The sequence below is a fragment of the Zootoca vivipara genome, chromosome 15, assembly GCF_965207765.1.
Source record: "Zootoca vivipara chromosome 15, rZooViv2.hap1.1, whole genome shotgun sequence".
In the NCBI taxonomy this organism is placed as follows: Eukaryota; Metazoa; Chordata; class Lepidosauria; order Squamata; family Lacertidae; genus Zootoca; species Zootoca vivipara.
In genome coordinates this window covers 5,799,343-5,937,526 of record NC_142598.1, presented here as the reverse complement: position 1 = coordinate 5,937,526, position 138,184 = coordinate 5,799,343, and the positions used below count along the sequence as shown (strand labels likewise).

Sequence of the window (138,184 nt, the reverse complement as noted above, 5' to 3'; positions counted from 1 at the left end):
GTTCCATGTTATCTCACTACACATGCAATAGTATTAGTTATGTCAGTTCATGCATTCATTTGCCAGTCATCAAAGTCTGGTTCTCACATGTGTGTGCACCTCACTAGATCTACTTTATCGCTGTAGAAACCAGGCCTGTCCTGACTCCACTGAACTGTATGTGAAGCGCTCGAAACACACAGTATGAAAATGTACAGCACATGCCTAGGCATACTACTCAGAAGTGTGTTATTTAGTTTGGTGAAATTAGTTTGGGTATGGGACTGCGGCTTAATAATAATAATAATAAAATTTTATTTATACCCTGCCCTCCCCAGTCAGAACCGGGCTCAGGGCGGCTCACACCAATAAAATTACAATAAAACATAAAAAGCAATTAATTAAAATACAGATTAAAATACAGTATTAAAATTTAAAATGCAGCCTCATTTTGAGTAGTCAAATTCAAGCCATGAGGGGGGGGGGGAAACGCAGGGGTCAGACTAAGTCCAACCCAAAGGCCAGGCGGAACAGCTCTGTCTTGCAGGCCCTGCGGAAAGATGACAAATCCCGCAGGGCCCTGGTCTCCTGTGAAAGAGTGTCCCACCAAGTTGGGGCCAATACTGAAAAGGCCCTGGCCCTAGTAGAGGCCAATCTAGCCACCTTATGGCTCGGGATCTCCAGAATATTGTTGTTTGTGGACCTTAAGGTCCTCCACGGGGCATACCAGGAGAGGCAGTCTCGTAGATACGAGGCTCCCAAGCCGCATAGGTAGTAGAATGACAGGTACCATAGGTTCAAATGAGAAAGATGCAGGTGTGTCTCCCCCCTGACCCACCAAACGCTCACTCTGCACCATAATAAAGGCAAAATGGAGCTCAATGTAGGAAGAATAAGGCAGGGAAGGGTGCAAGGCCGGGCATGACTGACAGCTAGAACACGATGGGCAGTGGGCATGGCAGACTGGAAGAGGTTTGGCAGGCCCTCTAGAAAGCCCTGGGAGGCAGGATTAGGCCCGGGCACCAGATGTTCCACCCTGCTACCATAGAAACCGAGAGGAATGGGTAGATAATAGGAAGACAGAAGGACATAGCTGCCAAGTTATCCCTTTTTTAAAGGGATTTTCCCTTATGCTGAATAGGCTTCCTCGCGAGAAAAGGGAAAACTTGGCAGCTATGCAGAAGGATAACTGACAGGTGGAATCCATAGTTGCAAAATAGAAGCAGAGAAGAGAGTAATAAAGAGACAGTAAGTATATACATATACTATATGTATATCCTTAAGTGGATATGATCTCATTTTATTTTCACAGCAGCCTTGTAAGGTAGACACTGCTTTAGACTATACCATGGGTAGGCAAACTAAGGCCCGGATCCAACCCAATCACCTTCTAAATCCGGCCCGCAGACGGTCCGGGAATCAGTGTATTTTTACATGAGTAGAAGGTGTCCTTTTATTTAAAATGCATCTCTGGGTTATTTGTGGGACATAGGAATTCGTTCATTCCCTACCCCCACCCACCCCCCAAAAAACATAGTCCAGCCCCCCCCCCAAAGGTCTGTGGCATAGCTGCCAAGTTTTCCCTTTTCTCGCGAGGAAGCCTATTCAGCATAAGGGGAAATCCCTTTAAAAAAGGGATAACTTGGCAGCTATGGTCTGAGGGACAGTGTACCAGTCCCCTGCTGAAAAAGTTTACTGACCCCTGCCTATACCTTTAAAGCACATTTGAAGCACATTCTTTTTCCTCAAAGAATTCTGGGCGTTGTAGTTTGTTAAGGGTTGCTGGGAATTGTGACTCCGTGAGGGGTAAACTGGAGGGGGGGGGAGAGATATGCTTCTAACACCTGCTTTAAAGTGACAGTGTGCTCAGATCCTGATAAAGCGTGCCTAGCCCAAGATTAATTTTACACCGGGGATTTGAAGCCAGGTCTGTTCTTTGCGCCACCCTGCATGCAGAAACGTAGCCATGCAGGACTCGAGAATAGTGCAGGCAATCCCAGCAAAGCCTGGCATTGAGCAGCCAGCAGTTCGCACAGCTTTGTATACCAGGCATATGCGCGCCCCAAACAGACACACAGTCTGTTCCTCGCCATCTCTGTCAGTTCCAAACACCCGGGAAGACACCACTCCTCTCCTGGAGGGAGGAAAGAGAGCTTTGCAGACACAGCCCAGGAGTCCTGGAATGACACCAGCGGCTGCTGGGGATGGCGGTGTTAGCAATGCAGGAAGGGTACCGTTTGCCCATCCGCCAGCGCTGCCAAGGGGTCCCTGCGGATCGCCGCCGCGAAATTCTGCTCGCTCCTACAGCTGAGCTGAGCTGCAACAGAGGCCCGGGCAGCATAGCTGCCAAGTTATCCCTTATTTTAAGGGATTTTCCCTTATGCTGAATAGGCTTCCTCGCGAGAAAAGGGAAAAGTTGGCAGCTATGCCGGGCAGCTGCAAATCGCCCCATCATTTCCTCGACCTCGTGTTAGGTGGGCTGGAGAGAGTAGGAATTCAGCAGCTTGGAAACCCCAGGTTGTGGCGACAGCGCCCTCTTCTGACTTTGCCTGCAGCCGCAGGCGCTTCCCCTGCTCCCACTTTCAGCGGGCGGGGCGGGGCGGGGGGGAATTTTCATGATCAAATTTGGTGAAATTTGACTGATGAAATTTAGAGGCAACCAACCGCAGAGCTTGCCTTAGGGACCGCGGGAGCTGGGAGGGTGGGAAATTATTTTGGTTTTTTTTTTTGTTGAGCTGCCTTTACTTTTAAAAAGTTATATTTTCTTCAGTGTCTTACTCTTGTTGGCAGCCTTGAGCAGCTATAGAGAAAAGGTGGGGATGGTGGCATATGAAGGGTTAAATAAATCAATTAAATAAACTAGAGAGAGGCTGAATGTGAACCTCGGTGGTCTTGATTTTGTTGTTCACCCCACATATGCCTGTGGCATTTATTCAAGCAGCACTTTTTAAATATTAAAAGTGATCCGTTTGTACCATATTTTTGTCGCAAAAGGCCGCTAGTCCTATGAGTCTGTTACATTAAAAGAAATGAGGGTGGAAAGAAGTGAAGGGGGATCTTGTGGCACATCAAAGACCCACAAATTTGTTATGGCATAAATGTTTTTCAAGCACTGCCTGCTATTTCTGCTGTAAGGCTTCAGCATTAACCTTAATGCAATGTTAGATAGTTCAGTGCTATTATCATACCCATACTGCAGATGAGGGAGACTGAGGTTGAAGAAGAATGCAGTATTGCCCATAGATTAGTTTTAGACTCTGGGCAATAGTCTTATGGAAGTCCTCTCTTTAGATAGTAATGTGCATTTGCTTCAGCATATGGCAAGCCATTTGGGAGCCTTCCTGCTCGTGGGGTTGTGTTTTGTTTTTTTACCAGCTACAAAATATGATCTAGAGACAAGAGCAGACAACAGTCCAAGGTCATTATCACAGGGGGCTCAGCAAGGAAGATCACAAGTCAGGAAACAGATGCTTGTACTATTTCCCACAACTGGAGGGCTCAAGAAAGGTCACTCCTTAACCATAGCTGCTGGTAGATGAAGGAGTTTCATGGGTTGCGTCCCCATGAGTAGAGGCCACTTAACCATGACCCTCACAATGACCCTGGGGTGACAGAGCTGTTGTTGTTTAGTCGTTTAGTCGTGTCCGACTCTTCGTGACCCCATGGACCAGAGCACGCCAGGCAGGTGTGGGAAATCTGTTCTGTCACCCCAGAAGAAGAAGTGTGCATGCACACAAAAGCTCATACCAATTACAAACTTAGTTGGTCTCTAAGGTGCTACTGGAAGGAATTTTTTATTTTGTTTCGACTACGTCAGACCAACACAGCTGTACCTTTAGCCCAGGGGTCAGCAAACTTTTTCAGCAGGGGGACAGTCCAGTGTCCCTCAGACTTTGTGGGGGGGCGGGGGGGCAGAATATGGGTTTTTTTGGGGGGGGAAATGAACGAATTCCTATGCCCCACAAATAACCCAGAGATGCATTTTAAATAAAAGCACACATTCTACTCATGTAAAAACACGCTGATTCCCATACCGTCCACGGGCCAGATTTAGAAGGTGATTGGGCCGGATCCGGCCCCCGGGCCTTTGTTTGCCTACCCATGCTTTAGCCCTCCAGAGGTTGAATTACAATTCTTATCTGTCCCAGCATGCATAGCCAATGGCAAGAGGTGATAGAAACTGTATTTCAGTAGTGTCAGGAGGATCAGGGGTTCCTTACACCTGATGCAGAGGCCTGCTACTTCAGCCTGGACCTAGACATTATGGCAGTGACCCTCCAGTTAGAATGGAGGGGCTTAACCCTTATGCATTAGGGCAGGTGGGGACGTGACTATATGCTTCAGAGATTATAGCAATGCCAGGCTCAGCCCCAAGCCCCTCTTCGGATGGCCACCTTTTCCCTGAATAAAGCAACCTTGGAAGGATTAAAAAAACAAACCATCACTGGAATGATTTATTATGAATTTCTAAAGATTCCTACTAAATCTAGGATCGACCAAATGCAGCCAGTTAGTGTCGATGGCTTCTTCGCACTTTCGCTGTTGCCCAGCGGGGGTTCCCTGCAAACTTGAGCTGAGCTGCTTTGCAGATGCAAGCGTTGATCCGTTGATCCGTGTTTCTGATTGCCAAAGTTAATAGGGAGCTGTCAGGAACGGCGCTTGTTGATTGGTCAAGCACTTTATGAGTGGGGGAAAGGAGGAAACGAAGGGGGTCGCTGTACGCTATGTTGCACGGCCTTGATCTACAGACGTGCGTGTCTACAATACGTGCAAAGAGTCGGTAAACAAAATACAGTATCCAAATTCAGGGCGCCACCGGCGAAGTCAGTCCTCTGTTATTTTCTCCGGTTACAACCTCCCTGATTTCAGAATGGGGAAAGGGTCACATTTATAAGCCCGACCCCAATGGATCAGCAAGGGCATAAGGCCTCCAACCAATTTCAAGCCAGAGGGGAGGGGATGCCCGGAAGCAAGCCGTCCCCTCCCCTCAAGTGGAATGGACCTTTAAAATGGGGAGGGGTCAGAGCCACAGACTTCAAGCCCCCTAAGCTATTGGAGACAAACTATGGAGGGGAGGGGAAATAAGCTTTCAACTCCCCCCACCCTTTACACCAATAAAGATACTTTTATCTGTTTGTCATTAAAAGGAGGGGTCTAACTCAGTTACTTCTCCCCCCATTTCCCCCTTAGGTGAGGAGGGGGCAGGTGCCCCATGCGCATCCCGCAGCCGACAGCGCTGAGGACTCAGCCCCTCCCCTGCTTCTGACGCCATCGCCATGTCTCCCTCCGGGTTACTCCCGCCGGGCCACGCCTCTTACGCCCTCGTCTTGGCCAATCAGCGCCAGGCATGGGTGAGGGGCGGGGCGGGGCTGGCGAGGCAAGCGGGAAGAGAGGGGAGGGGGGAGCTCCACTGCTCGGGACAGTGGCAGGCCGCCTACGCCAATCCGGGCGAGCCATTGTGAAAGGAGGCGGGGAGAGTGGAGCTGGGGGAGGCAATAGGTCGCAAAAGGCGGTGTCGGAAAGCGGGGAGAGGCATGTCGGAAAGCGGGGAGGGTTTAGTGGGGAGTGGTCACGCCCACTGGGTGGAGCAAGGCAAAGCTGGGAGGAGCCTCTGGCTTGACTTATTTCACTATTACGTACTATTACTAATATTAATGAGCAATGAAGTATTAATTGCATAGCTGCCAAGTTATCCCTTTTTTACAGGGATTTTCCCTTATGCTGAATAGGCTTCCTCGCGAGAAAAGTGAAAACTTGGCAGCTATGATTAATTGGGGGGGGGGGGGTGGACATACATTACATTGCACTACATTATAGTCCAATCACTGCATTATTAATAGAATACTTCATTTCAATCAATCAAATCTTTTTACGGTAGTAGACCAGCATTCAGTAGGGTGGGGTACAGTCATTTACAATCTGTAAAACGTTTTGGAAATCTAAAAAGTATTAAACACAAAGTATATATAAAAGTCTAAAAGAATCTAAAAGAAAGGTTTAGGAACATTAAACGGATGTGGAAGAGCATAATAATAATAATAATAATATTTTTTATTTATACCCCGCCCTTCCCAGTCAAGACCGGGCTCAGGGCGGCTAACAACAAATAATATCAACACAAATATAAAAGAAACAATTCAGTTAAACCACAGATTAATACAATGTTAAAATTCAATTTTAAAATTAAAAATCTACGAATAAGATAAAACCATTATGAAATAAAACCTTAGGGGAGGGTAACCGTGGGGTCAGACTGCGTCAGTCCGAAGGCCAAATGGAACAGCTCTGTCTTGCAGGCCCTACGAAAAGATGACAAATCCCGCAGGGCCCTAGTCTCCTGGGACAGAGCGTTCCACCAGGTCGGGGCCAGTACTGAGAAGGCCCTGGTTCTGGTCGAGGCCAGCCTAGCCACCTTGTGACTCGGGATCTCCAATATGTTATTATTTGTGGACCTTAATGTCCTCTGTGGGTCATACCGGGAGAGGCGGTCCCGTAGGTACGAGGGTCCTAAGCCACATAAGGCTTTAAAGGTCAAAACCAGCACCTTGAACCTAATCCTGTACTCCACCGGGAGCCAGTGCAGTTGGTAAAGCACTGGATGAATGTGATCCCGCGGCCAGGACCCCATAAGAAACTTCTGCACCCGCTGGAGTTTCTGGGTCAGTTTCAAGGGCAACCCCATGAGTTACAATAATCAAGCCTAGAGGTGACCATCGCATGGATCACTGTGGCCAGATCAGGTTGAGAGAGGTGGGGGACCAACTGCTTAATGCGGCAAAGATGGAAAAATGCCACCTTGGCTGTGGTTGCAACCTGTGCCTCCATGGAAAGGGAGGCATCCAAGGTTACACCCAAGCTCTTGACAGAAGGGGCTGACACTAATTGGGCCCCAGCGAAAGATGGAAGTTGGCCCCCCCGCCCCATGTCATCCCGCCCCAGCCAGAGGACCTCTATCTTTGAAGGATTTAGCTTCAGCCAACTCCCACGTAGCCATCCAGCCACAGCTTCCAAGCACTTGGTCAATGTGTCCGGGGCCGAGGCAGGACGGCCATCCATCAACAGATAAATCTGGGTGTCATCAGCATATTGATGACAACCCAGCCCAAAACTCCGGACAATCTGGGCAAGGGGGCGCATGAAGATATTAAAAAGCATCGGGGAAAGGATTGCACCTTGCGGGACTCCACACACCAAGGAGTGCCACGGTGACAACCCCCTCCCTAGCGCCACCCTCTGTCCCCGACCTGAGATAAAGGAACGCAGCCATTGTTGGACTGTACCCTGAATCCCCATAAAAGGTTGTACAGTATAGAAAGACTATGGCTATCAATTTACAGAGCAATCTGATATGAGTGTTCATTAAATCTAGTTTAATAATAATAATAATAATAATAATAATAATAATAATAAGGTGTTGCAACGGAGGAGTGCAGGGAAAAGAAAACTCCTGGCACTCATTCTTTCTTGCTGCAGAATTAAAATATTTCTCCGCTTTTCTCCTTCTTTTTCTCTTGGGTGGTGTGTTAAACGGTCATCCTAAGGGGAAACAGGTCGGTCCCCCCCCCTCTTAGAGGAAATGGACTGATCGGAACCTGACTGACATCAGCTCAGAATCCAACCTCACTTGGCAGGCAGTTGAGGCCAACCCCAGCCTTTGGGTGTCTTAACTGCGACAGGAGCTGAAAATCTGTAATCCTCCAAACATTACCGAGTGGCAGAATAAACTGAAATGGCCCAGTTAACAAACAGCTTGAGTGGAAAGGTAAAGGAAGAATTTTTCAAAAAGTGGGATAGGTATAAGAATTATGTTAAAAAATATAGTGAGAATAATATAGTGAGAATAGCGTTTGAGTAAAATTGGAAGGAAATAGTTTGGATCTGTAGGTGTTGTTGGGATGTCTAAAGCTGTACCCCCATTGATTTTCTTTAGGTTTGAATGGAATTTTAAATATAAATTTTAGTAGGACCTAAAGTTGAACTTGTTGTGACGTGGGGTTTGTGATTTCAGCTCTCTTGACAAACATGCTGGAGACAGTTCTCTAGTAACAGCTCTTTATTAAAGTGAACAAGACTGACTGTGAGGGCAGGAAGGCTACATTTATAGGGACAGGGAACTAGCTAGAAGGGGATACATTTTGGAGGGAACAATATCAGGCAATCACAGTGCTGCCTTTTGGAGGGAACCAATGAGACAGAGGATCCAAATACAGCAGCTTAAATGAACCAATAGTAGCTGTACCCTCTGGAACCAAAAGGCAGTTACTTTATCCTAATGCAAATACAGACAATAATAATACAGAGATAAAATCCTTTGACTCAATACACAACACCCCTCCCCCCCTAGTGAGCACAGCAGACGTAATCCCTCAGGTACTGTGGGGTCCTACAACTTCTACTTGATCTCCTGACAACAGGTGTTGCAGGTTCTGGATTGGGTGTTACCTGTGGTGGAGGGGCTGCTATAGGGGTTTCGTCAGGAACAGATGGCGTCCCAGACATCTCAGGGTCCCCTACCTGTACCTCGTCATCCTGAGGACTAGCAGACCCTGGTTCATTTGCTGAAGCCCCTGGTGACTGCACCTCTGGGCCATCTTCACTCTGGTCTTGCAGCTGTGCGTCATTAGCCAGGGATGAATTATCTGACTCCTCCCTGCTGAGCGCCCGGCGCCTCAGCTGATCTATATGTCTCTTCCAAACTTGCCCATTTTCCAAGGTCACATAATAGGACACAGGTCCACTAGCCCGGGTGATCACACCGGCCACCCACCGCGGACCTCGTGAATAGTTCCTCACCCAGACCAGATCTTCAGGGGCGAGATACCTTGTTGTGTCAGTCTCAGCCTGGGGGGTTGCTCTTGAATTACGGTTTGGCATTTTATCTGGGTGGACATAATCCAGCACCGTTACCAGTCTTCTACCTAAGAGCAGCTCAGCTGGCGACTTGCCCGTCGCAGTACACGGCGTCGCATGCTGCAAAAATAACATTCGCGCAATGCGAGCCGACCAGTTACCCTCCATTAAGCGCGCAATGGATTCTTTGGCTGTTCTTACCATGCGCTCAGCCTGCCCATTGGAGGATGGGTGAAAGGGCGCGGATGTGACCCCTCTTATGAAGTTATCAGCCAAGAATGCCCTGAATTCTTGGGATACAAAAGCTGCCCCATTATCTGATACAATGGTCTCAGGTAACCCGTGGGTTGCAAACAGCTGCCTCAACACCTTGATTACGGCAGCTGATGCCATGCTAGGGACCATCGCCACTTCTAACCATTTGGAATATGCATCAACGATAACCAAAAAGACCTTCCCTTGGAATGGCCCAGCAAAATCTATGTGCAGCCGGCTCCAGGGAGTCCTGGACTGCTCCCACCAGTGGACTGGTGCTCTGGCCACTTCTGGCCGCACCTCTTGGCATGCCTTGCATGTTCGTACCCAATGTTCTATGTTCTGGTCCATTCCAGGCCACCACACATAACATCGGGCTAGCGACTTCATCCTGACCATTCCCGGGTGTCCCATGTGAAGCATCTCAAGAACCCTGTTTCTCAGTGGTGCTGGGATGATCACCCTATCTCCCCATAGGAGACAACCCTTATGCATGGACAATTCGTGCTGCCTTATCGCATAAGGCCTGAATTTTTCTTCATGCGGACCACCTGGCCACCCCCTCCCCACCCAAGTGAGCACACGGGAGAGAACAGCATCTTTCCTTGTTTTCTCAGCTATATCAGTAGCTGTTACAGGAGCCCCCGGAAGTGTTTCTAGCATCATAATGTGCTCCGCCGGAGCAGGATCCTCATTGCTCCCGCCAGGAAGGGGCAATCGACTCAGCGCATCAGCGTGGCACAACTGTTCCCCCGGCACATGGGTCAAGGTGTACTGGAACCCATTCAGGAATATTGACCAACGCAACATTCTGGGGGAGAGAATTTGTGGTGTTTGTTTGTTTGGGTTGAACAACCCTAACAGTGGTTTGTGGTCCGTTTCAATGGAGAAATGGCGACCGTACAAATAATCATAGAACCTTTTGATTCCTGACACAATTGCTAGTGCCTCTTTATCAATTTGAGCATAGTTGCGCTCCGTGGGTGACAACGTACGGGAATAGAAAGAGATGGGCTTTTCCGACCCATCCGGTTCCCTATGACTCAGCACAGCCCCCAGGCCGTATTGAGAGGCATCACATGCCAAGACCAGCGGCTTCAACTCATCATAATGAGCAAGGACGCTCCTGCTACTCAGCATTTCTCGCATTCAAAAGCCTTCTGCTGCTCCCGCCCCCATCGCCACACATTCTTTTTCTGCAAAAGTCTATGTAATGGTTCAGCTACCGAAGCTTTCTGGGGTAAGAATGAATGATAAAGTTAATAAGTCCCAGGAATGACTGCAACTCCGTCTTGTTCTGTGGTCGTGGTGCCTCGATGATGGCCTTAATCTTAGCATCTGTGGGGTGGATGCCTGATGCATCAATTTTAAACCCCAAGAAATCCAGAGTTGGCACCCCAAAACTGCATTTTTCTTTTTTCAGTTGCAACCCCACCTCCTTGAACTTGAGCAACACTGCACGGACACACGCAACCAGTTCCTGTGGGTCTTTTCCAGCAATCAAAACGTCATCAAAAAATGGCAAAACCCCCGGCAGACCCCTTAACAGGCGTTCCATGAGCCCTTGAAAAATCCCTGGGGCCACACAAACTCCGAACTGTAATCTGTTAACTCTGAACGCCCCTTTATGTGTGACAATAGTCTGTGCTTCCGCTGATTGTGGGGTTACCGGCAGCTGTTGGTAAGCTTGTGCCAGGTCAATTTTGGCGAACACCTTGCCCCCAGCCAGTTTAGCCAACAGATGTGATACTACTGGAATGGGGTATGAGTTTCCCCTGGGTGCCTTATTGATAGTACATTTGTAATCTGCACATATCCTGACTTCCCCATTTGCTTTAAGGGGCGTGACGATTGGAGTCTCCCACTTAGCAGAGTCCACGGGTGAGAGAACTCCCTGCTTGACCAATTTATCCAGCTCTGCCTCGATCTTGGGTTGCAGTGCAAATGGCACTCGCCTTGGTTTGAGTCGGATTGGGGCCACCCCGGGGTCCAACTCGAAGTCAACTGGGGGCCCTTTATAACAACCCAGTTTTCCATTAAAGAGACCAGCAAATTCCTTGCATAATGCCTCGCTCATCTCAGGGCAGGTTTGGATTGAATTAAGCCCTGAGATACTCAGTCCCAGGGCAGGGAACCAGTCAGTGCCCAGGAGACTGGGGCGACTGCCCTTTGCAATCACCAGTTTGAGTACAGCCTGTTTGTCCCGGAACTGTACTCTCACGGCACACATTCCCATAACATGGATGCGGCCTGCTGAGTATGACTGCAAGGTTGCCGGGAAGGGCTCCAGAGGGGGCAACTTACCCCTGGGGAAGAATGTCTTCGCGGTCTGGTCCGACACAATGGTGAATGCAGATCCAGAGTCCACCTCCATGTCGCACTGCTGACCCTCAATCTTCACCTTGACGTTTGCCTTGCCTTGCGCTGGAAACTGCACGGCCCTCCCGTTGATCTCCGTTATGTAGTGGCAGTCCTTTCGAAAATGAGTTGCTGTGGGCGGTCTGCGATGCTCCAGTCTAGGTGCTCCTGTTGCTCCTGACGCCACCGATCTACAGACCCTGGCGATGTGACCTGTCTTCCCGCACATCCGGCACATAGCATCCCTGAAACGACAACTCTTCCGCCCATGGTTTCCGCCACAACCTGGGCAACTGCCTCGGTGATCTTTGTGCACTGTGCAGGCCTGACGCACCAACTCGACCCCACGGACTGGGCTCTGGCTCGGAGTAGCCTCTAGCTCGTCCATGGCATGCGCAACTTCTATCTGTGGCTTAGTGGCCTTGCGACTGGCATCAAGCTCCTCTCTTTCATAATTCTCCGTGGCGGTGGCCTCCTTCAAGGCTGAAGCAAGGGTAACCTCTTCTTTAGCCACGATGCGTCTTCTGGCTCTCTTGCTGCTCAGACCACCAATAAACCAATCCAGGAGAGTCTCTTCCAGATTTTGGAAGCCGCAGTGCTGAGCGAGCTTCCGGAGTTCAGCCAGAAATGCGGACTCCCCAGCATGCTGCTGCCTCTTATGGAACTCCATCCGCCGGGCCATCTTGGTCTCAGTAGGCGCCAAGTGGCTTGTTAAGCAGGCAAGAATATCTTGGAGAGATGTCTCACTCAGCTTCGCTGGAGCAAGTAATGCCTTGGCTAGCTTGAAGGTCTCGGGCCCACAGTAGCTCAGGAATGTGGCCCTTCTTTTGCTGGCATCGGTGATCCCTTGAGCCACTGCGAAGAACTCGAAGCGTTCGACGTAGTCTTCCCAGGTGTGGGGCTCTGATGGCTGGAAGGGCTCCAATACCCTTGGACTCTCCATTGTCCTAGCGGGCAGGGTCGTCTTCTCAGCTGGCCAGTGAGTCTTGTTCTCAGCTGCAATCCGGACTCTGAGGCAGGGTTGTGTTTAACCGCTCCTCAGCATTCCGGATCCCACCTTCGTCGCCAGTTGTTGTGACGTGGGGTTTGTGATTTCAGCTCTCTTGACAAACATGCTGGAGACAGTTCTCTAGTAACAGCTCTTTATTAAAGTGAACAAGACTGACTGAGGGCAGGAAGGCTACATTTATAGGGACAGGGAACTAGCTAGAAGGGGATACATTTTGGAGGGAACAATATCAGGCAATCACAGTGCTGCCTTTTGGAGGGAACCAATGAGACAGAGGATCCAAATACAGCAGCTTAAATGAACCAATAGTAGCTGTACCCTCTGGAACCAAAAGGCAGTTACTTTATCCTAATGCAAATACAGACAATAATAATACAGAGATAAAATCCTTTGACTCAATACACAACAGAACTTAATTCTTTTATTGAGTAACCAGCTATCACCAAGCTTGGTTGGCCTTTTGCCTCTATTTTCAGGTCCCCCCCAACCTTTTGCTACAGGGATGGGCGTGCTCTTGGTTGTGCTGCCCCAAAATAGCTCGCTTGGTTTCGGGAAGGCAGGCTAAAGGTCTCTTTGTTTGAAAAAGTTTTGCTAAGCCATAATGCAAGAGGTAGAGGAGTTAGTCTTCACTATGTTGTGTTTAGGTTTTTCATTATTCTTTCATTGTTCCCTTGCGGTACTTGTAAGGCTGTTGATGGTGTTTAATCGCATTTACCGGCCTAAGTAAATGTTTTAGTTGCAGTTGCAGAGAAAGGACAGTGTGGGGTTGGGAGTTTCCCCAGGTGTCATCACTGGGGGGGGGGGCAAAATGACAAAAAGCCGAGTAGTTTGTTTTTTAAAAAAAATTAGGGTCAGCAAACTTTTTAGTTAAGTCAAAAAACACAGCTGGCATTGGGCGCCACACCGTGGGGGCCAGCACTTACCGGGGGCCTGCAGCGTGCCTGAGCCACGCATCTCTCCTGGGAGTGACGTGGTGGCTTGGGAGCCTGCAGGCTCGGAGCTGTCTGAAATGGCAGAGTGGGCTTGCTTCTGCTCACTGCCTCTCCCTCAGCCACCCTACAGCTGAGGGGGAGGCGGCAGAGAGGCTCCAGGCAGCGCCCCCCGCCCCCAAGACCCCCGTGTTGAACCGGGCTATGCCGCTGTTCTGTTGTTTCAATTATGGGTGCCCCTTGAGAGTTAATGTGCTGTGCTCGCTGCCCCACTCGTCCGGTTGGACCAGCCCCCCAGGGCACCAGGGCCGTAGGGCTTCCCTGGCTAGCGGGCAGGAGAGTTTGGCTTTTGGGTTCCTCCCTGTCTCATTTTGGGTTGCTCTCTTTCTCCTCTCTCCCCACCACCACTGCAGGAGGACGAGCCAATTGAAGGGCCAGGCAGCCCCCCAGAGCAGAAAGGCTTGCTTCATCCTGACTTGCTGAGCCCATATTGGGTAGGTGACAGCGGCCTGAGCGACGCCTGGCAGGAGGGGAGGGGGCATATCAACCGCAGAATGGAAGCTGTTCTGTTGGTTCAGTTTTGGGTGCCTTGAATTTTATTGTTTGGTTGTGTTTTTTAATTCCTTGTCTTCTGCATCTTTTACTCGCAGGTTCCCAAAATCACACCAGAGAGTGCCCACAGCTCCACCACTACACTGTCCTCTCTGGACTCTTTGTGGGACTCGCCCAATGAGGTATGTAGCAGACAGAGCAGGAGGGAAGCCCTGCTGAGCTGCAAAAGGGCAACCCTGAGGCTGGGGAGGAGGAGGAGGAGAAAGATGGCCAGCCGACCAGGCCACCTTCTGGACCAGTTGTGAGCAAGGGGGCAGACAGGCAGGGGACGGCTAAGGGCAGGCTGTGCTTGCTGCCCCACTCGTCCTGATGGACGAGCCCCCCATGGCGCAAGGGCTGTAGGGCTTTCCTGGCTAGCAACTCAATGCGGGCAGGAGAGTTTGGCTTTTTGGTTCCTCCCTGTCTCATTTTGGGCTGCTCTCTTTCTTCTCTCTCCCCACCACCACTGCAGGAGGACGAGGAAAAGCCAGGGAGCCCCGCAGAGGAGGGCGGTGAAGAGAAGGAGCTGGCAAGGCCTGGGAGCACCCATAGCTCCTTCACGGCGCTCCTGGACTCCTTTTTGGAGATACTAAATGAGGTATGTAGCAGACAGAGCAGGAGGGAAGCCCTGCTGAGCTGCACAAGGGCAACCCTGAGGCTGGGGAGGAAGAGGAGGAGGAGGAAGATGGCCGGCTGACCAGGCCACCTTCTGGACCAGTTGTGAGCAAGGGGGCAGACAGGCAGGGGGAGGCTAAAGAGAGGCTGTGCTTGCTGCCCCACTTGTCCTCATGGACCAGCCCTCCATGGCGCAAGGGCTGTAGGGCTTCCCTGGCTAGCGACTCAATGCGGGCAGGAGAGTTTGGCTTTTTGGTTCCTCCCTGTCTCATTTTGGGCTGCTCTCTTTCTCCTCTCTCCCCACCACCACTGCAGGAGGACAAGCCAAAGGAAGGGTCAGGCAGCCCCCCGGACGAGGGCAGCGGTGAAGGGAAGGAGGAGACTCCAAGACATGATGTGCAGAGCCCAGATTGGGTAGGTGGCAGTGGCCTAAGCGACGCCTGGCAGGAGGGGAGGGGGCATATCAACCGCAGAATGCAAGCTGTTCTGTTGCTTCAGTTTTGGGTGCTTTGAGTTTCAATGTTTGGTTGTGTTTTTTAATTGCTTGTCTTCTGCATCTTTTCCTCGCAGCTCCCGGAAATGTCACCATGGAGCTCCTTCAGTTCCCTGCCCTCCCTGGACTCCCAAAATGAGGTACGTAGCAGACAGAGCAGGAGGGAAGCCCTGCTGAGCTGCACAAGGGCAACCCTGAGGCTGGGGAGGAAGAAGAGGAGGAGGAAGCTGGCCGACCAGGCCATTTTGGCTTCTGGGTTCCTGCCTGTCTCATTCTGGGCAATTGGCAGAATGGAAGGCAGCTGGAGGCCTTTCGAGGGTGACTCCCCCCTCCCGGGTTTATATTAATTTATTAATTAATACTATTTTGTCCCACAGCTACAAGAAAAGAAAGAAGAGCAGCCCGACATCATCCCAGAAGATGACAGCAGCCAAGAGGGGTCCCAAAACTCTTTGGACAAGGAGGCTGTACAGGAGCTGTGCCCCCCACCTGAGGACAACACAGAACACCTGGGGCCAAGAGTGAACGAGGTCAGATGAAACATTAAGATACAATCATTCATGCAATATTAAAAGCTTCCCTAAACAGGGCTGCCTTCAGATGTCTTCAGATGTCTTTTCTCACAGGTCTGCGGGGAAGAGAGGCCATCAAGGCTCCGGTCCCTCCCCTCTGGTTGCCTCAGGCTCAGGTCCCTCATCTCCTGGGTCCGGAACATCTTCAGGGCACCAGAAAGAACGAGCTTCGAGGTGCAGGCGGAGAGGAAGCCACTGGGCAGGCGGCTCAGACGGTGGATCCGCCAGCGCCATTGCTGTGTCCGCCCTCAATGAAGGTGAGGAGGTGTTGGGAGGCTCACATCGATCCGGGGGGATTTTGTCAACCCCCCCCCCAGGGATGGCACCCGGGGTGGCAGGGGAAATAGCCCCTGGAGGCGCCTGAGTCCCATGACATCTCGACTCCGACCGCGGGACTCATTTTGCGGCCGAAATTGTACAAAATGGCACCAAATCCTTTGGCATCAAGTGGGAACTTTGTACCCCTTACCATCTCCCTTCTTCTGGTCAGACTGAATGCATGAACGGACTCATAAAAACCCAGTTGGGAAAGCTCTCCCCTTATGAACTCCTATTTGGCAGGCCCTCCCCAACCCACCCCACTCAGTTTCCCACCTCTGAATTGGAAGCCGGGGGAAACGAACTTACCATATATGTGTCACAGTTGCAGCAGCACCTAAGGAAACTTCGCCGCTATGCTGCTTACTGTCAAAACGTTCCCCTTGATGTCGATGCCCACAAATTGGAGTTTCCGGAATCAGACTTTCAGAGCTTGCAGATAAGTTTAATACAGCCCAGTGGAGACGTTGATAAACCTCCTTCCTGTACTCCTAGCTTACCTGGCACCTTCCTTTATCCGGGGACACCGCTGCACTTCCCAGACACAAGTCACGGATTGAGAAACCTTCATTTCCTCGACCCGGTTTGGCTGTCGGAGTGCCTGCAAAGGATCTTCAACATCAAAAGCTCAAAGTCGGTTGTGAACAACGGTGTGGTCGAAGCGGAGGACCTCCGGATGCTCCTGGTTGGGATGGGGTTCACCACACAGACGGAGGAACAGTATTTCCAGTCCCTTGCCAAGTTTGAAATTGCACTGCCGGTGGCCAACAACAGGTACACTGGTTTTTGTTGCCGGGGCGTGGCTTATTTGGGCAGTTGGAGACAAACTGAGACAGAGACAGGCCACAACCTCACCATACATTTAAAGCACTATGATACCATTTTAACAGTCATGACTCTCTCCCCCCCCCCCCCGAATTCTGGGAACTGTAGTTCATCAAGGGTTCTGAGAGTTGCTATTAACAGTCGTGACTCCCTCCCCCAAAGATATTCCTGTGTATATTCCTGCGTATAAGACTACTTTTTAACCCAGGAAATTCTTCTCAAAAGTTGGGGGTCGTCTTATACGCCGGGTTGTATTTCTTATACGGCGAGTATATCCCAAACTCTATATTTTAACTGGAAAAGTTGGGGGTCGTCTTATACGCCCATTCGTCTTATATGTCTTATACAGTAATTATCAGCATTCTTAAAACATTGCTGTTCACTGAGTGCTTTGAGGGAAGCCATGAAACTTTGCCAATCCAAATGTACAGGGTATATGGTAAAAGGGATGCAGGTGGCGCTGCGGTCTAAACTCTTGGGTTTGCTGATTGGAAGGTCTAAACTCTTGGGTTTGCCGATCAGAAGGTCAGCGGTTCAAATCCCTGCAACGGAGTGAGCTCCCGTTGCTCTGTCCCAGCTCCTGCCAACCTAGCAGTTTGAAAGCACGCCAGTGCAAGTAGATAAATAGGTACCACTGTGGCAGAAAGGTAAAGTGTGCTCTGGTTTCCTTGCGCTCTGGTTTCCGTCACAGTGTCCCATTGCGCTGGAAGCTGTTTAGTCATGCTGGCCAGATGACCTGGAAAGCTGTCTGTGGACAAACACTGGCTCCCTCGGCCTGAAAGCGAGATGAGTGTCGCAACCCCGTAGTCGCCTTTGACTGGACTTAACCGTCCAGGGGTCCTTTACCTTTTTACCTTTACAGGGTATATAACAATCATCTTCTCTCTTCCTTCTCAGTGCACTACCGTATATTTTCTGTGAATCACAACATGCAGATTTTGGATAAGCCTGTGATTGTCGAGTTGGAGGTGAGTGATGCATGTATGTGTCCTTGTGGTGGGTATAGCCAGAGCCATTTTCATCGGAGAAATGTTGGAGGGTACGCTTTATGGCTGAGCAAAGATTTTCTGGTCTCGATCCAGTGCTCTTTTTAGTGCATCACATTTGGTCTCCTCATCTTGATGGCGCACAACTTGTATGGACACAAGCTCCTGTGCTCCGTAAGAACTCTTGCACTATGGAATACAAATATTAAGTGCCCGCATTCCCCCCCCCCAAACATCCCTTTAAATATACTTTTCCTCTCTCAGACACCAGAAGGAATTGTTGTCAGGCAGTCATTCATCAATCCTACTTCAAGAAACTTCCAACCTCACCCCTTACCAGAGATTGTCAGGTATTTGGCCATGAACATTACCTCAAACCAAATGTGTACACAGGGCTGTTTATTTCAGCCAGAACGTGCCTGAACTCAGTTCCGGCACCTCTCAGGTGAGCGCCATTGCCATTCTAAGAGAACAAGGGAGGTGTTCATGGTGGGTTCCAGCACCTATTTTTCTAGGGGAAAAAGCACTGTTTGTACAGAAAGTGAGCTGAAACAGCAATTGGCAAAGAAAGCACATCAATGATGAATTAATGATGTAAGGAGGGAGCTGCAGCCCAAGATAGTAAAGGTAAAGGGACCCCTGACCATTAGGTCCAGTTGGGATTGCTCATACTTTTCAAATTGCAGACACTGTCCTAAAAAGTCACATCTTTCCTCAAATTTTTATATGTTCTTCTTTCCCCCATTTCTTTCTTATTATTGCTAAGCTTCGAAGTCCTAGTTGAGCCATCAACTAAATTTTATTACATTGACAGCAACAGGGATTTCAGTGTGTCTATCACTGCAAGGTGGGTGTCTGCAACTGTGGGAAGGTAAAGGCACGTTATTATTGGTGTGAAATAAAATTAACGTATCTAGAATTAATAGCATAGCAGGGAGCAGCCGTGCCAACTCCGGGGGGGGGGGCAGAGGTGTCGTCACCCCCTCAATTTTCCTTGTGGTTCCCAGCAACTGTTACTGAGAAGTATGGAGCCTCTAACATAGCCCTATCCTTTTTGAATTTGGCCCTTATTTGATGCTGGATTTTGTTGTTTTAGGTTCCTCTATGGGAAGAGTGTGGCGGGTATGGCCTTTGTCCTCTTTGGAGTGAAAATGGATGGCGTCAAACACAGCATTCCAGACTCGCTCCAGAGAATTCAGGTAGGGTGTGTTTATGTGTACAGTGGAACCTCGGTTTAGGAACACCTCGGTTTACGAATTTTTGGTTTATGAACGCTGCGGACCCATCTGGAACGGATTAATTCACTTTCCATTACTTTCAATGGGAAAGTTCGCTTCAGTTTATGAACGCTTCAGTTTATGAACAGACTTCCGGAACCAATTGTGTTCATAAACCGAGGTACCACTGTATGTGTTCTCTCTCTCTCTCTCTCTCTCTCTCTCTCTCTCTCTCTCTCTCTCTCTCTCTCTCACACACACACACACACACACACACACACACACACACACACATGTATCACTTGGCTTTCCTCCCATTTTCCTTTTTTCAGATTAGTAATGGAGAAGGGGAAGGAATCCTAAGGAGAGACATCCTTCAGACTCGATTTCACAACCTCAACCATCTTATTGGGCACTCCCTCCATGTCTCTGTGACAGTGATGACAGAGTCAGGTGAGTGTCAGTCGTTCATACGTGGAATTTTATTATTCATTAAATTTTTATACCGCCCTTCATCTGAGGATCACAGGGCAGTTTGCAATATAAATAGACAAAAATACTCAACATAGTAACAAACTAACAATACCTGTCGCTGCCCCCGCAGTTTAAAAGGCCATAGATAGTTTAATTAGCCTAAGGCCTGGGAGGAGAGGAATATTTTTGCCTGGCACCTAAAGATATGTGTTGAGTATCTCTAGGGAGAGCATTCCAAAAGCAGGGAGCCAGTGCAGAACAGGCCGACTCTCGTTTTGCCACTGTCCAGACCTCTTGTGTATGTTGGAGTCTGACTAACCTACTGCAGTTGCTTTGAGACTATTCAGCCCCTTCTGATTTGGATTATTACAGCCAGACATTTTATTCTGTAACATTATAATGCCAAAATATTTAATTTTGCAAAGGAATAATCTTCACCCAACTCCTGGAAGGAAAGGAGGAAAGAAAAATATATTATACCTGTATTGGAATCAGGAAACCTGATAATAAATTTGAGCTTAGTTCCTATCTGTATTCTTTTTGCCATTTTAAAGAGCCTTGGTGTATCATTTAGACACCAATTCCTGCCTTCATTTATCCCTTTACAAGGCTGCAATCCCTAGCCACACTTTTCTGAAAGTAGGTTCAGCCCCCACGGCCCTTCACTTCATCAGATCTGGCCTCTTTGAAAAAAGTTTGGACACCACTACGGCCATATGTTGAAAGGCTGCTAAGAAATCTTATGAAATAAACAAAGTCTATAATATGCCCCACAATTCCTGATGGGTTAGAAAATGTGACATCCAGTAGCTCATGGTGATATTCCTAAAAGTGATAAAACAATCATTTAGTGCAATCATACTGCTGGAATTATAAGATGGTAGTAAGGTTATGACTGAATCCATTATGTTCCATGTCTCTGATATACAAGAATGCGAGTAGGTACGGCTGACGAAGCCCGGTTGGGGGAAACAAGGAATTATCCTGGAATCCTTGTCTTATTTTCTGCATGTGCCATTCTTCCAAGTTCTTTGTCTGAAACCTGCATACAGTGGTACCTCTACTTATGAATAACTCTACTTACGATTTTTTTCTCCCAATGCATTCCTATGGGATTCGACTTACACTTTTTTTCTACTTACAAATGTGCGTTTGGAACGCATTAAATTCGTAAGTAGAGGTACCACTGTACAAGGAACGCTAGAATTCTTAAAAGCATCTTCACGTGGAACACTACAAAATTTGATATTAGAATTCCACACCGTGGATATTCCTAATATAAGAACTGAATAGATTGCATTTCTTGATCAGTCTGCTGGACTTTAATTTCTCATAGTATGTTTTGTTTAAGTTGGTCTACAGAACCATATATCTTGATATATGTTGAATCACATTTGAAAAAGAATTTAGAGAGTTACATACAGCCTGTTACATTGTTTGTGTTGTTGGTAGTAAGGTAAAGGTAAAGGGACCCCTGACCGTTAGGTCCAGTCGTGACCGACTCTGGGGTTGCTGCGCTTATCTCGCGTTATTGGCCAAGGGAACCGACGTACAGCTTCCGGGTCATGTGGCCAGCATGACTAAGCCGCTTCTGGCGAACCAGAGCAACGCATGGAAACGCCGTTTACCTTCCCACCGGAGCGGTACCTATTTATCTACTTGCACTTTGACGTGCTTTTGAACTGATAGGTTGGCAGGAGCTGGGACCGAGCAATGGGAGCTCACCCCATCTTACATATTTGGAAATCAGGAGGTGGGAGGGAATCGGGTATGATTCACTACTAAGCTCACGTGATTATTGTGGGAAGTGCCAAGTAATGTGTCTTGGAGTGCAGTATAAGAAAGATTTGGAAGATAATGACAACAAATGTTTTGCTGGTATTTATGAGATTCTGTAGATTCTTTCCTTATATGTATGGCAGCTTTATATTGTCTGTTGGCAAAGGGACAAGACAGAAGAGAATGTGAGACAGCAACTATTACCTGTGGTAATGAAACCCATTGATTTATAGAATCATAGACTCTTAAAGGTTGGAAGGGACCCTAGGGTCATCTAGTCCAACCCCCTGCAATGCGGGAATCGATGGCTTGATTTTCTGATGGCAAGGCAATATTGCCAGATTTGCCGGTATAACAAATCTCTTTAATAATTTATGTGCTCTTGCGAATGAATTAATAAAATACGATAACCATGAATAACGACAGAAATTTAGCAAATTCAAACAGGCAAGGTTGGAACAGAGTCTTGGCTGAAAGCTGAATTAATACAGGATGGGAAGAGTATTGCAAGTTCCTTTGGGAGAGCATGCTGTGGGGTGGGGGGCGGCAAACACCAGATCAGATCGGGACCCTGGAATCTGCTTCTCTCACAAATCCCAGCTATTGGTTGCCTTAGGGTAGTGATGGCGAACCTATGACACGCGTGTCAGACGTGACACGCAGAGCCCTCACTGCTGGCACGCGCCCCATCGGCCCATTCGAGCTGTTGTTGTTGTTGTTGTTGTTGTTTTTCCATTTGTTCTCTCCGCTGTTGCTGGTAGCCAGAGATTGGTTTTTTAACCCTTTCTGTGTTTTTTTCTGGCGCTTTGGTAGACTATGATTGGGTGTAACAGTGTTCATTTTTAACCCGTTCTGTGCTGGGTTTTTTTGGCGCTTTGGCTGACTATGTCGGTCCTGCGTGTTAGTTCCAGTGAAGGTATTAGTAGTCATTTATTTTTGTTCTCTCCCCCCCCCAAAAAAGTGCAGCAGCTTTGGGGCACCCCCCCAAAAGCAAAGCAACTTTTGCATCCCCCCCAAAAACCTCCAAAAGTTCGCAGCTCCCCCCCAAAAGCTCAACAACTCTGGGCACTTTGTGATAAATAAAGGTTTTTTGGTTTGGTTAAATAATTAGTTTTTGGTTTATTAAATACAGTTATATATTACAATTATACATTTTTGTTATTTAAACTATAAATATCGCGAAATTATGGTTTTTTTCCTTGAAGTGACATGCCCCCCGAGTAATGCTCGGTTTTTTGGCAAATTTTGACACACCAAGCTCAAAAGGTTGCCCATCACTGAGGGAGACCTAACCTGTTAAATAGTGGGTAGACATAGCAGACGACACAGCAATTTCTCCAAGCAGCTCTTTATTAGTAAGATGGAAGTCTGGAACAGAACTAACTGAACGGCTCAGCCTCAGTTACAACATTGTAACAACAGCCCAGGGTTTCCCGCCTAAATTAACTGATGTGGACCTGAGTGAAAACTACCGTATACACTATACCCCTGCTGGCCAGGGTGAGAGAACTTCAATAACCTACCCCCCCCCCCCAAGTTGGCAACATCATGCAGGGAAGACATCCGTCTAAAAATGTGAGGTTCAAGGGCACAAGTTGACAAGCCAGACTCAGACCTGCAATCTCAGTCATCCGCGGCGGCGATCATTCTGCACATGCTCAGATGCACGCTTGCTAACGATCCCAGTCCACATCCCAGCTGAGCGCCGACAAATGTTAAGACCCCATTCGCTTCGCCTTGGCAAGAGATCGCCTTCGATCCCAGCTCCACCCGGGGGAGGATCCCAGCCTGATGTCATTTCCCGTGGAGATCCCCCCCTTTGCTCCCTCTCCAGCCGGAAAATGAAGCAACACTCCGGCTGGATGTTTTTCTCCAGCTTTGGGAGGAGACGGGTCTCTTGAACCCGCCACCCACCCACCCGCAGCTCTTTGGCCTGAATCGCTTCTGCGCGATTCTCCCCAACTTGGATCCGGAGCGCCTCTCCCCGCATTAACCGCCGGGAGCCCCAGATTATCTACCGCGGGGGGGGGGCTCCAGTCGGGGGGGCGGGGGAATGATGTCCCATGACACGAGCGAGAGGACCCCCAACCCGGAGCCGCCCCCCGCCACGGTCTACGTCCTGGTGGAAGACCCGCGATCCACGGACGCGGTCCAGCTGCTCAGGTGAGAAGGCGCCCCCCCCCCGCGCATTTAGGGGGTCGCGGCAGGATCGGGAAGAGGGGCGGCGGGGCATCTCCGGCAGGCGCCCCTGGAGAGTCCGAGGAGTCGCCTCTCAGATCTCTTATCCGTGCAACGGCACTTGGGTGCTGCTTGTGCAAGAAAGGCCGGCTGCGTTTCCCGCTAGGCTAGCGTTTCAAGGCACGTGGACAGGACGACTCGTGGGGAGAGGCCCGACACGTGTTCGCTGTGGCAGTCAAATTGTTCGCCGACATGTCGTCGGAGCGGCGTGAAAAAAAGAGAACTCTGCTCTTGTGCATAGGGTCAGACGTGACTCCTGGAGGGAGCACTGGCATTATTGAGAATCGGGGTCTGTGGGTTTTTTTTTCTTCTCTCTCTCTCTCTCTCTCTCTCTCCCCCCCCCCCCATTGTGGAAAAGGAAGTGTTGTTTATTGGTTAGGGCTTTTTTAATGTCTTGGAGGCAGTGTTAGAAACTGAGATATGAAAGCTAGCAGCTAAATGGCACCTTAAACTTAGCTTATGGGCGCAACAACTGTATGCCTAGGCATGCTTTTTTATAACGAGAATACAAAGCTGAAAATGAATGAACTGTTCATTTTTCACATGGCAGTCCTTCCCCTGTCCCTATTATTAAGAAACTGCTCACGCTAATGAAATTCTCTGTCACAAAATGCGCCTAGAACAACGGGAGTTTCAAACACTGCTTGGAGGCTATACAGTCGATAAGACTTTCCTGCTTTCAGTTTTAAGACACTTTAGCTGTAGATCAGCTGGGTTTAGGAACTGTACTACAGTACCCTTATTTTATTTCCCTTCTTGTGGTGCACAGCATGTAAAACTGCTTTTCATCTGAGTGTGGGCTCACCTGGGTTAAGCACAAAGAGCTGGTTCTAATGTCAGAAGCCTGGGCCTTAGGAAGAAGAGTGGAAAGGAGGTGTCTGAGCATGTGCTAAAAGCATGTCTCTTACCACCTCTCACCCAGTTGAGGCTGGACTTCCATGACCTAGGGGTTAACTATATAACCCAAATTAAAGTGAAAAAAGAAGACCTAGGATTTCCCCTGCAAAATCCAGGCCTGTCAGGTTTGGAACAGGGACACAAAAGCTCTGTGTCCTGCCGGCTCCTGGTGTTTTCCCAGCCCCGTGGTTTGAATTTGCAGGAAACCACAAAATTATCTGTGTGTTCATGGTGTGTGTCTGGGGCGGGGGGGGGGGCGGGGGCGGGAGGAGAGAGACTCAATGACTCACTTTCCTCCTGTTTTGCTGACAGTAGTGCCTCTCTCTTCCTTTTTTCTGCAAAAACTTTCTGCTGATCTCAACTTTTACCTGTGAGTCGATCAGTGCCAGCCTTGGGCTCTCTTGTTGACTGTCGTTCAAATTCACATTTCTGTTCCGTTCTCCCTGCCCCCAACCCCCCCAGGCCTCTTGCCTCAGACACAAGAAGCTGGACTTTTGCTGAGATGTGCACTCTTGGCTTATTGGGCTTTGGAAAAACAACAAATGTAGATGATGGACCTTTGAGACGCAAGTCTGACAAATGATGTGGGGAAACAGGATAGTGGTCTCTGTTGATCAGAGCAAGGATGGGGAACTTGTGGTCCTCAATAACATAAGAATGCCCAAGCCCTGCTGGATCAGGCGAAGGTCCAATCTAGGCCAGCAGCACTCACAATGCCCGGCCTGGGGAAGAAGCTCAGAAACAGGATCTGATCATCTGAGTGCAACTGCATTTCCCCTCCCCTCCTGTGGTTTCCAGCAACTCTGACAGTAGAGCTAGAACAGGGGTCAGCACACTTTTCCAGCAGGGGGCCGGTCCACTGTCCCTCAGTCCTTGTGGGGGGCCGGACTATATTTTGAAAAAAAAAAGAACGAATTTGTATGCCCCACAAATAACTCAGAGATGCATTTTAAATAAAAGGACACATTCTACTCTTGTAAAAACACCAGGCAGGCCCCGCAAATAACCCAGAGATGCATTTTAAATAAAACGACCCATTCTACTGATGTAAAAGGGGACCCAGGTGGCGCTGTGGTTAAACCACTGAGCCTAGGGCTTGCTGATCAGAAGGTCGGCGGTTCGAATCCCTGTGACGGGGTGAGCTCCCGTTGCTTGGTCCCAGCTCCTGCCAACCTAGCACTTCAAAAGCACATCAAAATGCAAGTAGATAAATAGGAACCGCTACAGCGGGAAGGTAAACGGTGTTTCCACGTGCTGCTCTGGTTTGCCAGAAGCGGCTTTGTCATGCTGGCCACATGACCTGGAAGCTGTACGCCGGCTCCCTCGGCCAATAATGCGAGATGAGCGCGCAACCCCAGAGTCGGTCACGACTGGACCTAATGGTCAGGGGTCCCTTTACCCTTTACCTTTACTGATGTAAAAACATGCTGATTCCCAGACCGTCCGCAGGCCGGATTTAGAAGGCAATTGGGCTGCATCTGGCCCCTGGGACTTAGTTTGGGGACCCCTGAGCTAGAATATAGCCATCAGGGTTAAAAGACACTCATCTTGCTCGACTACAGCTTCCATTGGCTACATGCCAGACCATTGGCTGGGTGGGAAGACAAATTCTGGGCCCACTTTTGGATAAACCCCAGTAGTTTACCCACATGATGTCTGAAATATGTCTGGGGAGGTGAGTGGGGAAACTGTGGACTTAGAGCAGATACATTTGTTGCTTGTAAGGTATGGGCAGTGGGATGTGGACTTGCAAGACCTGCGTTCAGGTCTTACCTTTCTCATAGACTTTGGTTGCAATCCTAACCCCACCCATTTGATTCAGTAGGATTGGCTTCTGAGTAGACATGGTTAGGGTTGGGCAGGGGTGAAACGAGGCTTTATTTCACCCGGGTCAAAGACCCAGTTTGGCACACACAGAGGCTGGGAGCCTCAACAGCGCCTCTCTGGACAAAGAAAGCTCCCCCCCCCTGGATACAGCTCTGGATTGGGTTTAGTGAGTCATTCTCTCAGATCCAGTTTGTCCCATCTGCAAAACAGGGATAATACTACAGTTTATTATTTTAATGTGTTGTCATTCCTTCTAATAGGCACTCAACCACTAAGTTCACTATCAACTGGAAGTGAAACAGCAACACAAAAGAAGCTAGTAGCTTCTATATACTGCCCAAAACACCTCCCCAATATAACTATAAAATGCTGAGGTTAGAACTATAGGAAGCTTAGGCTAAGTCAGACCATTGATCTATCTGTCCCAGTATTGTCAACACTGTCTGGCAGCAGCAGTCTTGAGGGTTTCAGAGAGGGGTCTTTTCCAGCCATAACTGGAGATGCTGGCAAAAGAACCTGGGGTCTTTTGGATGCAAAGCCAGTACTCTTCCATTGATGGTAGCTATGTAGCACAGCAGGAAAAGGATTATAGGGTGGTCAAGCAAAGGTATCTGCTTCCCCCCTCCCCATGGGGCTTCTGTTCCTTCCAGGCTGGCTTGAGTCCTCCCCTTAGGAGAGGAAGACACACTGCAACATTTTGTTGCAGGCCTCCCTTGTCTTATTTCAGCCACATGGCGCACTGGGTGATGATCTTTCTCAAATGCAAAAGAAAATGTTATCAACAACACACAAATCATTTTGAATAATCCTGTGAATTGTGATGTTCAAATTTAAGTGTCTTAAAAAGTTTCAATTTCAGGTGCATCAAAATCTCACTTTGCAAGTTTTGTCACTGATTCCTTCAGGTCCAGTGCTGGTGCCTGGACATTTTTAGCTGATATAGTTGCCAAGCCAACTAGTCTCTTTTGCAACATCGTTGAGCGTATGTGTTGTGTTTTTTATCAGTTTGAGCTTTGAGAAACTGTGTTCAAAATATATAAAAGTAAAATATTATGATAAATTTACAAGATATAACAGAGACTAGTCTGTTTAAAATCTTGCCTCCGATACATTCCTTCCCATGCCTGCAACTCGTTTCTCTGCTCAGGGTGCGGCGACAACGCAGCAAACGAAGACAAATAGTACCGTAAGCATATTGAAGAATCCAGGCGCGGTCCCTTTAAGCATCCCCCGCCCACCGCAGGAGGAAAGGGTGGGGGCCCCTTGGGGGATTGGAATGAAGCCTCCACGCCGCCCCCTGCCGGCCAGCGGGGAGCACTGCCGAGCCGCTTGCACTCCCGGGCTCGCTATTAATAGCTTCAAAACAAGGGCGCGTTTGCGGATGCGCAACACGGATTGCGTTTGCTCGTGTGGATTGGGGAGGAGAGAGAAAGGGAGATCGGGAGTGGGAAAGTGGCTCACTTCGCGGGAAAGCAGCTCGGGCTTGTGGTGAAGAAGGCGCTGCGCGTGTGCGTGCAACACACACACAGGGCGGGTTCTGCTTGCGCTCCCCTCCTTCCCACGCAGCCAGGGATGCCGGGTTAAAATGCTTCTCCAAAATGGCCCACACCAGGAAATGCAACCGCCGCCAGCCCTGGGCTGCAGAGGCCTAAAGTGGGGCAGGGAAGCGAAGGCGCCCTCGGATCGCGGTGCCCGCAGCCAGTGCTGAGCGTCCTTCTTCCGCCGGGCGCTCCTTCCCCCGGCCGGCTGGTGGAGGAGCAGCCCGACCCCGCGGCGAGCTGGGGAAAAGACGCCGGCAAGGGAGGAGGAGGTGAGCGAGATCCGGGCCCGATCTTAGTTCTCACGGGCTTAGGAAACTCCCAGCAACGCCCCCCTCCTTCCCAACGTCGCTGACCTGGTTGGTTTTTTGGGGTGGGGGGTGGGGGGAAGAGAAGAGGTGGAGTTGTAGGCTGGGATTTATTTTTCAGAAAAGCGCTTTTGCGCAAAGCAGCCAGCAGAACGAGCTCCTTTCGTAGCTTCTTATAACACAACCCTCTCGCGCATAAATGAACACAAATAACTACAGGTCGAAGCAAAGAAAAGAAAAATACATAACGTGACATTTGAGATCCAGATTTATTTATTTTTAATGTGTGTCCCCAACAAGTTTGAAATGAATCCCATCTCGTTCAGCGAACTTGGCGCCCAGCCAAAGATTGTAGGAAGTTCTTGCCACTGCCACTCCCCCTCCCTCCCCCGGTTCGTGTCAAGAGAAGGAGAGAGTTGGCTTTTTAATCGGAAGTTACTAGTCCAGGCATCCCCAAACTTCGGCCCTCCAAATGTTTTGGACTACAATTCCCATCACCCCTGACCACTGGTCCTCTTAGCTAGGGAACATGGGAGTTGTAAGCCAAAACATCTGGAGGGCCGCAGTTTGGGGATGCCTGTACTAGTCCTCTTGAAGGAGGTTGCTTGCGTGGTGGTGGTGGTGATGTTTCATAACTCCTCTGCACAGAGCTGTGTGGTGCAGTTTCTGGGAAGAGGAGCTGCTGGGATGACCACCCTTCAAATTTCATCTTTGCTCTTGAAAAGTCATTCAGTGCAGAGATGAGGAACCTCATGACCCGCCGAGGTAGCAGGAGTCCCATCAGCCTCCGCCGCCATGGCCAGAAACATCTGCAGGGCCACCGGTTCTCAGTCCCTGCACTAAGTGGCCTTCTGGTGCAATCCTATGGCTTTTACTGAGAGGTAATGCCCACTATGGTCAGTGGGGCTTATTTGCACGTAAGCTCTCAAACTTAATCCGTTCTGGGAGTCCGTTTGACTCCCGAAACCATTCGAAAACCAAGGCGAGGCTTCCGATTGGCTGCAGGAGCTTCCTGCACTCAAGTGGAAGCTGCGTCGGACGTTTGGCTTCCGAAAAACGTTCGCAAACTGGAACACTTCCGGGTTTGCGGCATTCGGGAGCTGATCTGTTCGAAAACTAAGCCGTTCGAGAACCAAGGTACCACTGTATAAGATTGCAACTTTGCCGCACCTAACACAGGCACCCCCAAACTTCTGCCCTCCAGATGTTTTGGACTACAATTCCCATTACCCCTGACCACTGGTCCTCTTAGCTAGGGATCATGGGAGTTGTAGGCCAAAACATCTGGAGGGCTGCAGTTTGGGGATGCCTGTCCTAACACAATCTGGAAGTGCCATTGAACTCACTGGGACTTACCTCCGAGTAGGTATTTATAGGATTGGTGTGCTTGTCTCCCGTCTGCCATATGGCGCTAATAATACTGGCCTTTGCAAGAGCGCACAGAAATAATGTTGATCAGTGTTTCGCAAGCTTAGGTCGCCCGCAGTTTTTGGACTGCAATTCCCATCATCCCTGACCACTGGTCTTGCTAGCTAGGGATGATGGGAGTTGTAGTCCAAAACAGCTGGAGACCCAAGTTTGGGAAGCACCGATTTAGATGAATTGTTTAGGCTGCTGAAATGTGCTGTATAAATGCTGTCAGCTGATTAAAGAATTTTAGTTGATTACCAGCTTTTTAACAAGTTGTTTGGTTGGTAAGTTCGATGTGTACATATTGCCAAACCTCATCATAGATGGTGTTTTTGTGGCAGTGGCGGGAATATATATTGGAGGACATACAATAGCCTTTCTCAGCCTAGAGATCGCCAGATGTTGTAGGCTTACAACTCCCATATTCCTTGACTATTGGCTGTGCTGACTGGAGCTGATGGGAGTTGGAGTCCAACATCTTCTGTAGGGCATCAGGTTCAGGAAGCCTGCTCTTGTTACAACTTTAGCTGAAAAAAACAACCACCACCATTCATTGTGAGCACAAGCTGCCTTCTATTCTATCCCCCCCCCCCCATTCTTTGGTAACAGCAGTGTTTATTGCTGCGAAAATAAACACTGCAACAGCTGTAGTTGATGGATCTTCCACTGACAGCTTGCATCCCTAATTGCTGATATTGGCTAAAGCTAATTGTGAATATCTTTGCCCAAAAGTTGCATGGCTGATCCATCCACACACTTAATCAAAAGTAAACTTCTAATTGAAATGGAGGGGGCAATCCCAGGTTGCAGGTTTTAAAATCAGGTTAAGAGTTTTGTTGCTGTTGGATTGTCTAGTGTGCTCATAAATTGATTACAGCCCATTTGCTTTCGCACTTGCCCCACAGATCTAGAATGTACATCATAGATAGAAGAACAGCAACTTGCGCTGTGTCTTGTGTGAATGCTGCACAAGAGGAATTGTGGAACGGTTGTTTTGGAAGGGCATGGTAGTGACTCTGGATATATAAGACTAGGGAGACAGAAATAGTGGGTTGTCTGGAGTAATGGTTTCTATGTTGGTTTGGACTCGGCCCAGTATACGTGAAGGAGCGTCTCCTCCCCCATCGTTCTGCCCGGACACTGAGGTCCAGCACCGAGGGCCTTCTGGTGGTTCCCTCATTGCGAGAAGCAAAGCTACAGAGAACCAGGCAGATGGCCTTCTCGGTAGTGGCACCCGCCCTGTGGAATGCCCTCCCATCAGATGTTAAAGAGATAAACAACTACCTGACATTTAGAAAACATCTGAAGGCAGCCCTGTTTAGGGAAGGGACCCAGGTGGCGCTGTGGTTAAACCACTGAGCCTAGGGCTTGCTGATCAGAAGGTCGGCGGTTCGAATCCCTGTGACGGGGTGAGCTCCCATTGCTTGGTCCCAGCTCCTGCCAACCTAGCAGTTCGAAAGCATGTCAAAATGCAAGTAGATAAATAGGAATTGCCAGAAGCGGCTTTGTCATGCTGGCCACATGACCTGGAAGCTAAACGCCGGCTCCCTCGGCCAATAATGCGAGATGAGCGTGCAACCCCAGAGTCAGTCACGACTGGACCTAATGGTCAGGGGTCCCTTTACCTTTACCTTTAAATGTGTGATATTTAAATGTATTTTAATATTGGAAGCTGCCCAGAGTGGCTGGGGGAACCCAGCCGGATGGGCGGGGTATAAATAATAAATATATTATTATTATTATTATTATTATTATTATTATTATTATTATTATTATAGCAGCATCAGAACCTGCTGTATATAGAGTTAGAACATGTATCCATTCAGCTCAGTATTGTCTAAGCTGACACCAGATCTTCAAGTTACTGGTATCAGGCAGCGGGGATTGTATTACGGTAGGCACTCTGCAAACCGAGGTGCTGCAAGGCAGTTTAACACCATACATTAAAAGTCCATTCATCCAAGACACCTTCAAAGCACTCGGCTTACCCCACAGAGTCCTGGGAACTGTAGTTTTCCACACAAGCTACCATTCCCAGCACCCTTAACAAACTACAGTACAGTGTTGGATGTGCTTTATGGATCTGCTCACAGTCCCTGTCCTATCAGATGCATTATGGACAACAATGGTAGTGTTGGAATAGGAATGTATACACCTAGGAAGCAAGCCAGCTCCATATCTGTGCCAAGTTTGGTGTACATTGAACGGAGTTAGCAAACTCCTCTAGTTTACTGTTTTGAAGTACAGTGTTACCTCGGGATACAAACACTTTGGGTTACAGACTCCACTAACCCAGGAGTAGTACCTCGGGTTAAGAACTTGACCTCAGGATGAGAACAGAAATCGCGCCGGCGGCATGGCGGCAGCAGCGGGAGGCCCTATCAGCTAAAGTGGTACCTCAGGTTAAGAACGGTTTCAGCTTAAGAACAGACCTCTGGAACGAATTACGTTCTGAACCAGAAGTACCACTGTAAATATGAGAAGGTTGAGATTATGGAACCCCATAAGCACAGAAAATCTTTACAGAGGGAAAATCTTAAACAGCCCATTGAGGACTGGCCATGGTTGGCATTCGGACTGAATGTTGGAGGGAAAGGAAAAGCTCGGGGTGGGGGATGGAGTATCCTAGAAGACAGTCTGGCTGACTCACAAACCTGAAGTGGGGCCTTTGAGGCCAAATTCAATATGTAGGTACAGCGGTACCTCACTAGACGAATGCCCTGCTAGACGAATTTTTCGCTAGACGAATGGGTTTGGCGATCAGAGGTTGCCTCACAAGGCGAATTCGTTTTGTGAAAAATTCGTCTAGCGAATCGCGGTTTCCCACAGGAATGCATTGAAATTCAATTAATGCGTTCCTATGGGCAAAAAATAAAATAAAAAAATGTTTAATGCATTCCTATGGGATTCACAAGACAAATTTTTCGCAAAACGAATTGACTCACAGAACGAATTAAATTTGTCTTGCGAGGCACCACTGTACCATCATGTGGGAACAGATGGTCATTTAGGTACCCTTGTCCCAAGCTCTTTAGGGCTTTTGTAGGTGGGAACCAGCACTTCTGATTGAACTGAGAAACTGACTGGTAGTCTAGAGTAACTGTTTCTGCATGATATACAGTGGTACCTTGGTTTACGAACTTAATCCGTTCCGGAAGTCCTTTCTTAAACCAAAACTGTTCTTAAACCGAGGCGCGCTTTCCCTAATGAGGCCTCCCGCTGCCGGTGCCCTTCTACTGTTCGGATTCCATTCTTAGACCGAGGTAAAGTTCTCAAACCAGGACACTACTTCCGGTTTTGCAGAGTTCGTAAACCGAATTGTTCGTAAACAGGACTGTTCTTAAAGCGAGGTGCCACTGTATTATAATCCATACTGCTGGCACCAGTCAACTAACAGGCTGCTGCATTTTGCACTACCTGTGAATTTGTCGGTCTTAAAAGGTGCCATAGGATTCCTGTTGTTACCACTATAGGTGTAACTTTCTGCCACATGTCTCGGTTACTGCGGTGTTCAGCCATGTACATGCATCCCACATAGAGTAGGATAGGAACCTAGAGGCCGAGGAATGACGAGGTGGAACCAAAAAGTCCCTGGTTGAAATCTTGTCCTTTGCCACAAATTCCAAAGCTTTAAGCTAGAAGCTTTGAATGACAAAGAGACCCATCGCTGCATTGCAGGGGGTTGGACTAAATGACCCATGGGGTCCCTTCCCACTCTACAGTTCTGTGGTTCTATGAAGGAGAATGCTATCAATGGCTATTAGCCATGAATAATGGCTGTGTTCCGTCTCTGAATACCAGTTGCCAGGAATCACAAATGTTGTTGAGCTCAGGTCCAGATTACAGCCTTCTCAGGGGCGACATTTGTGAGAACAGGATGCTGGCTTGAGGCAGACAGCTCCACCTCCAGCTAACCACTCAAATGTAGGGAGGGTACTACTGACCAACACCGCAGGGTTGTTGCAAGGATTCAGGTACTGCACATGGATGTTCTTTTGAACACTTGAAATGTCCTTTATAAAAAGGCCAGAGGTTATTGCTGAAAACACTGTGGATAATTTTTAATGCTAAAATACACCATTGGTATTTTTTAGGGGAGCCGTTATCCTGCTAGAGTAGAAGAAAAGCGGGCCTGTTAGGAAGATGGGACAAGGTGGCTGGGAGAGGCCAGGTCTATATCTGGGTTTGCAAACACAACAACCCCCATGTTTCTTAGTTCTGTGTGTGGGATTCTCTTTCCTTTTCCCCCAAGTTCAGTCCCAATACTGCTACTTTCTTTTTATTATGGCATTCTGTACAGTCTGTAGCCGTGAGTTCTCTTTCGCTTCCTGATATTTGGCACGCCAGAAGAGAAAGCCTTTCTGCTTTTGTGAGCTTCACAGCCGAGTGGGGATTTGAACCTGGGTCTCCCAAGTCCTTGTTCAGCATTCTCATACCCACAGCACCGGGAGGGGCCTGGGTGGTGGGGCAAAGCTTGTGGAGAGCTTCTTCTTCTTCTTTGGCGATCACTCGTAGCCGAGTAAGATTGTCTTCCATAAACACGATTTTAACAATGGGTCTGTAAGTGACTGTGGAGGCCAATTCTGGATCCACACTGGGCAGCATAACTGCCAAGTTGCTGTCGGAGAAATAAGGGACCGGGCCGGAAGTAGCAGACCGGAAGTAGCGCTGCCGCCATTTTGGAACTGGGCGGAGCATGCTCAGAAGTGACTTTTGATGCTGCTTTGCCCAGTTCCAAAATGGCCGTCGCGCCAGAAGTCGCACTGCAGCCATTTTGGAACTGGCCAGAGCAGCATCAAAAGTTGCTTCTGAGCATGCTCCGCCCAGTTCCAAAATGGCCGCCGCGCCAGAATAAACCGGGAAAAAACAAAAAATTCAGTTTTTTTCAGCTAGGAACAGCTGAAAAAACAGGGATTTCCCGGGGAATACGGGAGACTTGGCAGCTATGCTGGGTAGAGCTGGAACAGGGTAGGTAGCCATGGGGCTGTGGCCATGCGAACACACTGACCCAGCCATTCCACTCTTTCTGTTATGCCCACACAGCCCTGGCATCAATGCTCCTCTGTCTGCTCCAGGCTCATCTTGATAAATTGCAATAAAGCTGGTTTTGGGAGGTGATCTCTGTGCCACTGTGCCATTGTGGCTGCTGTCGTATGCCACACAGGCGTAGGCGTGTACACTCCACATTCCCATTGGTTCAGCCTTGCTGTGTGAAACAGGACTAAGAGGTACTCAACAGAGATTTAAGGGAGGAGAGGGAGGAACCTGAGCTTAAAACGCAGACTGGTACACAACATGCGGTAAAAGATGGCATCAAGGAAGTTGAGAAAAAGTGCAAATGCTGGTATACTTCCAATAGCCTTTTCCCCAGCCCTGGTGCATTCCAGTTGTTTTGGACTACAACTCCCATCAGTCCCAGCAGGCAAGGCCAAGGATCAGGGATGAGGGGAGTTGTAGCCCAGAACGTCTTTGGTGCACCACTTTGGGAGAACATCCGTCTGCTACATGAACAGTTGTTACTACAAGAATTCTGGCTTTCTTCCTCAAAAGTTCTAAATTTCCTACTGAGACTGAAGATGAACAATTTGAACAATAGTTTTGTCAGTTCTTAAACAGCGAGAGTGCAGCAAATAAAAAGGCACAGTCCATCAAAATAATAAATGCAGCAGGCAGACTTTTTTTAAAAAAAAGACATTGGGCCATTGCAGCAGCGGTAGAGAGGTCTCCGAAAAGCCATGTTTGCCAGGGCATCTAAAAGCACACTCTCTCTGGAGCCACAGCTGAAAAGACCCTGCATTGCAGGGGGTTGGACTAGATGACCCCCTGGTCCCTTCCAACTCTATAGTTCTATGATTCCATGACCCTGCGGGCCCTGCTCTTTCTGGATATCTGCTGTACTTCCGTCAGTGAGGAACACACAGAGCAGACCACTGGCATTGACACAAGCTGGGTGTGAGTGGGATGAGCATAGTAGGAGAAGGCCGTCCCTAATGTGTTTTTAAGATACAAACAGTCCCTTAACTTTAACCTGGAAATTAGTCAATCAGTGCAGATTGGACAAGACTGGAATAATATGCTCTGATTTACCTAGCCCAGGTAGCCGTCCAGTGGTGGCCTTTCTGCACCTGTTGAATGTTAGGGATGTTTCTTCACGTGTTTCAGGAGTCCACTGTGAAGATTGTGAACGGCCATGGCCAAGTCAGATGTCTCCAGAAAAGGGCACAGTTTGCCTACTCAGCAAAGCTGGCTAAATGCATGTTTTCTGCTGTATGGAGAAAGGCTTAGTTGGGGCTGTGTCTCAGCCTGTTGTCCAAGATAACAGCCTTTGCAGTTCAAAGACAACTCGCCTTTCTGACTCCGTTGTCCTTTGTCTTTTCTTCCAACAGCTTCAACTCCCTCCTTCCAGAGTCTGGGATTGTGGCTGACATTGACCTGGAGAATATCCTCTCGCTGAGCAGTGACAACTTCTACGAACTGAAGAGCCAGCCCATTGGAGTCAGGTAAGGAGCCAGAGGGCAGCCATCTTGGAACTGTCTTGTAAGCTTGAGGGTAGGCCCTCTGGGCTGCGAGGGGGAGAGAAGGGGAAGGCTTTCCGAATACCCCAAGATCACCTTGAGGTCAACCGGGATGATTTGCTTGATCTGCTGCTGTTGCGCAAGTGAACAAGGGAAACAAAGACGGACCATCCTTTTACACATGTTTCTGCATGTTTGGATGCTTGTGATGCTTCTGCTACCCTTCACTGGGGCAGAAGGATGTGTAGGTGCCTCCATTACGTTTGCATTGATGATCGTTAGAGCAGCTTAACTGTAAAGGGTCCCCTGACCGTTAGGTCCAGTCATGGACGACTCTGGGGTTGCGGCACTCATCGTGCTTTACTGGCTGAGGGAGCCGACGTTTGTCCACAGACAGCTTCTGGGTCATGTGGCCAGCATGACCAAACCACTTCTGGCGAAACCAGAGCAGCGCACGGAAATGCCGTTTACCTTCCCGCCGGAGCGGTACCTATTTATCTACTTGCACTTGATGTGCTTTCGAACTGCTAGGTTGGCAGGAACAGGGACCGAGCAATGGGAACTCACCCCGTTGCGGGGATTCGAACCGCCGACCTTCTGATTGACAAGCCCTAGGCTCTGTGGTTTAGACCACAGCGCCACCCACGTCCCAGCTAGAGCAGTATGGTGGCTCGTTTAAGGATTGCAGCCTCCTAGGGAGAGGAAAAGAGGCAAGATGATGTGAGGTCAGGCTAAGCCAGACGTTGGCAACGTTTTCCGGCCGTGGGCCGGATCATTTCGATGGACAATCCGGGGGCCGGACATGTGCAGAAGTGATTTCTGGCACCGCGCTGCCCATGTCCAGGGCTCTGGAAATTGCTTCTGCACATGTCCAGAAGCCAAAAATCGTGTTTGGGCATGCACAGAAGCGATTTCCAGCACCACTCGGCGAGTCCCTGCGCCGCGCTGTGCCGGTTTAGCGCAGCACACGGGGGACTTGCCAAGCGGGCAGCTCAGTGACCCGGCGGTTTATGGGCTGGATAAACGCCCGCATCCGGCCCATGGGCCGGATGTTGCCAACCTAGGAGCTAAGCCATTGTTTCTTTTTACCTTGCCCATGTCCCTTGGCAGTGATGATGTCTCTGGACAGAATTGCTGCCCTTGCTGAAGATTCTAATACAGTGGTACCTTCTCAAACTTAATCCGTTCAAGAAGTCTGTTCCAAAACCTAAGTGTTCCAAAACCAAGGCACACTTTCCCATAGAAAGCAATGCAAAACAGATTAATCCATTCCAGACTTTTGAAAAAACAACCCCTGAAACAGCAATTTATCATGAATTTTACTATCTAATGAGACCACTGAACCATAAACTGAAAGCAATAATCAATGTATTGTACTATAAAATAAATAAGGCGGTATTGTAGATGATAAAAATTAAAATACATTTGTTTTTCTGACCTGCACTGATGATAGTCATTATTTGGATGGGGGGCTTTTATCCATTTCCGCAGTCACACAATCAATCAATAAGTAGCTGAACTGGGTTCCACACAGTCACAAAAACAAATTAACTGAAAAAGCCTCAAAAACAAAAATGTAAATTAAATATCAAAAACAAAAGCTCCTAACTTAATCCGTTCTGGAAGTTTGTTTGACTTCCAAAATGTTCAGAAACCAAGGTGCTTCCAGTCCTGGTGCCCCGGAAACAATAGTCGACAGCCATTTGGCTTCTGAAACATTTGGTTTCTGAAAAACTGTCAAAAAGTGGAACACTTACTTCCAGGTTTTCGGCGGTTTGAGAACCAAGGTACCACTGTATAGGGGCATGCACATGTTTAGGAAATGCCCAAGACTTCTGCCGGCACAGTTTCTTTTAAGGCAGTGACCATTCTGCGTGGGGTTTCTATTCCTGGCCTCTGTGTGCGTCAGTGGAGTTATTTCCACCCCACCCTGTTCTGCCCCCATTCTGCCCTCTTCTGTGTCCAGAGGGACCCCCACAAAAATCAGCGATTGCCTGTCAGTTGGACTGGGTTTGGTATGCACTGACTGTAGAAGCTGGCTGTTGTTCGCTGACCCATGTTCACCTTTGGACTTAGTGAGGCAGGCAGCCCTCTGATGCAATGCAAACAGTGGGGAGGGAAGCAAACAAGATGGGGGAAATTCCCCTTGTCTGTCAACCCAGTGCTGTCTCCTGCATCCAACTCTGCAGAGCACAGGATGTGCAACTGGGTTTCCTGATCTGATTTCTCCGCAGCAACACTCCTCCTCTGAGCCACACAGGGAAGGGCAAGTAGCTCAGAGGTAGAGCATCAGTTTTGCACACAGAAGGTCCCACATTAATCCCTGGCATCTCGAATTTCTGTTGTAGACCGCCTTTTCTGTGATGTAGGTACAGTGGTGCCTCGCTTAACGAATGCCCTGTAAGACGAATTTTTCGCTGGACGAATGGATTTTGCGATCGGAGGTTGCCTCGCAAGACGACGAGGTTTTCTATGGCTGCTGCTTCGTCTTGCGAGGCATGGTCATAGAAAAATGAACCTCCGACTGTGCCAGAAGCGGCTTAGTCATGCTGGCCACATGACCCGGAAAAACTGTCTGCGGACAAACATTGGCTCCCTCGGCCAGTAAAGCGAGATGAGCGCCACAACCCCAGAGTCGTTCGCAACTGGACTTAACTGTTAGGGGTCCTTTGCGTTTACCTTGCAGGATGTAAGCAGGGGCTGCTTAAAGACAAAGGGAGATTCAGAGTTGTTGGTTGCAGAGCAGGGAAAGAGAACAATGCAGGGAGATTAGGTGTGTTGGAGAAGAAGGGTTGGGGGCTGCAGTTAAAGGACTATGACCGGTGAGTGGAGATAGGCCCTTAATCACAGGGATCTGCCGTTCTTGTGGCTAATTATTCAGCAGAAATTGACCACATATCTGTTTCTTCCTCACATCCAAGGGGGCCTGAAAATGTTCCTCCCTCTCTCCCCCAGCACCTTTTTCTCTTTCTCGAAGCTCTGATTTTAAGCCACCTCAGCCACCTCTAAGCCACCTTTCTGGGTGTTTTAGTGTGATGATCTGCAGATCAGCTGCAGTTATGTAGTACTCTGTCCCTGTTACGGATCAGGGCATTCTCCCGGCACAATGATCAAAGCAGCCTAGCTTGTTCATTTATTTTGTTACTGTATGGATAGCTAATGGAATTTCCCATCCTTTAATGGCACCCACAATTACTTGTTTAATTTACATATGCAAACGGCCTTCTCCCACTATTTGCTTTTGTAATGAAAATGTTGTCGGCCCCCTTGGGAATTTCTGGGTTCAAGGACAGGTAATAAGCCCAATAAATAAATAAAATCAATAACACAAAGCCCATTCTTATAAATTGTCTGCGTAGTTTTTAAAGCTAGAATGAAATGAAAACAGGCCTCGGTATTTTGTAGGCTGGAAAGAAATTAGACTGTGATATTTTTTTTGTAGAGTGTTTTATTATTTCATTTTATAACGTGTATGAGCGAGAACAATTATAACAACAGGCAAATTAAAAGATGAAAAACAAAAATATAAAATAGGCATTTAGAATGAGTAGTTGCCCATGAGTCCAAGTAAAGATTATCAACTTTATCAGACCATCAAGTCTAGTTGTAAATCTGTCATGCTTGTGATGAGGGTTGTCTTGAAAATGATGGTTTTGATACATAGGTCATAAAGGAATGCCGGAGCATATAAAAAGCAGCTGGAGGTTCTAGCCTTTGTTGAAATCTGAAATTATAATAATTTTATTATTTATGTGCTGCCCATCTGATTCAGGCTGCCCCAGCCACAAATTTTTCTTTTAAAAGAACTTTACCAACTGACGGAACTATTGTCTGATAAAGATGTACACTCAAATGGATGAGAATCTCAGCATTAAATGTTCTATAGACATCTGACATTAAATTCTCCTGTTCAGTAGATTTTTATTTCTATTCCATCTCTGAGGCTGACATCCCAATTTTATACATTTTTAAAAAATAGTTCTCTAATGTGCTTAATCTAAAGTTCCGTTAGTAACATCAGCTTTTGACTGCCTGTTTTGTTCTGCTTCCAGGTTGTGTCAGGGCAGGGAATCTTGTCACTAGTTTCATTATAGGAGTGCGCATAACCCTGGCTATGTAGTGAGATTTCCTTGATGGCTGCTGAATGTTCTCTCTCTCTCTCTCTCTCTCTCTCCTTCTGTGTGTGTGTCTCCTTCCTCTGTTCCGGCAGCCCTCCGAGTGCCCCAGCTCAGGGTCCCGCCATGTCGTCCCGCGTGCTTCTCCGGCAGCAGCTGATGCGGGCGCAGACGCAAGAACAAGAGCGCCGGGAGCAGCAGCAGGCGGCACAGTTCACTCCGGGGCCCCCTGCGCCTTCCACGCCTGCCATTTCCATGAGTCCCCTCGCGCGCCCTGCCCCTGCGCAGGTTCCCGTGGAGGTGCTGAAGGTGAGTCGGAATGAGAGAGGAAGTCCGGGAGGGATGGCAGTCTCAGCTCTGATCTTGCCCGGAGGGACTGTGTGGTAGGAGGAGGGCTGGGTGGCCTAGTGGTGGGGGCACTTCCTTCTTTGGGGGTGGGATGCTGCAACACTGTAACAGGGAAAAGTGCAAGATGGCCATGAAATGGTTGGTGGCTTCAAACACAACTTGAGCTGGCTGGTATAAGTCATCATTGAAGTGTCTTTCTGCTGCGTGCTTGTGGTACCATTGAGGTTAGCGCTCATTGACCTTTTAGGTCTGTGGGTACATTTGAACTTTTCAGTGGGTGCCACCCATACCTGCCAAGTTGCTGTCAGAGAAATAAGGGACCGGGCCGGAAATAGCAGACCGGAAGTAGCGCTGCCGCCATTTTGGAACTGGGCGGAGCATGCTCAGAAGTGACTTTTGATGCTGCTTTGCCCAGTTCCAAAATGGCCGTCGTGCCAGAAGTCGCACTGCAGCCATTTTGGTACTGGGCAGAGCAGCATCAAAAGTCGCTTCTGAGCATGCTCCGCCCAGTTCCAAAATGGCCGCCGCACCAGAATAAACCGGGAAAATACAAAAAAAATCCGTTTTTTTCAGCTAGGAACAGCTGGAAAAACGGGGATTTCCCGGGGAAAACGGGAGACTTGGCAGCTATGGTGCCACCCTCTCCAGTCACTCCTCTCTCCCCTCCCCTGGATCAGCCCCCACACATAGAAACAAAGAGAAAGTGCACCCCCCCACACACATACGCAAATGCTTCCCCCAAAAGTCAGATCCAGCAGAATCTGAGCCTTGAAAAGTGCAATAAAGGCGAAAAAAGGAAGTGGGAAAGAACATCACTCTTTCAACTTCCTCCTTAAGCTCCGTGTACATTTCAAGGGAGAAAAAAGTAGCAATTCTCACCTCTGGGGAGGTAGTGAACCTAGGGAAGGGGGTCTCAGAGGCTTCACGGGCACCATGCTCAGTGGCATGACATTGGTGGCCTCTGGTTTAGGTAGATCAGTACGGGAAGAAGCTTGGTCAGCTTCCCCCAATGTGGTGTTTCTCCAGAAGTTTTGGACTACAACTCCCATCAGCGGAGCTGGTGGGCTTGGTGGGTCAGTGGTTCTGCCCTGTGACATGAAGGGGCTTGATCTGGCCTCTCTTTGATTCCCTTCAAATGCATTATTTATTTTGAAACATTTCCATCCTGTCTTTTATTTTGAGAGTCTGCTTAATGACCAAGTCATTTAAGTCTGCTTAAAATGCATCTCTGGGTTATTTGTGGGGCATAGGAATTCGTTCATTCCCCCCCCCCCTTCAAAATATAGTCCGGCCCACCACATGGTCTGAGGGACGGTGGACTGGCCCACGGCTGAAGAAAGGTTGCTGACCCCTGATCTATGTCTTTTACGATTGCTGTTGAGCGTGACTATCTCTAGGGCAGGCATCCCCAAACTGCGGCCCTCCAGATGTTTTGGCCTACAACACCCATGATCCCTAGCTAAGAGGACCAGTGGTCAGGGATGATGGGAATTGTAGTCCAAAACATATGGAGGGCCGAAGTTTGGGGATGCCTGCTCTAGGGTCTCAACCCAGCTGAGGTGCTCTTTGGGGTTTGCTTTGGGCTATAACTCTCCTCATCCCTTTGAGCTCAGCCCAGCTCAAGGGATGGGCAGTAGGATCCCATGGAAGAACCGGCAGCATGCTCTAAGGCAGGGATAGTCCAAAACATCTGGCAAGCACAGAGGCTGCCCCTGCAGTTGCTCCTTATTCTTCGAAATGCAGCCTTCTCCCTCATAAGTGCAGAGGTTGGGCTTCAGCTGCTTGAGTTCTGGCTGGCTGGCGTTCTTTTTCCTGTGGCTAATGTCCCTTCTCTTTTCACCTCTGAGCTTAGGTCCAGACCCACCTGGAGAACCCCACCAAATATCACATCCAACAGGCGCAGAGGCAGCAGGTCAAGCAGTACCTCTCCACTGCCATGGGCAGCAAGATGGCAACGCAGGCTGTAGCTGGGACGAGTCCGGGGGGCCCCACCTGCTCCCCACAGGCTGCCTCTGCTCCTGAGCCCCAACATGGTTTGGCTAAGCAGCCGGGAGTGGCGGGGGCCCCCGGCAGTGCCCCCAATAGCCCCATGGCTATGCTGAACATTGGCTCCAGTTCTGAGAAAGAGGTGAGTCAAACCCTACCTCAATCACCTTTTGTTTGTCCCTCCCTCCTTGCTTTTTAAAAGACTTCTGATTAAGGTCTCTTATCTCAGGTTTAACTTCTTCCCGTTTAAAAATTAGATTGATGATGTCATTGATGAGATCATCAGCCTGGAATCCAGCTACAATGATGAAATCCTTAACTACGGAGGCCTACAGATGCCCAGCACTGTGAGTAGCCTTTTTTTGTGGGTTCTCAGCAGAGGCGTGATTGTGGGGGGGAACTGGAATTTAAAATGGATCAGAACTTCCAGCCATAGCTAGCACAACTTATAGGGCTGTCAACTGATTATTATTATTATTATTATTTTAAAAATCAGTTCATTGATTTAATCTCCTCTGTTGCATTACAGTCGTACCTCGGGTTACGACCACCTCGGTTTGCGAACAGTTCGGGTTACGAACTGCGCAAACCCGGGAGTGTTTTCGCCCCGCGCGCGTGCGCAGAAGCGGTGCACGCGCGATCGCGCGATCTGCGCATGCGCAAAGCGCGAAAAGCGCGAAAATCACGCTTTGCGCATGCGCAAAATGGCGGCGCCCATCGCGTTCGGTTTACGAACTATTCGGGTTACGAACTGCGATCCGGAACGGATCGCGTTCGTAACCCGAGGTATTACTGTAATGGGTGGAAGTTAATAAATCTTACTTATGCGGAGAAACTTTTCAGCTTCTTCTTTCGTCAGCAGCTCTGATTAAAACGAGAGGATGCTGTTGCTGAATAAATTTCTCTTTTATTAATCGCAGTAGTGTATATCTTGTTTTAACCAAATCCCAAAAGGGATCTGGAGCTAGCTTATGTGCAGCGCTGCTTGGGTGAATTGTAATACAGTACACTGAAGAGCAGAGAGCTGCCAGGGTGGCGTGAGGGGCACTGCCCTGTGGCCTGGAGGCCTTGCCCACTTCTCACTTGGGCCAGTCTTATCCATGTGAAAGTACAGTGGTGCCTCGCTAGGCGAATTTAATTCGTTCCACGGGTCTTTCCTTAAAACGAAAAATTCGTCTAGTGAATCCCATAGGAATGCATTGAAATTTTTTTTGCCCATAGGAACGCATTAATTGAATTTCAATGCATTCCTATGGGAATCCGCGATTCGCTAGATGAATTTTTCATAAAACGAATTCGTCTAGCGAGGCAACCTCCGCTCGAAAAATCCTTTCGTTAAGCGGAAATTTCGTTAAGCAGGGCATTCGTTAAGCGAGGTACCACTGTAAGTTGAACTCTTCCTATGATTCTGTGCAGCTGCCAGTCTCTGGAAACCTCCTGGATGTGTACAACAACCCAGGAATGATGGAGCCAGCTGTGACAGTTAGCAACTCCTGCCCGGCTGACCTGCCAAATATCAAGAGAGAGATGTCAGGTACTGGGAATTCTTGCATTCCAAAGCATCGGGGCTCAGCAGAAGTAAGACGCTGTACAGCTGGGAAGGGGTAGCAACAAGGGCGTACCCACCACGGGGCAAGTTAGGGCAGCTGCCCTACTCTAGAAGCAGGGCTGGTGGGCAGAGGTGGAGCACAGTCCGGCGGAGCGCGAGTTCGCCATTCCCGCCGCGCCGCGCCGACCCTCCCTCCAGCTCCCCGGCGCGCTCTCAGGCAAGGCCAAGCGCGGCGGGGAACCAGGGAGTGCGGCGCGGTGGGCGGGAACGCCGAACTCGCGCTCCGCTGGGCTGGGCTCCTCCTCCGCCCACCAGCCCTGCTTTTAGGGAGGGGCACAGCCTGGCGGAGCGCGAGTTCGCCGTTCCCGCCCGCCGCGCCGCACCCTCCCTCCAGCTCCCCGGCGCGCTCTCAGGCAAGGCCAAGCGCAGCGGGGTACCAGAGAGTGCGGCGCGGCGGGCGGGAACGCTGAACTCGCGCTCCGCTGGGCTGGGCTCCGGCTCCGCCCACCAGCCCTGCTTCTAGGGAGGGGCATAGCCTGGCGGAGCGCGAGTTCGCCGTTCCCGCCCGCCACGCTGCGCCCTCCCTCCAGCTCCCCGTCGCGCCCTCTGGCAAGGCCAAGCGCGGCGGGGAACCAGAGAGCGCGGCGCGGCGGGCGGGAACGCTGAACTCACGCTCCACTGGGCGGGGCTCCGCCTCCGCCCACCAGCCCTGCTTCTAGGGAGGGGCACAGCCCGGCGGAGCGCGAGTTCGCCGTTCCCGCCCACTTTGTGGCCCCTCCCCTTCCGTGCATTGGCCCCTCCCCTTGCCCCCCCCTAGTTTTGATCCTGGGTACGCCCATGGGTAGCAACTTCAGAGTCCTCCCTGACCATCATTTTTGTGGCTTATGTTGTCTTCCTTAGCAGAAAATGAAGCCAAAGCATTCCTGAAGGAAAGGCAGAAGAAAGACAACCATAATCTGAGTGAGTACCCTTTACTGGTGAAAACGCCACCTTAAAAATTATTAAAGCGACCTTGTGTCGTGTCCCACTTAAGTGCTGCTGAAATTAATGGACCCAGAGTTATTCATGTCTGCAAATTTCAGTGGGCCTGCTCTGAGGATAAGGAGTGCAGGATACCTTGGTGACGGCAAGAGAGTATTTAGTTACCTATCTGTGATTTCAAAACCTAAGCATTGCATACTTTCCGGGGGTGGGCAGCTTGTAGGTACATAGAAAGTGCCCTTGTATCGACTCAGATAGTTTGCATTGTCTGCTCTGATTGACAGCAGCTCCCCCAGGGTCCCTGACAGAACATCAGTCTCATCACCAGCCAGCATGGCCAATGTTCAGAGATGAGGGAAGTTGCCGTAGAATCATAGAACTGCAGGGACCACTAGGGTCATTTAGCCCAACCCCCTGCAATGCAGGAATCTTTTTGGCCAGCAACCCTGAGATTAAGAGACTCATGGTCTATCAACTGAGCTATCCTAGGAGGATAGAATTTTGGGGCTAAGCTAGAGTTGATACAGTAGGCTAACCTAAGGCCCGGGGGCCAGATCTGGTCCAATCGCCTTCTCAATCCAGCCCGCAGATGGTCCGGAAAACAGCGTGTTTTTACATGAGTAGAATGTGTGCTTTTATTTAAAATGCATCTCTGGGTTATTTGTGGGGCATTGGAATTCATTCCATTATTTTTTCCCAAAATATAGTCTCCCCCCCCCCACAAGGTCTGTGGACTAGCCTCCTGCTGAAAAAGTTTTCTGACCCCTGCAGTACACTCTACTGTTTTGGGGTGTTAGTTACTCGAATGCCTTTGGTCCACTGATGCATTTTAACCTACCAAACTTGAATGCATATTTTAAATTTTATGTTAGCTATTATTGTTTTAAAGCAATGGGCAAGAGGAAATTTGTGGTGGTGTTAACCAAGGTGTATGTTTGGAGGTTTGGATGCTAAACCGGTTGGTCCTGTTGGATTGATCCAAAAGTGGGGCGGGGAATGAGGGATGGTTGGTTGACACAACTCAAACCAGTGTTGGGATAGGAAGTAAAAGTGCAAGGTTGCTAGGCCCGTGGACCTGATCAGGCAGGAGTGTGCAAACTGGCTGAGCCGGTTAACAGAGTATGCCCTGCGCTAATCTGATGGGTTAAGAACAGGATTGGCTGACTCAACTTGTTTGGTAGTGGCCAATGTAACTTCACTCTCTCCCCACTGCATTTCCCCAAACATTTTGTGAGATGTACCCCACACCATTTGGGCCCTGTAGCTGAGCTGCAAGTGTGACCATGTATAAGCCTAGATTTTGCACAAGCACTGAGGAAAAATCACCCTGTGTGGTACTGGAACAGGCTGTGGCACAACAATAGGAGCAAAATCCTGCACCAAGATCCCCCAGCTTCTGTGGCAAAAAGGCGCTGGATTCTTGCAGCCTTTATAAATTATGGAAATTAAGCCTGTTCGGGCAGCTTCTCCTTCACATGTTGAAGGTTATGGGGAGGAACAAGGAGCTACTCAGGTCTCTGAATTCCTGACTACTGGAAATATTATTGAGCAGCCTGCCTGGCACCTGAGACTTCACCAGCGGTACTGCCTACATCAGGCATCCCCAAACTTCGGCCCTCCAGATGTTTTGGACTACAACTCCCATCATCCCGGACCACTGGTCCTGTTAGCTAGGGATCATGGGAGTTGTAGGCCAAAACATATGGAGGGCCGCAGTTTGGGGATGCCTGGCCTACATGCTTACAAACCTATCTTTACAACCATAAGGGCTGGGTTTTCTCTCTAAAGAAACCCGAGATCCTCGGGAAGCTGAATCTGGTGCCCAGTTCCACTTGGTTCTCTGCTTGTGTGCCATTTCAGCATACTCCCAGCCCTGAATCCAGGGCTCATGCCAGTAAGGTAAAGTTTGAGGTTTGGAGGTGTACCAGGCAGAGAGAAATACCTGGCTGACTTTGGGCAAGGCACCGCATTCTCTGCCTCGCCTACCTTATAGGGCTGTTGTGGGGTTAAATGAGATGATCGAATGGCAAAAATGCTTTGCTTTCTGGAAAGTGCTGTGGAAATGAGGTTTTTTTTGTTATTTTCTTAAACTAATAAAGTAAACACGAGTAGCCATGCTTTAATGATATCTAGTGCCACTTTCGTTTCTCTCCCTCTTGGCAGTCGAGCGGCGGCGGCGGTTCAATATCAACGACCGTATCAAAGAGCTGGGGACTCTCATCCCCAAATCGAATGATCCGTAAGTATACCGTAGTAGATGAATGACAACTGCTCAGCACCGTGAGATAAAGGCCTGTTGGGGGGTGGGGTGTGTGTGTGGAGGAAGGCTGTGAGTTCCCCTCCCTTGAGAAGCCTGCAGGTGTAGGACACCCTCTGCCAACCTGGCACCCTCTGGACATAGCTGCCAAGTACCCCGTTTTCCCCGGGAAACCCCCGTTTTTACTTACCTTTTCCCGGTGGTCCCCCGTATCACTTCGTCTCCCGTTTTTCTCCGTTATTTTCTCCTGCCAGCAGCCTTTTTTTTTTCCTTTCTGATTTGCCCTTCTATGGGCACAAAAAATGGCCACCGTCGGCTTCAAAAGTCGCATCTACGCATGACTGGAAGTGCGTAGACGCGACTTCCGGTGTCAGCAGCGGCCATTTTTGGTGCCCATAGATGGGCGGGGCGACACCAGAAGTTGCGTTGACGCACTTCCGGTCATGCATAGAAGCTACTTTTGAAGCCGGCGGCGGCCATTTTTGGTGCCCATAGAAGGGCAAAGCGACACGTCGACGCAACTTCCGGTGTCACACGGCTGCCAGTCCCGGATTCTGCCCTCTGGAAGTATTGGGCTACAATTCCCATGAGCTGTGTTCGCTGGGGCAGATGGGAGTTGTAATCCAAAATATCTGGGAAAGGGGGGCATCAGGCTGGTGGCAATGCATTCATCCATCTTCTAACTGCTGTTGTGTTCTAAATGTGTCTTCAGTACCGATAGTATACCTGTTTGGATGGCAGGATTTTTTTGCCTTTGAGCTATATCTTACCAGTATATACAGTGCAGTGTAGAATATATTGTATATATGTCTGTATACTCATGAAGGATTCATTCTCTGAATGCCTCTCCATATGTAGCCAGAATGACACCATCCACGTAGAAGTGGGGAGGTGTCAGCAGGCTTGGTGCAACCCCAAAGTTGCAGAAGCTCCAAAACCTTTAGGATAAAATCCCTTGGGCGGCAGGGAATGAAAATAACCCAATGAGGACTTGGCATGCCCAGTGGTCATGGAAACTGACTGACTGGCGGGGGGGAGAGAAGGAAGGAATGGAGTATCCTGGCAGTGGTTAGGGAGCCTGCCAGCCAGCCAGCCATGTATACACACAGCAACATTTTGTGGGAGGTCCTACATTACTTAGTCCAGTGTTTCTCAACCTTTTTTGGGCCAAGGCACACTTGTTCCATGAAAAAAATCACGAGGCACACCACCATTAAAAAAGTTAAAAAATTTAACTCTGTGCCGCCCTATATTGACTATATAATTATGACTGTAAGAAACACTTGCCAATTGCTGTGTTGGTTGCAATCTCCTGTAATAAGGCTTCACAAGCCGCTGATTTCTCTGCCAGCACAATCCTTTGCTCAGCAAGTTTCAGGTTGAGCTCATCCAGCCAGCTTCTTTAAGTTTGTCTAAAACCACCCTCCCGTGGTGGTGGCTGTTGAGAGCTGCGCTCGCCCCGCGTCGTGACCCGGCCGGCTTCCTTTCCGGCGGGTCAGCGCTGTGTATTGGTGGCCGCCAGGCACGCGACAATGCAAATCGCCCTTCTCGTCGCCGCACGTCGCGGCACACCAGCCAGCGGAACAGCAGTTGGGAAACGCTGACTTAGTCCACTAGCTATGATACCTAGGGCTGCAGATTCTAGGGCAGCCATCCTTTTGGTGCCCCGCTTGCGAGTGCCCAGGGGCATCCGGCTGTCCTGCTGTTGGAAGCAGGGTGCTGGACTCCACAGGACCTTGGCCCGGCAATTCTTATGAGTGTGTATTGGAATGCACGGACCTTGCTTGCCCAGGTGGCTAGCTCCTCTTCCCCCCCTCCTTCCTAGGGAGATGCGCTGGAACAAAGGAACCATCCTCAAAGCCTCGGTGGATTACATCCGGAAGCTGCAGAAAGAGCAGCAGCACTCGAAAGAGATGGAACTCAGGCAGCGCAAATTGGAGCAGGCCAATCGCAGCCTGCAGCTGCGAGTGCAGGTAGAAAAAGCGGGTGCCGTGCTCAGGAGGGGGTGGGGTGCAGAAGGTGTAGTTCAGGCATGCTGCTGGGTCTCACTCTCCCATCTCTGCTCTCTTCCCCAGGAGCTGGAACTCCAGGTGCAAATGCACGGGCTGCCCTTGCCTTCCACGCAGGGGCTTCTGACTCAGCCCTTGGGAGGAGACCTGGTCCCTTCCTTTGCAGAGTCCCTGGATCTGCCCTTCACAGCAGAGGAACTGGGGCTGGGCCTTGCTCTGGGATCCGACGGGGGAGCCCTGCAGGATGTTCTCATGGACGATGGAACCGCTCTGTCCCCGCTGGGTGCCTCCGATCCGCTCCTCTCCTCCGTCTCGCCTGGCGCCTCTAAGGGCAGCAGCCGCCGTTCCAGTTTCAGCATGGAAGATGATTCGTGATGGCAGCGCTTGGGACTTTTTGGCAATGGAAGAGGAGCCGGAGAAGGCTCCCACCCTTACTCATCATGCCCTGCTCCTGCTCTTGACTATTCCTCTCCCTCAAATCTTGGAGGCTTCTTCGCCTCTGCTGCTATATAGGCTGTGCCCCTTCCTTTCCCTGACATTCCATATTTTGGAGAACTTGACCTGCTGCCTCTTTAGCAAGAGGGCCATGGAAAAGAGGGGCTTGCAGAGCCATATATTACCAATCCTCCCCTGGAGCAGGAGAAATAGGGTATCCCATCACAAAGTGAGGGGCCCTAAGCCTTCTAGACCCAAGCTTCAGAAACTCTGGGAATAGTGGATTTTTGTGTTTCCCTAAACCTGCCGTTTTAAACGTTACTAGGGCGTTTCTTTAACACTGTGTGAGGAGTGTATCCACAAACCTCAGTTCATCCACTCCAACCCTGAGTTTGCATTCTTGCGCCTTTGCTGTATATAATTTGGGGAAATTAAGGTGGGTGAGGAGGAGAAAGTGGCCTCCTTGCTTTTGCGTAATTTAGAGGCACTCTCCCCTTTAAAAAAAGTTAGATTTATTTTATATAGTTATCGGACATTTTTTATTTGTAACTCTCACCCTTTCTTGTTTAAAGTCGGCAGATTCAACATTTTATCAAAACTACCGCTTTTAATTTTTAATTATTTTTTTCTTCGTCTCTTTCCTTCGGTTCTGACCTGACTGCAGAAAAACTTGATTTTTGTCCCTTGTGACTTCTTTGTGGGCAAAAAAAGGGAGTTGGGTGCAGAGGCAGAAAAATCCGTGAAATAATGTTCTTGTTCATGTGGTTGCATTTAAGGGTACATTACTGCCACAAAGCATTTAATTGTCACCCCTCTTTGTTTTTTTTAAATATAAATGGAGCTATAATCAAGTTTTTTTATATACTCAAAAACTTTTTGCATACCAAATGGACATTAGGAGAAACAGAGAGCAAATGAGACTGTACTGTTTATTGAATCCACTAGTTTTTTAAAATACTGGAAGCGGGCTTCTGTATGAGCCAACTCTTTGTTGGGTGTAAAAGTGTGGCCGCAATTGCTGCAGAGACAATCATTTGGGCTCCAGTATTAGCCTCACCACTGTTTGAATGTGTGTGAACCCCTTCGAAACAGAAGTGGTCACGCAGGAGTAGCTGTCTCAAAATATTATCTAAAAGCACTAAGCTTTTATGGCTTTTTAGGGCTGGGTATGGCTTTTTTAGGGCTTTTTTAGGGCTTGAGGGACCCAGGTGGCTCTGAGGGACCCAGGTGGCTCTGTGGGTTAAACCACTGAGCCTAGGGCTTGCTGATCAGAAGGTCAGCGGTTCGAATCCCTGTGGCGGGGTGAGCTCCCGTTGCTCGGTCCCAGCTCCTGCCAACCTAGCAGTTCGAAAGCACATCAAAATGCAAGTAGATAAATAGGAACCGCTACAGCGGGAAGGTAAACGGCGTTTCCATGCGCTGCTCTGGTTCGCCAGAAGTGGCTTTGTCATGCTGGTCACATGACCTGGAAACTATACGTCGGCTCCCTCGGCCAATAATGCGAGATGAGCGCGCAACCCCAGAGTCGGTCACGACTGGACCTAATGGTCAGGGGTTCCTTTACCTTTACCTAACTTGTGCCCCTCTAAGAAGTTATTAGATTCTACCTGCCGTCATCCCCTGATCATTGGCCATCCTGCCTGCGGCTGATGGCAGTTTAAATCAAACAGCTTCTAGAGGGCCTTGGGCCTCTCCCGCACTTTAGAATCACAGCATAGTCTGAAGTCTGTGCTGGAAAATGGAATACCAGACGTCTGTCCTTCAGGAAGTGTAATTTTGGGTGGGATTCAACTAATGAGGCCTGTCCGCGGAAGCCCAGTGCCCAAACCTCCATTTCTAGCCTGGGGCTTCTCTCAATCTCATCCACACATCCCATGAAATTGGCTCTGGGGAGGTCGGGAGAACTTCTGGAACAGTGGGGGGGTGGGGATTGCTCCATCTGGCAAGCCAAAAAGGAACAATCACCTTAGCACAATGTTGAATTTCACCCTTCGAAACTGAGAAGAGCTGCCTTACTGGAGGTTGTCACTGGGTAGGAGGAAATATGGGTAGTTTCTAGGCTGGGACCTTCATGAGCTGCAAGTGGGGGGTAACAGGAGTGAGTGTTCAATGTAAACCAGACGCTGTAGTGGTATTCCAGGGTGTGTTGTTCGTAAGAAGCAAGAGGACCGAGAGCAGAGGAAGTTGCAAAAATGAGATTAGGGCAAGTGGTCGTAGATCTTAAAAGGAGTAGAACTGGGTTCCATTAACAAAAGGTTGGTCTGATTAAGGGGATGAAAGGGATGGAATTTCAGGCTGAGGGAAGGGGCTGGTTTTCCTGTTGTGGATTCTACACCCTCAGTGGTGACCCAGATTGCACCTTCTGTCCTTTTAATTTGTATGTTTAAACATTCCCACTACCAGTACTAGAAGCTTCTAAACAAATAAACCAGCAATGACCATTTTCTATAGCTACTGTGGTACCTTCAAGAGGTTTAGCGTTTTTTTTTATATGGCAGCCTTACTGTGAAATACTGCACAGCTAATACCAAACCATACTAATGCATACACATATGTGTGTTTTAGTTACAGGTAGGTAGCCGTGTTGGTCTGAGTCGAAGCAAAATAAATAAATTCCTTCAGTAGCACCTTAAAGACCAACTAAGTTTTTATTTTGGTATGAGCTTTCGTGTGCATGCACACTTCTTCAGATACACTTGAAACAGAAGAGTTAGACCCTTATGTATATACAGAGGGTGGTGGGGGTGGGTGGGAATGGGTGATGGGCTGATGGGAGTGGTAAACCTGTAGATGGCTGTTAATGACTGCTGATGACTGCAATTGGTCCTGCGGGGGGGGGGGGGTCCTGTGTATACATGTGTATTTTTATTGGCATCAATCTGTCTTGACGGACAACAGTGCACCTCTACAGGTGAAGTCAAACTACTGCATTAGGAGCACTGACGTGACCTCCCTGGGGCACAAGCTTGCATGGAAGTCCAGGGCTACCCAGATGACAACACCCTCCTCTTGGCCTCGCTGATGTGGACCAAACAAAAGCAAAGTAATACGTTAGGCACCAGCTTGGCTGCAGGAGTTGCTGGAAGGAGGAGTACAAAGCGCCATCTTTTTGTAGGGCTTACTCCTTAGCCTTTTCTGCTTCCGAATATATCCTGCAAGGCAGCAGAGGTTTAGGATCAGTTTTCCTTCTCCTAGATGGTCCCCACTCCCCTCTACTACAGCATGTGCAAAAACCGCCCCCTTGACCATTGGAACCATGATGGTTCTCATCCATCCGCCAGAGCCTGTCTTCACATGCAGGGGAAGCCCCAAGGGTTTGAGACCCATTGGCTCCTTTCACCTGACTTAGCCAGTCAAAACTGCTTCCTGGGATGTAGCTGCTGGTGCATGCCGACAGCTTCTAGGAGCTACAGGTAAGAGCCGAGTGCAGGGTGGAGACCAAAGGAGGACAAACTGACCCAGAAGGAGCAGGAAGTGTCACCAGAGGTAGGGGAAAGGGGGGCACGTTGAGCCATTTTTTTACTTTAAGCTCTACACACCTCAAAATAATGCACATAAAAGAAAACTTTTGAATTTAACATTTATTAGGTACTATTCTAAACAAAATCAAAGGATTAATGTTTCACATTTGATGGAATAAAATGACAAAAAATCACATTTAAGTTTTCAAAGAAAATAATGGATCAATATGCCCCAGTAGTGGGGCACATTGACCCTTCATTTGGGGCACATTGAGCCATTCAAATTTAAGAGCAAAGAAGGCATTTTTACTACACAGTATAAACTTCCAAAAGAGTTTCAAAAATATCTCAAAAGTTATTAAGAATCAGCATCACTTCATCTTGTCACTCCATTTGCCTTGGCAAGTTCCAAAACTTCAATAGAGATGTGGCTGTCATGGTTATCTAGAATCAGAAGCACTTATTTGGAACTTAATAGAGTATTTGATGAAATGGTTCATCCATCGAATAAAATTATCGGCTGTCATCCATCCACTGGGATGTGTAGCACCAATGCAGTCTTTTGGACCCTTTTTTATCATATAATCTTTGAAATGCACCCTTGGAAATATGAAAAGTGGAGGAATGCTGTTTCCCAATGCATTTATACGTGCACACATTGTCAAAAGAGTTCCCTGTTCTGCTGATGTCATTCAACCAACTTGCTTTGCACCTTTCACAGCAATTATTTTTGATGGTTTCTGCACTGTGGTTACACCAGTTTCATCTACATTGTATATATCACCTGCTGAGAAATTACTTCTTTCTAGAATGAAGTGGAGTTCATCAAAGAACTCATTTACGTTAACACGGTTGAAGCTTGTTGCTCTTGACAAACTTGTTGCCTGTGGAATGCGAAGTGACAGTAAAGCAGAATGACATTTAATAAATCCTTCTGCCCAATCTAAGCCAGCCTTTTCATTTTTCTCCCAAGTTGGTGGCATTTGAATTTTATTCTTACTCCCAAACTGATACGCCAATTGTCTTGCTGCATTTTTTGAAAGTCCATAATGAAGTCGTGAAGCTTGTTGCAAGTAATCCACCAGACATACACATTTATTAATTTACACATTTGAAGAATTGTAAACTAACAGAATATAACACAAAAACTAATAAACTATGAATGATATTTTCCATGGGGTACATTGATCCATGCTCAATGTAGCCCATTTCCAATTGGATCAATGTGCCCCACATCACCACTATTTTAAACAAAACAGGCTGGCAGCCATGACAAATATTTTAGAACATACTATAGCTATATTAAGGACCCAGGTGGCGCTGTGGGTTAAACCACAGAGTCTAGGGCTTGCCGATCAGAAGGTCGGCGGTTCAAATCCCTGCGACAGGGTGAGCTCCCGTTGCTCGGTCCCAGCTCCTGCCAACCTAGCAGTTCGAAAGCACGTCAAAATGCAAGTAGATAAATAGGAACCGCTACAGCGGGAAGGTAAACGGCGTTTCCATGCGCTGCTCTGGTTTGCCAGAAGCAGCTTTGTCATGCTGGCCACATGACTCGGAAGCTGTCTGCGGACAAACGCCGGCTCCCTCGGCCTATAGAGCGAGATGAGCGCCGCAACCCCAGAGTCGGACAAATAAATGAAAAGATACCTTTACAACTTTTAGAGCTACATGGTTGACAATACATATATTTTTTTTTACTAAAGCTTACCTAATTTAACAAATCTGGAATTTTGTTTAAACTTATTTGAAAACCCAAACCCAAAGACAGTATGTAGTATCACTGTTGTTGTTGTACTGTTGCCACAAACTTTGTATAGAAGCTAAAGTACGGATTTAAAATGGAAAGGAACAATGGCCCCATTTTCCCCTATCATTTCTCTCAGGCTTGGGTGACTCTAACCCCTCTCGCTCTCTGGTAACTACGGACGTACTCTGTACATTCTCTACAATGTCCCAACCGATGAGCACTGCAGTGGGAATTTAACAGTGCACTACGGTACTTCAGCTTCCACTACCTCAGCAGATTCAGGCCTAGTTGCCATGTTGGTTTCCTTGACAACCTGCCTAGCTGGGCCCTGCTCCACAGTCTGGATACAATACGCCTGTTATTCGATGCCCTTTTTCCCCCCACAGCCCCAGCAGGGGGGCTGTGGAAAGCGCCGAAATCTATACAATACCGCGGGCCTCTGTGGGCTCCGCTGCGGCCTCTTCCACCGCCCCGTCCTCCCTCCGTCGACCTGCCCCGTGAGAGCAAGCAGGGAAAGAAACGCGCAGCGTCCTCCGGAGCCGGTGTGCTTCGCGTGCCTCCGCACTTTCTGTTTCCCCCGTTCCATCCCATAATAGGGACTGGCGGGGCAGGGAAGAGTAGAAGCGCGAAGAGTTAAGATGCCTCCCGACCTCTTGGTCATCTTCGCTCGTCGCGCTTCTCCTCCTCGCTTCCTGTCTTCGGCACGTCTACCTTTCCTCACTTCCGGCCTCCAGGCGCCTTTCCCTCTTCCCCCCTCCTTCGCTTATGCCGCTCTGCTTCCGGTGGGAGTGGGGAGGGAGGAGAGAGAGAGAACGAGAGAGACTGAAACCCCCCATTCAGATCGTTCCTCTTCCCGGCTTCCTCTCTATGATCTCCTCTTAAAGCCATCCCGGGCCGGGCGGGGGCGGGGCTTCTCCCCCTCCTCCCCCGCCTTCCCTCCTCCTCTCTTGGGTCGAACCAAGCAGGATCCGAACCGGGGGCCGGAGGGGGAGGGAAGATGGCGCAGGCCTTGTCTGAAGAGGAGTTTGAGCGCATGCAGGTGTGTATGGCCGGGCGGCCTGGCTGGCTAGCGTGCGGTGGGGGGGGGGGGAGGGAGTGGGGCGGGACGTTGGGAGGAACAGCACCCCAGTGGGTGTCATGAGCGGGGTGGGTGGGTGCCGTTGAAAGTATTCAGGGCTGGTGGAGGTCCAGTTGCCATTATGATTTTTTGGGGGGACAGAGTAGAGATGCAGAGAGCGGTGATGCCTGAAGATTTGAGGTTGGGGGCGGGCTGGGGGGGGCAGAACTGGGTGGGAGCTGTTATTATTTGTTTATTAAATTTGTATAGCGCCTTTCACTTCAAGATCACCCATAAAGAGAACCTAAGTACATAATGATAAAACCCCAATAACAAACCAACAACGCCCCCCAATACATATTTAAAAGGCTGTAGATTGTTTAATCAGTTGTGTGATATATGTGTGTGTGTGTGTGCATTTGCTGCATTTTTTCTTTCTGGTTCATGGTTAAAAACGCATTAGGTCAGGGCTGAGGAGCCTGTGGCCCTCTAGATGAGCCTTTCCCAAGCTTAGGTCCCCAGGTGTTGTTCGACTACAACTCTCATCATCCCTAGCCAGCAGGAAGAGTGGTCAGGGATGATGGGAGTTGTGGCCCAACAACATCTGGGAACTATCCTCACCCTGCCCACCAGGTTGAGAATGGCTGCTCTAGATGTTTCTGGGTTGCAGCTCCCATCCCACCTGACCACTGAGTGTTCCAGCTGGGGCTGGAATTCAGCAAGATTTGGAGGGCCACAGCTTCCCCACTTGTTCCTTAAGTGCATTCCTAAAAATTTAACGTGCGTAAGCCAGCCCTTGGCCTGTGGGAATGATCAAACACAGAACTTTTGAATTGGTAGCCTCTGCTGATGTTTGCTTTAAACCTTTAAGTCTGCTTTCTGTTGCCTCCCCCCAGATTATTATTGGCAAATTCTCATATAAACTGAAAATAAATTCATTTATTTGACTTTATGTACTACCCTTCATCAATAGATCTCAGGATGGTTCACATATTTTTTAAATAAAAAAACATCCTTTTTGTGGCTTCCTGTCTGTTGAATTGTCCCCTCCTCTGAACTAAGCTGAACACCAACACTGATGTCGTTAAAAACCATTGTTAAAATCCCACTTATTTTTCCTGGCCTTCACTGGCCATTACTACCAGCATTGTGCATTCTTTTTTATGATCTTGTCATTTCAGATGAAAGGCGGTATCTAAATATTTTAAAGAAATAAAGTAGAATAAACATGCTTCCCCCAACCCACCCTACCATGCTCTAACTCTACATTTGCCTCCCAACTTCTTGCAGGACTTGCTGGCCTCCTGTATACTAAGAGACAGAGAACAAAGAATGGAGTTCCTTTGCCCTTTAAATCATGTGTGGGGAATCTTTTGGTCCTCCAGATGGTGCTGAATTACAACTCCATCTGCCATGAATGCTTTGATGGTGTTTCCTGCTTGGCAGGGGGTTGGACTGGATGGCCCTTGTGGTCTCTTCCAACTCTATGATTCTATGATTCCATCAACCCCAGCAAGCAGCCATGGATAATGGAAGTTGTAGTCCAGCAACACCTGGAGGGTCAAAGCTTTTTCACATATGTTTTAAATAGTTGTAGAAGAGGGGATTCTAGCAGATGTAGCTTTTCTCTCCTGCCACCATTTCCTCTTCTATTTAACTATTCATGGAGCCTTGTTCTCATTTGTTATTTGGTCCTCCTAGCATACACAAGGGGACACGGGTGGTGCTGTGGGTTAAACCACAGAGCCTAGGGCTTGCCGATCAGAAGGTCGACGGTTTGAAACCCTGTGACAGCGTGGGCTGTCCCGTTGCTTGGTCCCTGCTCCTGCCAACCTTGCAGTTCGAAAGCACGAAGTGCAAGTAGATAAATAGGTAGCGCTCTGGCGGGAAGGTAAACGGCATTTCCGTGCACTGCTCTGGTTCGCCATGCTGGCCACATGACCCGGAAGCTGTACTCTGGCTCCCTTGGCCAATAACGCGAGATGAGTGCCGCAACCCCAGAGTTGGTCACAACTGGACCTAATGGTCAGGGGTCCCTTTACCTTTACCTAGCATACACAAATGTATGCCAAGGCATCTTTGCTGATTTCCATCATCTTGCACCTTGCTGTGCCCCAGAATCTTTAGGGGCTCAGTTCATCCCTGTAGGGGAAGCAGTGTCACGTCCTCCTTTGCTTTCTTCTCTTGCTGCTGCTTTCCTCAGTTGTTTCCCCTCTGGCCGCCTTGGAACCCAAGAAGACCAGGCCAAAGGCCCATCTAGTCCAGCACCCTGTTTTCAGAGTGGCCAAGCAGATGTCAGTGGGAAGTCTGCAAGCAGGAACTCCCCCTTGTGATTCCTAGCAACTGGTATTCAGAGACGTAATACTTGCAACCTTGGAGGTAGAACATAGTCAGTAGCCCTTCCTGGTTCACTGCTGGGTGTTTCACCCACGCTGCTTTACTTTTGAAGCATGAAAAATGGTGAATGAAGTTCCCATTCTCCAGTTGCTTTTATAAAATAAGAGATCAAACAAGAAAACTGTTCTGTCTGGCATGGTTTCAAATTGGATGAGATTCCTGCATCACAGGGCGTTGGACTAGATGATCCTTGGGGTCCTTTCCAACTCTACAGTTCTATGATGATATATCCCATTCCTTGACCTCTTATTCCCACTCCCCAACCACCTTTGGTCCCATAACCAGATCACAGGTTGCTTTCCCAGAGTGCATAAGGACCCATTGGTCCTTGATTAATCACATGCACAGTGGAGAATTTTACCTGTGAAGGGGCATGTTAATTTCACTGTAAGGGTGCTGCCTGTTTCCGCAAGTAGGTTTTTGATGTATACGAGGGAACCTGAGGCCCTACAGATGATCTTGTACTCCAACTCCCATCAGCCCCAGCCACCAGAGCCAGTGGTCGGGGATGATGGGAATTGTAGTCCAACAGCAAGGTTCCCCGTTCCTGATGAATATAACACAGTAAGAAACTTGGTCTACTTCATTTTGTTTTAGGACCTTGAGGGGGTCAGTTCAGTGTCAGGAGAAACCAGTTAGCAATGAAAGGAGCCGTGGAGGGGGGTTGTCATGTGATAAACACAAGGACTCTCTCTGCCCTGTTCCAGACTTGGTTATGTTGACTTTCTGATACCTGCAGCAACTCTTTCCAGCACTCAAAACAATGTATGCTTTTTGCTTTGCTGCTGAAACACAACTATCCCCTATGGGGAAGAAGGCAGCTAATACAATGATTTCTTTCATGGATCAAAAACATATGTAAGTTGTGGGGTGGGCTATTAACAGAGTTAAGACTATAAAGCAGGAGTCTTAACTCAAGCCCAGTGTGACTGGGCTACAACTCCCATTAGCCCTGACCATTGGCACTGCTGGCTGGGCTTGATGGGTGTTGTTTGAGTACAACCTCTGGACTTCCCCAGAAAGTCCCCAGCTCTGAACTCCTGGGTGAAATATGGCTGACTGCGTGGTGTTTGGCACCTCATCCACAATCCCAGAGTCACTTATGCCACGCATTGTATCCCAAGGAACTCATGTTCCCGACTTGAGCAGTGGGAAAAGCCCTGGGCTCTTGGCCACAAACCTGGCCAGAGTTCTGCATTGACTGGCCCTGCCAGCTTCTTCATACTTTCCTGTTTCTCTTGCTAGGCTCAGCTACTGGAACTTCGGACTCAGAATTACCAGCTTTCGGATGAACTCCGCAAAAACACTGCTGGTAAGAAGCGGACCTTTCCCAGCCAGCCCCCTTGAAACTGCCAGTATCTCTGGCTACTGGGTACAGCATGCTGTTCACAGGCTTCTGTGTTCTGCAACCGAGATTAAAGTATCACAATCACCTTGACTCCTATTTATTTATGTTAATAGTTGCACACATGTAACACGTGCTCTGTTCTGTGTCTCACAACGGAACGGGTGTAGAGTCCGGAATTTTAAGGAAAATAATGGTTGCAGGAGGAAAACCTTAAGTAGGAGTGTCATTTTCTGTACACAGCAGGCTACCTGTGTGCTGTGGTTTTGTTGGAGTGCAAAAAGCAACAAGGGAGGGTGGTTGGGATCTGGTGTTGACCACAGAATTCAGCTTTCACTAAAAACCACCAGTATTCCATATGATTGCAAAGGCATGCTTGGCAGTGTATAGGCAATGCCTGATGAAATTGCAGAAGTGAAGCAAATTGCCAAATCACCTTTCCTGCAGTTAGAGGGTTTGGTGTTGGTGCCCTAACCAGCCTCTTACCTTCCTATAAGTAGCAGAAGCAGAATAAATTATGCTGAAGTTCCAGGGGCTTGCCAGTCCCCCTGCATTCTTGGACAAGGGATGAAGAGGTTGCCAAACAGACACCTTCCCTCTCCAGCTTGAGGCTCTCTAGCCTTGCCATCAGATAGGAAGTGGGGTTCCACCTCAGCCGATCGCTACTGGCATCCTCTTTCGTCCTTTGTCCTTCTTTTGGCTGTTTCTCCCTTCCTTAAGATGACTGGCTGACTGTTCTCTGTGCACTGTTGGAAGGCCTAACGTCTATCTATGCCTTCTTACCTCTTGTGAAACTTACCCCTGACACTCCCGTTTCCATGCTCCCTGAGCCTGTGGTCTCTTTGTCATTTCCAATGACCAGGAAAGACTTCTCATTGCAGCAGAAACGTACACACACTCTGCTTCTGAAATGCGGTTACAAGAGACAACACAAAACTTGCTCTTTTATATGCATGTATTTAAAATGTTGAGATTCGTGTTCTTTGTCAGATACCAGAGTTCATGTCATGTTCTACAAGTACAGAATCTACAGCGGACCTCTCTCTAAAATACTTCTTCAGTTCTGATCCCTTGTTCCTTTGATATTTTTAGAATTACATGGTCTTCGGCAACGGGTGACCTATTTGGATAAGGAATTTACCAAAGCTCAGAAGGTAAAGTTCTTCATTGCACACCTCCCCTTTTTGGGATGGAGTCACAAAGCCCAAGGCACTGGGCACAAGTGGGTACACCCTGCCATGGAAATAATTGACTCTGACTCTGGGGTGTAATGATAACTGTTTTCCCACCTTCCTATTGATGTATTATTAACCAATTTCTCTCTTTCCCAGGCTCTGAATAAGAGCAAGAAGGCTCAGGTAAGGCTTCTTGCATGTGTTGCTTGCTGTGGGTGCTCCCAATTATCCTGCCAAGGTCAACTCCATCTCTCCCACCAACATCTGTCATCTTATCATCCACCTATCAATGGTTTGGGGAGCACCTCCAGCTTGTGAGCCTATTTGAGCCCATCAGGTGGTCCCCCCCGACTTGCCACACTAGCAGGCGTCTGGGTAGGGTGACCGACCCTTTCCACCTGTTGAACTTGGCCTAGAGGTGAGGTGGCTGGAGATCCAGTTAATGTGCCCCTGCTCTGCAAGGCCTCCTTTCCCCTGATGAAGGTCCGCCTTCCCATACGTTGGGAGTATCAATAACCTAAGCTAGCAGCCCTACCCTCCAGGGGAAAAAAAACTGATTTCCCTACCCAGCCCATCTCCACCCCAGAACTTGAAAAAGTTCTAGCATTCTGGGAAGATGGGCCACTTGAAGATTCGGGATATAGTGACACAGCTACTTTTTGTGTCATTATATCTGGCTCTAAGTGTCAAGTAGGGAAAAGATCTGGGAACTGGCAGTGGACCACTTGAGATAGGAAGAATGCCTTCCAAACTTATGTAGAATGTAGAAGGGGGGGGGAGTCAGTTTTTCCTCCCCCCTCCCTTCCAGTTACACCCTTGTCCAATCAAGTACCTCTGCTGCCCATCCTATAGGTTGTGGCACTCTGCCTATGAGTAAGTACCACTTCCCTAGGGCTGAGTGGCCCTGTATGTTACTGGGAGAAAGGCAGGAAGCTAACAGGAAGATAGTAAGTAGGGTGGTTGGGAAACAAGCAAACAAATCTGCTTGTGGATTAGGTGCTGGCCCCTAGTGGAGGGACGATGAGCACGTCTGTCTTTGAGGTATCATTGAATTCTCTCTTTCCCCCTGACAGGAGGTGGATGCCTTGCTTAGTGAAAATGAAATGCTTCAGGGAAAACTGCACAGCCAGGAGGATGACTTCAGGCTGCAAAATAGCACTCTCATGCAGGAGCTCTCCAAGGTACTTGACTGCTGAAGTTCCTTCTGCAGTAGCGCTAGGGGCCTACCAGAGGGCACTGTGAGGCACAGCATGGCACTGAGAGTCGCTGATGAGCCACCCAGAATTCTGGCACAGACGGTCACAGGAGCACAAGAACCACACTCTTGTCAGAACACAGTAGGCTAACTGTGTGCTGTATATGATACTGTCAGGATGTTTATTCGGCTTTACGCCCATCATAAAACACAACACAGCAAAATAAATCAAATAAAACAGCGGACTCGTACAAGCCACAAATAATATAACACAATTCACAGCTCACAAGGACAATTATTAACAATTCAAAAAGAAAAGTTTAAGATTATGATTAAAAAATTAGGCGCTACGCTAAAATCAATATCTGATGTCGTTATAGAAAATTCTTATAACTATAAATAATCTGCTAACATTCCATTCCGTCTCTTGTACAAGAGGACGGCTGTTAGGAATTTAGCAACCTGTAGAGTAATATAAGGATCCACATCTTTAAGAACCCAGGCAAGCTGTAGGTCAACTGGTTTGTCAGCCATAGGCTGGATTATGGAATTTAGTATACTAGCACGAGCCGAACTGTACATAGGACAGATAAACATAACATGATGTAGAGATTCAGATGTTTTAATTTCACAAGCACACATTGTATGATACTGTATTTTTAGTCTTGCATCCACAGTTGTGGCTGCAAGGAGATATTTCCTCCTCCAAGATCTTGTGTCCCCCTACACCCTTTTTCATGGGGACCACAGCTTAACAAAATAGGGTACCAGACAGAGAGCATGGTAGCTGTGCCAAAGGGACCAGCTGTCAAGAGCTGTCTACCTGATTGCTTGGCTTTTTGGGGGTTTGTGAAATAATATATTTTATTCCTGTGCCCCAGCTGGGCAGTCAGACTGGTAGGTGGCACCAGTACAGGGTTTCACCTCCCCTCCTCCCTCCCCATAGTGTGTTGCTTGAGTCATAGAGACCGAGTTACTGAATGCTTTCCTGCGTGGGAGGCACCTTGTTAGCCGCAGCATTACTGTCATTTGGATAGTGTGGGTTAATTAAGGTGGGCAGGAGTTTTTGATACGATCGTGGGTTTACCTGTAAAGTAATTACAGGCATTACCTGCATTCTTCCAAATAACAGTCAGAGGAGCAAAAGAGCTAGAAGAGGGCTGGCTCCTACGACTGTTCTTTGGAACTGTGCAGGTAGCCGGTGCTTACTCTGGGAATGAAGTTCCTGGTGTAGCAGCGTGCCTGTTTCTGCCCAGAGCATACCTGCCAAGTTGCTGTCCGAGAAATAAGGGACCGGGCGGAAGTAGCAGACCGGAAGAAGCGCTGCCCCCATTTTGGAACTGGGCAGAGCAGCATCAAAAGTCGGTTCTGAGCATGCTCCACCCAGTTCCAAAATGGCCGCCGCGCCAGAATAAACCGGGGAAAAACAAAAAAATCCGTTTTTTCAGCTAAGAACAGCTGGGAAAACGGGGATTTCCCGGAGAATACGGGAGACTTGGCAGCTATGGCCCAGAAGGATCAGTTGTGCATGCCTCCCCACTTTCCTGAAGACTGTGCTGTTGCCTGCAGTTAACCCTCTGGTCTCTCTAATCCAGCTGTGTGCCCAGATCGAGCAGTTGGAGAAGGAGAACAAGAGTCTCCGGGAAGGGGGGCCGACAGCCCCCGAAGGGGCCCCCCCGGCCAGCCCTGCGGATGGGGAGCTGCTGAGGCTCCAGGCAGAGAATGCTGCACTGCAGAAGAACATGGCAGGTACCGCTCTGCATTGGACTGGGCTTGCTCAGGATAAATGCAACGAAGCCCAGGAAATGGGGTTGGTTGGATGCAACGGAGTGACCCAATATTGTTGGGTTGTTAACTCCCATCAGCCTCAGCCAACATGGCCAGTGAGTGGTGAGGGATGATGGGAGCTGGAGTCCAGCAACATCCAAAGGGCCATAGCTTCTCCATCCCTGACCAGGTATCTGTTGTATAACCCATGTGCATGCTGAACTGTCATCCCAGCCCAGTATTTGTCTAGAGAGAGTTCCTTGCCTGCAGCAGAACACGCAAACTTGTGGTCCTCCAGATATTGTTGGACTATAACTCCAACAATCATAGGCCGTGCTTTCTGGGACTGCTTGGAGCTGGAGCCCAGCAATGGTTGGAGGGCCATAGGTTCCCTTGCTTCCTGCTGCTGGGAGGTTGGAGCCTCCAGAGTTTAGATCCTGTCTCAGATCTGAAGTTGGGTGATCTTGAGTCTTGCCGGCCTTTCTCAGGCCCACGACTTCAAGCAGAGTAGCGATGGCAAAGCGCTTGGCACCATGTTCAAAAGGCTGGTTTCCAATAATAATTTCGCAGGGCAAAGGGGCACTGGTTGAGATGGGGATGGGGCTTTGGAGGCAATCTGGGTTGAATCGGGGGGACCCACGGCGGCGGCTCTTGTTCCTCAGCTTTGCAGGAGCGCTATGAGAAAGAAGTGGCCCGGCAAGGAGAAGACCGAGGCGGTGGGGAGGGCGATGCCTCCGTGGAGTCTCCCCCTGCCGACCAGGTGGATTCGGAACCGCAGGCGGCTGACAGCACTACCTCCCAGCAGCTGCTGTCCGAGGTGGAACTGAAGTGGCAGACGGAGCGGGAGGAGAAACGACTCCTGAAGGAGCAGCTGCAGAGCCTCGAGGTGCGTGGCCCCATTGGGTGCCTCCTCTTGCCAGCCTTTAGTTTCTAGCCAGGAGCGGCAGCTTGAGCTGGTCAAAAGCAGCCTGCAAGGAGAGCTGTTTGTTTTGCACGCCCTTCTGGAATTCAGATGCTCAGCACATTAAACACAGTTCTGGTCTCCCCTCAAAAAACCCTTGCTGGAGAGCGTGTGGGAGCCCAGCAAGACATGGCAGGGAGCTTGGGTTTCTGGGCCGAGGGCTGCTGTTCAAGCCTTGTCCTGACCAAGGGAAAAGATTAAGCATTCTCCAGTTTTCTGTCATCTACTCCCTGGCTAAGCATCCCTGTGCCAAACTGGGCTCCAGGGGAACAGGCCCTGATCTGGGTGCTACAAGTCATTCAGTGTTTCTTCCCGGCTGTTGTGCACTTCCTCCTGTGCCCTGTTCTCACAGGGGCCAACCAGAGGTCTATGGGAAGTGGGACCTTTCTCTCTGCTTGTGATTCCCAGCAGCGGGTGTTCAGAGACCTACTGCTGCCAACAGTGGAGGCAGAACATAGCCATCGTGGCTACAAGCCACTGATAGCCCTCTCTTCTATTAATTTGTCTATATTGGGGGCTGAGTCAGCCCTAGTTTCTTGGTGGTGGAGAAGAAGAGCCCAAATCTTACCCCTCTCTTGCTGCTGCATTAAGCCAGCTGTTCCCTTATGGACCAGACTTATGCCAACCAGGTGCACTCCGACGTTGTGGATTACAGCTCCCCTTAGCCCCAGCCAGCACAGCTTGATTGTGAAGGCTGTCGCAGACCTATCTGGCAGGGGTGCTGGAAGGGTTTTCTGTGTGTGTGTGTGTGTGTGTGTGTGAGAGAGAGAGAGGGGGGGGGGAAGGAGAAGTACTCTGAACCCTTGAGAAATGTGTGCTTTTGTTTGCCTCCTGTAGGCATGCAAGACGACAGAGATGTCTCGGTTGCAGCAAGAACTTGGCAAGGTAAGGAGGAGATGCAAACGCCTCTGTGTGCTCTCCACTTCTTGGGGGCAGGGAAAGTGGCATGGGTGGGTGGCATGGATGTTTTTGAGGGGCGATCATGGTTGCCATTGGGAACTCACAACCCATTCTCTCTCCTGTGCAGCTGGCTGAGAAGCTCAAGAAGAAACAGGAGAGGTAAGTTTCTTTCTTATTAGCAGTCAGGACTTTCTGCCACATCCAACTAATAAGCGTGCTTCCTGTCATTGGGCATTGACACACAGGAGTGTGACATACAGGCAGGGCTGAGTTTGTTCTGCATCTTTGTAGAATCTGGAATCTGACATTCTGCAACTGGTTTGATTTGGGTTTATATATATCTGTATATCTTTATTATATATTCTCATATAACACTTCACAGCATAAAATACTCTGGAGGAGTTCTTGTTGTGTTTAGGACAGAGTGTCCTTTTTGGGGACCTACCCTAATGCATGTGTTTAAGATTTCCCTCTGTCTTACCTCCCCCCTTTTTAGCTTTCTGCGGCTTCAGACTGAAAAGGAAGCTCTCTACAATGACAGCAGGTATGGAGCGAGCTTCCTAGAGCCGGGTTTCCCAAACTTAGGTCTCTGGCTGTTTTTGGACCTCTCCTCCCATTATCCCTAGCTAGTGGCTCCCAAGTTTGAGAAACCCTGTCCTTTGTGCTGACAATCACACACACACACACACACAGAGAGAGAGAGAGAGAGATTGGAAACCCAGCCATATGGGCAGGGAATAAAGAAGAAATTGTTGTTGTTGTTGGTTCACAGTTTGGACAAGGCCAAAGCCCCCTGGGTGTTGGGGTGGAGCAAAGACTCCTGGAGGGGCAAAGTGAGAAGTAGGCAATGGTGGAAGTCACTGCTGGTGGCTACAGCCTTGACCAGCAGAAGACCACAAAAGGCTGGTGGCATTACTTGTAGCCTGGCAGGCTGGGACCAGGAAGGTGAGCTTGCGAGGGTCAGTCAGTGACTGGAATGAGCTGCGTCGCATGCCTGGTTGGGCTGGCGCAAACACACGGGCACGCACCCAGGAAGCCCAGGAATGTTCCTGCAATGCACTGTGCCAGGAAATGTTGTGTTCTTCCCAGCCTCCACCTGTATTTTATTTTAAACCTTGACTTTCCACTCTGAGAAGAGTGCTTAGGGCAGCTTAATGACATGTTGCAAGCAATGGATTCAAACTTCAAGAAAGAAGATTCCACCTAAACATTAGGAAGAACTTCCTGACAGTAAGAGCTGTTCGGCAGTGGAATTTGCTACCAAGGAGTGTGGTGGAGTCTCCTTCTTTGGAGGTCTTTAAGCAGAGGCTTGACAGCCATATGTCAAGAATGCTTTGATGGTGTTTCCTGCTTGGCAGGGGGTTTGACTGGATGGCCCTCTAGACTCTATGATTCTATGATTCAATGCAAAGAGCACAGGACACTCTAGGGATGTAGCATGATATCGAACCGCAACCGGGCAACATGCTGTAGTCAGAGAGGTTAAGGCTGCAACGCTAACCTCACTGAATTTTAGAGTAAGCCCCAATGAATTCAGTGGGACAACTACTGAATAGACATGGTTAGGATTGTGCAGGAACAGAACTGGGCAGAAAGCAAGCTGAAGGCTCACCTGAACAAGGAAGGTTTTCAAAGTGAGTTGGGGTGTGTGTGTGAGGCAAGGGGTTTGTGCAGTCTGGGTGCTGCCGCGGAGAACTCCTGTTCTCTTGTAGCTGAAGGTGGCTTGAGGAATTTGTGGTAGGCTAACTAGCGCCTGCTGGTTGCTGGCATAAGAGGGTCTTGGATCCTGGTCCAGCAAAGGAAGGAATAACTTCTTGTGTCCCCATGAAAATGAGATTGAAAGGGCTGTGAGAATTACCAGTAAGAGGGAAAATGGGTGCATTTTGGTGAATTCGCTTCCCTCTGTTAGTAAGCCCTCTTGCCCGCCTTTCAGGACCAAAATTGAGGAGATCCAACAGCGGAAGGAGGATGAACTCAAATCCCTGCAGGTTCGCAACCAGAAGCTGCAGCAGGAGCTCCAGACAGCAAACCAGGTAAGAGTTCCCCTCTTCTTCCTTTGGAAGGGGTGAGCTCCAGTTTTAGCTCTGCTCTGGGCATGAGTTCATTGGTTGCCCCTCATAGTTCAGAAATAGAGTTCAGGGCCTTTATTTCTTCAGCTGGAAAACCTGTTGATAGAAGTGTTTGAAAGGTCTGGGTTCAAAGCTCAGCCTAGTTCCTCATCTCTGTATCTGTTTCTCTCCACCCACCCACCCCATCCTCAGTTCCGAATCTACATTTGGCATAATTGTGGCCTAGCATGGATAAAGGTGGATCTTTATTGCTATGCTGAACTGCCACAGCTTCCCCCAGGAATCCTAGAAATTGTGGTTCTATGAGGGAGCTGAGGATCTCCTCCAGAATATTCCTAGCATCTCACTAAATTACAGTTCACAGAATTCCTTGGTTTGGGGAGAGCTATGACTGACGTAGGGGACGCAGGTGGCGCTATTGCAGGCATGACAAACCTGCGGCCCTCCAGATGTTTTGGACTGCAATTCCCATCTTCCCCAACCACTGGTCCTGCTAGCTAGGGATCATGGGAGTTGTAGGCCAAAACATCTGGAGGGCCGCAGGTTTGACATGCCTGCGCTATGGTCTAAACCACTGAGCCTAGGGCTTGCCGATCAGAAGGGGGCGGTTCGAATCCCTGTGACGGGGTGAGCTCCCGTTGCTTGGTCCCAGCTCCTGCCCACCTAGCAGTTCGAAAGCACATCAAAGTGCAAGTAGATAAATAGGGACCGCTCCGGCGGGAAGGTCAATGGCGTTTCCATGCGCTGCTCTGGTTTGCCAGAAGCGGCTTAGTCATGCTGGCCACATGACCCGGAAAAACTGTGTGGACAAACGTCAGCTCCCTCGGCCAGTAAAACAAGATGGGCGCCGCAATCCCAGAGTCGTTCGCAACTGGACTTAACTGTCATGGGTCCTTTACCGTTTTTTTAATGACTGATAAATAAACCCAGATAGAACAGCCTTAAAAGCAACAACATTAAAATGGGAAAGGCTACAATATATCATCTCTATCTCTTGTTTGTTTTGATGTGAGTAGGGTTGCCAGACTCAATAGTGGCCAGGACTTCTGTGCCTTTAATTGCCCTGCTCTCTTTTGAGTCTGGAAACCTTAAAGAGAAACCAGCAGGCCCTTTGCTTGGAAATTAAACAAAGGGTCTGCTGGTTTCTCTTTAAGGCTTCCAGACTCAAAAGAGAGCAGGGCAATTAAAGGCACAGAAGTCCTGTCCACTATTGAGTCTGGCAACCCTAGCTGTGAGCCAGATTCCTACTGACCTTATCTAAATAGTCCTTATTAGTGAACCACCTGTATATTGGTGACTGGTATGTTGGTGAAATCTTCCCCTGAATCTCAGTGTCTCATCAGGTTGTTCCTCCCTTCACAGGGCTTCTCAGATTTAAAGGACCAACTGCAGAGCCGCCGGAAAGAGCATGAGGTGGCCCTGCAGGCTCTACAGGACCAAGTGAGTTCCCTCTGCCCCACACCCTCTTTTTTGAGAAACTCTGGTCTGTATCAAACTTTATTGGCAAGGCATACATCCCTTTTATTGTGGGTTTATGCAGAGTAAATAATCTCTCCATTTCAACATGTATCTTTGTCTTACGGTAAGAAATTATTTTCTTTTTTTGCTGGGATGGGTAGGGCAGGATATCTTTGAGAGGCAATCTGCTATTTGGACTACCTGACTGATTGTGAATTGTGTTGGCGAGAGGATTTCCTCTCTAAATGATTGTGGTTTACTTTTAGTTACTGTTTTCTGAACTGTAATGCCCACAGGTGATTTCTTGTGCTAAATGTTGAATTTCACTTCCTCCTTCCCCCATCTTGAGCTCCTTCAAATGATGTTTTACATCTATTTTAAAAATCCCATTGCTTGTTCATTTTCATGGTGCATTCTACATTTCTCATGTTCTAAAATCGGAGCAGGAAATGTAGAAATGTGTAAAAGCTACAGAGCAGGACAAGTTCTGGAGCAAAGAACTATATTATGAGTTTATAACATTGAGAATATATGTAATCTAGTGCCCCCATGAACATTACAAATTGTGTGCTAGAAAGGTACAACTCAGATTCTGTACCAGGAAAACTGGATTTTGTAGCTTGCATAGAGTGTGCCAATTTGTATAGTAAGGTAAAGGTAAAGGGACCCCTGACCATTAGGTCCAGTCGTGACCGACTCTGGGGTTGCGGCGCTCATCTTGCGTTATTGGCCGAGGGAGCCAGCGTATAGCTTCCAGGTCATGTGGCCAGCATGACAAAGCCGCTTCTGGAGAACCAGAGCAGCACACGGAAACGCCACCTACCTTCCCATCTGAGCGGTTCCTATTTATCTACTTGCATTTTGACGTGCTTTCGAACTGCTAGGTTGGCAGGAGCTGGGACCAAGCAACGGGAGCTCACCCCGTCACAGGGATTCGAACCGCCGACCTTCTGATCAGCAAGCCCTAGGCTCAGTGGTATAGCCCACAGCGCCACCTGGGTCCCATAATTTGTATAGTGGCCCACCTCAAATCTGGTGTTAGCGTTTGGTTTCAGTCAATGATGGGGACGCTTTCCTGGTGTGTGGACTCAGTGTATGTCCCACCGTGCAAGTTGCTTGCACTGGGCTTATCACACACTAACCACTGGAAAGCCATATCCAGTTTTTGAGATTTCACCAGTCATTGCCCATATACTTTAATGCCAAGTTTTACAATCTAAAGTCCCAGGTTTTTATTTTTAAGGAAAGCTGTGATTCTCAGGATCCTGAATTCTATACCAGTTTCAAAGTCCGTGTGGCACGAACACAGGATTGTGGAGCATGTAGCTTTGGATGTGGCCTGAAAAACTCCTGGGGCCTAGTTTGATCGGCCTCTAGGCTTCCCAGACTTGAATTGGAGGCTCATATGAGAGAGAGAGAGAGAGAGAGAGAGAGAGAGACCAAAGATAAGCTTTGCTTTGGGTAGGCTTTTCTTCTTCATAAGTGAGTTGAAATTGATTGTTGTTGTAAGGGGGAGGGATTACAGAGACCCCCCCCCATCAGAAGCAGCCCGTCTCCAAGCAGTCATGAGAGCGAGGAGTCTGAAGGGGTGAGTCAGGAGACGGAGAGGGAGTGCCAGGGCTCTGGCAACATCAAAGAGCCCCTGCTCCATAGGCAGGAAGAGAGGGAGGCGGAAAGAGTGGACAGGAATAGGTCAGACAGAAGACCCGTACCTCCGACGCCAGAACTGAGAAAGAGAAGGAAAGGGAGGCGCTTCTCAGTTCCTAGGCTTTTATGCTGGTCGAAAACGCGGAAGAATTTAGTGCAGGAATCTGACTCGAGTGGGTAGACATGAAATGAGCAATCCGTTACACTGTAAATAATGTGCACCAATAAAAACGTCTGAAAGACAAGCATGTGGACGGTCGTTACTCAAGAGTAGTCACAACAAACCCTGACAGTTGTGTTAGAGAGGAGAAGGACCTGAAGGATTTCCACTACTGGTTAGAGTGGCATAGTAAATCCTGGAAGTTTTCTCCCTTCTCTAACGAAGTCTCACTAATCTTGAGCCATCTGGATTGTTTTATGCAATCTGGATCAGCTTAGAAGATAATTTGCCTATTAAAACTGTACAGGGTGTCTCTTCTACGGAGCACTATTGGTAGGGGATCCGGGCCAGGGGGTGTTTTTGTCAGGAATCAACTGGAGGGTTTGTTTTCTAACCCCAGGTTATTGGGAGGTGTGGGGTTGGGGGTTGAGTCAGGATGTGTAACAGAGCAGGCGGAAGCTCAGCCTTATTTATCAGGGAAAGGCAACTAGCCAGACTCCTGAAGGTAAAGGTACCCCTGACCGTTAGGTCCAGTCTTGGACGACTCTGGGGTTGCAGCGCTCATCTTGCTCTATAGGCCGAGGGAGCCGGTGTGTCTGCAGACAGTTTTTCCAGGTCATGTGGCCAGCATGACTAAGCCGCTTCTGGCGAGCCAGAGCAGCACACGGAAACGCCGTTTACCTTCCCACCGGAGCGGTACCTATTTATCTACTTTCACTTTGACGTGCTTTCGAACTGCTAGGTGGGCAGGAGCTGGGACCGAACAATGGGAGCTCACCCCATCATGGGGATTCGAACTGCCGACCTTCTGATTGACAAGCCCTAGGCTCTGTGGTTTAACCTACAGCGCCACCCTCGTCCCCAGCCAGACTCCTAGCCATGGCCTACTCAGGCCAATCCAGAAGGGTTCCTGCCTGCTTGGCAGTTACCGTAGCCCAGGCATCCCCAAACTTTGCCCCCCCCAGATGTTTTGGACTACAATTCCCATCTTCCCCAACAACTGGTCCTGTTAGCTAGGGATCATGGGAGTTGTAGGCCAAAACATCTGGAGGGCCGCAGTTTGGGGATGCCTGCCATACCCATTCCTACTGCCCTGAAGAGGACTCTGGGGTGTGGGCTGCACAATGTCTTCGGGACCTCTGTAGCAAGGATGAGGGACCCATGATAGCCGGACTCTAGACACCTATCATCCTGTAAAATTGGCCTTGCTGCCTGGGATCACAGGTTCCTTATCCCTACTGCATAGTTTAGCCTATGGGCTCAGTTGGAGCACAGAGTTCATGGTTCAGTCTCCAGGCCCTTGCCTTCTCACTCCACCTGAGTTTAAGAGTGCTCGAGGCACTGTGGGTGAACATAGGAAAGTACCAGTTACAGGTAGGTAGCCGTGTTGGTCTGAGTCGAAACAAAATAAAAAAATTCCTTCAGTAGCACTTTAAAGACCAACTAAGTTTTTATTTCGGTATGGGCTTTCGTGTGCATGCACACAAAAGCTTTTTTATTTTGTTTCGACTCAGACCATCACGGCTACCTACCTGTAACTAGAACTAGGTATCGGATGAAGTGTGCATGCACACGAAAGCTCATACCAAAATAAAAACTTAGTTGGTCTTTAAGGTGCTACTGAAGGAATTTTTTTATTTTGATAGGAACGTACCTTATACCAAGTCACACCTTTGGTCCACCTCACTCAATCTTGTCTGCCGTGATTGGCAGTGGCTCTCCAGGGTTTCAGATGGAATTTTCCAGCCCTGACTTGAGAGGTCGGGGATTAAAGCTGGAACCTTTGCAGGCAAAGCAGATGCCCTGGCCTGAGCCATAATGTAGAGGCCCTGTCTCGCACCTGCCATCTCCCCTGCATAACCTCCTTCTCGACCATTCTCCTATCTTACCATTCAGTGATATTTTCTCCTTCATGTTTTCGCTTTCACGTTTCTTTTCTTAGGCCTCTTCTCTTCCTAAGAGGTTCCCCCCCTTCATTTGCATTTATCAACACTCCTCCCTTTTCTAAATATGTCTTGTGCTTATTTTGAGTCTTTAATAATAGTGCCTTGTCTCAAGAACTATGTGTATGAAACATGTTTTGTTTTGTTGGTCTCTTTGAAATTTGCAGTTCATGTTGATTTCCCCTTGTTTGGTTTTAAAGCAAAGGAAACCTGCTTTTTCTATTAAAAGCAACAACAACCCCCTATTGCAATACTGCTGCCTCCTTGTTCTGCTTTGTATTTTTAATCCCTTTTCTCCCTTTTCTCCTGCTTTGGTCTTTCTTTCTTTCTTTCTTTCTTTCTTTCTTTCTTTCTTTCTTTCTTTCTTTCTTTCTTTCTCCCTGTCTCCCTCTGGTCCCTATCCTTTGCTCATCCTGTACTTCGTTGGGCATCAGGTTGCTTCCCAAAGTGCGGAGAGCCAGGAACAGGTTGAGACCATTCTGTCTGAGAACGATGCTCTGAGAACCAATCTGGCAGCGTTAGAACAGGTACCAGGCCCTCTGTGGATGCAAGCGCTCAAGAGGGTGGTATAGGGTGGCAGCGGAAGCTGGGGTGGGAAAGACCAAGGCTGTATCTACTGGTGATTTTTAACAGGTGTGTGTGTATGTGTGTGTGTGTTGTGGACTCATAGCTGTCCATGGAGGCGCAGGTCAATTCTGTGTCCAGGGCAGCTGTCTATCAGCTCCATCTGGTACGCAGGCTGAGACCCTACCTGCCTGCAGACTGTCTCGCCAGAGTGGTGCATGCTCTAGTTATCTCCCACTTGGACTACTGCAATGCGCTCTATGTGGGGCTACCTTTGAAGGTGACTGGGAAACTACAACTAATCCAGAATGCGGCAGCTAGACTGGTGACTGGGAGCGGCCGCCGAGACCACATAACACCGGTCTTGAAAGACCTACATTGGCTCCCAGTACGTTTCCGAGCACAATTCAAAGTGTTGGTGCTGACCTTTAAAGCCCTAAATGGCCTTGGTCCAGTATACCTAAAGGAGCGTCTCCACCTCCATCATTCTGCCCGGACACTGAGGTCCAGCGCCGAGGGCCTTCTGGTGGTTCCCTCATTGCGAGAAGCCAAGTTGCAGGGAACTAGGCAGAGGGCCTTCTCGGTGGTGGCGCCTGTCCTGTGGAATGCCCTCCCAACAGATGTCAAAAAGGAAAACAACTACCAGACTTTTAGAAGACATCTGAAGGCAGCCCTGTTCAGGGAGGCTTTTAATGTTTAATAGATTATCGTGTTGTATTTTTCTGTTGGAAGCCGCCCAGAGTGGCTGGGGAGACCCGGCCAGATGGGCGGGGTATAAATAATAAATTATTATTATTATTATTATTATTATTATTGTGTGCTTGCATGTGCACGCACCATATTTTCAGCTCAAGAGCTCCGAGGCCCCATCTGTACTATACAGTTAAAGCAGCATCATGCCGCTTTAAACAGTCACCGCTTCCCAAAGAATCCTGGGAATTGTAGTTTGTTAAGGGTGCTGAATGTTGTTAGGAGACCCCTGTTCCCCTCACAGAGCTACAATTCCCAGATTGGTTTAACAGCCGGTCCCTCTTGGCAAGGAACTCTGGGGAACCTGTGGCCCTCCAGATCCCCGAGGGCCAAGTGTGGCTTGGGTGGGTGTACAGTCTACAAGGCATCCTGTGGTATCCTCAAAATGACCCGAGCCTCCCCTCTCCCCTCTCCCCTGCCCCTGCTCTCTCTCTCACCATGTAGATACAGACTTCCAAGACCCAAGAGATGAATCTGATGCGAGATCAGGTGGCGGCACTGGGGGCCGAACTGCAGCAGCGGCAGAGCGAGAAGGAGGTGCTGGCGGCCCAGCGGGAAGACCTCAACACTCAGCTGCAGGTAGGCCCAAAGTGCTGTTGATCCTAGAGCCCCCCCCCCCCCCCAGGGGAGTCTGCTGCATCATACAGGGGTCAGCTGGCCCACTTTGCATATTCAGGAGGGAAGGGAGGAAGCACTTCTCAGCACACTGCGTTTCCTTCTTCCCACCACCCTTGGGGCACAGTATGCAAAATGGCCAGTTTCAGAACATTTGCCGTTCAGATTGCAGCGACAGCAAGAAGGTAAAAAGAAGGATTGGGTCCTGCTTCGCTGCCCAAAAGTTTGTCTTCATGACTTATTAATTTTCTCCTCTACTTTCATTTTATCTCTTTATAGTACCCCTTCTTGCTTCTAGTCCCCCCCCCCACGTCTTTTCCTTCCTTTCAACTATTCCTTTGGGTGCTTAGTCAATTTTCTCTCCCCCTCCCCTTCACCACCCTTCCTTCTGTTCCAAATGAAACATTTCACCGACGTTTCAGTGCCGGACTTCATCTCTAACTTTGTTTTTAAGTGGTGGGTGCAAAACGGTGGTTCAAGTATATTGAGGGACCACTTAACAAAAATTACTTGGTTAAGTTGGATTTGCCCATGTTGGAAAAAAGGGTTGCACCCTTTTTTCCACTCTTAACTTGGATGGTGAGCACAAAAGGGTATTTAAAGTTCTTACCATGTACAATGAAGTGCTTGTGGCGGGGGGGGGGCAGATGAGTGTTCAAAGTGCATCATGTAGCTGATCTCAGTAATCCGTCTAACAGCCCTGTAAGGTGGGCCAAAATGTGTTATGGGAAATCTCTTCTCGATGATGTTCTCTTGGATGTTTGTAGTCCCTCTGTCAGAGGCCTAAGAGGGTCTGTGAAAGAATTGGGGCGCTGAGCAAAGAACTTGGGGGATGGGGAAGGGCCTTTTTCTACAGCCATCTTAATTTTCTCCCTTAGGAGTCTCTCCGGGCCAACACTCGACTCCTGGAGCAGCTGCAAGAAATAGGACAGGAGAAGGAGAGATTGTTACAAGACCTTGATGAAACCAGGAAGGTGAGTAGCTTGGGGGCAGGAAGGAGGGAGGAGCTGGCAGTGGATTTAATACTGGTTGGCACACGGTTTACCTGAAGAAACTCACCACTTCACTTTGGACTCTGGCCACATTCAGATGTAGCTTCAAACCATGGTGTAGAACACAGAGCCTGAGGCTTGTGTGTGGCTTCTTCCTCTCCCTTTTGCACCAGGGTTTCTGAACTGACACCCACCCCAATCATCAGCAAAACCTGGCTTGTTGTTATGTCTGAATATGGTATGCTATGGCTCCCTCAAACCATATTTTGCCCTGAATTCTGGTTTTCAAAAGGCAAGTAAGAGATCAGTTCCAGAAATCCCCAGGTGTGTGATGGGAGGAGTGAGTCTGTGGGTCTGAGACTCAGCTCTGCTCATGCATGGAACACCGAACAATAGTTTGGCTCTCTCTCTTGATACGGCCAGCCTGTTACCTGCCATAAACAAGGCACAGATTGGATTCCATCCGATCCCAAGCATTTTGGAAACCCACAGCTAATGGGACTGGAGGAAAGTGAAAGAGGAGGGAGAAGGGGTATTAGGGCAAGGAATGGTAGCTTTGAGAACTTGCGGTGAACTGTAGTGTTTCCTGCTGACTCATGGAAGCCTACTGAGTTCTGCCTGGTTTCAAGGCTTTCTTGAAAATCTGCCACACTTACTTACAAACTTCTCTCTGTGGTCATGAGAGTCAGAAACTCATATTTTGTCAAAATAAAAAAATCCTTCAGTAGCACCTTAAAGACCAGCTAAGTTTTTATTTTGGTATGAGCTTTTGTGTGCATGCACACTTCTTCAGATACACTTGAAACAGAAGTGTCAGACCCTTATATATATATACAGAGGGTGGTGGGGGTGGGTGGGAATGGGTGATGGGAGTGGTAAACCTGTAGATGGCTGTTAACGACTGCTGATGACTGCAATTAGTCCTGGGGGGGAAAGCAAGGGCTGAGGCGCTAAAGAAAGCTTGATCATGCATAATGAGATAAGAATCTGGTGTCTTTATTCATCCCAGGTGGCTCCATGGTTTTAAGCTTGGTAATGAGTTCCAATTCAGCAACTTCTCTTTCCAGACTGTTCCTGAAATTTCTCTGTAATAAAACAGCTGCTTTGAGATCTTGTATAGAATGTCCTGGGAGATTGAAGTGTTCTCCTACTGGTTTCTCTGTCTTATGGTTCCTGATGTCAGATTTATGTCCATTTATCCTTTGGCGTAGGGTTTGGCCTGTTTGTCCAATATAGAGAGCTGAAGGGCACTGTTGGCATTTGATGGCATACACAATGTTAGAAGATGAGTCTCATGTTTTGTGTTGTTGTTTTAAAAAAGAGGAGTTTTTGAGGGGGATTTTGTGCCGGGTTCCCCAATGTCAGGATTGCTCCATTCTTGTTTGAGGAAAGGGTAACTGCTCTGACTTGTGCCTGCTTTCTAGACGGCAGAGAAGCGCAAGGCCATGCTAGACGAGATGGCTATTGAGACCCTGCAGGAGAAGGGGCGCCACAAGGAAGAGCTTGGCAACCTCCGCCTGCAGCAGGAGAAAGAGGTGCTCGCTGTGCGGGCGCGCTACGAGCGGGAGCTGCGGGAGCTGCATGAGCACAAGAAACGGCAGGAGGATGAGCTGCGTGGCCAGCTGAAGGAGGAGAAGGTACTGGTCAAGGAGCTTGAGTGCCTGGGCCTGGTCTTCCCATCAAGATGTGCATGTCCAGGTCTTAAGGACTAGAACCTTAGTATATTTTCTTTCAATGAGAGCTGAGGTTTTCAGGAGGCTGAATTTCTGTGCCTTCCGTCTGTTAAATTTGGAAAGCATTTGAGTCGCCTCATAATGCTGTTGCGGTGAGAGAATACGCACAGCAAAGGCCACACAGTCCTTTGCAATGCTGTAAGTTCTTGCTCTCAAAAGCCACCTCCTAGGTTCTACTTTATGCCAGCATCAGTTTCTACAGTGACCAGGAAATGGAACTTGGGGGTAGACCTTGTTGGGGGGGTAGGGGGGGATAGATATAGCTCCTGCCCTGTCAGTGTCTCTTGGTACAACCTTTTCTTACCCCCTCAGTGCAAGTGAATGACTGCCATTTTGCCGCAAAGTTCAAAGTGAAGTTTCTTACTGTTGCAACAGGAGCAAAACTTGCAACCTGCTCACCACAGGAGGCATAATCTTGTACTGTACATATAATGTGCAGAGGCATCTTGTTTACCTCCTCCCCCTCCAGGTTCCTGCAATATACGGCCTTTCACCCTTTCCCTTGCTCACCTGTGATAGAGATGGCCATTTTGTTAGCAAATGGTAGTGTGTTCACTTCCTCTACACTGCCCTTAAAGGCCCAGGGCCTGTTTTCTGTGCTGATCTTTAGTTTGCGCTAATTCCCCTGGGCCTACTGCCTGCGTCTGGGATAGCTCAGTTAGTAGAGCACGAGACTCTTAATCTCTGGTTCATGGGTTCAAGCCCCACGCTGGGCAAAAAAATCCCTGCATTGCAGAGTTGATAACTCTCGGGGTCCCTTCCAAGTCTCCGATTCTATGATTGTATGATGCTTCCCTTTTCTCTTGCCCTTCAGGTGCGTAGCCAGGAACTGGAATCCATGCAGCAAACCGTGGAAGAGCTGCGCCTCCAAATACAGTCCATGGATGGCACAAAGGGCTGGTTTGAACGGCGGCTGAAAGAGGCGGAGGTGACTGGACCCCCCCTTCCCCTTAGTGACATGTCACAGGGCAGAACTGGGATGCCCTACTAGAGGGCCAGTAGGGCCCATACGCTTGGTCCCTCCACAAGCCTTCCTGCCCTGCTCCAGGGATCTGATTGTTCCCATCCTCTTTCCCAGGAGCTGATAGAGAAACATCAGCAGGAGCACGCAGAGGCCATGCGAGTCTGTAAGGAGCAGCATGTGGCTGACTTGCAGGTACAGGAAATATTTTGGGCCTTCCCAAATGGGAGAAATGGCAGTGACCCACTCTGGCCGTTGAGCTGCTTCCACAGTCTTGTGGGAGGCTAGTGAACCCAGATGCTCCTCTTAGCAGCTGCCTTGATGCAGACAGTGTGGGTTACCCTGTGGCAGGAGGTTGATGGGTGGAGTGTCCCTGGTGTGGACCAGCCGTTTGATGCAATGGGTTTCTCACCAATTAGCAGGGGGTCAGCAAACTTTTTCAGCAGGGGGAAGGTCCACTGTCCCTCAGACTTTGTGGGGGGGGCAGACTATATTTTGGAGGGGGGGAAAGAACGAATTCCTATCCCCCATAAATAACCCAGAGATGCATTTTAAATAAAAGGACACATTCTGCTCATGTAAAAACACACTGATTCCTGGACTGTCCGTGGGTCAGATTTAGAAGGTGATTGGGCTGGATCTGGCCCCCGGGCCTTATTTTGCCTACCCATGAATTACAGCAACTGGCCGGTGAAACTCAGTTATTCAGCAGCTTGCCTCTTTCATCCTCTTATTTATTTAGCTATTGCTGCAGTCATTCAACAATGTTTTTTTATACTGCCCTTCATCAACATGGATCTCGGGGCAATTTGCAACAATAGAAGCAGGGTGGAAACCCAGATTTAAAATGCAGCCACCTGAAACGGAACAGCACATAAAAGATCATAAAACATACTTTAAAACACATGGGTGAATCCCTGCCCCTGAAGTTAAAAGAGAACAACATTGGCATTCGGCAGAGGGGAGGAAAGTGGTGGGTGGGTGGGTTCTCTTTTGACATCTTTTTGCTTCTGCTCTTTGATTTGGAGTTTTGGGTGATTTTGAGATGTTTGCTGGTCAAATGGGCAGGGGGAAATGACTGGGGGTGCAGGTGGTAGGTTTAAGCGTGGTCCTGTTTTCTTCTCCCCTGAAAGTGCCTCCTTCCCAGCCACTGTCATTTACTGAACCAGCAACAATGGCAGGGTTGGGGAAATCCCATATCTGCTCCCAAATGCCCGCTCTTGGGTTTTCTCCTCCGCAGCTAAAGGACCGTGAGGTGGAAGCAACCAAGGAGAAGCTGCGAGAGATTGAAAGGGCGAAGGATGAACACTTGGACACAATCAGCCGACTGAAACAGGTGTGCATGTGCTGCGGCCTGCCAGCTTCCCCCCAGGAGTTGGTGCTTGGCAGCATGAGGTTCCTAGGTCCACCTGTTCCCTTCCCTCCTGATGGGTTTGCCCATCTGCTGGATTGTGCCTCTTTTCTTTCCAGCATGCTTGCAGTGTCTGGTACAGATAGGCAGGTGGTGCTCTCCCACCCCAAGTCACATATCCAGGCGGGACTTCTGCAGATTGATCCTTCTCACTGAGTCTTGGTTCCCCGTCTGGTGCACTAGGTGGAAAGTGCCCCGTAGTACGTTCGAGTGTAGCAGAGTTCCTTGGGCCTGGGTCCCTTGGATCTCTCTTCAGATGCCTCCCCAGTCTTTTCATCCCATTTATCCTAGTTTAGACCAAAGGTTGGGAGGTAAAAATGAAAAATGGCAGAGTGACAGGAGGAATGTGCCCCTGGTGGTGGGTTGAAGGGGGGCAGAAGATTTGGAAGGGAGATCCGCTAGGAGGGACAGCAAAGTGTGAAGATTCGAAGTGTGAATAGTGCTCACTAATGGTTCCTCTTCATCCTGCAAGGAAGTGACAATTGGGGTTACACAGGGCTCTGCCTGGGTCTGTTGTTGTTCAGTGTCTTTATGAACGACTTGGACGAAGGAATCGAGGGGATCCTCATCAGATATGTAGATGACACCAAACTGGGAGGAGGAGCTAGTGCCGCCGAAGACAGAATCAGAATTCAAAATGACCTTAACAGATACATGGGCCAAAACTGAGTGTCCAGTCCACCATGAGAACTATAAATGTCTCCCCTTTTTTTTTTTTTAAAAAAAAGAGGTATTAGTATTTTTCGGGAAACGGAAGGTGGGACCCAGATTCCACAACTTTCAGCACAGCCGTGATCCACACAACCATTTCCCCCTGCATGATAACCGTTCTGCCTCTCAGAGGGTGGTGGTTCTGAGACAGGAGCAGAGAGGAGAATTGCCAAGCATTTTCACCCCCCCCCTGAAAGTGTGATAGAAACATAATTTGGCACTTCTGGTCCCAGTGGTTTGTGATGGCCTTGTCTCCCTGGCAGGAAGTGAAGGACACGGTTGACGGGCAGCGGATCCTCGAGAAGAAAGGCAGCGCAGCGGTGAGATGGGGCTTTCCACAGGGAAGTGGGTTGGTGGGGGGGCGAGGCAACAGACACTGCTGATCTTTCTCTTTGAACCCAGGTTGCCATTCCTTGTTGACCATTAAATGTGCTTCTCCCTCTGGGCTCATTTCATCTTGAGAGGCAGGGAACACTCTCTTCAAGAAAGCATGTAGTTGCTGGAGGTCTTGAAGAGCCCCTCCCTGAGCTACATTCCCCACCCCTGCTAAAGAGAGACCAGCAGGAGCAGCAGGCTGACAGTTGTCTACAACAATATATCACTTGCAGTGGGGTGGGGTACTATGGTTAAAGTCCCAGAAAGGAGCTGCTGTGAATTGTGAAGGCACAGCCACCGTGCTCCCCTGGATGAGCCCCTGCCTGGGTCTTAAGTGCATCAGACTCTAGAATCATAGAATCATAGAGTTGGAAGAGACCACAAGGGCCATCCAGTCCAACCCCCTGCCGAGCAGGAAACACCATCAAAGCATTCTTGACATATGCCTGTCAAGCCTCTGCTTAAAGACCTCCAAGGAAGGAGACTCTGAGCTGCTGCCTTGGGTCTCCTCGCTCTGTGCTGAGCTGCATCTCATGCATACCCTCTTGCCTGTCTGCCTTTCTCCCAGCTGGTTATCCGATGCAAAGAGGCTGGGATGCAGAGGACAGAATTGCAGCTGCACTCTTCCTTTTATGAACAGCATCCCTATGCTGTGGTGCCTCTTCCCCTCCCACCCTGCACCACACTAAGAAATTGTCCCCTTTCTCTGCTTAGATGCTGAGCTCTCCCAAGGCTCTACCCACCCCTGATGAGGGGGTCACTGTGGCTCCAACTGATGCCCAATTTTGAAGGGTTCCAAGATCCTTGAAAGTGTGTGTCTTCTGACCTTTAACTGCAGAAGTGCATTAGGGTTAGGGGTCTCCATGGAGTTGGACTGGTTTTCCCTGTTTCCACTGGATAGCAGCTACCGTGTTTCTCACAAAATAAGACGTACCTATAAAATAAGCCATGGCAGGATTTTCATGCATTGACAAAATATAAGACATACCCCCAAAATAAGCCGTAGTGGTGGCGCCATGGAAGAGGAAGATGCCTGTCAGCGCCTGGAACCAGACGCTGCTGCCCCTCCAAAATGCCCAGCAGCATGTGCCACGTGGAGGCCCGACCGAGCGGGAGCCGGCAAGAACTGCAGCGCGCGCCCCGGCGGGACCCGGCAAGAGCCGCAGTGTGCGCTGTGCCGAGCCCCGACCCGGCGGGACCCGGAAAAAGCCGCAGTGTGCACTGCTTGGAGCCCCAAGCCAGCGGGACCCAGCAGCGCGCCCTGCTGAAGCGCCGACAAAGCGTCCAGCAGCACCACGCGGGGCGCGATCCGAACCAGCAGGACCCAGCAGTGCTCTGTAGCACTTTGAATCCTCCTCCTGCTGCGGTTCAGGGCGCTCTGTGTGGCGCTGCTGGGCGCTTTGTCGGCGCTTCAGCAGCAGCAGCAACAGCCAGTTCCGGGCGCCGAGCCGCAGCAGGAAGAGAAGGTAATAAAAAAATAAGAGTAAAATAAATATAAGATGGTGTCTTATTTTAGGAGAAACACGGTATTTGGGTGGCAGCTTTAGAAGCTGGATGGGGAGAGAACCTCGTTCTTCCCACATCATGGTCCTGGCACTCAGAGCTTAGAAATTGGGATCTGTATGCAACTCTGATCTTTCCTTCTGGGTTGGGTGGTTGTGGGCTCACACTGGTGAGAGAGAGGGGGGGAGTATTCTGCCCATGCTCAGTGGCACCCTTTTTATGCTGTTGCATTGGCCTGTTCAGGGCTGGGTTTTGGCGCGGAAAATGGGTTGTGGGGCTAAGCCTGATCTCCCTTGCACCTCCGTCCCTCTCCCCCAACAGTTGAAGGACCTCAAGAGGCAGCTTCACCTGGAACGGAAGCGAGCGGACAAACTCCAAGAGCGGCTCCAGGAGATCTTGACCAATAGCAAGAGCCGGACAGGTGAGAGGGGGCTCCTAGGAAGAGGAAGGACTTTCCCCTCCCCTTTAGAGGATGTGCTCAGAAATGGGAGGATTGTCCTGTGTTTCCGTACCTGGAACATATGCACCTGGTGGATCAGCTGTGAAGGGTACAGGTGGTGCCAGAGGCAAAAGTAGGAGGGGCAACAAATGGAAATGTTGCCTTTGTACAGTGGGCTGCTTTCTGCATGCACTTAACACATCCGCCTCTCTCCTTCCTCTAGGCAAGCAAAAGGCATTATCAGCATTCAAGGACGCATTCTTTCTGGGGGGGGGACACAGGATACAAAGCAAGGGGGCAGTGAGGGGTGTGGCTTGGGGAGACTGCCAAGGGCCAGATAGCAAAGTCTGGAGGGCCACATTCGAGCCTCAAGACTTCCTACCCTGATTTACAAGCATATGTTCTTTTCAGTCGGCAGACTGCAATCTGTTCTAAACAGTTTTTAATGCTGTATTTTGTACTGCCGTAACCTGCTATGGGACTCTCTGGTAAAATAATAATAATATGTAGTGATTGGTAGCTTGTATTCAAGTAGAAAACAGTGTGACAAGTTGCCCTGTGGGGATCTGGGAAGGAGTGGGGGACTTCAAGCAGCTTTTCCTATTCAACTGTCCTTCTCTAGGGGCCCCTTCACAAAAACTCTTCTAACAGGCCCATATTTCATACCCACTAAGATGATATGTGGGGCTGGGTGCACTTTGCCCTAAAAAGAATAAGGAGAATCTTGCTCCAATGAAACCTAACTTTGTCTCTAAGAGAAAGCTGTTTTTTTCAGGCTATATAAATCATCCACTTTAAGTTGATCTGCACAATTGATTTCCCAGTGTTTGCTATTTTGCATAATTTGGTTTCATTACATGTAGAGTGGAGCGGAGAGCGTAGGGCCACTCAGAGTTGCCTGCTGGCCACTAGAAATTTTATTATTCTGCCACCCCTCTCTGGCTTTTCAGCTTGACCAGCTGTTGCTCACACTTTCTTTGAGTTTGCATATGGAACTATAAGGACTAGAAACCTGCTTTAAAGCAAAAACAAAGCAGAAACTGATATTCTCACAGACAAGCTGAATTTTGCACCTTATACTGAATAGGATTTCCTTCCCCACCCCACAGTTCCTTTAGAATCATAGCATATATATTTAGCCCCAACTATAATGTTAGCAGCATATAACATGTCTGTGTCTTCAAACTCATGAGCCAGTGATGACTCATTGTTGTGAGATAATGAAAGGTTTAAAAATGGTGAATGGTCAGCATTTAAAATACAGTGGTAGCTTGACTTACGAACGACATCGACAACCGAATTTTTCAACTTACGAATGGGGCAAATGGTCGCGCGCTTACGAATGTCTCGACATCCGAAAGGAAACCGTGGTGGTTTTAGATAGGGATTTTTTGACATATGAATTTTTAGATAGGGTTGCTTCGACTTAAAAGTTTTTCCGTTTCCAATGCATTCCTATGGGAAATCGCGTTTCCAATGGCGCTTTTCGACTTAACGAATTTTTCGATCTACGAAGGTGCCTTCGGAACGGATTAAATTCGTAAGTCGAGGCACCGCTGTATTACAGTTTTTAGCAGGTAAATCATTTGCATCTTCAGCCTTTAGATATCTGGAGAACTTTCCAGACTTGACTCTTGAGACTCAACTCAAGATGTGGACTGGGATGGCTTAGAGCAGGCACCCCCAAACTTCGGCCCTCCTGATGTTTTGGACTACAATTCCCATCTTCCCCGATCACTGGTCCTGTTAGCTAGGGATGATGGGAGTTGTAGGCCAAAACATCTGGAGGGCCGCAGTTTGGGGATGCCTGGCTTAGAGCCACCTCTGAATGGGAGAGCCATGATAAATGACTCCAATTGGAAGCACTGGATTCTTACCAGGCCTGCTTGAGATGTCACCTCCCCCCCCCCCCGCAATGCTGAACAAAGTCCACTTGAATTCTGTGTTTGGAATAAATGAACCATTCGGAGCAAATGTATTTCCAGAAAATTTATTAAGAACTTGCTCAGGCAGCAGCTTTCAAAGCTCCTGGCTCAGCGTTGCTGAGAACACGGGTAGCATTCCTAATGGGAAAAAACACCCCCTTCTTCCATCCCCGGACACCGCTGCAGTAGGAAGCCAGCTGCCCAGCTTGTGCTGTGGTCAGTCTGACACCTGGCTGTGTCAGCTGCATGGCCCAGGGAGGGTAGAAGGAACTGTGCCGAGGTGGAGTTGACCTGCAGGTGGGTAAGCATGAAAACAGCGGATCTCTTAAATGAGCCATCTGGTTGAGGCTTGAGAGAGAGAAAGGATAATGGGGAAAGAGAGAATGTGGGTGTCAGATTTGTGTCTGGCAGCCCTGCACCACGATTGCATATGTTTGTGTGTGTAGGAGTGTTGCTGCTGGGGCAGAGCTGGGTTGTGTGAGGTCACAGTCAGAGCAAGCTGCTCTCCATGGAGGAAACAGGTGACATCTATGAGGACTGCAAGCGAAAAGGAAGTGATTTAGGCAAAAATCTGCCCTTATTCCCTTATTGGGTTCTCCATCGGTTGGAGAATATAACAGAGGCCAACCAGAGAAGTTTGAGAAGCAAAGCCTTTATTTTCGCTGTTGCAACAGGGTCCTTCCCCTCACGCAGGAGAACAAGGAAGGAACCCCAAACAAAGGTGTCCTGCCCTTAAAAAGAAATTTGAAATTGGTTTCAGCCCACCCCCCAGAAGCATCACCCATACATCACAGAAGGGGTGTAGCCCAAGACCGCCCTCCCTAGATTCATCATAGGTACACCATGAAAGGGGAGGTCTGGTGGCAGTAATCTGAGCATCCTGGACCCTGCCCCCTGCCCCCAAAACCTAATCAACAAAAAAGAGAGATACTGTATTTACATTTCCCTGTTTCCCAGCCAGGTTAATCACACCCTTTTGTCTGGCACTCAGGTATCAGGATGCCAGGGATTATCACTTTAATTCCTGAGACAATGAGAAGGTTCCCCCCACCCCCCTTCTTCCTTGCAGAGGAACACCTGGTTAGAGAGAGAGAGTCAAAATGGTGTCAGTCAGGCCTGTCTTCCTGTGCTGCTTCAGACATGTGCCTGTACTGTACATTCATGTACATGTTTTATGAACAATTATATATATATATGACCTCAAAATTCTTATAACAGAAGGTAACGGAGGTGGGGAGAGGAAGTCGAAAGGCTGATTCTTTAGAGCAGGCATCCCCAAACTGTGGCCCTCCAGATGTTTTGGCCTACAACTCCCATGATCCCTAGCTAAGAGGACCAGTGGTCAGGGATGATGGGAATTGTAGTCCAAAACATCTGGAGGGCCGAAGTTTGGGGATGCCTGCTTTAGAGTATCAACAGAAAACTGGAAGACATTGTCAGGACACAGTAGGAAGAAGATAACTGTTTGAAAAATGTTCCCTTTTCTAGGGGAAGAACTTTCCCTTGCTGCAGATGAAACACATCAAAGTTTTTAATCGGCGAAGTGAAAGTACAGGGAACCTTTGGAGGAAGTGATCATGTCCTCTTGGGTTTCATTATACACAGGCAAGGGAAAGCTGAGTGTCTTCTTCTTTGGCGATCATTCATAGTCGAATAAGATTGTCAGCTCCCTGGCTTTGAGGGCAGCAGAGCAGTCAAAAGGTATTGAAAGGAGCAGTTCCTCCATGTTTGATCGTGATTTTCCTGATTGTGTCCTGCTTCTCTGCCCCCAAGTATGGTTGGGGAAAGGGATTGTCAGCTGTTGCTGCTAATGCAACCTGCAGATAACTCTTCTCTCTCTCTCTTCAAAGGAGGCCTTGAAGTGAGCGCCGTTCCTTCCTTGGCCCCCAGGAGGCACTGTCATTTGGCCCCTGGCAAATTGCTTGGGAGGGATGCCTTTTATCTTCCTGCTTTGATCTAATGCACCCTGGAGTGTGAAGGGACTTTCATTGCCTTCTGAATTCCTCCGTTTTGTGTGTGTCGTGTGTGTGTGTGTGTGTGTGTGTGTGTGTGTGCACGCTCGCATCTGTTTTTTCCAGAGCAGTCTGCACAAAAGAGTCCTTCTCCCTCCACAGGGCTTTCTCCCAGCATGGAGTTCTGTTGAAAAGCCATCATCTGCTTAATCCCCTCTTCTCTCTCCCTCTTAACAAAGAGCGGGTGACCTCCAACTCAGCTTGCTCCTTTAAAAGAAAGAAAGCTGAGCTAAAGAGGAAGAGAGTTGCAGGCGGGGGATTGAAAGGCATCACCATTGGTCCCAAGGGGAGGTTAGCGCTTGAGTTAACAGGTGGGCTTGGAAGGCACTGGAGGGCACTTTGCAGCAGGGAGTTCAGGAGGTGGCTATCATTGGCAGCTCCCAGCATTGAATGGGTCTCTTGTTTTCACCACCGGATTAAAAATTAACCAGCCGGGCTGGGCAGCTGCAGCACTTGCTTGTAGGATTTCTCACTTCCTACACACCCAGCACTCTCCCTCCGCAAAGCTCTCCGGCAGGCAGGCAGCACAAATGGCTAGATACGCCATTTCTGGGCTTGTGGAACAGTCTGGGAACACCAGGTGCTCGGAGTTTAGTGGAGCAAAGTGGAGAAAGGACCTGATAGATAATTTGGATAGGAGTTCCTCATGAGCCCCCATGCAAGAGCAGGATATACACCTATTACAAGCTTATGTGTATATGTTTAAAAATATATATAAAATGCCTCTTTTTGCTCTTTCTTTGATTGAGGCATGGCAGATAAACGGTGGCTGTCTGCTTGCCATGTTGCTTCCAGGTTCCGACTCTGTTCCCGTCCTCTATTTCCCTACTCTCCAACTTTTTATAACTAACCACAATTTTTGAATAGGGAGATGTGGCACTCTAGCCTGACCCAAGAAACGGAATCCAGGCTGGAACTGGGCAGGGGTTGGGATTATGCATATGTAAACCGTTCTTGTTTCTCAGTGGCTGGGATCAAGAAGGGGTGAGGGAGCAGGGCCCACATTTAGCCTTTGGGTGTCCTGGAATGCAAAATTTTACTTTCGCCCATAAAAATGAACAGCGGCCATCGTCACAATGGGCATTTTGCTAATAAGAGGCTTAGAAAGGCTTAAAGTGCTTCACTTAGGTTATCTCAGTGATGCTTACAGCCGCCGTGTATGGGGGCATTCTGATCCCCACAGCTAGTGGGGGGCTGAACCTGTAGCAGATGTGGCTCGCCTTTAACTACCAAACTCGTGGCAGAGGTGGGAGTTGTATTAGTGTCTTCACATTTCCATATAATGGAGGGGAAATTGGGTCTGCTGCTCAGCATCTCTCTACATTTCCTCTGCTGTCTTTCTAGAGTAGCAATTTGTGCTCTTTTAGCAATTTGTGCTCTTTTAGTTCTTTTTGGCTGTCCATTTTAGCTGTCCCATGGTGTGGGGATGTGGGAATGTCTGATATCCTAACTTTTTAATTTAAAGGGTTTATGGCAAAACAACCACAATAACATAAAACACAGTTGGTTAAGACACATTTGTTTAGTCGTGTCCAACTCTTCGTGACCCCATGGACCAGAGCACGCCAGGCACTCCTGTGAGCCACTGCCTCCCGCAGTTTGGTCAAACTCATGTTGGTAGCTTCAAGAACACCATCCAACCATCTCGTCCTCTGTTGTTCCCTTCTCCTTGTGCCCTCCATCTTTCCCAACATCAGGGTCTTTTCCAGAGAGTCTTCTCTTCTCATGAGGTGGCCAAAGTATTGGAGCCTCAGCTTCACGATCTGTCCTTCCAGTGAGCACTCAGGGCTGATTTCCTCAGAATGGATAGGGTTTGATCTTCTTGCGGTCCATGGGACTCTCAAGAGTCTCCTCCAGCACCATAATTCAAAAGCATCAATTCTTTGCCGATCAGCCTTCTTTATGGTCCAGCCACATAAAGACACATAAGATGTTGCAGACCACAAGCAAAAACAAAATCCAGCAACATTATGCATCATAATAAGCCCAAGTTTTCCCTGTAAAATCTTGGCCACCCCACCTCAGATGGCAAAACGGAGCGTCTGAGGGTGACTCAAGGGCCCAGATAGCTTCTTATGCAATACTCCTAGAGCTGGAAAGTGCCTGGCAGGTCTTCTAGTGCAACTTCCTGCTCAGTGCGGATCTGCAACTGCAGCATTCCTGACAGATGACTGTCCGGCCTCTGCTGAAGCACCTGCGAGGAAGGAGAGCTCTCAAGGCAGACTGTCCCACTGTCAAACAGCAACCCTCAAGGTACCAGTGTTCTTCAGCCTTGCAGTCCAGCATCTTCTGCTATTTTTATTTAAATACAAAAATAAGGTCACACACCATGTAGATTGTTTCACAGTAATATAATCTGGATGTTAGCAAGACATTAGTGACAGTGGCCAGATTCTTTTTAACTTTATAATTTGGTTTTTAAAAAATAAAAAACCCACTGTATTCATTAATTCACCACAGTCTTTAATTCATAGCTGTCTTGCAGTTGTTTCATTGACAAGCTCCTGCTTTCGCTCCCCTCTTTGAGAATCGTATCAAATGATTTGCCAAAGGGGGGGGGGTCATCCCACATTACGATAAATTCGTATTCACTGTCAAATGATGCAATCCTGGTAGATGAGACCCTTGTGGTACCAGCCAAGCCCAGATAGGAGGACTGAGACAGGGGAGAGCTGGGAAGAAAGGAAAAATGGCCCCTGGATCCCCATTGAGCAGATGATTTGGGGACCTCTCTGGTCTTGGATACTGGTTCCCCTTCCAGAGGCTTCTCTGCAGTCAGTTTTGCTAAAACACATTTTAAAAAACAAAGGAAGCCAGCTCAGTTGTTTAGGGGGTCTGGTGTATGCACCAGATGGTCTGTACTGGAAGCTGCATTCTGCAATCTGCTGTGTAAAAAGTGCCCCTCGTATTTCGTGTGTGTGTGTGTGTGTGTGTGTGTGTACTCAAGCAGATTTATATCCTGCCCTTTCTCTAATGAATTCAGGGTGGAGTACACAGTTCCCCACCCCCATTTTTATATAATCACAATAGCCATGTGAGGTAGGTGAGACTGGGAAATGATAACCTACGGTAATCCGGCGAGTTTTGTGCCCAAGCAAGAATGGTAACAGCAAAGTTTTGATTATTAGACCCACTAATCCATTAGTGGGCATTTTTTTGCTGGGATTCTGAGAGAATGCTTGACTAGTTAGAGCTTGATCTGATCCATTAAGGTACTACTTTAAGCTCTTCAGCAGCAAGAATACAGACTCGGGATCACTTCACACATGTGAGTTACACTTTAGCTGTGTTGGAGATCTTGAGTATGTACTCTTGGTGTGTTCATTATAAAATGCACTGGTAGACTGTGGGCCTTCTGTTTTTTTATTCTATTTATAAAAATACAGACCACACAAGACTAGTTGGTTTATTCCTGTACATCAGCTCTGAGCACTTGGGCTTTGCAGTGTATTTCAGCACTTTGGACAGCTCCTTGGTCCTATCCCTTAGAATGGAGATGGAGAACTTGGTGCCCTTCAAGTGTTGTTGGATCCCAGCTCCCATCATCCCCAACCAGCATGACAAATGCTCAACATCTGGAGGGCCACAGGTTTCTCTTCCTGGCCTTAAGAGAAGAAAATGCCATAATAATACCAATGCTAGTAGTAGTAAGGTAAGGTAAAGGTACCCCTGACCGTAAGGTCCAGTCCCGGACGACTATGGGGTTGCATGCTCATCTCGCTCTATAGGCCGAGGGAGCCGGCGTTGCAGACAGCTTCTGGGTCATGTGGCCAGCATGACTAAGCTACTTCTGGCAGACCAGAGCAGCACACGGAAATGCCGTTTACCTTCCCACCGGAGCGGTACCTATTTATCTACTTGCACTTTGACATGCTTTAGAACTGCTAGGTGGGTAGGAGCAGGAACCGAGCAACGGGAGCTCACCCCGTCGTGGGGATTCAAACTGTCGACCTTCCAATCGGCAAGCCCTAGGCTCTGTTGTTTAGACCACAGCGCCACCCGCGTCCCAGCTGGTGGTACTACTACTACTAGTAGTAATAAGTGTTGTGATGTACAAGAGCCCCACAGGAAGTGTTCAGAAATCAAGCTGGATTTTCAGTATGGGTTTATTCAGTTGCAGTCTTGCAGCATCGTAAAACAAGCAGTGTTGGTACATTCAAGATACACAGCACACAGGTGGGATTACATTCAGGGAGAAGCCATCACCTCTTCACACCCCTACCAAGTAACTGAAGTGGGAAGTCAACCATGCCTCTTTATACTAGCTGGATCAGTTAGGCAACACCCCATGTCTCATGATGCTTAGTCATCACATGCTGCTGAGTCAGCATTCCCAATTAGCACAGTGTTTGACCCCTTCGATACCCACAGCACTTCAACACTAACAATATCTTGGACTTCTGCTATGTGTATCCTGAGCAGAAATAAAATATAGGATACCTTTGGCAGGAGGGATTCCAAATGAGGCCGGCTGGTAAATTGCAGCAAAAGCTTTCATGAGCAGACAAAGCTGGGAATTCAACACAAGCAAACCACTTCAGACTGCCAGGAATCTCCCATGTGACAAACACCCTGGGCTTGTGTGCGAACACCATGCTCCCAATGCATTAACCATGGTTGAGGAAGTGGGCTTTGGGGTGGGTTCTCTCAAATCCCCCTGCTGGCCTTTTGCATGATTCAGAGTTACATTGATACCAACCTTTACAACAGCCAATGTTTCGTTTTAACCAGCTTATGGGTCCTGGTTAAGATGCATAGCATTAACCATTCTATAAAAAGTATTAGCTGAGAGTCAAAGCCAGTAGAGGGAAGTTGAATTTGTACTGGGGGTGGGTCTAGGGGGAGTCTGGGATCCAGCAGCCTGCTCCTGATCCCTAATCTCTGGTTAATGGATTCTGAATGCTTGCTTCCACTGGGGACCTTGTGTGTTCCTGATTATGTAAACAAGATTGGTTCTGTCTAGCTCCTGGGGGCCACTTGGGAGTCCTGCTTTTGCAGGGAGGTGGTTTCTCCTAAGGAAAGAAGTTGGTGTTGTTTGGGGGGGGGAGATGTGAGAACAGTGAGATCAGTTTAGGACAAGATTCAGCCGCAGAGCAGTGTGGGGGGTGGGGGTGGGGGTAGGACAAACATCCAAATGCTCAGGTAAATCCTGCAGACAGTCTCTGACACCACCTTTTTTTCAAAATACTCCTTGGGTTTATGCTAGGAAATAGCACCTTCCGGGAAATCAGATCCCCCAGGGAGCTAAACTAACCACTCAGCTGGTTCCTTGCAGCCAGGTACTTTCAGAGATTTGAGGGTGGGAAGAGAAAGAGAGACAGAAGAGCCTTAATCTGTTTTTAATATGAACTGGAGCTTGTTCATGCCAGCCCTGTTTGAGGAGCAGATACCAGCCTGTGATGTGCCCCGGACATTACCTAGGCTATGGTATATGCGTGTGTGTACTTTCCGACTGTGGAAAGTATGGTCTCTGAGCATGTAGAGAGTGTTCTTCCTGTGCCAAGGAGCTGCCCCCAACTAGCAGCTACACACCTGAGGGTTACAGGGCAGGGCATTGGGGAGCGGCTGTGGCTTTCTAGCTGCTTTGGAGCCCAGAACTGCCACCCTTCTTGGCGTTTCTAACATTGTGCTCTGCTCTGCCCTCCAGGAATCGAGGATCTTGTCTTGGCGGATATCAGCTCCCCGAGCAGGGCACAGACGGGCGACAGCAGCAGCATCTCGTCCTTCAGCTACCGTGAAATCATGAAAGAGGGATCTGGGCCCGGCAGCAACAAGGTGAGGCATGATAGGTGTCAAGAGGTTTGGCTGTAGGTGCCATGGACGCCCGAGCTCTTGAAGGGGTGAGGTCTGACTGCAGCCCTTGGGTGTAATTTCTCTTCCTGCACCTGTAGATGGGAGCAGACACCTGGAGCTTGCCTTTCAAAAGCAGTGTCTTTCCTCAGATTTGAGGAAGGGCCCTAGCTCAGTGGTAGATCATTTGCTTTATAAGCAGAAGGTCCCAGGTTCAGTCCCTGGCATTTCCAGGTAGGGTTTGGAACAATCCCTTCCTGAAATCCTGGAGAGCTGCTGCCAGTCAGTGTAGATAGTACTGAGCTAAAGGTAAAGGTAAAGGGACCCCTGACCATTAGGTCCAGTCGTGACCGACTCTGGGGTTGCGCGCTCATCTCGCATTATTGGCCGAGGGAGCCGGCGTATAGCTTCCAGGTCATGTGGCCAGCATGACAAAGCCGCTTCTGGCGAACCAGAGCAGCACACGGAAACGCTGTTTACCTTCCCGCTGTAGCACTACCTATTTATCTACTTGCATTTTGACGTGCTTTCGAACTGCTAGGTGGGCAGGAGCTGGGACCGAGCAACGGGAGCTCACCCCGTCACGGGGATTCGAACCGCTGACCTTCTGATCAGCAAGCCCTAGGCTCGGTGGTTTAACCCACAGCGCCACCTGGGTCCCAGTACTGAGTTAGATGGACCCAAAACAGCTTCCTATGTTCCAAACTTTCACTCCTGGGTTGTTGGTAGTTTTCCTATGGTGCCATTTTAGGGATGGGGGTTGTGGGAGTCCCTGTCCCCATGCAACTGGTTTTGCAGACAGCCCAAAAACTCCTCAGGACCCCCTCTATTTCTGGCCAGCGCATTGATTCTACCCAGGGGGTGATTGTTTATAACCGATCAACTTGATCTATGTATTAGCTGCACGAGGCAAAGGAATCCTTTTGTAGTTGCTTTTAAAGGTTCCCTGTGTGTGTGTGGTTGTTTGACCTGCCTTTGAAGTTGCTACAACAAAGACTCTTAAAATAAACCTCTGCAATAAAATCTTGAACATATCCAAGAGAAACTCTCACCCACCCGCTGGCTTCTTTCCCCCCCAAGTCTCGTCTGAAGAGTGGAGAAAATGGGCTTCTTTAAGAAGGAGAAGAAACAGCCAATCAGTTCTTTATTGGAAAATTGGTCAGGGTGTCAGGCATGAGGTTCCTCGTCCTACGCTATAGGATGATGGATATTCTGTGAGTGGCTAGCAGCTAGATTGGCACCTTGGGGCCTGCATCACTATAATTGTTACTTAATTTTTTACATGCAGTTTTGATGTTAAAGTTAAATAGTGAGACACCTTTGGGCACTTTGCAAAATAAGAGAGAAATATTTAAAATTACTTTGGGGCAGAGGATGACTCTGCTTTGGCTGCCAGCCTGCCTGCCAATCCCCTTCTCTACTTGCAGTCCACCACAGGCAGCCCGCAGTCACAGTCGCAACCCCCTAGGCCAGCTGACCTCTCGGATGAGGAGATCTCCGAGCTCTTCCAGCGCCTGGCGGAAGTCCAGCAGGAGAAATGGCTGCTGGAGGAGAAGGTATGGAAACCTTTGTCGGCCCGGTTTGGGAATGGCAGAATAGGCTCTTGTGTGGCATCTTACGTCAGGTACATTCTGGCTCTCCTGTAGTATGGCCGGCGCAGCCGGATGTCTGTACAAAGTGATACACTCCCAGCTCTCGCCAGTGACTGAGAACAGTACCTCTCGGGAGTTTTACCTGTGCTTGACTCTGTGGTAGGGGTGCAAAACTTTTATCAGCCTGAGGGCGGCATTTCCCCTGGAGAACTTGCGAGGGATGGTGGTAAGATCAGGGGCAAAAAGTGGGTGGGTTGATGGATGTGACTCTTGACCTTTGTTCAGTAGGCTATTTTGAGCCACACAAAGCCAGAGGTTCCTGCATAGACCCCTGTTTCTATCAACTATTCAGAAAAGCAAGAAGCGTTGCAGTTCAGAGTTACAGTCCAGCCACGTAAAACACACTTCCAAGAGGAGCAGTGCCAGCGAGTAGAATGTGGCAGGGCCCAGGTCCTGGCCTAGTGAGAGTCCCGAGGGCCACATTTGGCCCCCAAGACCTCTCAAGTCCCCAGAGGAACCACCATGTGGCAGCACATTCTGAACCTTTGGAGATTATTTCCAGAGCCCAGACTGGCGAAATGACTTCCAAGAGCAAAGTCAGTGATGATGGGGTTAGATGGGGGCATATGTTCAGCCAGGAGCTCCGTCTGTAAAAGCATGAGGCTCTTAATCTAAGGGTCGTGGGTTCAAGCCCCACCTTGTGGGGAGGGGACCCCTGCATTGCAGAGGGTTGGATTAGATTACCCTCATGGTCCCTTGCAACTCTGCAATTCTATGATCCTATGATCTAAGACTTTTTTGTTGTATTTTGGTTTGACTAAAAAAGGGATTACCCTGGCATGAATATATCAAAATAATGTGTGAAATATGCCTTTGAAAAAATCCTAAATTTTTAAACTTTAGCCTTAATATGCTAATATAGATTAGTAGCTTAATCTCATGGAACCAGTTTCCTGGTTCAGATGTCAAGCTGGCTCTCCAGATGTTTTGGAACTACAACTCCCATGATCCCTGACCACTGGCCCTGTTAGCTAGGGATCATGGGAGTTGTAGTTCCAAAACCTCTGGAGAGCCAAGGTTGCCTATGCCTGATCTAAGAGCAGGCATCCCCAAACTTCGGCCCTCCAGATGTTTTGGACTACAATTCCCATCTTCCCCGACCACTGGTCCTGTTAGCTAGGGATCATGGGAGTTGTAGGCCAAAACATCTGGGGGGCCGCAGTTTGGGGGTGCCTGTCTAAGAGGCACGGGCAGGCCTGTCATTGGTGGAGTGTCTTGATTCCAGGGCTTTGGGGGCAGGTAAGCAGCACTGGCTGTGAGGAATGATGCCATCTCCCTTTGCTAGGTGAAACACCTGGAGGTCAGCAGTGCTTCCATGGCTGAGGACCTGTGTCGGAAGAGTGCCATCATCGAGACGTACGTCATGGACAGCCGCATCGGTGAGGACTCCTGGCAGTCAGGAGGGAATAAGCTTGAGCAAACCAGGGGCTAGTGGCCTTGACCTCAGCTTGGTGGAAGGGAGTGGATTGAAGCAAAGATTGTGTGTCCAGGAATTTCAGGCTAAGAGATCTCCTATGGACACCTGAAGATTCTCTCTGCTTCCATTGGACAGTGGTCCTAGGGAGCCCTGAGGCTGCTGAATAGGCTTGCAGCTGAGGTGAGCTCTGAATCGGGGCCTCACACTTGACACACTTCTCTGGTGTAATTCCCAATGGGTAGTGCCTGGTCAGGCCATGAGGCAAAGTGAGGCGGCTGCAGGGCAGCAGGTCTCAATGTTTATCTTTCTCCCCCCCCCCCCTATTCCTGATGTAGATATTCTCTCATCCCTTCTTCCATGGTGAGTAGCGGCACCATTTTGGGGTCTGCAGGAAATAAGACGTGATGTTAAGTCAGGAAGGAAGTTTGAGTGGAGTGTCCGCATCCCTCAGTAGTGCTGTCAGCAAATAAGGGGCAGAACTGGGCAGGCATAGTTGCACTGTCTCTCTTGGTCACACTGGAGCATAACCAACCGATCTGAGGTTTTCTATATACATAGATCTTAGGAGAAATTTAAGGAGCTTTGGAAATATTTTATATTTAGGGATATACATCCATAAAAGAAATAACATGAATCATAAAAAATAGTGTTATAGTTAGAGTCCCCTCCCCGCACAAGCTTACAAGTCCAGCATCTGACATGTCTTCATTTTAAAGAAAGACCAACATCATGGCTGCTAGGGGGAGGGGATGTCAAGGGTGTGTGGATAACGTTGGCTAAAACTGGGGAAGAAGATGGATTTAGCAGGGGTCTCCTGAGACTTTGACGCCTCACCTCCTTTTTTGGCTAACCTCTCCCACTACGGGGCCATCCCTCTTGTACACGATGGAAGAGAGAGGATGGCAAAAATGCCACACTTCACACTCTAGAATGGAAACGGAGGTGCCCTTTAAATGTTACACTGACGCCCTGGGAAGTTTCTTTCTGTAGGTTCATCCCATGGCACATCCCATGACACACCTGTGACATTTCAATAAAGGCCATTTTTTTGGGGGGGGGGTTCCAGCTATGCACATCTTTCCCACCGAATCAGCACCTGCCTGCCCGTTCCGTGGGAGCGACGCTTTGCCTTCAGCTTGCCCCCCACCTCTTAAGAAAGCCTTGTCCCTGCTTGAAGTGTGGGGCGCAGAGTAAATCAGAAGAAGCTAAATTATTTCAAACTGGCCATATTTGAAGAACTCCAGCAGCTCCACCCTTTTGCATATTTGACTGCTAACGGGCACAGAGTGAATTTGGGCAGCAGGCACGAACCGTGACCTCTACATTAGGAGCCTTGCACGTATTTGGGGGTAGGGTGCAGGTATCCTCTTTTAAGCACTGGAAAGGTTTTTAGGCCTGTGATGCTAGGCCACAAAGAGGGGTGGAGCTGGAAAGACCCCTTTGAAGGGTCCCCTGCCTGCGTGCGGCTGTTCCTCCTCGCCCAGGATCTGGTGTCCCTGCCCCTCCCACCTCTCCATTCCTTCCGTGACAGGCCGGGCCTGCGAAAGGGACCTTTTTGTGCTACCGGTGACGCCGAGGGGGCAGGCCCCTCCCCTGCAGCAGCCGGAATGACAGCCTCCGTGGGGACCTGCTGTCAGACCCTGTTAGCGCCACTTCCCATCACCGGGCACAGACAAAGGCAGGAGGAAAGGGCTGCTCCCACTTGGCTTCACTGCGGTACAAAGGGAAGCGCCCGCCCAAGTGCAGCCATCTCCTCCTTTGCTCTGCCCTTTCGGCTCTCTGTGGCTCCTCTTGCAGGCCTTGCAAAGTCTGCAGGATCTGCTGGGTGTTCGGTCAGGGCTTCCTTTGAACACTTCTCCTCGACGTTCTGTAGATTAAAGTCTTTTCATTTTGTTTTCCTCAAAGTTTCCAGCCCATAGGGTTGCAGAAACAAGCTTGAAAGAGTAGTGGTTCCTGCTCGAGGCCCTCTGGGAGGTGACAGCCCAGTCCCAAGCCAGCCATCATCAGTCCCACAAGGTGGTCCGATGGTACAGGATGAAGCAGGTCCAGACAGTGGCCTGTATGGGGAGGCCGCCTGGGAACTCCCATCTTTGCAGCCGTGCCTTGGTCTGCTGTGGAGGGAAGGCAGGGTAAAAATGAAATAAAGGTAAAGGTATCCCTGGCCATTAGGTCCAGTCGCGGACGACTCTAGGGTTGCATGCTCATCTCGCTCTATTGGCCGAGGGAGCCGGCGTTTGTCTGCAGACAGCTTCCGGGTCATGTGGCCAGCATGACTAAGCCACTAATACAGACCACACAAGACCAGTTTATTCCTGTACATCAGCTCTCAGCACTTGGGCTTTGCAGTGTATTTCAGCACTTTGGACAGCTCCTTGGTCCTATCCCTTAGAATGGAGATGGAGAACTTGGTGCCCTTCAGGTGTTGTTGGATCCCAGCTCCCATCATCCCCAACCAGCATGACAAATGCTCAACATCTGGAGGGCCACAGGTTTCTCTTCCTGGCCTTAAGAGAAGAAAATGCCATAATAATACCAATGCTAGTAGTAGTAAGGTAAAGGTAAAGGCAAAGGTACCCCTGACCGTAAGGTCCAGTCGCGGACGACTATGGGGTTGCACGCTCATCTCGCTCTATAGGTCGAGGGAGCCGGCGTTTGTCTGCAGACAGCTCCCGGGTCATGTGGCCAGCATGACTAAGCCGCTTCTGGCAAACCAGAGCAGCGCACGGAAACGCCATTTACCTTCCCGCCGGAGTGATACCTATTTATCGACTTGCACTTGACGCGCTTTCGAACTGCTAGGTTGGCAGGAGCAGGGACCGAGCAACAGGAGCTCACCCCGTTGCGGGGATTCGAACCACCGACCTTCTGACCGGCAAGCCTCTAGGCTCTGTGGTTTAGACCACAGCACCACCTGCGCCCCTAAAAAAAATAATGAAATAAGTACAAATAAAAATAGATCTGCCCGTTTTTCCTCCTGCTGCCCACCCATGTCTCACTCCTTCTCCTCTACTGTATAATTTTGCCGTGAGGATGAGAGGACTGAACCCTGTGTGGGTGTGAACATGAGTTCAGTATTAAGCTTCAGATAGGATCTCGAGCTCCACGAACTGTGTGGTCTTCGTTCGCTACACCCACCCACCCAAATCGTGGGGAGAAGTAAGGTCTGGGCAGCCCTGCTGCCTTGAATAAGCTGCTTCTGTGCTTAGTGCTGGATGGAACTGGTGTCTTAGCCTGTTAACTCCCTGGCATTTCTGAGATCAAATAATCCTTGTGGCAGAATTCCTGCTTCATGTTGCTTTTCAGAGAGCAGATCATTGCTAATGTGGCTTTCGCTGCCTCTGGGTTGCTGCCATTTGCCCTCTGGATGGTGGTGGTGGGATCTCTCGATGTCCACATGTTACCTGCATGGCTAATATGTAAGAGAGAGTGAGTGCAGGAGAGGCTCTGGTTATGCAATGTGCATCGTGGCCAATGTAAGAGAGCCTTCAGGTACTTTGCAAGTTTGATTCCACTGATCTTTTAAAAATTCCTCTCTCATACTACCGGCACCCCTGCCAGCATTCTCTTCTGCAGCATTACACCTTGGACATTTCCAAAGCTTGTTGGAACTTTTGGAACTCCCAATCTGGCTTTTGGGGATCATGGTTCGTTGGCTTATTCAATTAGTCTTAACCAAGATGCTTTGTTGGGGTAGGGGCTGAAAATTGTGCCTAGGCAGAAGAACATTTCCACAACCTGCATAAAGAAGGATACTGATAAGCTGGAACGTGTCCAGAAGAGGGCAACCAAAATGGTCAAAGGCCTGGAAACGATGCCTTATGAGGAACGGCTTAGGGAGCTGGGTATGTTTAGCCTGGAGAAGAGAAGGTTAAGGGGTGATATGATAACCATGTTCAAATATATAAAAGGATGTCATATAGAGGAGGGAGAAAGGTTGTTTTCTGCTGCTCCAGAGAAGCGGACACGGAGCAACGGATTCAAACTACAAGAAAGAAAATTCCACCTAAACATTAGGAAGAACTTCCTGACAGTAAGAGCTGTTCGGCAGTGGAATTTGCTGCCAAGGAGTGTGGTGGAGTCTCCTTCTTTGGAGGTCTTTAAGCAGAGGCTTGACAGCCATCTGTCAGGAATGCTTTGATGGTGTTTCCTGCTTGGCAGGGGGTTGGACTGGATGGCCCTTGTGGTCTCTTCCAACTCTATGATTCTATGATTCTATGAAATTATACCAAAAAGGATTTTTTTTATTTTTGCATCTGTTTGCATGATGTGTTCTGCTACTCCACATGGGATAGAGCCAAGATGCTTTGCATTGCAATGAAGCCCCATTTCCTGACCAATGGAGATCCTCCTCCATGCTCCTCCCTCCCTCTATCTTGTCCCTTCCAAAATTTCACTCCAGCAGCACTGGAGCCTTAAGGACTAGAAGCTTCTTTCCCTTAAAAAAACTAAAATCAAAGCTGCAAATCTCATGCTACTGAAATTTGTATCTGCCACCTGATTCCAGGGCTCTGCTGTGTGATTGCAGAACCATAGCCTATACCAGTGATGGCGAACCTATGACACGCATGTCAGACGTGACACGCAGAGCCCTCACTGCTGGCACGCGCCCCATCGGCCCATTCGCGCTGCTGTTGTTGTTTCCCCCCCCCCCATTTGTTCTCCCGCTCCTCCTGCAGCTTGCCTCTGCTGTTAAAACCCGGATCCTTTTTGTTGTTTTTGTTGCTGCTGGTAGCCAGAGATTGGTTTTTTAACCCTTTCTGTGCTGTTTTTTCTGGCGCTTTGGCAGACTATGATTGGGTGTAACAGCGTTCATTTTTTAACCTGTTCTGTGCTGGTTTTTTTGGCGCTTTGGCAGACTATGTCGGTGCTGCATGTTAGTTCCAGCGAAGGTATTATTCGTCATTTATTTCTGTTCTCCCCCCCCCCCCCAGAAAAGGGCAGCAGCTTTGGGGCACCCCCCCAAAAAACCCTCCAAAACTTTGGTCAGCAGCTCCCCTAAAAAAGCTCAACAACTCTGGGCACTTTGTGATACATAAGGAAGGGGTTTGGTTTGGTTTGATTAAATAATTAGTTTTTGGCTTATTAAATACAGTTATATATTACAATTATACATTTTTGTTATTTAAACTATAAATATCATGAAATTATGTTTTTTTTCTCGAAGTGACACACCACCCGAGTTATGTTCAGTTTTTTGGCGAATTTTGACACACCAAGCTCAAAAGGTTGCCCATCACTGGCCTATACAGAACTTTAGTCCCAACCAACTTGGGGGAAAGGGGGCTGGGCCCCAGATAAGGATCTGACCACAGCCTCAGTTGCTCTGGTTTTATTCTGGCTGCCAGTGAAGTAGAAATTCCACAAGTTTGGGAGAAGTTTGAAGTAGGGAGACAACTGCTTGGGACTTCAGCTTCACCTCGGGGCGGGCGGAGAGAGCAGAAGCCCCCCCGTATCTCTTAAGGAAGTGGCTTCTCTGTGCTTAGTGGGCTTCCTCCTTGGCAAGAGTGAAAGAGATGGAGGAGGAGAGGAGCAGGGCTCTGAAGTCTTGCATGACTTGGAGATTGGCTGTTCCATTATAGGTGGAAGGTGCAGCCAGGGGGAGAGTCCAGGGAGAGCTTTCTTTCTTTCTTTCTTTCTTTCTTTCTTTCTTTCTTTCTTTCTTTCTTTCTTTCTTTCTTTCTTTCTTTCTTTCTTTCTTTCTTTCTTTCTTTCTCCCGCTTTCTACGCACCAAGGTGGAAAGCACAGGTGGCCCTCGATTCTCTGCTCTTGGCACGAGAACGTGCAGGCTCAGCAGATTCATTTGGCAAGTCAGTTGGAGCAAGAAGCCAGGACACCAGGCCATGAGGATTCTCATTCCCGGAGTCCCTCTCCGACAGACTCTGCAATCCGCCCCCCCAGTCCCACAAACCCACATAGCATTCACAGAGGGATTGTCTCCTCCGCTCTGCTTTGTTTTCCCTGGCTTTGAACCCCCTCATAATAATCCCCATCCTACTCTCACCCCGTTGGTGATCCTGCTTCCATTCCTTTGGCCCACCAGAACTTGCCAAAGAGCAATGGTGTTGGACTCAGCCACAGTGCTGAGGGCGAGAGAGAGAGAGGGCCCTGTGATGTTGAGGGGCGACGTGCAAAGGGCCTCTCCTGTGCTTGGAGTTAAAAAATCAGGCAACCGGGGTGGTGGGTCCTCTTAAGCGGCTGTGGGTAAGTTTTCCATACTTCCACGCAGAACTGCGCCGCGGGCAGGGAACAGGAGCCGGTTATAAATAGCTTGCGCAGGGTCGCCTTCGCCTCAGCTTGGCAACACACAGCCCAGCCAGTGAATATTTCATGAACGCTAAAAATACAAACCTCCTCCTCCTCCTCCTCCTCTTGCATCTTGTGCCACTTCCTTCTGCCTTTGTCTGTCATTCTCAGGAAGATTTGTCCTCCAAATCTTTGTAACTGAACCCAGAAGTCACTGCTGGCCCTTCTGCTCTAACCACTTGACCCCGTTTGCCCCAGGAGTCCTGTGTGTGTGTCTCCAATTAACTCCTCTTTTATTTCTACCTCTCCTACAATATAAACTAGATGGATTTAGCCTCAGGCAATTACCTTAGGTTTTGATAATTGAACTGAGGTGTTCTCTCCCTCCATCTCTGGGAGGGGAGTGGGCTTAGTGGATTTGGGCTTTGCAGATAGGAGGCTGAGGAGAGTGAGAAGATTTAGGTGGGAGGCTTGGTCCAGGGAAAGGATGGTAAGCCTGGTGAATTGTGTGGGGGCAGATAGTGGTTCATACTCTAGGCCAGTGTTTCTCAACAGTGGGTCTCCAGCTAGTGTTGGACTACAACTCCCAACATCGCTAGCTAGCAGGACCAGTGGTCAGGGATGCTAGGAGTTGAAGTCCAACAACAGCTGGAGACCTGAGGACGCTAAACACTGCTCTGGGCATTATTCCTAAAGCTTATGAGAGTGGGCCAGGCTTGTGAACTCTGGGACCAGCCAGAGAAAAGTGGGCCTGATGTCAATGTATTGCTAGGAGGATGGGGGAGAGAGAGAGAAGCAGCAATCCTAAGGGTGCCAGAAACAAAACATGGTGGTTTTCCATTCCATTTCCCTGACAATTAAATGTTTCCAACTTAGGTTAAAGGTAAAGGTAAAGGGGACCCCTGACCATTAGGTCCAGTCGTGACCGACTCTGGGGTTGCGCGCTCATCTCGCATTATTGGCCGAGGGAGCCGGCGTATAGCTTCCAGGTCATGTGGCCAGCATGACAAAGCCGCTTCTGGCAAACCAGAGCAGCACATGGAAACACCGTTTACCTTCCCGCTGTAGCAGTTCCTATTTATCTACTTGCATTTTGACGTGCTTTCGAACTGCTAGGTTGGCAGGAGCTGGGACCAAGCAACGGGAGCTCACCCCGTCACAGGGATTCGAACCGCCGACCTTCTGATCAGCAAGCCCTAGGCTCAGTGGCTTAACCACAGCGCCACCTGGGTCCCTTCCAACTTAGGTTAAAAAATGCTATTGAGAGATCCACGGAACAAGCCAAACCAAAAGAAAAAGAAAAATGATTTGAGACTGTATGAGCAAGTGATGCAGTTTGGCAACGGGGAATACGATATATTGGGTATAGATAGATATATCGGGCCTGAATTATTCTGTTTCTGTGATGCCTCTGCCTTTGTACAGCATGATGTCAGCCCAAATGCACATGCCGGTCCTTTAAAGATTTCACATCTCCATTGCAAAAAATCAAAAGCAAAACAAATCACATGCTGTTGGGGGGTGGGGGGTGGAGAGATGATAACATCAGTGGGAAGAAAGGGGCAAGCTTTTGCACTCAGAAGCCCCACACTGGCCAACTTGAGCAGGAGGACTCAGAGGCTGCGACCCCTACTGGACGGTAGGGGCGATTTTGAAGGTGGAGGAGCTGCATGGGCTGTTGGAGGCGATGCAGGGATTTCACTTGGTGCTTTTAAGACACGCCTAGTCATTTGGATGCTGCCGCAGGTCTTCCCTCTTTATCAGCAGCAGTTAAGCACAGCACAGAGTGAAGTTTTGGCAGGCAAGCGGCCCAAATGCTAATGCACCTGTTATCCTGACCTAAAGAGCAGCTTCCTAGCTATGGCAGACTTCATGCTCAGGTTAGCAGAACCTTCTGCTAGTTTAGACTGTTTTCACCACCTGGTCAGGGTGGGCAAAGGGCTAGGTTTCCTCCCACCTTTCAGTGAATGCTAACAGAGGTGGGCACGTGTGGAGTTGAGGTACATGACTTCCGCAGGCTGCAGAGTTAGGCTTTTTGTTGTTGCTGTTTAACAGTGGAGGGTTTTAATTTTTAAACTTGCGCATACTCAGCCCTGGGGAAGGGCGCCACGGAGATCGTAACTCATGTTGACAATTGTGCGCAAGGGACACTGGAGTGGTTGGGGTAGTGGCGCGTACGAGTTGGGTTTGGTGGTGGGAGGAGCAGAGGAGCAGAGTCTGGGAGTCAGGATTCCTGACTCCTTCCTGTCCTGTGTATAAGGTAGGGGTGCTGTGGGGGTGAGCAACACATGACGGCACAGCCGAGGGATGGAAGGATTTCTGTCTTGAGAGACAGGCCGGCTGATGAGTGCTGAAGCTGCAGAGCAGGGAGAGCAGGTGGCATCGATCTAGGTGTCAGGGTTACTTTCGCTCGGCATCAGTCTGGAGCAAACAGCAACGGACAGCTACTGGGGCGGGGGAGGGAGATGTGCAGAGGCCTTTGCCACAGCCTGCGGAAAGAGCACAGGAATCCTGGTGCTTAGCCTTTTCGCTACAGCTCTTTCAAGCACTTATTACAAAGCACAGAAGGTGCTACCATCTAAGCTTCGTCCTCGCAGCTGCTTGGAATAGATCTGCGTTTGCAACCGGTGTGTGCATAGAACCAGGGCTAGCATGGGAGTTGGTTGGAACTTTTGCATTCTACAATAACTGGCCCCATAGGAAGGAGTAGAAGTGGGGTCAAACCCAGGGGTGATGGGTCAAGACGTGGGCCCTAGAGGAATCTGGTGGACCAAGGCAGAACCAGGATAGAACCTGGCAGGTTGTTGGGTGGAAATGGGCAGAAATTCCAGATTCCTGTTTCTCGAAACTCGGTACTCATTAACTCACAGGTCACGTTTTACCACGCAGCCTCGTTGACCACCTGCCATTCCTAGGACCGACTCGATGATGTTGCATCTGGCCTGCGGCCATTCATTCCCTTATATCCCCGGACATGTGGTCCCCAAGTGTGGTTACTCAGTGGTGATGAAGGGAGCACTCTGCACAAACTCGGAGGAAGCTCTTGCTAGTTCATCCAGAGCTCAGCTCTGTTTTTTGAAAACAGGCTCCAAAGCGACGTGTGTGTGTGTGTGTGTGTGTGTGTGTGTGTGTGTGTGTTTTATGATGTCCTTGTACCTGGTCATAGCCTGTGCTTGTTTGCCTAACCCCACCAGTCCAGGCAGTGGCTGTGGTGTTAATGGGGGCCATGCGGCATCCATCCCCTGCCGCAGATGTCATCATCCTCCGTCCAGTGAGCCTGCCTTCCCACTCACAGAAGCTGCAAAACTGCAGGGAGGCCTCTTGGCAGTTCCTTCTAGCATACAAGTTAAGAATCTCATTCAGTTCCTCTTCACAGTTTTTCTTTTCCGTCTGAAGCCAGTTTCTCGGGGTGGGGGTGGGGGGCAGAGGGTGGCTGGCTGCTGTTATCTGTTTCCCTGCTGTTTTGCTAATTTCATGGCTGAGCAGGTGTCGGGAAAGACCCCAAATTTATGTCAGCTCCCTAAGGAGATCAGAGCAGTCCCAGGCTCTGGAGAGGAGGCCAGCGAGCAATGGTTAGAGAGCAAGGGAGGTGATGGTTGTAGTTCTGAAAGGAGGAGCAGGCGGTGGGAGGAAAGTGGTAGATGTCACTGTTGTTGTTTTTAGTATTTTAATGTAACACCCACTCGCGGGAGAGGAGTGTGTGTTTGTGTTGCCCTTGGGGAAAAAACACTCATTGTTTTAGTGGTTTTTCCAGGCATGGGGGGCCTGCAAACAAAGGTGAGATTGTTTCAGCACAGCTCCCTCCCAATGCCTATTCAGAGCGAGGGATAGCATGGCCTGCTTTCACTCTGAATTGGCTTTTTAACATTGTCACATAAGCAAATCTGGCACTGCAATTGCCTCGTGTCTCCACATGATCCTCGGTTGTTCTGGGATCGTTCAGAGAAGGTGGGCCTAAGAAGAGAAAGGGGAAATTATTTTCCTCAAGGGTATCTCATGGCATTTGTTACTCCCATTGGAGAAATGCCAAAGAGGTAGCTTGCAGTAAGCAGACAGTGGAAACCATGACAATAAAATAACTATAAAACCAGCTCAGCAGCTTGGGGGGAGAAGGCCAGCCAGTATCGACCTGAAACCGTGTTTGTTAATGGACTTCTGGTCTCCGGGGGAAAGAGCCCCGCAGAATTGCCTGGGAGACTTGGCTCGGGGGGGGGGGGAGGAGGGCATAGCTTGTCTTCTGTTTAGGAAGGACCTGGAGCAAGACTGCTGTCTGAAAGTCCTGGCATGAGGTTTGTTGCATTTTACAACTTATAATGCTATAATGCTTCTGTCCCATTTTCCAGCATTTCCCTTTTTGCACTGCGCTACTGGTTGTGTTATGGAACTTTGGCTTTTGGGCAGTCCAGATTTCAAATGGTGGGAAAGAACTGTAGGCTGGGATGCCGCTCCACATTTCATCACGTGACATTACATGGTGAAATTCTCTTGAGTTGCAAGAGGAAATGGGGTTGCAAATGGATTTTTGTTCCTGGGAACAATTAAAATTAGTACTGAACTTCTGCTAGATTCCACTTCTGCTAGATTTCCAGATGTGGCTTTTTGCATCCTTGATGTGCCACGGGATGATCCACTCAAGAGGAGGCAGCCTCTTTCTCCCTCTCTGAGGTGCTAGACCAGGCACCCCCAAACTTCGGCCCTCCAGATGTTTTGTACTACAATTCCCATCATCCCTGACCACTGGTCCTGTTAGCTAGGGATCATGGGAGTTGTAGGCCCAAAACATCTGGAGGGCCACAGTTTGGGGATGCCTGTGCTAGACCTGTATCTGGTGCTGCTACTTCAGACTTGTGTTGGGGAGAAGTACATCTTCTACCCAAGTCCCCTCTGTATCATACATTTAATATCAAATCACTTCCAACAGTCATGGCTTCTGCCAAAGAATCCTGGGAAGTGTAGTTTCTCAAATGAGCTGAAAGTTGTTAGGAGAGGCCCCTCTTTCCCTCACAGAGCTACAATTCCCAGTGTGGTTTAACAATCAATCTCCCTTCCCAAGGGGAGTAGGGTCTCCTAACAACTCAGCACCCTTAAGGAACTACAGTTCCCAGGATGCTTTGTGGGGAAGCCATGACTGTTTACAGTTGCATGATAGTGCTTTAAATGTATGGTGCAGATGGGGCTATAGAAAGCTAGTTGCCAAGGAGCAGGATTCTAGCAGAGGCCTGACATGCTAGCTTTCTGTGTACAGAGAATTGTTTTCGGGTTAAGGAGCATCTAGTCGTGTGAGGCCCCCTTTTGCTGTCACAAATGGCACAGCCCTGACAGAGGTTGTCGTCCCCGTCCCCCCTGAGAACTAAGTTTGAGATGCCCACCAAACCACAACACACCCACTTCTCTCTCTCTCTCTCTCTCTTGACTCTCTTCCCCTCCGCCCCTTCTGACAGACGTGTCGGGGGCCCACGGGCAAGTCGACCGCAGCAGCCTGGGCAGCGTCTTGCGGGACCTGGTGAAGCCGGGAGATGAGAATGTGGCGGGAGATGAACAAGAAGCTTCAGAACATGCTGGAGGAACAGCTGACCAAAAACATGCACTTGCAGAAGGTTTGTGGGCGCAGCCTTGGGGACCGCGGAAGAGGCGTGTGGCTGGGGAGGGCATGATTCGAGGGTGCTAGAGATGGGAGCCAGTTCCAGGAGAACGGCAGAGCCGAGAGAAGACAGCAGAGCAACAGCCGGCCCAGAACCCTGTTCCCCGGTCCAAATTGAAAGTCGCTGTTAAGATCTCATCTTTCATGGGGGTTACGTTCCAGGCTATCATGCAAAGCCAGGAAAACAAAACAAAACCCCCGACAACCGAGCAGATCCCTCAAAACTCTCCTCTGATGACTTTCCAACCTCCTCCACAACTCTCTCCGTGCACCTCCAAAATTCTCTGCAGCTTCCTCTGCTCCACCGACTCTCTAACCACACCCAAATGCTCTCCCAGTGGCTGGTGGGTTTGCCAGTCATCCCCCCCTTCCCCTCCTTCCCCTCTGCGTTTATTTATTTTTCACCAATCCACGTCAAGTTGCAGTCATGTAAAGGAAACCAGTGATCTCCCTGTATAGGATCATGGGCACGTGTCTGAACACACATCAGCCTGGATAAAGAGTGGGGTGCTGATAATGTCAAGGTTGCAGGTTCAATCCCTGTATGGAACAGCTGCCTATTCCTGCATTGCAGGGGGTTGGACTAGATGATCCTTGGGGTACCAGCTCTACAATTCTATAATAAGTTTTCCTAGTTTATGCATGTAACACATGCACACAACAATGCAAGGGAGAAATTTAGAAGTCCTCCCTAACTTTTTGGAGGGGCAGAAAGCATGCCGTTATGCAGCTCCTGCAGTCTGGAATGGTACAGTCCAGGAGCAGTTTTACCATAGGATGTGGTTCCTTCCGAGGAGGAGCAGGGAGCTGCTAGAGGAGGTACCAGCTCATCTAACTCAGTTCCCCCGCCTGCTGCATCAACTGGGCTCTCACCTGGATGGGCTAATCAGCAGCACTGCTCAACGCTGGGGCCACACCTTCTCCTGCAGGCTCTTCTTCCATTGGAGAGACTTTGCCCCTAGATCTGTTGTTATAGTTTTGTTGTTTTTGTTTTAACTATTTACTTGTGTTTTTACCTTGTATTTTAGCCCGTGAACCATCCTGGGGTCTTGTAACGAAGGGCATAATAATAATAATACAGTGGTGCCTCGCTTAACGATGCCCTGCTTAACGGAATTTCCGCTTAACGAAAGGTTTTTTTCTAGTGGAGGTTGCCTCGCTAGACGAATTCGTTTTACGAAAAATTCGTCTAGCGAATTGCGGTTTCCCATAGGAATGCATTGAAATTCAATTAATGCGTTCCTATGGGCAAAAAAAATTCAATGCATTCCTATGGGATTTGCTAGACAAATTTTTCGTTATAAGAAAAGACCCGTGGAACGAATTAAATTCGTCTAGCGAGGCACCACTGTAATAATAATAATAATAATAATAATAATAATTGACAGTTCCTTGTGTGAAAAGGAACTCTGCACATGCTCAGAAGCACACAACATGAGGTAGTAGGATTTTGGGGGTATTTTCCCCAATAAACAATTTGCACCTGTAAATTGCATGGGGTCAAGAGAGGAAGAAGAGTTTGGATTTGATATCCCGCTTTATCACTACCCTAAGGAGTCTCAAAGCGCTTAACAATCTCCTTTCCCTTCCTCCCCCACAACAAACACTCTGTGAGGTGAGTGGGGCTGAGAGACTTCAGAGAAGTGTGACTAGCCCAAGGTCACCCAGCAGCTGCATGTGGAGGAGCGGGGAAGCGAACCCCGTTCACCAGATTACGAGTCTGCCACTCTTAACCACTACACCACACTGGAAGGAAGCCTTATTGGAGCACCTAGCTCCCTCCCCAGGGACTAACCGTGGCAGAAATGTATTGGGTGGGGCAAGTGCTCCAGCGAGGGATCCCAGCAAATAGCAGCAGAAGGTGGGGCCAGCGGGAGGAGAGTCCTGCTGCAGCTTAACAGGGGCATGCAGCTAGCAAAATGGAGGCCAGTAAGGGTTTGGGGTGGTTCCAGAGAGGTGGCAAAGGGGCCAGCTTGGAGGTTGCCATCACAGTAAACCAGCAGCAGGGGCCCCGGGGCCGTTCCCCACAAGTCCACCCCTGATTTCACATGCAACTGGTACATGCACCCAGCCGCTAAGGAACAACTGAGAGCTGAAAGTGAGCAGTGGGAAGGGGGAGCAGCTCCACAGCCGCAGGAGATGGGGCTGCAGGCGGCGGGGAGATATTTTCCCCAGGCAAATAAGGACAGCTGGCAGCTTTTCCGGGTGCTCCTGCAGTGAGCCCACGGGGCTGCCCTCCCGCTTCCTCTTGCCATACTCCTGGTCTCAGGATGCAGGTCAAGGTGACTGCGAGGGGAACCGAGGAGGCCAGCGGGAGCCTGGCTCCTGGCACCGAGCGGCAGCTGTGGGAGTAGCAGGTTTCCCTCCCCATTACGAGCCGTGGTGACCTTGAGCTGCAGAGGAGCAGCCGCCGCTTTCGCTTCCTTGTGCCAAAGATCGGCTGGGGCTGGAGCCGCCTCTCTCCCCGTGTCACAAATGGGTGGCCACCCAAAGCCAGAGAGGAAGCCTGCTCCCTGGGCTGCCGCGGCGAGGCTGCCTCTGGGGCAGAGCAGTCAAACAGAACAGGACAGGGTATGCAGGGCAGAAATTGTCCCTGCAGCCTTGAATGGGGGCGGGTGGGTGGGGGGTCCGTCCTGGCCATCACAGGGGCATGGCAGCAGGAGTGCTGTGTCTTGGGTCTTGCCCCTCTTGAGCCCTCCTCACCCCGGGAAGATGCAGAGGGGTGGGGGGGGGAGAAGAAGAAGATGCTAGAGCAGTGTTTCCCAACCTTGTGCCTCCAGCTGTTTTCAGACTACAATTCCCATCATTCCTGACCACTGGTCTTGCTAGCTAGGGATGATGGGAGTTGTAGTCCCAAAACATCTGGAGGCACAAGGTTGGGAAACACTGTGCTAGAGCCCTCCCCAGTCCTTGTGCTCGGAGAGCCGTAAACGCTCAGATCCTGCACAAGCTTTACTTGAGTGGCCCAAGACCCAGCCACTCAGAATCCCACCTAAGGATGAAGAGCATCATATACAGGATATTCTGATCATATGCAAAGGGTTTTCTCCCAGCCCCACTTTGGAAAACTTGCAGCAGCTTCCCGGGGGAGGGGGGGGATTCATGGGAAATATGTCTTCCAATGCACCCCTATCAGCCACAATAGCTAAGTGGAACCCTCCATGTTCAGAGGCAGTATACCTGCAAATACCAGCTGATGGGGACATAGCAGCGGGAGGACATCAGTCTTACTGCCCTGCTCTTACAAGTTTCTCAGAAGCATCTGGCTGACGGCTGCTTAGCAAGCAGGGCTGTGTAGACCTTAAGTCTGATCCCGCAAGGCAGTTCATGTGCTCACCTGTTTTAATCACCGGCGCTCACAAACACAGGCTAGGGAGAGGCGAGAGGGAGCCCGCCCCAGCAAAAGACTTTGCAGCATAGTGGCCTTTCCCCCCCCCCTTTCCTTTTTCAATATTAACTTGATGTAGAATCTGATCCTTCCAACGTCCTAATGGAGCAAGGGGACGAAAGAGTGATGTCAGCGGAAAGAGGCGGCTATTTATAGCTGGATCTGAGTGGGGAGGGATTGGGGGGGGAGCGGAGCTGCTTCAGAGGACGGACTGTCAAGGTTGGGGCTGCAAAGAAGCGGTCAGTGGGCGGGGGGCGAGCAGAGGGAGGATGCTGTCTTGGAGACAGGGTGGGCGTGTTGCAGGGGGTGGAAGTCCGCAGCTAATGTGATGGAGGGGGGAGGGGTGTGGGGTTTGGGGCAGGTTGAGTTGTGTGGCCGACCTGAGTGGTGGCCTCTAGGGGGCGCTGTGCAGCTGGGAAAGAGGCTGCCAGCCAGGGATACTGCAAGGTGGTGTGGTTGGAGGAGGCACTGGTCAGAAGGAGCCTTGGGGGGTGGGGATGTGGGGGGGCATGCTGTAGCCAAGGGAGCGTGGCCTGAGAGATGGCACGTGGCTTGCATCCAAGAGGCACCCTTTTGCTATCGAAATCTACACTTGGTTCGTTCTCTCTCTGCCTCTTTTATTGATTGTGATTGGTTCTTTATCTCGTGATTTTTTTTATATAAAAAGTTTTCCTCTGAACTCAAGCCCAATGGTGATCAATAAGCAATTTTTAACTGCATAATCTGATAATGAATTTATATACTTAGAAGGTTTTTATCCTGCCTTTGGTCACAAGTCATCTCATTGATGTACGTGAATAGCCACCAGGGTGTCCTGTTCAGATCTGGCGTTTCCTCTTAGCGGCATCTTTTCCCAATATGAGGCAGGGGACTGAAGCACTGAATTCCCTTCCTTTCCCAAACTCAGATTTGCGCCTGTGGCTTCTGCCTGTGCCTCTGTTGTCGGGGTTGCCAGCTCACTGCTTTGAAAAAGACTTTTCCGCTGTCCCTGAAGAGGACAAAAAAGAGCTAAGGCAGTAGTGTCTCAGAGGCAAGCCAGAACTTGATGGACCAGAAGCAGGGCATGAAGAAAACTGGCCGGCCGGAGTAGAGCCTGGCAGAACATAGAACCATAGAATTGGAAGGGGCCATGGGGGTCATCTGGTCCAGCCCCCTGCAATGCAGGAATCTTTTTCCCAACACGGGGCTTGAACCCATGATCCCAAGAGTAAGAGTTTTACCAGGGAGCTGCAAATGCAAATTAACCTTAGTAGGGGCAGAGTGTGAATATGGGCAGGGTTTGCCCTGTGGGAGTTGATGCACCCTCTTTCCGTGGGCTCAGCTGACCTGCTTCTCCCCCTTCCTCCCTTCCTTTCTTTCCCCCTCACCAGGATTTGGAAGTGCTCTCCCAGGAGATTGTCCGCCTCAGCAAGGAGTGTGTTCCGTCCCCTGACACTGAGCCTGCCCTGGATGATGCCGTCTGAGCCCCGTCCTGTGATGCCCCATCCTTCACTTTGCCCTCGACTGCACTGCTGGCACGGGAGAGGGGGGTGGTATTGGCGCCTTCTGCCTCACTCCCGATGGGTCAATTCTCTTAACCTTGTTTTGTTTTAGGGAGGTATTCGATCCTCTCCAGCTAGCTGTCTTTCCCCTTCTCGGCGCCAACAAACAAGTTTGCCCTTTAGCCGCCTCCCAACTCAGGCCTCCCCACTCCCTGCCCTGAAACAGATTCGTTTCTCCTAAGTAACACACACACTGACTATCCTCTATCTGCTTCTCTTTAGGGCTGTTGTAAATGCTGGCCCTTTAAGAAGCACTGGTTGAGGTGGCCTTCCTGCAGCAGCACTCCTTGTGGGCTGGAGGGCAAACTGCAGCTTGGTTCTTAAAATTGACCCAGGTGGGGTAGGATGCATTGAACAGAGGGGAATAACAGAGGAACTGCAAAGCAGAATGGGAGGCATTCCTGCCATGGTAAAGAGCCATTTCAAGCACCACTCTTGAAATACTATTGCTCTGGAGATGTTTAACTTTCTCCCAAGCTTCTCTGCCTGCAACCTACTCTTCAAGCTACATCTGTGAATCCTACAGCTTCATCTTCCTGATTCATTCATAACACCCCCTTCCCCTGTTCTTCCATCACCTTGCATGCTCAGTGAGTACTGAATCTTATTCTGCCCCAGCTCTATCCAGCTGTTGCTGCTGTTAATAAAAAAGGTAAAATATTATAGATAAATAAATATATATATATAGATATATATATATTTGTGCTGATTCCCTCCCTCTGGGTGGGACTTGACCCAAGCGGAGCAAAACCCCTATGTCTCCAGGAGGGGGGGACTCTTGGGGCTCATTCAAGGTTCCAGCTGCACTTTCCCCCCCTGTTGGGTGAGGGTAGCGTGTGTGTTTTATTTAACGTATCAATGACTTGTACAAGGCCGTAATTGTTGAGCAACTGATAATGCAAACAATGATTTTTTGACTGGCTTCAGCTCTGTGTGTTGTTCTTGTTTTGAGGAGGTGGGGGTGAAATGGGGCTGAGCTTCCCTCTTTCTATGCCTGAATAAGTTGCTTCCAGCACTCTGGATTCATGGTACCGGTAAGAGGGGGGGCTAAGTTCTCCCTGCTCTTTCTTTTAAGAGGTTAGAGTGACCAGAGTCAGATCCCCTCTCCACTCACCCCTGCAAATCTTCACTAGTGAAAAGAGGTAACTGGGTGGCATTTGTAGACTTGAGAGGGGTGTTGTGGGGACTTGAGGCACATCAGCAAAGTAAAGTGACCCTGGTTCTTCCCCATCCCGGTGTTATAAGAAAAAACCTGCTCCTTTATCCCTTATGGGGTATCCAAGAGCCCGTATGTAGGTTTTCTGTCGGTGGGAGAAAATAACAGAGGCCAGTCAGAGGATATTGAGAAGCAAACCAGCTAGTAAGCATGATCTTTATTAAACTGTTGCAACAGGGTCCCCCCGCCCACTCCATGCAGGGAGGGAGGAGAGGAACCCAGAACATTGGTGTGCAAGCTCTTTTGAAATTGCCTACCCTGTAGCTCAAGACCAACCCCCCCAAAACATCACACATACATCATAGAAAGAGGTGGTCCCCAGCAGAAATTTGAGTGTGTTGCTTCTCTCCTGTCTGCCAGGATACCTGATAATGCTGTATCTGATTGCCTTTTCTGGGCAGCCTGGCCATTCCTATGAGATGGCAAATACTTAGTTCCTGAATCTCTTACACCAGGCATGGTCACGCATGTTTCACTTCATCAAATCTGGCCCTCTTTGAAAAAAGTTTGGGCACCCCTGACTTACACATATTGATAGTGTGCTCAGCTTAACAGATACTTGCCAGACTATTTACAGAGAGGTGTAAGCCCCTACAGTCCAAAGACAATTGGAAAGCTTTTCCCATTTTCTTCTTCCTTGCAGAGGGAGAGTCAAAATGGCTTCAGGATTGTTCTCCTGTACTATTTCAGACACGTGGTTTATATACTTACGTATGTGTTTGCCTTGTACATTTATGAACATTTATTTTTTATATATAAGACCTTAGAATTCCTATAACACCGCATTCCTTTGACACCCACCAGCATTTTGGGTGCTCTCTCAACTCCTCTTTGTCTGGAAGAAGCAATGCAAGCCAAGGATTTACTCATGCTTCTCCCCAGACCTTTTGGGAGCTCTCTGCAACGGGAGAATGGTGGGGCAGTGTTTGTGGCCCCAGTGAACACCTTGACCTCCCAGCCCCAGAGCTTGGCAACTGCTCCCCCACTCCCCAGTGCTTCCATTGAGGAAAGGACTTTGGCATCACAGAGCAGGAATGATCAGCAAGCTCAGCCTTTCCTAGACCAAACCAAAATAATGTTTTTATGTGGGTCTTCCACTGAGACGCCAGGGATTGAAACAGACTATTCTTGCCTCCAGAGTTTGTGTGTGTGCTCTGCTGGTCGTCTGTTAGAGCAGCACCATAAAAACGAAGACTCCTGCTTGACCCTGGCAAAAGAAAAGGGAAGTTTTGAACCTTCCACCCCAGCAAGACAACCTGATGGAAGCTTCTGCAGCTCAACTATTCTGTCCCATAAAAATGGTTAATTTTGCTTCTAAAGGTAAAGGGACCCCTGACCATTAGGTCCAGTCGTGACCGACTCTGGGGTTGCGCGCTCATCTCGCATTATTGGCCGAGGGAGCTGGCGTATAGCTTCCAGGTCATGTGGCCAGCATGACAAAGCCGCTTCTGGCAAACCAGAGCAGCACATGGAAACGCCGTTTACCTTCCCGCTGTAGCGGTTCCTATTTATCTATTTGCATTTTGACGTGCTTTCGAACTGCCAGGTTGGCAGGAGCTGGGACCAAGCAACGGGAGCTCACCCCGTCACAGGGATTCGAACCGCCGACCTTCTGATCGGCAAGCCCTAGGCTCAGTGGTTTAACCACAGCGCCACCTGGGTCCCAATTTTGCTTCTAAGAGGTATACAAATCTGCCTCCCCTCCCTCTTCGAAAAATGCTGTGAGGAGAATGGAGGGCGGCTCTGGTAACTGAAATAAGGCGAGCAGGTGTCTCTCAGCTTCTTTCAGAGAAGGTGTCAAATATTGTTTCCAGAGCCCAGATCAGCTCCCATCAGGTGCAAAACTCTTTCCATGAGCTTATCTCAAGACTTCTGGGTTTGTGATTTTTCCGTGCAGCCTTGAGCACTGCCCTCACTTGTCAAATGAGAAACAAAAGCCTGGCTCTAGAAAATAACCATTTTGGGAAGAAGGCACGGAGCAATGCTGGACCCCCGCTTTTGAGCTCGCTCACAAAACTTCCAAGTGTTTCTCTGCAACCACGAGGGCCGGGATCCTGCTTTGTTTGCGAGGGGAAGAGAGTGGACGAGAGGAGAGACCTCTTGCACTGTGCAGGTGACAGTGATAGGATTGCCCAGCTGCGCGGCAACTCGATTGGAGCTCGGATTCAAGCGATGCCTGTGTTTCAGGCCCTCTTCACCCGCAAAGTCTTGCATTGAGATGCTGGAACCAAAGTGCCTGGATTTCTCTTACTGTATTCCTCCCCCTCCCCTCCCTTTCTTCTACTGCTTAAGACGCCTCCGAGAATCTAAATAAAACTGGGCCTTTGATCTGGGGAAACAATAACAATGAAATATTTATCCGTGCATCAGGGACTTAGCAACATTCCAACATGCAGGTGTTGCCAGTGAGGAGGAGATGCAAATTGTATCTGTCGGTCTAGTTTCCTACCCCGCCATCAATCCCCCCCCCACCATACTGATTCCCTATATTTGTGGTAGGATACATGCACCTACCTATAATAAAAACCCAGTATTCCCATTATACCAAGGAACAAACCATTCCAAATGGCTTCCAATTTCATCCTGTTAGGAAAAGAAAATAGTCTTAAATCCAGGATATAGTTGAGAAGGATAAAACCTTCCTTTTAGACCAGCTACACCAGGACTTCTTGTGCTGTTGAATTGACCTTAATGCTGCTAGCATTTTCACCTGTTTACAATCATTTTCCAAATACTCCACAAAGTTTTTCCACTCCACAACTTCTTGGTCTCATCCTGATAATGATAATAGAAACTGATCTGCCTCACAGGGTGTATTTAGATATCTATTGCATTTCTATTCCTCTGTTTCTCCAAGGAGCTCAAGGTGACATACATGGTTCTCCCCCTCCTCATTTAATCCCCACAACAACCCTGTGAGGATGGTTAGGCTGAGGGGCAGTGAATAGCCCCCAAAGTCAGCCTCATGGCTGAGTGGGGATTTGAACCCAGGTCCCCGAGGCCCTAGCCTGACACTCTTAAGCACAACACCACAATGGCTCTCTAAACAATGCAAAATGTTACTCTGGTAACGTTTGTCAAGTGGTTTGAATGCTGAAAGTGTTACATAAACATCCAGGATTATTATTTTTGCATAATTTGGTGCATGTTTAATACACAGAGCCACTTTTAGAATCCGGATTCTTGTCACTACAGCCCCTGTGAGTGAAGATGGAGCCTGTAACATGAGTGGCGCTAACGGCATAGAAGCGCAACTGGTTCTTGGACTCTACAATAAGGAATCCAGAGTAACTACCACATGCTCATGTGACGCTCACCACAGTTCCTTGCCATCTCTTAAGTTGGGGACAGGTGCGGCGGAGCAGCTGAGGAGGGCAGGCAGCTCAGATGTGAAGGAAGGCAACAGAGTCACACCTGGAGATTCAAAGCTATGCCTGGTGTTTTCTTGGTAAGAGGCAGCAAACCGAAGCTCACGACCCCTAAGACCTAACGCACACATTCAGAAAGAGTCACATTAATTTCAGTTAACAAAAAGTATATAGTGCCCACTCAGTAGGAGACCTCTAAGCAATTTACTAAAAAAAATAAAAATAAAAAATGGTAATGCTGAATAAATGGAGCACAGCTTTAAAGTAAAACAGAGACTGAGACTCTGCCACTTGAGGTGGGAAACTGAACGCTCCCCTGTGTACATTTGGGGTTGTGTTTTTTTAAGCCCAACAATAAACACCCTGCAATTAAAAAGCTTGTGCGTGATTAAGATGTCACTATAAATAGATAGTTGTATAAATACTATATTTATTTTATAAATAGATGAAATGGGACGGCCAACCTTTTGCAACATTAAGCCTGGATGCTGTAATTATGGCACATCCATGCACCAATTGGGGGGGGGGGAAGGATACAGAGATGCTGCTGTTTGCACTAAGCCCCCTGTTCCCATCTAGCAAATGGGCTTGCTAATTCACCAGGAAAAACAGCAACCACCTCCCCTGCACGTTTGCCTTTAACAATGGCTTTGTTTGCAGATAGCAGCAGCAGGGTAAAAGACACTGGAATAGGGGCTTGCTTAAAAGGGGGGGGGGGTGGCTGGCTGGCTGGCAATCCTATCTACCAACTTCAGGTGTCTTGCCACCTTTTCCTGCTGACAGGGGCAAAGTAGATGCTGAAATTGAGCCAGTGAAGTGTTTGTACCTTTATGCGTGTGCAAAGTTGGTGTCCCTAAAAGTGGCAGCCCTAGGACAGAGGGATGGGCAGGACCAGATGAGGGGAGAGAGCGAGCTTGCTGTGTACGTTACATCACAACCAACCGGGAATCCAGGGGGGAAATTGGATAACAAGAGATCCGAGGTAAAGAGGACAGTGACCCGCAGTGAGCAAGACTTTCTGAGAGGTTCCAACTCCATTTGCAGAGCCATTGCTAGTGGAGACATCTTTGTCCTGCAGGGCCACCCTAAAGCATAACGGCACAGCAGGAAAGAATTGAACAGGCAAAGCAATAAGGCTACAATCAGTGTGTGTGTGTTGGTTGGGTTGTGAATGCTGCTGTTGTGATTTTCCTGCTACTAAATATGCTATCTGCAGAAACAGTCGCAGTTCCTGGCCTTCCCTGGACCTGGCCTCTGTAGTGATTGTGCCAGGTTGTTGATCAACCTGTCAGGAAAGGTGGGGTGAAACGTCTTTAAAAAAGCGAATCTGGCCATTGGAGGGAGACTTTGGCCTGGACCAGTGAAATTGTCAAGCCCAGGAACTGCCGTGACCACGAGGAAAGGTGAGAAGGGCTGCTCCCAGCTGCTGATTCAAAGATGGCTCAGGCCTATGGAGTCCAATGCATCCTGTGCAGACCTCACTGAAGTGAGCATGAGCTATGCAAGCACGGTTTTCCCCCTCTCAACAGCCCTATAAGGTAGCTTAATCTAAGAGATAGCAGTTGGCCCAAGTTCATGCACAGAGCTTCCTAGCTAAGCAGAGATTTGAATCCAGATTTTTCTGGCCAAATTCAACACTTTGCTGACTGTTATACCACACTCAAGTAGAGCCAGTTTTTCAACCTGCCTCTGTACCCATGCTTTGAACAGCAGCTTCACTGGCTGGAATTACCATAGCAGGTGCAGGCGCTGTGGTTAAACCACTGAGCCTAGGGCTTGCTGATCAGAAGGTCGGCGGGTCGAATCCCTGCGACGGGGTAAGCTCCCGTTGCTCGGTCCCAGCTCCTGCCAACCTAGCAGTTCGAAAGCACGTCAAAATGCAAGTAGGTAAATAGGAACCGCTACAGTGGGAAGGTAAACGGCATTTCCATGCGCTGCTCTGGTTTGCCAGAAGCAGCTTTGTCATGCTGGCCACATGACCTAGAAGCTATACGCTGGTTCCCTCGGCCAATAATGCGAGATGAGCGCGCAACCCCAGAGTCGGTCACAACTGGACCTAATGGTCAGGGGTCCCTTTACCTTTAACACCTCCTTATGCTGTGAAAAACACCATCTGGCTTGTATCTGTGGGTCAAGCTGCTGTTGCAAGAGCCCCCCCCCTCGTGCCAGTGAATTTTCCCTGTCGGTTGGCAACTGTACTCCATGGTTCTATAATGCCCATCTCCCGCTGGAACACAAGTCCAGAAGGAAAAGCACTGTATGCGCTAGAACTCTTCTGAGCCCCCTCAATTTCAATAAGAACTTCCTGATGCACCTAGTTCAGGACTGCCAACTAGCCAGAAAAAGCATGCAGACCTGCTCTTGCGCCCCTAAAAGCAACTCAATTCGCAGGTATTAGCAGCCTATATTAAGGTTTCCAAGGCTAGTAATGTAGATGGGGAGGGAAGTTATTACTTTCCGATGGCTGCAAATTACATGGTTGTTCAAAAGTTGGCAATCCTTCGTTATTCTATATGTATTATGCATATTTAGGTTTTCTGCCGAGGGCATCTAAGCATCTTGAGCCAGCCCTTGCTGAAGCCAGTGTGCTTTAGTATCTGGAGAGTTTGGAACAATGATTAATTTCTTTAAAGTGATGTTGTCAGGCTGCTTTCAAAAGCACAGGAACAGGTGTGCTGTTAAAAGAAAAGAATAAAAGTTTGTGTGTGTGGGGGGGGGAGACTTTAATAACTCTCCAGGGAGCCTTTTTTGGCCTTCCAGTGTTTTCCACATATCCAGCTCAAATTCTATCAGGAAAAGAGGTTCTGGAGCTGAGTCCTTGCTTGCATTAAGCCCTGGCCTTATACCTAGTTGCCATTGTGATGCAGTTGATGCAGGACACGAAAAAAAATATTGTCGCTTTGCAACATGACTGCCCAGTAAACTAACTAAAACTACACCAGGAAGCCTGGGAACTGAAGTTTGTTAAGAGTAGTTGGGAAATTGTAGCTCTGTGAGAAGTAAACTATAGTTTCCATGATTCTTTGCCAAGGGAATGTGCTTTAAATGTGTGATGTGTATGCGGCTGGCCAGACATAATCTAAGCTTCACGTATGCTTCCTGATTGGCAAACACTTTTGGCTAGGATCATGCAGTATGCAAAGTTCACCCCCAATGAATCTTCTTTCTCAGCCAAGAGAAAAACTTTTCTTGATAAAATTGTAAGAATTCCAACTTTCACAGAAATGAAAGAGCTTGGGGTGGGTTTTTTTGGCTGTCTCCATCTAATACAAGGCAGGACTATCTAGCAATTTAAATTAGGAAGAAGAAGAAGAAGAAGAAGAAGAAGAAGAAGAAGAAGAAGAAGAAGAAGAAGAAGAAGAAGAAGAAGAAGAAGAAGAAGAAGAAGAAGCACCTCTGTTCCTGCTCTGCCTCCTTCCGGCTTTGTCAGTAGAGAGGGCTTGGCATTGATCAGTTTTCAAAGCACTCAGGTAGAATAGATCAATGACCATAATATATATATTTAATGACCATAATATTAATAATCCTTAATTTAGTTTGGTGGAAAGGAATTGATAATCGGAGTAAGGATTCTCAGCGACAAAGGCATGATAGGAAGTATTGATACTTGCTCTCTGTGGGAGGTCCGCCAACTTCTTAGCCAGGCTCCATAGTTGTGCCTTAGCATCAGTTTCAAATTAGCAGTCACTACAGTTTATGCCCCTATTCTGGAAAGCTTCAGCTGCTGCTAAAGCCACAGAAGCAAGTCAAGCAGAGAGGTCTTGCTTATAGGGATGCGCCAAGGAGCACAGTCCCCGAATACCTTTCTATGTGCCTTGAATAAGTAATGATTCTGGTTGGGGAGGCCTGACCTGGGTTACTGAGTAGGATGTAGAATCATAGAATCATAGAGTTGGAAAAGACCACAAGGGCCATCCAGTCCAACCCCCTGCCAAGCAGGAAACACCATCAAAGCATTCCTGACAGATGGCTGTCAAGCCTCCGCTTAAAGACCTCCAAAGAAGGAGACTGAATTTGGGTAAATCAAATTGATTTCGTCTAGGGGTGATTTGGCAGATAATGACTGGGGTTAGCTGAAAGGCAATGGGATTGATCTCATGTGAGTATAGGATATGTTGGAAATAAACTGGAGATGTGTGAATTGAAGAGAAGCTGAACTGGGGGTTAGGTGCAAATTAACTGAAGATTTTATCTGGGGTGAGAAATCAACTGGCTTCTCTTCTGTGCTATATACATCCTAAATATTTGTCTGTGTTTTTCACAAAGGAATGCTCTCCAAATATTGCTGGACTCCAACTCCCATCATTCCAGAGCATTGGCCAAGCTTGCTGCGAGTAGGGGGGCGGCTACTGGGAGTTGGAGTCCAACACTGTCCAGAAGGCCACAGTTATCCCATCCTTGCCAGTCAGTTGACAATCTTACCATGGAACCTGTAGCACTAGATGTCTAAAGTTGTCACCATATCTGTGGATAGATTCTCTTGGTGTTTCCAGGTGGACTGTTTACACTGGCTGTGGAATGAGTATTACCGGTAAATTACGTTGGTTAGACGTAACATTGTGTTAAAGCAATTGTCACCCTACACTTTCCAGTGCATTTTCCTATCTATCACTTTCCTTACTGCAGAAAACCTGACCTTTGGGGAAGTGGGTTTGTTGCGCAAGATCTCTCACTCAGCTGCAATGAGCCAGGATGGGATTGAAACTCACCTGAAAACAGTGACCATGTGGAATTGTCTCTGTGCCTTTAGCAGTTGTAAAATAGGCAGAAACCCACAGGTGAAGTTTCTGTCGTTACGCAGCTGCTAAAAGCAAAAGTTTGCAATTGTAAAATTGGAACTATCATTGTTGATGACAAGGATACGGATTGCAAGCTTTCTTTAAAAATCTATAAATGGAGCCGTGAGTCTGATTCAATATGGGGATGACAGGTAGATGGATATTCAGGGATGGGAAGGAGCCAGTGTGGGACACGAGATTGAATTTGCAGGAAAAGCAGTCTGTTACATCCTTCCTTGCAAAATTGTATTCCTAAGAGCCCCAAACCTGGATTCAAGCAAGACCTAGACCTAGATCAGGGGTCAGCAAACTTTTTTAGCAGGGGGGCGGTCCACTGTCCCTCAGACCTTGGGGGGGGGCGGATTATATTTTGAAAAAAATATGAACGAATTCCTATGCCCCACAAATAACCCAGAGATGCATTTTAAATAAAATGACACATTCTACTCATGTAAAAAACACCAGGCAGGCCCTACAAATAACTCAGAGATGCATTTTAAATAAAAGGGCACATTCTACTCATGTAAAAACATGCAGATTCCTGGACCGTCCACGGCCGGATTTAGAAGGTGATTGGGCCGCACCCAGCCCCCGGCCCTTAGTTTGGGGCCCCTGACCTAGATCCTTCCAGTTAGGTCCCAAAACAGTGAACTGTCACCCTCCAGATGCTGCTAAACTCCAAACTCCACCGTCCTTGACCACTGGAAATTCTGGCTGGAGTCCAGTGACACATGGAGGAACACAGCTTCCCCAGCCTCACGCGAAAAATATTGCTTCCCAGCTGATCAGAGAGAAGAAATTCTGGCCTGTTTCTTTGCTTTCACCAGCAACTTGAAAATGATGCTTGATCGTTTTTCTGTTATGATTATCTGTGAGCCCCTCAAATTCTCTTTTGACATGTTCAATGTGCCATGGTGTAGCATGGCCAACTGACCAGAAAACCACCACCACCTGTCTTGGCCTGGAAGTTGATGCACAGACAAAACTGTTCACAATACTGTATGAAGTATGGCTTAATCATGTCCATTCATTTCAAGGGGTCTATTTGTTGCGCCTTGGTTCCTAAATGCTGAAAACCGTGAAGTAAGTGTTCTGGTTTTTGAATGTTTTTCGGAAGCGGAACATCCAATGTGGCTGTCAGCTATTGTTTCCGGGGCACCTCCACCAATCAGAAGCTGTGCCTTGGTTTTCAAACATTTCGGAAGTCAAACGGACTTCCAGAACAGATTAAGTTTGGTGCTTTTGTTTTGATATTTATTTTGTGTTTTTGTTTTTGAGACTTTTTTGGTTAATTTGTTTATGTGACTGTGTGGAACTCAGTTCAGCTCCTGATTGATTGAGTGATTGATTGATTGATTGTGTGACTGTGGAAATTGATAAAAGCCCCCCATCCAAACAATGACTATCATCAGTGCAGGTAAGAAAAAAAATATTTTAATTTTTATCATCTATCATACTGTCTTATTTATTTTATAGTACGGTACATTGATTATTGCTTTCATTTTATGAATCAATGGTCTCCTTAGGTAGTAAAGTTCATGTTAAATTGCTGTTTTAGGGGTTGTTTTTGAAAGTCTGGAACGGATTAATCAGTTTTGCATTACTCTTTATGGGAAACTGCACCTTGGTTTTGGAATGCTTTGGTTTTGGAACAGACTTCTGGAACGGATTAAGGTTGAGAACCAAGGTACCACTGTACCGCTCAATGTTTGGTGATCAAGCTGCTAATCAATGCACACAAATGGGGGCAAGGGTGCCAACTTGAATAAAATATTGGGGGGCAGGTAACACCCCCCACATATCTGATCACAAGATGCAGTGCACACACAGCAATGTCCATCAACTTAGGGGAGGGGATCCCAGCTCCCTTTAATATTTTATTTGGAGGGGGGCGAAGGAGTCAGCTCCTATGAACGGGGCCCAGAATAGAACCCCTCACCTTGCATGAGGCCTGTTGGGCCACTGTATCCCTTGCTGGGAAATAAGCTAACTTTTGGACATGTTACTTGCCTTCCCAGAATTTCATTGCTCTCTTTCCCTAAACATTTTAAGGGTGGGCTTTCTAGAGCTAGTGTTTCCTTAGAATTAGGCTTGACTGAAGCTGCAGAATGAGGCTAGGGTCTCCAGGTGAAAAAAGAGGACCAGACTCTTGCACCTTCAATATTTGTGCAGAAGAGCAGGGATTTCAGCAGGTGTCACTTGCCTTTCTTTAACCATTGATTTTTCTGAATCATTGCCACTTGGCAATGGAAGTGTGAACCAAGAGAGTGCCTCTGAGCATGTATAGACTATAATTCCCCCTCCCCGGTTAAGCATGCATATCTGGGAATGCAGGAAGAGCTTCCACAACGGCACTGAGCTCTGGGAGCACTCACTTTGGAAATCAACAGTAGGTTGCAAGAGTTCTGAGAGCAGTCACAATGCTTTGTGTTGGGCTGTGTTGTAGCACAGTGTGTTATACCTCAAGGGCACATGTATTATGGACCAGTTCCTGCTGGGTCTATGCATTTAGTGATTATTACTACCAGTCAATGAGCATATGCACTATTCATATTAAAGGGCACAGCTCCCTTTGCTTTAAAAAATGGAGGAGAGGCTGTTGATGTGTGTTGATAACTTTGCAGTAGTTTCCAGAAGATTAGCCCTGTCACCATCCTGCCTAGATAATCGGTCACTGCAACAATTTCACCTTAGGTAATTGCCACTCTGTCCTTGTTCCATTTATTTCCTCTCCCAGCTCACTCCACACAAAAAAAACACTCCGTGTATGCACATGTGTTTGCCGATTCGGGATGCAGCTCGCGCCGTGGACCGTGGCCCACAAATGCTTCGCATAGCTGCCAAGTTCTCCCTTTTTTTAAGGGAAATTCCCTTATGCTGAATAGGCTTCCTCGCGAGAAAAGGGAAAACTTGGCAGCTATGATGCTTCGGCCACAATAAATTTGTACATTTCTTATTTGCACTTCTTAGCCAGCCCCACCCAACCAGGTGGCCGCCAGATGAGTTGGGGAGCAGAACTCCCTTCAGCCTCAGCCGACACAAATATCTGCAGAGTACGGAGTTGAGGAAGACTGGCTGCCTTAGTCTTTAAGGTGCCACAAAAAGTCATTGCTACAGATATTTTGTGACAGTATTAAAAAGCCAAAAAGGTGATGATGGTGCAGATTCCCCCCCCCCTTTTTTTGCAGTGTCATCTTGAATATATCTTCTCATCTTTGCTGAGAATCTTGCCCTCCCTCTGAAATCTCTGCCTCCCTTGCCTGGTCTGATATGGCACCTCTCCAGAGTCTCCTCGGGAGCGTGGCTGACTGCAGCCGTTATCCTCACTAGAGCCTTTCCCCATCTTGCAGCTGGGGATCCTGTTAAGGGAAGGTGCCACGAAACCCAATCTGAAACCTTCCACAAGCCACAGGGTGTGCTCCAAGCATCATGGAGCAAAGACAGCCCTTCCCTCTTTTCGCATCCATGGTTCCACATTCCCCCCTCTAGGAAGGGGAGGGGGATTCTGGGGAGTGGGGGTGGACTGAGCCTTCTCCTTCTGAAGCCGGTTGTTTTTCTGGGGCGCATCTCTCCCAAGCGCTGACATATCGGGGTCACCGTCACCCGCCTGTCGCTGAGCTGGCTTTGAAGGCTCCAGATTAAAGAACGGTGGCTGTCACAGGCGCCGAGCTAATTGAGAGCTGACGTGGGCGCCAGGGGCCTAAGGTGTGTGTGCGCGTGTCTATGGAAGGATCCTGCCTCTTCAGAAGAGAGTTGGGCTCAGTGAACGCTGGTGGGGGGCACTTGCTCCAACTTTGGAATGGTGTTGGGGTGTGTGCTGTGCACAGGGTGGGGAGATGGAGTCTGAGGGATCCCTCCCCTTAGGGTTCATTAATCATGATGCTTTCCATTCCAAGAGTCATAGAGACTCCATATAGTCCATGGATACTTTTCAGTTTGCACAAGACGAGGATGCGGAATGATGTGGCCCCCTGCTGTGTGTGCTTAGGATCTGTGCTCCTGGTTGCTTAATAAATGTCAGGACAGTATGCAAACAGGTCAAGGAAGGGATTAAAGGAGCCATGATCTCACCTACCCGGTAAGGTAAAGGTAAAGGGACCCCTGACCATTAGGTCCAGTCGTGACCGACTCTGGGGTTGCGCGCTCATCTCGCATTATTGGCCGAGGGAGCCGGCGTATAGTTCCAGGTCATGTGGCCAGCATGACAAAGCCACTTCTGGCAAACCAGAGCAGCACATGGAAACGCCGTTTACCTTCCCGCTGTAGCGGTTCCTATTTATCTACTTGCATTTTGACGTGCTTTCGAACTGCTAGGTTGGCAGGAGCTGGGACCAAGCAACGGGAGCTCACCCCATCACAGGGATTCGAACCGCCGACCTTGCAGCAAAAACCCTCCTGTTCCTGAATCTTGCCACTACAAATAAATCACTCTACCTTTCACAGGTGACGGTCCTAGAATGTGTGGTGACCAGTTAGCTCCAGTTTTTCGTATATGAAACTGATTATTTTGCTCCCTTCCTATCTAGTTTTTAGCATAGTTCTGGGACTGAAACTTACCCCTCGATGAAATGACCTGTGCTGAGAGAGATGAGGAAGAACAGGGTTGAGTGCAAACCTGTTGATTCTCCTGGACATTGACACAGACACAGCTTTTGATAGTATTGACCACATTATCTTTCTTGGCTGCCTTGCCTAGAGAGGCTTTCCAGGAGGCGTGTCACGGTCTGGTCGGCGGGCGTCGGGACCAGAGGCAAGATGGTGGTGAAGAAGCAGGGTCGAGGAGCAAGGCAGAGGCGAAGGTCCACGGGGCACGAAGCAAGGCGAAGGCAAAGCAAGGGTCCAGGAACAAGAAGCAAGGCAAAGGCGAAGCAAGGGTCCAAGGAGCAAGAGTCAAGGCGTCGGCAAGGCAAGGGTCCACGGAGCAAGAATCAAGGCGTCAGCAAGGCAAGGGTCCAAGGAGCAAGAGGCCAGAGGCAACCAGGCAGGGAAAGCGTTGCTGTGGCAAAAAGCGCAAGGGAAAAGCTGAGCTTTTAACCCTCCCAGCTCCTGCCACCAGGTGCAGTGAGATCTCAAGTGGCCTCACCTGGGTGACTACTCCTTGCCTCTCCAGCACAAGCTGAGGACTTCACCTGTGTGGCCACGCCTTGCTTCTCCAGCACAAGCTGAGGCAGGCCCCAGTCCTGCAAAGCACTACAGGCCCCCGAGCCTGACTCCTGCCCATACTCCTGATAAGGCGTGGCACACTTTTGCAATGACTTTGCTTCTTCCTGGTACGATGAACTAATGCTTCACCCTGTAGCTTAGTGATGGGGAACCTTTGGCCCTCCAGATGTTGCTGAGCTACAACTCCCAACTATTGGCCATGCTTGCAGGGACTGATTGGAGTTGCAGTTTAGCAACAACTGGAGGGCCAAAGGTTCAAACAGTTGCCATGTTTCTTAACATCTCAATCAGCCTTCCTCAACCTGATGCCCTTCATATGTTTTGAACCACAACTCCCATCATTCCCAGCCGGCATGGGCAGTAGTCAGGAATGATAGGCGTTGTAGTCCAACAACATCTTGAAGGACACAGGTTCCCCACTCCTGATCTTGGCAAAACCACCGAGAGAAGTCATTCACAGATGTGGGCTGGGATTCAAGTGGGTATGCTGGCGATACCCAATTCTGTGTCTTATTTCCATTGCCTGATTCTGGGGAGGCAATGAAAGTTATAAACTGGTGTCTCATCGCAGTTTTGGAGGAGAGGGCTCTGAACAAACTGAAACGTAATCCAGACACAACAGAGGAAGTACTGAAGATCTGGGGATAGTTATTTCGGTTACGTTAGATTAAGGTTATAGGGACCCAGGTGGCGCTGCGGGTTAAACCACAGAGTCTAGAACTTGCTGATCAGAAGGTCGGCGGTTCGAATCCCTGCAACGGGGTGAGCTCCCATTGCTCGGTCCCAGCTCCTGCCCACCTAGCAGTTCGAAAGCACATCAAAGTGCAAGTACTGTAGATAAATGGGGACCGCTCCGGCGGGAAGGTAAACGGCATTTCCATGCGCTGCTCTGGTTCACCAGAAGCGGCTTTGTCATGCTGGCCACATGACCCGGAAGCTGTCTGCGGATAAATGCTGGCTCCCTCGGCCTATAGAGCGAGATGAGCGCCGCAACCCCAGAGTCGGATACGACTGGACCTGATGGTCAGGGGCCCCTTTACCTAGATTAAGGTTACCAGATTTTTTTCAAAGCATCCGGGGACACTTTTTTTTTTGAAAAGAGAAAAAAATGTTATTAAATTTTTATTTATTTTTTAAATTAAGAAGTAATATCTTCTCTTTGTCGTGCGCCCTTCCTTTGGGCCCCAGCCTACTCTCTTGGAGCATTTCCTTGCCCTCCTGGTGCTCTCCTACCTCTTCTCAGCAGTGGCGGCACAGCAAGGTTGGGGTTCCCCTCTTTTTTCTCCTTCCTCTTTCTCTCCCTTCCTTCTCCTTCTCCTTCTCCTCTCCTTCTTCTCCCTGCATTGGCTCCGAGGTTTTCCTGCCCCCGGAGTGCCGCTGGGCAGTCAGCCGGGTGGCTGGGCACTCTCGCTCCCGGCTCGCTTTGGGTCACGGGGGAGGAGTCAGCGGTTCCCCCAGTTGGCGCACCAGGCGTCCCTGGTTTCACCTCGGCAGTGGCGGCAGCAGCGGTGGCAGTCTCAGCAGCCCGGAGCCAGCCTGGTAGTGCAGTTGGCTCTGGCTGGCTTCAGGAGCTGCTCGCTGCCGTGGCGCCCACCATGTTGCCTTGCCGGAAGTCCCCATATGATGTGTCTTGTGCCGTTGAACCAATCACGCAACATTCACTCCCTACTAATAAATCTACAACACTTAAAATATAAGCCCGGGGACATTAAATGAAATCCGGGGACATTCCAGGGACGGATTTTGTCTGGGGACAGATTTGTAAACCCGGGGACTGTCCCTGGGAAACGGGGACGTCTGGTAACCATATGTTAGATGGAGTTTCATTCACCCTAAAGCAACAGGCGTGGATTGTAGGGGGTGCTCTTGAACCCATTTCTGCTTACTGGTGACAGTGGAACCAGTAAGTGCCCTTTGCTAACTCCACAGCTTCTCCAGCTACACTCTTTCCTAGACAAAAGTCAGACCTAGCCTTGGTCACTCAAGCCCAAGTTCACGTTGGATTACAGTGGAACCTCGGTTTATGAACACCTCGGTTTACGAATTTTCGGTTTACGAACACCACGGACCCACCTGGAACGGATTAATTCACTTTCCATTACTTTCAATGGAAAGTTTGCTTCAGTTTATGAACGCTTCAGTTTATGAACAGACTTCCAGAACCAATTACACCCATGCTTCGGGTTAAATACGCTTCAGGTTGAGTACTCCGCGGACCCGTCTGGAACGGATTAATCCACTTTCCATTACTTTCAATGGGAAAATTCGCTTCAGTTTATGAACACTTCAGTTTAAGTACTCCGCGGACCGTCTGGAACAGATTAATCTACTTTCCATTACTTTCAATGGGAAAGTTCGCTTCAGTTTATGAACGCTTCAGTTTATGAACAGACTTCCGGAACCAATTGTATTCATAAACCGAGGTACCACTGTACTGAAATACAATCTATGTTGAGGCATCCCTGAAGGAGGTCCAGGAAGTTCAATTGGTTCAGAATGCTGTGGCCAGGCTTTCACCTGGGGGTCTGCACCACTGACTCTCATTCTGGCTACCAATTTGTGTCTGGGCTCAATTCAAGGTGCTGCCTGTGGCTTTTAAAAGCCACAGGGGTCAGCAAACTTTTCCAGCAGGGGGCCGGTCCACTGTCCCTTAGACCTTGTGGGGGGCCGGACTACATTTTGAAAAAATATATAAATGAATTCCTATGTCCCACAAATAGCCCAGAGATGCATTTTAAATAAAAGGACACATTCTACTCATGTAAAAACATGCTGATTCCTGGACTGTCCACGGGCCAGATTTAGAAGGTGATTGGGCCGCATCCGGCCCCCGGGCCTTAGTTTGGGCCACTTGGGACAATCTTTGGGTTCCTTCGGGAGGAAGGGTGGGGTATAAAGCTCAATAAATAAAATAAAATAAAAACCAGGCATTATTGCTCACTGCCCCAGCCCTCAACTAGCTTGAGACCCGCATTCAGTTTCCAAGCTCCATTGTCATCCCTTTGTCAATGTGTGGTTGTGAGGATGAAGGGAGCAAATGCCTTTGGGGCGGTGGCAAAACACTATTAAATGGCCTCTCAAGGGAGGCTTGTCTGATTTTTTTATACCATTTTATGATGGAAGGCATTTTATTAAAAAGTAAATGTTTGTTTTTTGTAAGACAGCTTGATTTAGGGAGCATAAATGCTGAAATAGACCTTGTCCCATTCAAGCAAGCGGGCAGGTGCTGCCAAGTTCTACATCAATGCAGGGTTGCCAACTTTTCCTACTGGCCACAGTCACAGTTTTCTTTTTTTTCAATAAACGACTTCATCCGTGGGGTGTGGGGAGAGATTTAGGAGTGCTCTCAGACACCCTGTTTGTTGAGTACTCATGCCGGGAGATTAGATGACAACTCTTTAATGAGCTGCATTCACTCTGATTTGTTTGCGGAGATGTTAGACAGCTCTTGCGTCAAAGCCAGCATTACCCCACATTCTCTGGTGTGTTCCCCCCATCCCTGTCCTTATCACAAAAGACTGATCTTTTGTGGAAGCATGTTGGTTGCACAAGAGCTCCAAGTCAGCTTTAATTGCACAGACTGAATTTTCTGCTATGTGACTGAATCCCACCCAAAAATAGTGACAGTCTGGAAGTTCCTCGTCTCTGCTGTGAAAGACTTTGCTCCTTGGTTTTTTTGTGCATTGGGCTGCTGCTAAAGGCAGAAGAGCAGACCAGGCCTATTTGTTTTCTGGTCAGTTGGCAACCCTACATAAACGCAAGGATGACTTATTGGTGGAATGGAAAGAGATTCTGTGGTGGTGGCCACATGCAAAGGGGGAGAGGGTTCCTGTGCCTTTAAGAGGGAATTTTAACAGATGCAGCTTTGCTCATCCCAGCACGACAAGCTGCACATCCCATAATACTTTGCTGGTTGCTCCCTTGCTCCTTGGTCCCCTTTGGTGGTCCATGTGTCCCACAATACACCTCATTTCCCATATCAATAAAAGTAATTGCAAAGAAAGAAAAATATGCATTATCCCCAAATCTTCCTTTTGGAACCTTGCTGGTGCTATTGGTCTGTAATTAGTATTTAGAGCAGTGGTTCCCAATTGGTGGTGGTCCATGGCACCATTCACATAGCAAAAACCAGGGCTTTTTTTTCCAGACGGAACTCACTGAAACTCAGTTCCGGCACCTCTCAGGTGGGCGCCATCGCCAATCTAAGAGAATGAGAGAGGTGTTCATGGTGAGTTCCAGCACCTACTTTTCTAGAAAAATAGCACTGGCAAAAACTATTAACTTTTTAAAAATAAATAAATTAGGGGTCCATGGCTTGGCTTTTGAAAAACAGGGGGTCCACAGCACTTAGGTCATTGGGAACCACTGATTTAAAGGGAATTTGATGGGGAAGAAGTTGTAACAACAGGAACAGACACCATTTTGCACTGTTGCACTGTTGAGCCCCTCACCAACATGAAGATGATCAATCCAGGATTTCACCAGCGCAAGCCTCTGTTTTTCTGCAACTGGGCTGAATCCAAGAACATGGGGAGCTGAAGTGAATTCCTACACCACAGCCTATGCTGGAACAGAGCAAAGGTTTATTTGGTCTGGAGAGAGGTGGCTCTGGGCCTGAGGGGACTCTTGGCAAGTGCCCTCTGGTTGGCCCCTGCTTATTTCCTATTTATTATTTACAGTGGTACCTCTACTTACGAATTTAATGCGTTCCGAACACACATTTGTAAGTCAAAAAAAATTGTAAGTCGGATCCCATAGGAATGCATTGGGAGAAAAAATTCGTAAGTCGAAGCAACCCTATCTAAAAATTCGTAAGTAGAAAAAATCCTATATAAACCGCATCCAAGATGGCGGATGGAGCTCCATTTGTAAGTAGAAAAATTCGTAAGTAGAGTTATTTGTAAGTAGAGGTACCACTGTACTTATAATATCTAAGGGGACCCAGGTGGCACTGTGGGTTAAAACCACTGAGCATAGGGCTTGCTGATCAGAAGGTCAGCGGTTCGAATCCCTGCGATGGGATGAGCTCCCGTTGCTTGGTCCCAGCTCCTGCCAACCTAGCAGTTCGAAAGCACATCAAAATGCAAGTAGATAAATAGGAACCGCTACAGCGGGAAGGTAAACGGTTCCGTGTGCTGCTCTGGTTTGCCAGAAGCAGCTTTGTCATGCTGGCCACATGACCTGGAAGCTGTATGCCAACTCCCTCGGCCAATAATGCGAGATGAGCGCGCAACCCCAGAGTCGGTCACGACTGGACCTAAGGGTCAGGGGTCCCTTTACCTTTACCTTTATAATATCTATATCCCAGGAGCCTATGGTGCCATACGTGGTTCTTCCCCTCCCCATTTTAACCTCACAGCCATTCTGTGAGCTTCATGGCTGGCTATGGATTCGAACCCCAGTCTCACAGGTCCAACACTCTAACCATTACACTACACTGTCTGGTCCCCCCTTATCAGAAGGCTTCCCTGGTGGTGGCGGCGGCCATGGGCAGCAGCCCTGTCATCAACACCAGGTAGCCTGAAGCCACCTGCCATGCTCACTTCTCCCAGTGCTACACTGCGGCCTCCCATTCCTAACAGGAGAGGCATCCCAGTGACCACTGGTAGCTGGCCAAATGCCTCTGGGAAGCCCCTCAGGTGGCCATGAATCCAGTATCTGGTCTTGACAGGTAGATTGCCTCTGAACCAGTGAAACAAGAAACCGCTTTAGACAAAGTCAGACCGTTGGTCCATCTTCCCTAGTATTTACACTGACTGGCTGTGGCTCTCTGGGGACTGAACCTGGGACCTTCTATATGTGATGTGATGTGTTCCTTGGAGGCTGCCCCTGCTGCCCCTATGGATCCTGCCACCCAAGGGAGTTGCCTCAGCTTGCCTCATGGGAGGGCTGGCCCAGGTTAGGTCAGTTTAGACTCTGGACGTCATGGTCTTGGGCTCTTTAGATAGGAATATGTCTTTTTTTAATTTTAAAATAATCTTTATTGAAATTCTTTAAAAAAACAACATGTAGAAAAGTAAAATATAGAAAATAAATAAAGCAAATAAGACAAAAAAAACCCCAAATAATTAAACAAACAAAGCAAACAATAATACCAACACAGGGAATTCGCCTCAAGTGGAAAATAATGTCTAACTTAAAATAACCCAACATAACATAACGTAACATATCGTAACAAACATAACATAACATAACTTAATATAACTTAACGTAATATAACAAACACAATTTAATAGAAAAGAAAAGAAAGAAAAAAGGGGGAAAAGGAAACACATATTTAAACCAATATTGAATTGCACATTGTTAAAATCTGTTATCCCACACCCTTTCCCCACCTCCACCATATTGTGACTTCCAACCTCTCCTGTATTCTGATTTTAATTACTCTGATATTCCACATACACCTATCTGATTTAATTTTTTAATTTTGGTAATGTTGTACCCCTCATAATTCCGCTATCAGTTGCGCCTTTTCCACTTGTTTTTGTAAGTATGACTTGAGTGGTTTCCATTCTTCTCCTGCTTTTTCCTCACTTAAACCTTTAGATAACCCCACTTTAATTGCTAAATTTTGGTAATTTATTAATTTGGTCAACCACTCTTCTTTGCTTGGTGTTTTTTTGCTTTTCCAATTTTTAGCGACTAGGAGTCTGCCCGCTGATAGGGATATGTCTTTACAACTTCCAAGGTGTGGAAAGCCAGCCCTGTGGCCTTTGGGGGCCACCTGGCTCATTCTGTGGTGGGGGGCTATGGACCTTTGCCTCAAAGTCTTGCTGTGGCAACACCATTATTCTGAACATAGATTATTATTTTTCTGTTTAGTTGTCAGGGTCAAAACTTAACCACAAGCAGGCTCCTCCTCCAGGAGTTTCTCTATAATCTTTTGAAAAAGTGCCTACACATGCAGTAGAATTCTGAGGTAAAAGTCTGAGGTGGAGATGTGGACTGTACGACTTCAGGCTGCAAAGAAAATACCTTTTGGCTTTTTAGTTTCCCTCTGTTAAAACTTCTGGGATTAAATTTTTTTATGTGTCAGTATAAACCAGGCATCCCCAAACTTCAGCCCTCCAGATATTTGGACTACAACTCCCATCACCCGTGACCACTGGTCCTGTTAGCTAGGGATCATGGGAGTTGTAGGCCAAAACATCTGGAGGGCCGCAGTTTGGGGATGTCTGGTATAAACACAGGTGGCGCTGTGGGTTAAACCAGAGCTTAGGGCTTGCCGATCAGAAGGTCAGCGGTTCGAATCCCCGCAACAGTGAGCTCCTGTTGCTCGGTCCCAGCTCCTGCCAACCTAGCAGTTCGAAAGCACATCAAAGTACAAGTAGATAAATAGGTACCGCTCCAAGCGGGAAGGTAAACGGCGTTTCCGTGTGCTGCTCTGGTTCGCCAGAAGCGGCTTTGTCATGCTGGCCACATGACCTGGAAGCTGTATGCCGGCTCCCTCGGCCAATAGAGCGAGATGAGCGCCGCAACCCCAGAGTCGGTCACAACTGGACCTAATGGTTAGGGGTACCTTTACCTTTACCTGTAAACCTTCAGGGACACAGCCAGTTCCTGCTGTGCCATTTTCTTCAGTGCAGATAGTTTTTGGTAGGGCAGAGTTGAGGAGCTGGAGGGCACGACTTTTTTGATATTTCATTTTAAGGCTCCATCACCACTTCTTGTGGCAGCAAACTGTGTACATTAAGGACACATTGGGCATACACTTAAAGCACTCCGATACCACTTCAGTTGTGCCTTGGGGGAAGCCGTGGCTGTTCAAAATGGTATGATAGCGGATGTGACCATAGTAAGCAACGCTGCTCACTGGGCATGGAGAAGCCAAGTTCCCTCTTTTCAGCCCCAAATCACAGGGTCCCTGCTCTCAAACACCTGCCTCTTATGGTATTATCCTGTTGCTTAATGTGGATAGCAAACTCCCTGGACCTCCATTACTTCTCCGCTTTCCATACGACATTCTCCCTGCAAGGAATGGCATTCCCACACTTCCCCAAATACTCCAAAATCCAAATTGAGGGAGGGGGGGGAAGTATGGGGCCAACAGAGAGTTAATGGAGGTACAGGAAGCTTACGATCAACCTTAAATGGCAGTATGGACGAGCCCCAGGCCTAGTGTTCCTGGTTGGGTTTGGTCTTTTAACATCTCTTCGTAGAATCAGAATGGTAGCGTTGGAAGGGACCCTGAGGGTCATCTAGTCCAACCCCCTGCAATGCAGGCATCTCAACTTAATAATACGTATAGAATCATACATATAGAAGAGAGTGGTTATCCTGCATTCTGAACTATCGGTAGCTCCTCTCTGGTCCTAGCGAAGCCACTTTTCCTGGCTCTGCCAACATCTGAGAGCCAGGGGGCTTTTATGGGGGCGGAAGGGGTGCCATTGCTCGCATGCCAGCCTTAGAACTGGGAGGGAGAGGTTGGCTTTTGGCCAATGTAATGAACAGCTCTTAGCCAGAGCCTGTATTGATCGCTGCTAAGTGCTGGTTGTTCCCTCATTGCTGATTCAGTGGTTGATTCATGTTGGAGCGTCCAATTCAGAGGAGGTGGGGGGAAGGAGAGCTCCAACGGAGGGGATTATTGGAGCGCCCAGTGATGTCGTCCATTACATTGTCCGGTGAGGAGTTTCCCAGCTCAAGTGGAAGCTGGTGAATCACTTGAGTCCAGCAGGGAATGCTGGGTCAGTGTTGAAGAGGAGGGGGTTTCCAGGGGTCTCCCTCCTGCAAATTTTGCACACGCTGCAAGGGGCCTCTACTGCTAGGTAGTGTCCCAATCCGGATATTGGCACTCCTCTTGTATCAAGACCTAAGCCTCAGGAGCAGATAGGTGTGGACATGATCTGGATTGGGGAGCTACCAAAAACAACACCACCCTGTGCAAAATTTGCAGCGGGGTTGGGGGAGAGGGTAATATTGCTGGTTCTGTTTCCCTGTCTCAGCGAATGATTTTTTAATGGCAAATCAATTGACCAAATCAAAATTCAATATGCATTTTTATTCGTTTCCTGCTTTTTCAATTGTTCAATTAGCACCATTCACTGCATTGTTACGCTCGTGTTACAATGCTCACGGTCCCACTGCATGATGGATTTTGTAGTCTTGAGGCATCAATAACAGCTTTTTATCGCACCTGCCTAGATCGTCCAGTGCTACACTGTGATCTTAAAGTTGCACAAGAATGATTCAGCGGTTATGCATTTTGGGGGCTGGCAGGGAGTTGCCACCTGTGCCTTTAACATCAACCCATCATACAAAAATTAAGCACTTTCTCCACTATCAGTTAACGTCCGAGCCAGGAAAATTTCACTGGTTCAATTCATATGTGTCAAGTTGTTGAGCTATTTTTGAGGAAATCCGCCCAAATCTACACTTCTGACATGGGTTGCCAAGCACCTGGACTTCCCCGGACATGCAGGCGATTTTCCCGCCGGGGGTGTCGACCCGATGTGTGTGTCCGGACAATTTCGGAAGCATGGCAGCCCCTGCATATGCATAATAAAAGCTCACGTGTATGCTAGCAATATAGCATTTCATTGTCAAGACTAAAGAGCGATGGGGCTCAGCCTTACCGACGCGCTGCGCCCCTTAACAGATCCCGGCGGCCAAGCAGATCTCCGAGGGGGGTCCCCCCAGGCCGCGTGGGAGGAGCCGGACTCCTCCCTCGGCGCCCCGTTTCTGGGAGGGAGAGCTGCGGGGTGGAGAGACCCGGTATCGGCTCCGGTCCCATGGCTGGCTAGCCCGGCCAGGAAAGGCGGAAGGGGGGGAGGCCGCCCGGACAGCAGCGCGCTCTCTCATTCGCACCCACGGGTGCCTGCCCTGTGCCACCCCCATCGCCCCCTCCTCTGGGGAGCGGGAGGAAGGGATCTGCAAAAGTACCCAAGCCCCAGGCTGGTACGCAGGGCTTGGAGGATCCCGATCTGCAGGGTCAGAAGAAGGGTCCCACGTGGCCAGCAGGTGGACTTCTTTGGGCATCACCCCGTTTCAACAGAAGCATCGGGGTCTTGGGCGGACTGAGAAGGAAGCTTTTTCTGGCCTACACACATAGCACTTTAAGCTGCGTAACGCAAGGTGGCGGCGCGGAAAAGGAACGCGCGTCCTCATGTGAGGCAGAAGTCTAGGGTTGCCATACTCAATAGTGGACAGGACTTCTGTGCCTTTAATTGCCCTGCTCTCTTTTGAGTCTGGAAACCTTAAAGAGAAACCAGCATACCCTTTGTTTAATTTCCAAGCAAAGGGTCTGCTGGCAAGGGCGTACCCACCACGGGGCAAGTTAGGGCAGCTGCCCTACTCTAGAAGCCAGCTGCCCCCCCCAGGCAAGGCCAAGCACGGCGGGGAACCAGGGAGCGCGGCGCGGTGGGCGGGAACGCCGAACTCGCGCTCCGCTCCGCTGGGCTGGGCTCCGCCTCCGCCCACCAGCCCTGCTTCTAGGGAGGGGCACAGCCCGGCGGAGCGCGAGTTCGCCGTTCCCGCCCACCGCGCCGCGCTCTCCCTCCAGCTCCCCGTCACGCCCTCAGGCAAAGCCATGCACGGCGGGGAACCAGGGAGTGCGGCAGGGGGGCCTTCCTGCCCTGGCGAACTCCTGCCTTGCTGCCCCCTTTCCTGGTGCAGCGGCGGCTGCACTATTGCCGGCGCCTCCCCAGCTTTCCTCTCTGTGACAAAGGCGCCCGCCTTTGGCCAGGGTCTTTTCAATTGGGCCATCGCGAGGCAGCGGGAGGAGCTTGGCTCCGTCATCTGCCCGCATGCAAAACCGTGCAGGGGTCGGCAGTTGCTGAGAACAGGGTCGCAAGGAGAGAGGGGCGTCTGCGCGGTTCCAGATCTCTCTTTCTCTCTCTCTCTCAATCTCTCTCTCAATCTCCCAGCTGGAGGGAGGTCGCGCCACGGTGCGCTCTGTCGGGCTGTGCTCTGCCTCTGCCCATCAGCCCGGCGCCTCTGACTGCACTTTCCCCGTCCACTTTGTGGCCCCTCCCCTTCTGTGCCTTGGCCCCTCCCCTTGCCCCCCCTAGTTTTGTTCCTGGGTACGCCCATGTCTGCTGGTTTCTCTTTAAGG

The 138,184-nt window shown here is 49.0% G+C and overlaps 2 protein-coding genes and 1 long non-coding RNA gene across 7 annotated transcripts; all 3 read left to right on the top strand.

Moving 5' to 3' along the window:
- Positions 1–14,778: 14,778 nt before the first annotated feature.
- LOC148683349 (uncharacterized) lies at positions 14,779–19,445 on the top strand. Its single transcript, XR_015947266.1, has 4 exons — positions 14,779–16,743; positions 17,692–17,762; positions 18,877–18,979; positions 19,330–19,445. It is a non-coding gene; the product is annotated as an uncharacterized LOC148683349 (long non-coding RNA).
- A 3,465-nt stretch (positions 19,446–22,910) lies between these two features.
- On the top strand, positions 22,911–52,113 carry TFE3 (transcription factor binding to IGHM enhancer 3). Of its 5 annotated transcripts, none has more exons than XM_035140932.3 (10): positions 22,911–23,413; positions 35,855–35,968; positions 40,194–40,407; positions 42,299–42,574; positions 42,690–42,779; positions 43,849–43,966; positions 44,885–44,941; positions 47,126–47,201; positions 49,045–49,192; positions 49,295–52,113. In XM_035140932.3, exons 1-10 carry the CDS (start codon positions 23,304–23,306, stop codon positions 49,601–49,603), a joined length of 1,512 nt encoding a protein of 503 aa, XP_034996823.3. In that variant the 5' UTR covers positions 22,911–23,303; the 3' UTR covers positions 49,604–52,113. The 5 variants fall into 5 exon arrangements, with proteins under 5 accessions (XP_034996823.3, XP_088515026.1, XP_088515029.1 ...); XM_088658900.1 differs by having other exon boundaries at positions 23,056–23,413; positions 44,882–44,941; XM_088658903.1 differs by lacking the exon at positions 22,911–23,413 and adding an exon at positions 27,573–28,022.
- A 3,531-nt stretch (positions 52,114–55,644) lies between these two features.
- GRIPAP1 (GRIP1 associated protein 1) lies at positions 55,645–112,673 on the top strand. The gene is given in 27 exon segments (XM_060269059.2): positions 55,645–55,910; positions 59,571–59,637; positions 60,763–60,824; positions 61,002–61,028; positions 61,919–62,026; positions 63,636–63,789; positions 64,470–64,693; positions 65,606–65,653; positions 65,796–65,827; positions 66,165–66,212; positions 67,602–67,701; positions 69,100–69,177; positions 73,380–73,472; positions 74,704–74,838; positions 75,753–75,848; positions 77,291–77,503; positions 78,414–78,527; positions 78,678–78,755; positions 79,801–79,896; positions 80,946–81,002; positions 82,882–82,981; positions 92,584–92,711; positions 94,154–94,282; positions 95,664–95,757; positions 107,481–107,566; positions 107,568–107,636; positions 112,439–112,673. Coding segments are annotated over 27 exon segments (2,571 nt in total). The 5' UTR covers positions 55,645–55,868; the 3' UTR covers positions 112,532–112,673.
- Positions 112,674–138,184: the final 25,511 nt, after the last annotated feature.

Bases quoted from the DNA above. Each gene is read 5' to 3' on its own strand.
- TFE3 (XM_088658900.1), top strand. From the start codon at position 23,304: ATGATGTCCCATGACACGAGCGAGAGGACCCCCAACCCGGAGCCGCCC. The intron at 23,414-35,854 runs GTGAGAAGGCGC...TTCTTCCAACAG, and splicing joins GACGCGGTCCAGCTGCTCAG to CTTCAACTCCCTCCTTCCAG. The intron at 35,969-40,193 runs GTAAGGAGCCAG...CTGTTCCGGCAG, and splicing joins AGCCAGCCCATTGGAGTCAG to CCCTCCGAGTGCCCCAGCTC.